The 121,896-nt window shown below is 39.9% G+C and overlaps 2 protein-coding genes and 1 long non-coding RNA gene across 3 annotated transcripts; all 3 read left to right on the top strand.

Moving 5' to 3' along the window:
* The first annotated feature begins 15,083 nt into the window (after nucleotides 1–15,083).
* Nucleotides 15,084–32,570, top strand: th (tyrosine hydroxylase). The gene is made up of 13 exons (XM_067436804.1): nucleotides 15,084–15,222; nucleotides 16,205–16,408; nucleotides 17,645–17,819; nucleotides 17,906–17,994; nucleotides 18,101–18,168; nucleotides 18,253–18,303; nucleotides 18,410–18,555; nucleotides 21,439–21,574; nucleotides 24,198–24,267; nucleotides 27,862–27,918; nucleotides 27,999–28,094; nucleotides 28,181–28,314; nucleotides 29,687–32,570. Exons 1-13 carry the CDS (start codon nucleotides 15,139–15,141, stop codon nucleotides 29,844–29,846), a joined length of 1,470 nt encoding a protein of 489 aa, XP_067292905.1. The 5' UTR covers nucleotides 15,084–15,138; the 3' UTR covers nucleotides 29,847–32,570.
* Nucleotides 32,571–36,293: 3,723 nt separating this feature from the next.
* igf2b (insulin-like growth factor 2b) lies at nucleotides 36,294–44,511 on the top strand. The gene is made up of 4 exons (XM_067435797.1): nucleotides 36,294–36,465; nucleotides 37,514–37,664; nucleotides 39,621–39,802; nucleotides 41,575–44,511. The coding sequence occupies exons 1-4, from the start codon at nucleotides 36,397–36,399 to the stop codon at nucleotides 41,809–41,811; spliced, it is 639 nt and encodes a 212-aa protein (XP_067291898.1). The 5' UTR covers nucleotides 36,294–36,396; the 3' UTR covers nucleotides 41,812–44,511.
* A 6,499-nt stretch (nucleotides 44,512–51,010) lies between these two features.
* On the top strand, nucleotides 51,011–67,743 carry LOC137064962 (uncharacterized). Its single transcript, XR_010901583.1, has 3 exons — nucleotides 51,011–51,146; nucleotides 65,647–65,791; nucleotides 67,474–67,743. It is a non-coding gene; the product is annotated as an uncharacterized lncRNA (long non-coding RNA).
* Nucleotides 67,744–121,896: the final 54,153 nt, after the last annotated feature.

Below are 121,896 nucleotides of genomic sequence, written 5' to 3'. Positions count from 1 at the left end.
AATTTGCTGTGTGGAAAAATGGGTCATGAACGACGGTGAGTCAGCGTGTCAGGTGGTTGATGGGTAGCCATTGTGCCTACATCCGTCTGGTAATATCTGTGTCATCCAGAGCAAACAGGGACATGTTCCATCAAGTGGTCTTGAGGATTGGTGATATTTGATGGGACATCTCAGATTGAATCCTCATCCATTTTTTTGTCAAAATACAAAAAAAGGTCTTTTTATGTATTTTTTCACAAAGCTGATTTTGTATATTACTATTTAAGTTGTGGACAGAGCCAATTCTGTCATTATTACTCACCTTCAGACCTGTAAGAACTCTGTTCATCTTCGGAAGGCATTAAGATATTTTTGAAGCCTCAGAGCTTTCTGAATTAGTGTATCGATTCATGATTCGTATCGCCAAAGTCACGTGATTTCAGCAGTTTGGCGCTTTGACACACGATCCAAATCCGAATCACGCTGATTCATTAAGCTCCTAAACTTCCCAAAGCGGTGTTTTTAAATCGGCCATCACTATATAAGTCGTTATTTAGTTTTTTTTTTTTTCACACAAAAACTATTATTGTCGCTTCATAAAATGATTGTAGAATCACTGTAGTGAGATTTGAAACAACGTCTTTAAGGATTGTATGGGTCTTGACAGACGACATGTGATTGATGTCAATGAAGGCCTTTCTGCTAGCCTGACGTGGTCATACTCAATTCTAGTCAGAATATGAGTCTGAAACTGCTCCATTGGGCTGTGATTATGGGGCGTGTTTCAACCGAACCAGGAAAGACATCAATTGGATAGACCTACAACCAATCTGAGCAACGAAGCAACGCATTGTCAAATGTCAACAGAGTTCAACTGCACTGTGTTGCCAAGTCCACGTTTTTTCCGCGGGTTCTTTTCTATGTCCGCGGGTTGAAGCGACTATTATGTGATATATAGATCCATGAGTGCGAATTTTAGCAGGCAACCTTGCCAAAATAACACACATTTTACCCCCCAAACGCCATTTTGTCCCCGGAGAACCCCCGAGAAGCTATTGTTTAGGGCTAGTAGTTGGCGGGTTTTGTTGTAAAAACTTGGCAACCCTGTGCACACGCGCTGGAATCAGGCTGGAAAACACGATCTTTACCAGTGTTGTAAAATAATTTAATGATACACAGAGTACTTACCCAACATGATCATGATTTCTGAGAGAAATTATGAAGGTGAATGCAGATACAAACAAGCTCTCCGTTTAGGATTCAAAGAAATATAACCCAAGCCCCTTTGATGACGTGCATGATTACGTTACTGTTGATCATCTGTCCGTCATCGTCTAAAGCCCGCCCTGATGATTTCATTGGTCCGAACAGTTTCTGTTCGGGGATAATTACTCCTCTTTGGAGCAAGGCCAGACCGAACCGCCTGACCTAAAAAATGTGTGGGCGGGGCTAAGTTCGGCTGCCATCCAGGCTACCTTTCTGCAGTTTTATACCGTAAATCAGGCATTACAGTTGATAACTGGCAGCAGTGGTTTCAGTTAATTACTGTACTGCATATACATTTAAATAATTTATAATTCAGTACTCATTGTGGTACTCTTAAACTTATGAAGCATTCTGTCGTGTTACTTCAATAAAAAATATAAAGAATATTTAAATCTTTACACAAATTGACTGTATTAATTAGAAGTTTATCTATTGCCCAACATAACAGAATTACAAAAAATGAATGAAAATAATAATAATTTGCTCCTTCATAACAATAATATCAACAAACATAATATGAAAACACACAAATATTTTCAAGATGTCAAATCCTGCGTCCAACCAAATAAAAACTAACTTGGATGCAACACCCAAATCTACATCTCAGCCACTAACGCCCCTCAGGTTATTTATATTAACACAAATTAAATTACCTTCTTATATCCGTACAAGTAAAACATTAACAAAAATGCTTTCAGTTGTATGTTTTCCTCTCAAATTCAGCGAGCCACTACAAAAATGTATGTACATGTGGATTTATGTTTTGAATCTTTCTTAGATGACACCGTTTTTACGGCTAGTTCCAGCTTTGGAAGCACACTTTGTCCCCTCAGGATTAATCCTCATTAAAAACCTGTTGAGTGAATCAGACAACAGCTATTTCAGAAATGGAGTAACAAATCAAACAGTTCAGAAAATACATACTACGAAACAATATAAAAAAAAAAAAAATGCACAACTGTGGCAAACTCATGTTACATGATTGCCCATGTACCTTTTTAATGAGTTCTAATGTGGCACTGGCTGACTCTATGCAATGTTAAATACACAGAAGACACTGAAAAACACATGCAGTGCCTCTGAGAAATCGAACTGCTCATCAATGCAATGAGTGTCACTTTCATCCACTTAGATGAATTTAGAAGGCTATCTCGTGAAATTCGTTCTCACCATATAAACTACCAAAACACAATTATTTACCATATATTTCATATTTACCAAGCATGATGAGCCTTGGTGTGACTGGTAGCTCTAGATCATTTTCCACTGACATTCAGGTTGAAGTTGTTGTTGGTGATGTTGGTGTTGTTTTGTATAAAAGTTAGTTGGTGAAAAGGCAAATTGCAAAGTTTGCATCTGTACCTTGTTGCAAATCCTGACTAACTAAGAAAAACGAAAGCAATGATAAAGCAAGTTGTTTATCAGAAAGAGTTCAATTGCTAATAAATGCAGTTACTGCATAAAATTGTCTACACAAAGGGATATTACTTAGTGACGAGTTGTGAGGAGAGGCTAAAAAAACGTGCTAATCAGGAAGCTATTTCTAACTTAACCGTCTAACTTAACATTACATATTTTAAAAACACAAATATTTGAATTGTTTACTTACTTGTAGCTGAGCGATTCATTTTCAGTCTGAAAAAATATAAATCTACTATTGAGTTTTCAACAAAGCACGTAGCTGTAGCAAACAAACTCCAAACGGTTGACACCTGCTCGTTTAGGCTCAGATATCCAGCCCTTGTGTATGTATTTGTGTGCTCACATGCATTAATGCATTAATCGTTGTTTTCTGACTTAAGATGTAAACAGTTTTAAATAAACGGTGACGTAATGCATCATGGGAATGTTGACCAGTAATTTACCTGTAAATGTTACAGTTATTTCCCTTCATGGGCGCTGAAAGTAATGTACTGTAGTTTATTATTAGTGCAGCAAAACCTCACCTCATATTACAGTAAAATACCTTCCAATGATGTTAAAGCTAAATACTGGCGATTTTACAGTTATTTACCCAGAAATCTACAGCAAGGTTTAACAGTGCAGTCATATAATGTATGTCAATGGGTAACATTTCTATGAGAGCAACAAAAAAAAATAACATGCTTACACAACATGCACAAATAACCCTGTGGCTCATGACGTCATATTGATATCTTTATATACAAAACGATCAGTGTAACAAAGTTCGTAGTGTGAGGAAGGAAGAGGACACGGGGGTCGGCTGGACGGTTGATGCTATTTTATTTATTAGCTCAATATTCAAGGCACACTCCGTAGTGTGGAGATTCTTGCAAACTCAAAACAATAGCGATCACTTCCGGGTCGGCACTTCCGGCTTCCGGTTTCTCAGTCTCTGTTCGGGCATCAACCGTCCGTCTCTCTCTCTCCCCCGTCTGTGGTTCCACCGGTGTTTTATACCCTCTCCGCGCCCATTACTGGAACAAGAGACAAGTGTTATTAATCTGCTTCCAACCCACTCACTTACCGCTCGTCCCGCGGCTCTCTCTCCCGCTGCAGACCTCGCTGAACCATGCCCCCCTTGCCACATACCCCCACCGCCCGACTCAGGCCGGGGAGCCGTCCGGCCTGCAGCCCCCCCCCCCCCCCCATTTCTGGAGAGGAAGTCGGCCACAGCCATCTGAGCACCCGGCCTGTGGACCACCTGGAACTTAAAAGGCTGAAGAGCTAGATACCAACGGATGATCCGCGCGTTGGTATCCTTCATGCGGTGGAGCCATTGGAGAGGAGCGTGGTCCGAACAGAGGGTGAACTCCCGCCCCAGAGGGTAGTAGCGGAGGGTGAGAACGGCTCACCTGATGGCAAGGCACTCCTTTTCGATGGTGCTGTACTTAGCCTCTCTCTTTGAGAGCTTGCGGCTAATGTACAGCACCGGCTGCTCTCCCCCCTCCACCTCCTGGGCCAGGACTGCGCCCAGCCCCCTGTCCGACACGTCAGTCTGCAACAGAAAAGGGAGAGAAAAGTCAGGGGAGTGTAAAAGCGGCCCGCCACATAGAGCAGCCTTAACTTGGGTGAAGGCCTGCTGGCACGGCTCCGTCCATTGGACCGTATCTGGTAGCCCCTTTCTAGTAAGGTCAGTCAAAGGGCTGGTGAGGTCCGAATAATTTGGTATAAACCGTCTATAATATCCCGCCAGCCCCAAGAACTGCCTTACCTCCTTTTTGGTCTTGGGTCTCGGACAGGTTGCAATCGCTGCGGTCTTATCAATTTGAGGACGCACCTGTCCATGACCCAAGTGGAAGCCCAGATACCTTACTTCCACCCGCCCAATCACACACTTCTTTGGGTTGGCCGTGAGCCCCGCTCCCCTCAGCGACCTCAAGACCGCCCTGACATGCTGCATATGCCGCTGCCAATCGTGACTGTAAATCACGATATCATCCAGATAGGCAGCAGCATATGCGGCATGGGGACGCAAAATCCTGTCCATGAGGCGCTGAAAGGTAGCGGGTGCCCCGAACAACCCGAAAGGAAGCGTGACAAATTGGTGCAATCCAAACGGCGTGGTGAAAGCTGTCTTTTCTTTGGACAATGGAGACAAGGGGATCTGCCAATAGCCCTTTGTTAAGTCCAATGTCGAATAAAATCGAGCCATGCCCTGCCGATCAAGCAACTCGTCAACCCGCGGCATTGGATAAGCATCGAATTTCGACACTGCATTCACCTTGCGATAGTCCACACAGAACCTGACCGAGCCGTCAGTCTTAGGAACCAAAACTATCGGGCTCGCCCAGTCACTGTTGGACTCCTCTATTACTCCCATATCGAGCATTGCCCCTAATTCCCCCTGAACCACCTTTTTTTTGTGCTCAGGCAAGCGATATGGCCGGCTGCGAACTACCACGCCCGGCTCGGTCTCGATGTGGTGCTGAACCAAATTGGTACGTTCCGGTAGGGGCGAGAACACGTCGGCGAACTCCGCCTGTAATTTAGACAAATCAGTGAGTTGGAGCGGTGAGAGATGATCTCCCCCCGGGGCCAGCGCGACCGATTGTGCTTTGATGCTCGCCTCTGGCCCGAGATCATCCTCTCCCCCGATCACCGTTGCCAACAACACCGATTCCACCTCATTCCATTTTTTAAGGAGGTTGAAGTGGTATATTTGACGTGCCCCGTTCCTATCGGATCGTATCACTTCATAATCGAGGTCTCCAATTTGTCGTGCGACCTCAAACGGCCCCTGCCACTTCGACATTAATTTAGAGCTCGAGGTAGGGAGTAACACGAGCACTTTTTCTCCCGGTGTGAATTTGCGTAGCTTCGTACCCCTGTTATATGACCGGCTCTGGCGGTCCTGGGCTTGCAACAAATTCTCCCTAGATAGCCGCCCCAAGGTGTGGAGTTTTGTTCGCAAGTCCAGCACATACTGAATTTCATTTTTCGCCAAAGAAGGCCCCTCCTCCCAAGTTTCTCGCAGGACGTCCAGCACCCCCCGTGGCTGGCGTCCGTAGAGAAGCTCGAAGGGGGAAAACCCCGTGGAGGCTTGAGGGACCTCCCGCACGGCAAATAAGAGGGGCTCTAACCACCTATCCCAATTTTTGGCGTCCTCCTGTACGAACTTACGGATCATGGATTTAAGTGTGCGATTAAACCGTTCGACCAAGCCGTCCGTTTGTGGGTGATAGACGCTTGTTCGAATGGACTTAATGCCCAATAACCCGTATAGTTCGCTTAGTGTACGTGACATAAACGGCGTGCCCTGATCAGTGAGGATTTTTTCCGGAATCCCCACCCGGGAGATTAGACGAAACAGTGCGTCCGCAACACTCTTCGCGGAGATGTTGCGGAGGGCCACTGCTTCCGGGTATCGTGTTGCGTAGTCCACGATAACTAGCGCAAAACGATGCCCGCGTGCGGATCGCTCTAATGGCCCGATGAGGTCCATCGCAATTCTCTCGAAGGGGACCTGCATTAAAGGAAGTGGGCACAAGGGCACTTTTGGGGAGGCCAGTGGATTCACCAACTGACATTCAGGGCAAGACGCGCACCACCTGCGCACATTGTCATGAATGCCTGGCCAAAAAAATCGGGTCATTAAGCGATTCAGTGTGGCCGCCTGTCCCAGGTGGCCCGCCACCGGGTTAGAGTGAGCCGCCTGGAAAAGCATTTCCCGGCGGCTCTTTGGTACTAATAACTGAGTTGTATCCACTTTTGTCTGAGTGTCTTGGGTCACTCGATACAACCGATCCTTAATTATGGCAAATATTGGTTGATGCTATTTTATTTATTAGCTCAATATTCAAGGCACACTCCGTAGTGTGGAGATTCTTGCAAACTCAAAACAATAGCGATCACTTCCGGGTCGGCACTTCCGGCTTCCGGTTTCTCAGTCTCTGTTCGGGCATCAACCGTCCGTCTCTCTCTCTCCCCCGTCTGTGGTTCCACCGGTGTTTTATACCCTCTCCGCGCCCATTACTGGAACAAGAGACAGGTGTTATTAATCTGCTTCCAACCCACTCACTTACCACTCGTCCCGCGGCTCTCTCTCCCGCTGCAGACCTCGCTGAACCACGCCCCCCTTGCCACAATCAGTTTGTGTGAGAAATCGAGCCATATTTATTTATATAATTTTTTACTATATCCAACAGCCCAGAATGCGCTTCACTTCCGGTAAGGTCAATATACATGCTCTGTACGTGTAAAGACATCACTTCTGGTATACACGATCTGGTGTTGTTTCACAACACTAGAGCGTGTATATTGACCTTACCAGAAGTGAAACCAGGCTGTTGTAAATAGCATCCTATTTGAGGTAAAAAATGATATAAATATGGCTCGATAACTATAAATATGGTTTTGTGTCTTAAGATATCAATGTGTCATCATGAGCCACAGGGCTCTGTGCATGTTGACTTAGCATGTTTTTTTTGTTGTTGCTCTCATAGAATTGTTACCCATTCACATGATTATATGACCTACACACAGCAACGGTTAGAGTTAAAAATCTTCATTTGTGTTCTACTGAAGAAACAAACACACCTACATGTTGGATGCACTGGGGGTAAGCAGATAAACATCCCATTTTTTGGGTGAACTATCCCTTACGCATGTCTTGTGTTTAGCAGTATTTTATTTTGTTGCCATCAGCCTCCTTTGAAACAAACTTCTTCGTCTTGTAGTTAAAAACAACCACATGCTGAGAAGTAGAGGTGGCACAATTAAAACAATCATTCTATAATCCCACCCCAACCCGATCACACATAAATGCGTATAAATAGTACGAGTGTGCAATGTCGTGGAAACTCATTTTGGCGTGCATATGATATGCTGTTTTTCGCGTGCATATGATACGCACTTTATGGCGTATATATGACACGCTTTCTTGGGTAGGTTTAGGGTGGTGGGGTGGGGGGTTCGTATGTATAATACGCCATAAAGTGCGTATCATATGCACGCGAAAAACAGCGAATCATATGAACGCCAAAATGAGTTTTGGCGTATACATTTCACGAAATTGCACACTCGTACTATTTATACGCATTTTTCGTGAGATCCGGCTGCCCACCCACTTTAAAGCAGTGCTAACTGCAGTGTAAAGCCAAAGCGAGCTGTGCCGTGCCGAACCGAATTGTATCGCACAGTGGAAAAGAGAAACAAGCTAAGCCGAGCCATACCGTATTGACCCATATCAAGCGTTACCATGCAGTGGACATCCAACTTCTAAATACAATCTATCTTTCATCAATTGAATGCAAAAAACAAAACAAAAAAACTTGAACAAACAGTGATGTTTGAGAGATCCAAGTCGAAATCTAACTACAAATACACTGTTTCATTATTCATTGAATAATTTAAAGGAATAGTTCACCCAATAATGAAAATTAACCCTTGATTTACTCACCCTCAAGACATCCTAGGTGTATATGACATTCTTCTTTCAGATGAATACAATCTGAGTTATATAAAAAATGTGCTGGCTCTTCCAAGCTTTATTATGGCAGTGGATAGAGGATGAAAATGTTAAACCCAAAAAAGTGCACCCATCCATCATAAAAGTATGGCTCCAGGTGGCCTTCTGAAGCAGAGTGATGCGTTTGTGTAAGAAAAACATTAATATTTAGTTTAGTTTAGTTTAGTTTAGTTTAGTTTAGTTTAGTTTAGTTTAGTTTAGTTTAGTTTAGTTTAGTTTAGTTTAGTTTAGTTTAGTTTATTGATTTATAAAGCACATTTAAAACAACCAAGGTAACAAAGTGCTGTACAAGAACATTACAACAAAACCAAGACATAATTATACAGATAAACATTGAGGGCACATGGGAAAACAGTTACACCATCCGTTAAAACATAAAGAATATAAATTAGTTTTTAAGGATGCTTTAAAAGTAGCAACAGAAGGGAATATCTAAAATAAAAAGGAAGACAGTTCCAGAGTCGAGGAGCCGCTACAGAGAAAGCCCGGTCACCTTTAGTTTTATAACGAGAGTGAGGAATAGAAAGAAGAAGTTGATTTGAAGAGTGCAGGGATCTTGAGGCATTGTACATAACAAGAAGATCACTAATATACTGAGGTGCAAGCCCATGCAGGGCTTTAAAAACAAAAATGCAAAATTTTAAAATAAATCCGGGACCTAACTGTAGCCAATGAAGAGAGGCTCGGGAAGAGAGGCACAGGAGTGATGTGCTGATGCTTTTTAGTGCCAGTCAGAAGTTCGCCTGCTGTGTTCTGAACCATTTGCAAATGATTTACAGCTGAATCAGGCAAACCCAGGTACAATGAATTACAGTAGTCCAACTTCAAGGTGATCAATGGCACCATCTTAATTTTCAATAGCATCAATAGCATCAATAGATCAATAGCATCATCTTAATTTTAGCTATAGATCTAAGTTGAAAGAAACTGCTTTTTACCACAGCGCTAATCTGCTAATCAAAACTCTACAAAAAATTACACCAAGAATCCTGACAAAGTCATGAACATTTGTAGATATAAAATCAAGCTGATGGACTATGTTAGAAGTCAGATCTGATGGGACAAAGATAATTATTTCAGTTTTGTCATTGTTTAGCTGTAAGAAATTCAAATCCAACCAACATTTTATGTCACCCATACAGTCAAACAGAGTTGACACAGAGCCTTTGTTGTTTTTGACAGGAAGATAGAGCTCAGTATCATCTGCATAACAGTGCTAAGATAAATTGTGTATCTGGAAAATTTGTCCAAGTGAAAGCATATCTAATGTAAATAAAAGAGGTCCCAAAATGGAACCCACTGGGCAATACACTGTAAGAAATTGGAGCCCGAGATGAGAAACTTTGTCCTTCTTTCACTGAAAAAGATCTCTCTTTGAGATAAGAGGCAAACCACTTCAGCACGGGCCCCCGCAGCCCAACTACATGCTCATCTCTGTGTAAAAGAATATCATGATCGACGGTGTTAAATGCTGCACAAGTCCAGCAAAAATAAAATAAAATAAAAATAAAGTAAAAGTAAAGTAACTAAAGTAAAATACAGCCTGATCCTGCATCCAGGGGGGGAGTAAGATGTCATTAAAAACCTTCAACAAAGCTGACTCAGTACTATAGCTCTCTAAAACTGGACTCGAATGTCTCAAAAATATTAAAAGCACTTAGATATGTAGAAATCTGAGAGTAGACAACTTTTTCCAAGACCTTAGAAAACAAATACATTTTTGAAATGGATCTGTAGTTATTTATGTTATGCTGATCTAAGCTTTTTTCAACAAAGGCTGTACAGTAGCATGTTTGAACTTGGTAGGTACCATCCCATTTGCTAACGAACTTTTAATGATAGAGGTAACATCTGGACTAAGAGCTGAAAAAAATCTCCTTAAAAATGTGTAAAGGCAAAACATTAGAAGGGCTAACAGAAGATTTCATCCGAGCTACAATATCAGAAAGCTGTGAGGGTGACACTGGTTGAAAAAGTGAAAGAGCACTATCACAAGGGGGCATTTCTTGACATGAAGAACTCTGCGATGAAATTTTAGAGCGAAGATCCTCAATTTTATGAATAAAATGTGTTAAAAAATCATCCCAAAGGTCATTGGAAGCCTCTGATGGAGTACTAGAGTAGGGATTTAAGAGTGCATTCATTGTGATAAAAAGCACCTTTGGCCTGTGAGAATTTTGTGCAATTAAAACAGACATGTAATTCAACAGCTTTCTGAAACTGCTTAAGACACTCCTTGAAAATGTCATAAGAAATGTGAAGTTTGTCCCTTCTCCACCTGCGTTCAGCCTACACTCTTGTCTGAGGGTACGATTATTTATCATTTAACCAGGGTTGCACTTTCTTCAATGTCCTGAATTTCTTTAACCTCAGAGGAGCAACTGAATATAGTGTAGCAGTACAAGTACTGTCAAAAAGGTCAACCAGATCATCAGGATGATCGCAAGAGGAAAGAGCTTCAACAACATTAGGGGTTTGGGTAGATAAATACACATCGCTAAAGGACCTGTCAGTAGAAGAATCAAAATGTCTAGAAAAGCATGGTGAGTGATATGATTTGGAGTGAGTACCAGCTAACATAGAATCAAACACCACTAGATAATGATCAGAGATAAAAGTGTCAGAAATTACAAGGTTTGTCACAGAAAAACCAAATGAGAACAGCAAGTCCAGGGTATGATCCCTTTGATGTGTGGGACCAGATACAAACTGTTACAACAAAATTAAGGGAGTCCAAGAGACATAGAGAAATCTTTACATAGAGATCTCAAGAACATAGAGAGGCCAGGAGGTTAGAAAATTCTTAAATAAATTCAAGTTGGGTGGTCTATATAGCAGGACACAGAGCAAAGGGGTAGGGAGATCAATCTTAAAGCGCTGCACCTTGAAGTTTTAGAAAGTTTTCAACAGGTAGAAGTATGCACTTAAAAGAGTACTTGAAGTTGCTAATCCACCTCCACGACCAGCTGATCTTGGGGAGTTAAAAAACAGGTAGTCTGGAGGAGCAAGTCCTTAAAGAGCTGAATAATCACCAGGGCCGAGCCAGATCTCCGTTACAAATAAACAATCCAAACCATGTGAAGTTAGAAATGTATTCATTCAAAAGAAAAGGACTTATGAGACAGGGATCTAGCATTAATTAAAGCAAATTTGACTGGGCAGTCAGAAATCCGAACCAGTTCTGATGAGTGTAGAAACTAGGGTACATGCAATGGCACATATTGCAGTGATCTTAAGTCAGAAAGCAGCTCCAGTCCACATGAGGAACACAGAAAAAAATTGTATGAGGTTGTCAGCAGAGATGTGAGGGAAATGGCAGATCCTCGATGAATATAGTGCGGACGACGTGCTATACCCAATGTGACACAAGTTCTGTATGTTCCAGGGTGTAACGGTGAAGGCAGGTTCAAATCATGAAGTTCCGCAGGTGAGTGGCACATTATAGAGAACGAATAATGAAGGTAAAAGCTCCAGGTGAGACAATAAAAAATCTAGCAAGCAGGACAAAAACACCAAGCTAAAAACAGCGCATCATTCTTTCTATCACGTCTCCCACATGCCTAACACCACAATAAACCACCCAGAGAGCTATTTGGGTAGAAAAAAAGAGCAAAACTGCAAAGTAATGCCCCAGACCTTTAAAACCCTAAGCAATAAAGGCAGGTAACAGACCAACAAGAAAGTGGAGACTTACCCACCGGTCAATACACCACAAAACTGGGGGAAATTGAGGGCTCGAAGGCTCGCGAACAGTCAAATGGCGGCAAGTGAGAAAGAATGTAGCGTAAGCGGGGTCCATCCAAACAAACGTATCAACATTCACCATGATCAAAGCCCATTTCTGAAAGAGAAAGAAAGAGAACTTCCTCGTTCTCTCACTAGACTCCAAGGTCTGGAGACCTTACAATAAGATCCTCTGATGAAGGGTGGAGATATTCACAGTCCAGAGAGAGTATAATCCAGGGTGGTATAAATCCAGGCGAGTAAAAATTATCCGAAAACAAATGAACACAAACAGTTAGCATCGCTATAGTGTTAGAACCGGTGAATGCGGTTTACAGGTTTGTATCACTGTGAGGTCCCAAATGAAGATTTCAAAACGAAGGAAACGACTGACTTTTCGTAGTCTGTGTGCCAGGTAGGGAGAGAGCCTTCCAAATGTATTTGAAAACATGGGATTTGCTTTTTACTGTTTTACTAAAGCATGTGAAATAATCTGGAGTAAGGCTTGTAATGTTAGTGTAATGTAAGCCATAAATTGTAAACACGGAGAGCAGCGGCAGATAATCATGCCAGCGTTTGCTCAACCATTTTTAAAACTTTACTTATAAAAATTACTATCTTTTGGCAGGCGGTCTAAGTAAGTCGACTTACGCCAAGAGAGACCCCACTACGCGATGTACAGGAACATTGCACGCTATGGCGCCTCTCGCGGTTCATACAAATAGGGCTGGGTACCAAACTCAAGCCCCTCTTCTTTTGTTTCGGAAAACCAGTGTTTTGTTTTGCTCTAGGCTTCCATCCTTCATCAGGTCAGGTGTTATTCTTTCGCCATAAATTGATGCGTACGGCCGTCTGTCGTAAGCTAGTTATTTTAGTTTATAATGTTTTAAACATGGATATTTTTCTTATACAAACGCATCGATTCACTGCAGAAGGCCTTTATTAAACCCCGGAGCCGTGTGGATTACGTTAATAAACGATGAATGCACTTTTTTGGGCTTAAAAATGTTGCATTATAAAGCTTGGATTAGTCAGGACACTTTTTTAACGTTACACTGATTGTGTCCGTCTGAAAGAAGAATGTCATATGCACCTTGGACGGCCTGAGCGTGAGTAAATCATGGGGTGATTTTCATGTTTGAGTGAAATATCCCTTTAAGTATCCATTATACTTTATCACTTAGATGCCTGTAAGACCTGTTATCCAAATTACTATCCATTCCATGGAGAGATCATTAGAGATCAGAGAAGCATAGGTTCAGCTGCATTTTATACTCAAACTGACTGTGAACAATCCAGAAAAGCTGTGTGCTTTCTTTTAATGTCACTAAGCGTTATCTTTTCCCGTCCTCTGCCCCTCCCAGTAAAGGACACTCTTACAGCGCACAGCCCTGAGGGTACGCAAGCACTCTTTAGCATTTCATCTCGTCCTACTAGAGACACAACCCCCCTGTGCCCAAGTGCTTTTCCAGCTGTTGCTGTATCTGAAGACAAAACTGCCGCTAATCTGAACCGCAGGGCTCTGTGCATCATGACTTTAATCAATTTACACATCAAACTGTTCACGGCTGGAGGGATCACTTGATGCTCAGGTAGACGACAGAAAACAACTGACAGGTTTTAATCGCAATTACATTTGCTGAGGAAAATGACAATGGATTTTCGGTTGAGCTGATAAAGTGACTCAATTTACCACAGTTGACTTTTGTTTCCTTTTGTTGGAAGGAAAGACATTTTATTAAGTGTCAGGCACGTTACTTGATTTTGAATGTTTTATGGTGCATTAGAAGTTTTTGAAAATGGCATTTATCCTTTTTATTTAGATATAATGAACATAACTGAAGCGAAGACCCTTTTTTAATCAATCTTTTTGTGTTGCAAACTGATTTGTATTCAGCAGGGTAACAGATTACATATAAAAGTAACCCAGTCCAGCTCTGGCTCATGTCATAACATAAATGTTAGACCCTCAGGGTGATTGGATAATGTTTAAGGGTCTGGGCTGCTAAAACAAAGGTTGGAGGTATAATCCAAAGTACCGAGTCCTGTTCTATCATCATCATGCCCTTGACCACAGCTGGCCCCAGGCAGACTGTCATTGCATTATAAGTCACTTTAGATTAAAAATCTTAAATGCCAAGTATCTAAGAGTAACTAGACCTGTATGGGCAAAATTTAAAAAAGGGGAAATTAATGCATGGATTTTGTACACTGTAAACCCTAATGGACCAACTCAAATCAAACAAATGAGTTCAAACAAATGAACTTTTGTGAGTATTAGAACTTTCTTTTTCTTTTGAGTTTACAAAATGGACACATTTTAAGTCATCTGAATTGTTTTATTGTTTTGAGTTTTATGAATTTGTTTCTTTTATTTAGACAACTTAAAGGGATATTTTGAATATATATTTAAATTAGGTCATTTATGTAGTAGAAATGTAGAATTATTTTAGACGTTGGTGCCTTCAACCTCACTTGATAACAATTACACACTGCACCTTTAAATCTTTAAGTTTCTCAACTTAAAAAAATTTGATGTAACTGATTACATTTATACACATAAAATAATATTATCAATAATAAAATATTTTAGTTACTTTACTGTACCTTAATTTCAAGTCTATATTTTGAGCTTATCAGAACAATTTAGACAAATAAAAAACATGAGACTCAATACAATTCACAAAATGGCAAAAAAGTAAAATGTAACAAAAATATAGCCAACAAATATGTATATTAATAAATTCAACTTAAATTAACTTATATAAATTATATTATAACACTTATATAAATACAAAACCAATTCTAAAGCAGACATTTTTGTCATTTATTTGATAATTTACTCAAAACCTTATATGTAACCTAAAATTCCTTCCATTTTTTTTTGTCTTTATTTAGCATCACTTATAGTATAGCATATTTTAATGTGTTCATTTAGGTAAAATCGCTCTTTATTGCAGATTCCCACTTGCAGTGCAGGTTTTCATTCATACACTAATAGTGACAAATGGAAAAGACAGACAGTTGCGAAGCAAAGAATCGAATTATCAACGAATGTGGTGTGAGGGGCTTCAAGATGTTCAATGACGAAGAAGGAGGGGGTCAGTTTGACGTCAGTCAAGAGAAATCATCTCTATAAATAGGGGAAACGAACGCTACAGATGGAAGTAAGTGACCAGCACTCCCAAGAGAGCACAATAAAATAGCGTAATCCGTCACGTGCGCGCGTCATCTGAATTATGCCGAACTCAAGCAGCTCCACATCATCCACGAAGAGCATCCGGAGAGCTGCGTCTGAACTCGAGCGCTCGGATTCCATTACGGTAAGATTCTTTAACTTCATTGTTTAACTTTGGAATGAAGCGTAAAAACAAAGAAATAAATAATAATTTGCCGTTTCCTCCTCCTCGATTTTTGTAATAATAAAATAGAGATGCTTTTACGCGATAAACTTCATGAGAGTTAGATCATGAAAAGCTATACTGTCTACGATTATATTAATCTATACAGATGGGAAAATATAGTAGGCCTAGCCTATATTTGGGCACTAAAGACTTATTTAAAAATGTATGGATATAATTTTATTAGTAAACACACACACACACACACACACACAAACACACACACACACACACACACACACACACACACACACACACACACACACACACATATATATATATATATATATATATATATATATATATATATATATATATATATATATATATGCAAATATTTCTTAAATATAAACATGAATTTATTATGTAAACACCAACTTTTATTTTGGATGTGATTAATTGAGATTAATCGATTTGACAGCAATTTAATAATGCCAAACTAATTGGAATATATATATATATATATATATATATATATATATATATATATATATATATATATATATATATATATATATATATATATATATAATTTACTACTTTTTGAATATTAAGTAAGTGTGTCATTTGAGATGTACCTCCATCTCCGAGCTCTGCCGTTTTGCTGTGAGTGTCTCCGTTGAGATTTACGCACAGCATTACGCGGTGATCAGTAGACGCAAACACTATGAAATACAGTCTAGAAGGGTCTGTAATATCGGCTCAAGAGCAAATGATTAAGTCTGAGCTATATAGACAGGTTTATTTAGACTGCATAGAAGTTCTTATGCGCTTTTGGTGATGTAAATCACCTCCATTCGATGTCCAACAGGAGGTCTACGTTATTATTTCTAAAATGCATCTTAAAATATGAAAAGGAATGAAAGTGTCGTCTTAAATGATGTGCGGTTTTCTCTCCGAACAGTCTCAGAAGTTTGTGGGACGGCGGCAGAGTTTGATCGAGGACGCGCGCAAGGAGCGCGAGGCGGCGGCAGCGGCGGCGGAGGCTGCGGGACTCAACGAGCAGATCGTGTTCGAGGAGAGCGATGGAAAAGCCCTGATCAGTCTCTTCTTCTCTCTGAGGTGTTCAAAGAGCCCAGCGCTGTCCCGCACTCTGAAGGTTTTTGAGGTAAGACAAATGGATTTTTATTTTTTATTTTATTTTTCACTAAATATTTTAGACTGAAGAATGAAATGTAAAAAAAAAATGCTTTTGGGAATACAAATCTTAATTGGCACAAACCTATAATAATAATAATAATAATAATAATAATAATAATAATAATAATAATAATAATAATAATAATAATAATAATAATAAAATGAAAAACTGCAATTTTGGTTCCTATCGCGTTAGGATCCTTTCGGAGTATTATCAACCTATTCGTTAATTTTCACGTACTACTTAATAATTGTTTTGAAATCAATTTTAGTTTTAAGTTAAATATCAGACAAAATATATTGCAAAACGGACTGTGTGTTGCTTATATATATATATATATATATATATATATATATATATATATATATATATATATATATATATATATATATATATATATATATATATATATATATATATATATATATATATATATAAGTAAACTGTGTATGGTGTATAATTATTATGTATAAATAAATACACACTCATTCATGTATATATTTAATATTTTTTATATTTAGATATAAAATATGTATTTATATATAAATTATATAAATATATATACAGTATATACATGCAAATATTTCTTAAATATATACATGAATGTGTATTCAAATATACATAATAATTATACTCAGTACACACACATATTATATAATAAACACAAACTTTTATTTTAGATGCAATTAACTGTGATAATCAATTTGACAGCCCTAATATTATGACATTGCTAATTAATTTGAAAATCAAATGTTATAAAAAGTTTTGGTCACACTTTAATTTGGGAAACATTATCAATACCAACTATGACTTTTGCCTCAATAAACTCAATTTACTGCTTATTAATAGTTAGTAAGGTAGTTGTTGTAGTGGTTAGGTTTAGTTATTAAGGGATCTACATAATATCATATTGCAGAATAAGGCATTAATATGTGCTTTATATGTAGCAATAAACAGCAAATATGCTAGTAATATGCAAGCTGGTAAGGAAGGTATTGCTCCCCAAACTAAAGTGTTACCGTAGTTTTAATAGTACATTTGAGAGTTTACCAGATAAAGAAAAATGAAATGTTCCACTTTCTTATTGGCAATACTACAATATGCGCATAGTATTTTTTATTTTTTAGTATATTTTTTTTAGTATTTTTGTATAGTATTTTCTTTGGATTTTTTTTTGTAATGTTCAACCACTGAACATCACAGACATTTGAAGCCAAAATCCACCATCTTGAGACCAGACCCAGCCGAAAACCAAAAGATGGCTTGGAGGATCTGGAGTATTATGTTCAGTGTGAGGTGCACCTTTCAGACGTCAGCACGCTGGTCAGCTCTCTGAAGAGAAGTGCAGAGGACGTCAAAACCACAAAAGAGGTCAAATGTGCGTCTATTAAAATGTAATGTTGCTAAGCTATTCTTTTCCTTATTTGAATATCATTTACGTTTAGTACTTTTGCCTTTCCTCAGTTCACTGGTTTCCCAGAAAAATCTCTGAATTGGATAAATGCCATCATCTAGTCACCAAATTTGATCCCGATCTGGATCCAGATCATCCAGTAAGTTCTTGTTATAGTTCTTGCTTTCTAATAAAAAGTAACTACATTTGATTACCCAAATTCTGTCATGTACTTCTTATTTCTCATATACGTTTTTTTGATGCAGGGATTCACCGACCCTGTTTACAGAAAACGACGGAAGGTGATCGGAGATATTGCCTTCAGATATAAACAGTATGTAAACAGTGTTTACCATGCAATGTTTGCCTCTCTGGACATGTAGGAACAGATATTTGATTGACTCCCGTCTCTTTCCAGAGGAGAAACGATTCCGAGAGTTGAGTATACGGAAGAGGAGATCGGAACATGGTGCGTTGTAGTGAAATAAACAACCGATCCTAGGTGAACACAGCTGGAGATCCTCAAATTGTGTTTTTCATTCATACTTCTCACATGCGACCATATGTGTGTGCAGGCGAGAAGTGTACTCCACCCTCAGAGATCTGTACACGACCCACGCCTGTAGTGAACATTTAGAGGCTTTCCAGTTACTGGAGAGACACTGTGGCTACAGTCCCGATAACATCCCTCAGCTGGAGGATGTGTCCTGCTTTTTAAAAGGTACCAATCAAATTATAGCACTGCCAGTGCAACCTGTACATCACTCAGCATGCTATTTATTATAACGAATCATGTTTTGTTACTATAAATATTCTTCATTATTGACAGTAACAGAAAACACTAGCAATATGTTAAGCATTATATAACACCTTAGCAACCACCTAGAAAACCTTAGGAACCTCATAGCTATGCCACAGCAACCACCCAGCATCTACATGCCAACACCTTGGCAACCAGCCAGAAGCAAACACCAACACCCTTAGCAACCCCATAGCAATGCCACAGCAACCACCCAGAAGCAACATGCCAACACCCTGGCAACCACCCAGAAGAAAACATCAACACCCTTAGCAACCTCATAGCAATGCCAGAGCAACCACCTAACTGCAACACTGCAACACCCTGGCAACCACCCAGTAGCCAACACCAACACCATTAGCAACCCTATAGTAATGCCACAGCAACCACCCAGCAGCTACATGCCAACAGCTAAAGCCAATACCAACACCCTTAGCAACCCCATAGCAATACATTAGAAAACAACCTAATAATGCCTTAGCAATCCCCTACAACACACTAGCTACCATATATCCCTAAAGGCCAATTCACACTGCAGACAGACATAGACCAACACAAACGCAGACAGTCACCATATCACAGCATGTCACTTCTCAGACATTCCATTTCTCATTCAGCATGTTCAATCAATAGACTCACACAGGGGTAACACACTGATTTGACTAAGTCTGTTATCACACGTCCCGATTTTGCAGTTAGCCACATTCCTAAGTCAACATATTTTGTTAAGCCTGGAACAACATGCCTCTCTAAAAATGTAAAACAAATCTCCTGTTCCTCTGATTGGTTGTTTGGAATGTTGTTCCATGATCAACAAAGATGTTGATCCAGAAACACGTTGTACTTGGAGTTATTAGGTTCTGTGTCTGTCGCCATCTGTTGGTGCAGTGTGAATTGGTCTATATAGACCACCCAGAGAACCCACATAGCAACACCCTAGCAACACACCCTTAAAATCCTAGGAACCACCAAATACACCCTAGGAATCACATAGCAACCACATTGAACCCCTGACCCACCCTAGAATCCACATACCCACACCTTGGAAACCACTCAGAATATTTTAGCAAGCCCATAGTAATCTGTTAGCAACCTCCTTTTAATAGAGTTCAACAGTGCCTGCAACTCTTTTTTTTTTTTTTTTTTTTAGCAACGCTGGTTCTGGAAGTATTTTTTTTCTATTTGTTTTTTTATATAGGGTTTTAAAAAAGTATTTGTCAAAGAGTTATAATAAGCTATAAAGTAAGCCAACCAGCTATGAGGTGAATCACACTACAATCTTTGATTTGAAGCAAAAACCTTTTGAAAATTGGACAAAAAGACAAAGGTACAAAGCTGTGTACTTAGCGGCTTAACTGATCGACTCATTTACATAATTTGCAGTCCTTAATGGGAGTGGGTGGAGTTAAAGAGCTATTTTAGACTGTGTTGCTTTTTCAACTCTCTGATTGGTATAACTTTCTGTACAACATCATGGGTAATGTAGTTTCACACCCTAAATTTCCCAGTTAAAAAATAAATAAAAATAAAAATACTAAAATAATGCTGTCAGATGGCTTCAACTGAATAAAATACCATTGATTAACAACCTTGTGTCTTTAAAGGTTTGTAAGTTATTTTTCAAAATCAATTTCCCTATGGTGAAAATAATAGAGTTTTTACGTCCGGAAGCCAACTGTTATGCCACTCTATCACCCAGATTACCCAGATCACCCTAGCAACCACATAGTCCACAGGGATCACCCAGAACATCCTCAGTGTAATGCCCTAGTAACCACCCAGAAAACCCTAGAAACTGTAACCACTCAGAACACCTGCATAGCAATGTCGTAGCATTCACCTAGAACACTCTAACAGCCACATAGCAACACCTTGGCAACCACCCAGAACTCCCTCGCAACCGCTTGGAACACATTGGCAACCTCATTGACATTTCACAGCATCCACCTAGCAACTACATACCAAAACCTTGGCAAACACTCAGTACACCTTAGCTACTCCATAACATTGTGTTAGCAAACATCATAGAAATGCAAATAGCACCCACATAGAACACCCTAGCAACCACATAGCTAATAGAAACTGCCCAAAACTCCACATTGCAACACCGTAGCAACAACACAGAACACTCTAGGAATGGCATAGCAATACCACCCAGAACACCTGCATAGCAATATCATAGCAGTCACATTGAACACCCTAACAGCCACATAGCAACAACTTAGCAACCACCCAGAACTCCCTTGCAACCACTTAGAACACATTGGCAACCTCATTGGCAACCTCACAGCAACCACATAGCAACTACATACCAAAACCTTGGCAAATACCCAGGGCACCTTAGCTACTACATTACATTGTGCTAGAAAACACCAACACCACCTTGGCAACCACCTAGAACACCCTAGCAGCCATATAGCACCACCTTGGCAACCACCCAAAACTCCCTTGCAATCACATTGGCATTTCTCAGCAACACCCTAGCAACCACATATAATAGAAACACATAGCCAAAAGAAACTGCCCAGAACTCCCCATTGTAATGCCCTAGCAACAACACAGAACACCCCAGAGAATGGCATAGCAATACCACTCTGACCACCTTCATAGCAATGCTGTGGCTCTCTAGCAACAGCATAGCAACACCCTAGCAACCAGAAAGAATGATGGTAATAAGTTTGGAACAGTCAAACAGTCTCTCTCTCTCTCTCTCTCTCTCTCTCTCTCTCTCTCTCTCTCTCTCTCTCTCTCTCTCTCTCTCTCTCTCTCTCTCTCTCTCTCTCTCTCTCTCTCTCATGTATAAAGAGCGTACAGGATTTCAGCTGAGGCCAGTGGCAGGTCTCCTCTCTGCAAGAGACTTTTTGGCCAGTTTGGCCTTCCGGGTGTTCCAGTGCACACAGTACATACGACACGCTTCCTCCCCAATGCACTCCCCTGAACCGTAAGAGAATTCCTGTTATACATTACATTTATGAAGAAACTTCTTGATTATTAAGCATTTGATTTACACCCATATGTAGGCTAACTGCTTAGTACACGCTGAAACATTGCAACTGAATAAACTTGTTTGTCAAAAAAAAAAAAAAAGTTGCTAAAAAAAATACATTTTGGTCCAAAAATAGCAAAAGCTACGACTTCATTCAGCATTGTCTTCTCTTCCGCGGTTGTTTTCAAACCTCAAATAAAGATTCAAATGGTTATGAATCAGCTTATTGATTCATGATTTGGATCGCCATTGTCTCGTGATTTCAGCAGTTTGGCAGTTTGACACGCGATCCAAATCATGAATCAATAAGCTTATTCATGAACGTTTGAATCTTTATTTGAGGTTTGAAAACAAACGTGGAAGAGAAGAAAATGCTGAATGGGTGCCAGAGGGTCCCCCGTCTCTGAGTTAGAAGATCCTTCCTCAAAGGAATTGGCCAAGCAAGGACTGACGCGGGAGCATGAGTTCTGGGAACCAAGTCCGGTTGGGCCAAAGTTGTGCCACCAACAGGACCTGCTCCTCGTCCTCCCTGACCATGCACAGAGTTTGTGCAAGTAGGCTTACTGGGAAAAACGCATATTTGCACAGGCCCGGGCCAACTGTGTGCCAGGGCATCTGTGCTGAGTGTGTTTTCTGGGGATGCAAGCAGGTCTACCTGTTCAACCCCGAACTGAACCCAGATCAGCTGGACCACCTGGGGGTGAAGTCGCCACTCTCCCGGGAGCGCAGCTCGTGACAGCTTTTCGGCCACACGGTTGCATACAGCAAGGACATGAGTGACCCAAAGCGACCTCAGACACTTCTGACTCTAGAGGAGGAGATGTTGGGTGAGCTGCAACATGCGATGCATAGACCGTCTTGATGGTTGATGTACGCAATGTTCTCAGTGTTGTCCGTACGGACAAATACATCTTTGCCCTGTAACTGGCCTTTGAGGCGTGCCAATGCAGGTGCAGACTCGTCCAAACCCCTGACACTACATGTCCATTGTACGTGGCTCCCCTGCCCATGGCAGAGGAATCTGTGAAAACCACAGCATGCCCTGACACCTGTTCCAAGGGCAATCTGGCCTGAAGGAATGAGGGGTCTAACCATGGACTGAAGGATTGGGGGCAGGCTGGTTTGATGCTCACCCAGTGAATGGAACCTGGGGGGACCTGCCGGTCGAACTGAATCGCATAGCCGAGCCTGAAGGTCCAAATGAGCCAGTGAGACGGACTGGGGAGCTCTAACCAGGCTCACAGAGACCGAACAAGCGGGACCATAGGGACCACCACCATACCCACAGTGGGGCAATGAGGTGGAATGCAGGTACCGGCCTGGGCCGGCTGTCTTGTGGACTGAGGTGTGAGTCTGCTGTGTAACACATACCTGATTCTGGGCAGAGGGTCCGTGAGGAGGCTGTGGGGCATCCCTGCCTCATCTGCTGCTGCCCGCTGGTGAAACAGAAGGAGGATGAGTGTGGTCCGGTGGTTGACCTACCACAATCAACCGAGCACCCTGAGGACCCAAAGATCAAGGAAATTGCTCTTTTTTTGAAAATGTGGGTAAATTTGTATACAGAAACAAAACAGAATACAAAATTCTCTGCCCGGCCCTCTTCCGGAGGATGGAGCAGTGCAGTCACCGTCTCCTGAAGAGCAGCCCTCCCCATCTCTGGGACACCTGTCTCTGGACTGCTTGCCCTTTGTTTAATCCTTCTTCTGTGTGACCTGGACAAGTGGGCGGCCTGCTTGCGCCCGGCTCAATGACGTTGCTTGGGTGGAGGCTGCTGCTGTGACGTGGAAGTGGAGGCAGACACAGGCAGCCGTCCTTGGCGATGAGCAGGCTGAGGTGGAAGTGGAGGCAGACACAGGCAGCCGTCCTTGGCGATGAGCAGGCTGAGGTGCTGCTGGCGACGGGGTGAAGGCAACAGCTGACTGCTGCGGCATGATGTGACTCATGTGGTCAGTCTGCTTCTGTGCGGCCAAGAACTGCTGGGCGAAGTTCTTGACCGCGTCGCCGAAGAGGTTGGTCTGGGACACGGGGGCATTAAGGAACCTGATCTTGTTGGTATCCCTCATGTCAGCCAGACACAGCCAGAGATGGCACTAAAAACACCACCTGAAGAGATCGCTCCTAAAAGGCAGGCTTCCACAGTCGAACTGTGAAGTAAAGAGTGATATTTGGCATAACCATCTAATACTTGGCTCCAAAGCAAAATGCTAATTTGATGGAAACACCTGTGCCTCTTGTATACCACATGAGCATGAGCACCTGGTGCAATCATTGCATGACAATCTGCATTGGCTTGTTCAGTTATACTCTAAGTAGATTGGCTCTCGCGGGCGATATTCCTATTTGTCGGGCGTCAAGAGTGACCGACTGAATGGGAACTTTATAAAGTAAAATATCTAGCTTCCACTGGACCGCCTTCTGAATTCAACTTATGAAAAAAGCATAATTAGCACGACGATGATGTCGGACATAGTGTGCGCTGTACACGCATTATAAACTGCTTCCTATGTTTGCTTTACTAAAATGATGGCACAGTATAGACACAAGCAATTATAATTATTTGATATATTTTTCTTTCCAGGGATTGCGTCCATGAACTTCTTGGACATGTGCCAATATTGGCTGATAGAACATTTGCACAGTTTTCTCAGGTAAAAAAAAAATGCTTTATGTACATATCCCATATTTCCTTACACTTTCATTCTTGGATGTACAGTTAAAACAACAATTATTCAGACGCCAGATATATTTTTTTACTTGTGGGTGCAGGACATTATAGTTCATTTATGTGAGGATATCAAAATAAAATAAACTCTGACATATTATACCCAAAAACCTTATTTGACCTGACCCTGTTTTGCTTAAGTGTTTTTTCTTTAACCCTCTGGTGCTCTTCGTTTAGGGGTTGCATTGGTTGTCTTCCTGGTCATAGGTGACCGGACACCTAAAAATTTAACTTCACTCCACCCCAGTAAAACCAATGCAATTAATTTTTCTTCAGTAATATTTTTTTCTGTTTAAATTTGTATTTTGAGATAATTTGGTGGTATTTTTAAAATATTTATGCAATAATTATGGTCTATTATTGGCATTTAAAATTATAAAAAACATTTTTCTAATTAATTAATTAATTAATTAATTAATTAATACATTTTTATTTCAGTATTTTTGGGTAAAATAGAGACTAGGCCTTCAAAATAAAAATTCTTCAAGACAGATTAGCGCCCTCTTTTGGAATTATTTTAAAAAAATATGAAACCATGGGTGTAATCCACTAGAGGCCTCTATGGACGGGCTTGTGAATTCCCTACTTCACTTTTCAACAATTTTTTTTTTTTTTTTTAGATGGATTTGAATATATATTAAAAAGATATCAAAGACTATTTTTATATTTTAAAAATTGTTAGAAATAGTGATTTTGAGTGAATGTGTCAATATCACACTCTTGATGTTTTAAAGTGCAATTCCTTTACTGCTGTGTACTTTTTTTCAGCACTCTGGCCGATTTGTAGATTTTACACACAAATATTTTGCAATTTTTTGTGTTTTTGCAGATTTCCCATTCATTTCCTATGGGGGTCATTTTTTGACCCAAGAGCACAAGTGGAAGTAATTTTTTACGACCACTTAGCATGCCCGAATCATGCCCTCATTTTGTGTGTGTGTTTACATACCTAATGCTAAAAAAGTCAACAAGTTTCATATCATTCCGATGAAGCTGTGATTTTTAAAATTTCAAAACAGAAAATGTTCCTGTCAGAAATGACTGAAGAGCACCAGCGGGCTCAGGGACGTGCACAGGGGGGTTGCTCAGGTTGCCCGGGCAACTGCCCATATGCCCTTCTCGACTCACGTTGCCCTTCCGAGGTGGAAAAAAATAAATAAAAAAAATCGTACAATGGATGCAGAATTTCACGTAGGCCTAGATACAAAAAAAAAAAAAAAATCGCAAAGCCTCGTTCACTTCCATATTCGGGTACCCGTCCGAAAGTGAAAGTCAAGCAATTGCTTGGGGCACCGAGCTGGCCTGGGGCCTCAAGACAGCGACAGGTTAAGAATAAAATGCAACGACAAACTGCTTGAGCGCCCCTTTGATAGTCAATGCAGTAAAGTGCAATGACACTGTTATCGGAATCCCCCTCAAGGGGGCCCTCTCAGTCGTCGCTGACAACAGCCACCCAACTACGCAATCTCTGCTGCCGGCAATACAAAACCTCCTCGGCGATCATGAAGCGGAATTATGCTTTAGGAAGCCAGAAAAGAAAAAAGAGAAAAAACAAGATAGTGGTAAGTGATAAATTACACTATATAAAATAGCTTTATTTGTACAAAAATGGTGTAATTTTGCAGCAGGTAGGCTAGCAAAAATATGTTTATGTTAGCTAACGTTACCTGCCTGGCAAATGCTGCTTGTAACAGTTAGTGCAACTTTTTTTTTTCAAACGGATGGAATACAGTTACATAGCTACTGTAAGATGTTTTTTAACGGGATAAGGAAGACGCAGATCTGTTCCAGAATAACTGTTTATCGTATTTAATGACATAAAATTGCTATAGCTTTGTAATAGGTTTTGATGAAAGTGGCATAGCATGCTATACTAACTATTTTTATGCTATGCATAAATAACCTGGAATAGTTAATATAGCATTAACTATTATTATAAACATTATTTAACCAGAAAGAGGCAGAGGAACATGCTTTTTTTCATAGCTTATCTTAATGTGCTAGTGTCGGGATATATGGTAGTAACAGTTTATGCAAATATGATATTATTTTTATAAATTACCAATGGATCTTGAACAGTTACTTTATTCGGTGTGGCAATTTTTACACTGTTGCATTTTGAAGTACAGTATCAGGACAACCCACATGTTTTACTGTTACTGTTTATTAACTATTTAACAAGGTATTATAGTCATCTATTGCAACTTCATAATAACCATCCAGATAATGTTTATAGACAGTTTACAAACCAACTAGTAACCCTTAACAAAGTGTTAGGAATATTTGGTCTGTCTATCTATGTAATGTTTATAGATGTTTTAAAAATGGTTTCTTAAAGTTTTACAAACATTTTTTAATCATTACCCGTTTATCTGTAGAAAGTTAGCCATGTCCATTTTGCTTGGGGCCCCCAAAATCCTTCTAACCGCCTTGGCTGAGCCTGCATGAGCGGCACTAGAAGGAGATTGTCGCCGTTGTCGGGTGAGACTTAACGTTGTCGGAAAGGTATAACAAATGGACGATCATAAACTGTTGATGGCAGTTAAATTAATATTGTCTTTTTTTATTAGACTATTGATATTGACTGGTTTGAGTTCTTTATTGGTATAGGCAAGGGAAATGGCCTCAAACGCACCAAAATGCAGGAAATCACATCTACGAAATAAAAGAAATTCTTGTCGAAGAAACCCCCAGACCCCCCTGCAAAAAAATAGCCCCACCTATAATATTTTTCCTGAGCAGAACATAAATACCACTAGGGGGCATTGAAATAATAATGATAATGGCAATAACAATAATATGTAATTGGACAGATCATGAGGGGTGGGGGGGTCCCTTTTTTAGGTCAGAGCAACTGCCCCTCAAAAATCCTGTGCACGTCCCTGAGCGGGCTAATTGCTAATGTGATCTTTAACACCACATAGTAACCAAAATGAAGCATTGATTGGCCATTGGCTTTACCTAAATGGGTATTATCAGCTGACAGCTGATTGGTTGATTGTAATCCATTACATACCTTTCTATCAAAGTTATCTTATATTATCAAGATGACATTATGATTCTGACAGTTAACTCTGAGTTCTTTTGTCAAATTGTTGAGTTAATTGAAATTAAAATTTTGAGTTAATACAATGAATTTTTTTTGGAGATTTGACAACCTTTATTAAAAGATTATTAAAAGATTTTGTAAGCATATTGGGTAATAATGTGTATGTTATTTCTGATAACGCAGTGAAACATGCCAAATTGTGCTATTTTCATGATTTATCACATTTTTTATGTGGTTCAGATACAAAAATATTTTGAGTTTCTATTTATTAAACTAATTTCCTTCATTGTATCAACTCAAATTTTTTATTTCAATAAACTCAAAATATTAAGGCAACCAGGTTACTTACTTTTTTAAGTTAAACCAACAAAAACCACCACAAATTTTTTACAGTGTAGCGAATAAATTGTGATAATGTGAGAAAATGTATGAATTTGTACCATTTGTATGTCCCGAAATCTCTCCTCTCAGAGTATTGGTCTGGCCTCTCTTGGAGCTTCTGAGGAAGATATTGAGAAACTGTCAACAGTAAGTACAAGGAATCTCACATCTTATCAAACTGCTCTACTAAAAACACTGAATGTGTTTGTTCTGAATATTTTTTTCAGCTGTACTGGTTCACGGTGGAGTTTGGACTATGTAAGCAAGGAGGGAAGATCAAAGCGTACGGAGCAGGACTGCTGTCGTCTTTCGGTGAACTGGTGGTTGGTGGTGTTTTTTAAATGAATTGGTTTGCTGTTTTGTATGACGAATGTATTTGGCATTTAATGTTCCCTCTTCCCCCTCCAAGCATTCTCTCTCGGATGAGCCAGAGAGAAGGGAATTTGACCCAGACATAGTAGCTGTTCAGCCGTACCAAGACCAGACATACCAACCTGTCTATTTTGTGTCGGAGAGCTTCTCAGATGCTACAGAGAAACTGAGGTGAGCTGCATCAAAAATACTCTTGGTTGCTGTCATCAGCATTGTAGGTTTGATCATTATATAATTATTCATGAAGTAAAATAAGTTTTAAACAGCTTAATAAATATTTTCAATATTTTGAAATAGTCCATAAAACAAATGCTCACTAATAAAAAAATAAATAAAAAAATTAGGCGATTTATTCCATACATTTGCATTTTTCTCTTTATTTTATAAAATACAAAAATATAAACAACTTAAATAAAAAAGTGTAAGATAGTGTATAAGCACTTTAATTTATTGATTATAAAATAAAAGTTGATATGAAAAACTAAAATAAAAGGTACTGTAAGCAATTTTATATAAAGCATGTATGACAATAAACATAACAGCTAAAATAAATTTGAAAATAAATCATTCAATAAATGTTGAAATGTATAAATAAATTGTTAAATTATTAAATTATTAAATTAAATCACACACACACACACACACACACACACACACACACACACACACACACACACACACACACACACACACACACACACACACACACACACACACACACATACACACACACACACACACAATATATATATATACTGTATATGTTTTAATTATTCAATTAACATTTTTTATATATTTCAACATTTATTTAATTATTAATTATTTATTAATAATTTTGAGTATTTTACCCCTTCATACATTTTTTTTATTAATAAATGCAGTACATTAATATTTCTTTTTAATTTTTGTCAAGACACATTAACAAACAGTTGTCCATAAAACAAATGCTCACCAATTGCTTTTTTAAATTGGATATTTATTACATACATTTGCACTTTTGTCTTTATTGTTTAAGCAGTTAAGTAATTACTGTTTGTTACTAGTAAGATCTTTCTTTCTTTATGTATATGTATTCATTGATTCATTCTAATTGATTCATTGATTCTTCTCATTGATTCATTGATTCATTGATTCATTGATTAATTCATTCATTGCATGACATGTCCATGGACTTTTTAATGGACAAGACTTTTGGTTAAAATGTTAATGAAAATATAATGAACAATGGATAAATACTAATTCATTTTTGAAATAGTTTAAATTTCATATAGCATTTCACACCTCAAGACATGCCAACTTTCCAAACGTATTTTTATTTATTAATTTATTTCATTCATTCATTCTATAAAACTTGATTTCAAAACACATTTTGCAAAGATTAAATTACTCCTTAAAAATAAAGCAAGTACTGGCTAATAAACAAAGGAATTTACTGTATACGTTTTCATTTAATTTTTTGTCTTGATTGTTTGCAGTTAAATAATTTCAGTTGTTTCTATAACAATAATTATACTCTTTTTTATTTTCTTTTTTTTGACAACAGAGCGTATGTGACCCGCATCAAGAGACCATTTTCCGTGCGGTTCGACCCGTACACAGACAGCATAGAAGTGCTGGACAACCCTCTGAAGATCCAGCAAGGGCTGGAGACCATTAAAGACGAACTGAAGATCCTCACGGACGCCCTGAATGTGTTGGCTTGATTCTGCCGCCAGGAGCCGATCAACTCTCCCGTTCCTCTACGCTTCATATGTGACGGTCTCGTCGTTTTGCTGTGCGTCTGTGTCTGCGTCTACGTCAGCTGCTACTGACCTCGTTGCTTTTAAAACACCGAGCGCCAACCTCAAAACCTCATGTTGGAACTTGATACCAGAAACCTTAAAGCGATAGTTCACCCACATTTTTACCATCACATGTCGTTCCAAACCTGTATGAGTTTCTTTTTTCTGCTGAACATCAAAATATAGCATGAAGAAAGTCTGTAACCAAACAGTTTTGGTTAAAATGGACAAAACATACAATGAAAGCGAATGGGAATAAAAACCATTCATGTTCCACAAAGAAATTCACACAGATTTTTGGACGAGTAGCTAAATGATGACAAAATATTAATTTCTGATCTCTGGATTAATGGATCACTCTGTGGCTAAACACAAATTGTGTAAATCATACCCAGTGTAAATGAAGCTATTAAGGGTCTGTTAACACAACACCACTTTCTATTTAAAACGGAACATTTTATGCTTTTTGGCCGTTCATTTATAAGACAACTGTATTTTGCGGGCCTGAAAATGCAAAAATGCTAATTTGTGAAAACAGTGACGCAAATAAGTAAAAATGTATTTATATAGAACTTTTAAAATCTAAAAGAGCTATACACAATATATGAACAAATAAAATGTAGACTAATAAAAATGTTTAAATATCCAAACCCCAAAACACACAAAAAACATCACAAAACACTAAAAGCATGTCTATACATTGTAAAAAACAAAACAATTCAGGTCTCCAATTGAAATTATTCAAGTGAATAATCACATCTAATTTTTTCAGTTGGCCGAATTGAATTTCTGTTAATTAAATTGCATCAATTCACAGAATCTCAATTCGGCAAACTGATTTTTTTTAAGAAATTTTAGAAAATTTTCAATTGGAGCCATTTTTTCTTTTCTCCTTTTTTACAAATACGTTTTTTAATTCATAGGTGCCAAACCATTTAATGCTAGTATGTCAAGAATAAAATCTTAAAATCTTAACCAATGTAAAGAAGGTAAAACAGGTGCAATATGGTTAAATAACTTTTGTTTGCATCAATAATCTAACCACAGCATTCACTGTAAAAAAAATAAAATAAAAAAAGTTGCAACCTGAAATTTTTAAGTACAATCAACTTGGTTGTTTAAGTAATTTAAACTTAAATTATTTAAAGTTGACTTAAAAAAAATGAATTGCTACACTTATTAATTGCTTAACTTATTTTGACGAGTTAAAACAATATGTTGTCATAACTTATTGATCATATACAGTGTTCTTTACTAATTTCAAATGTAATAAAGTACAATGATTTAAGAAAACAAGGCATTACAATAATCAAGATGGAATGAAAGCATGAATAAGCTTCTCTGTATCATTAAAACTCAAAAACTGCCTCACATTGGAAATATTTCTTAACTGAGAATGAGCGAGATATATCCGGACTCAGTTCTAGAGTGATGACTCCGATCTTTCATCTTTCTTGTGTAATCGACGCGCCATCCTCAATAAACCTGTCTCTTGCGTGATACCCAGAAATTTTGAATATTCCTATCTAATATAATTTCTGACCTGTAAGGTTGCCAGAATAATAATTATACACTGTTTGATAATAGGCCAGAGGAGAACTGGCACCCCGACTGAGTCTGGTTTCTCCCAAGGTTTATTTTTCTCCATCATGCCCTGATGGAGTTTTGATTCCTTGCCACTGTCGCCTTAGGCTTGGCTTGCTCAGTTGGGGACACTAAAATTATGATCAAAGTTATTCAACTAAATACACAAATAAATGTATTTTATTAGGTCTTATTTATTATTTAAAATTGTATAAACTATAATACTGATCTGCCAAAATTGTTGCTATTACCACCAGATTGACTGGTCAGCTGAATCAAATTTTGTTGCAATATTGTCCTGTTTAACACTGTGAAGCTGCCTTGAAACAATTGGCATTGTAAAAGCGCTATAGAAATAAAGTTCTATAAATAAGGAAACAACCTCTTTACATAACATTCAAAATTAAGATTGGTGTCAAAATAAACACCCACATTTCTAACTACTTAATATTTGAAAACATTAGTACATGTTCAGTCGCATAGTTTTTCTTTACCAAGTGACATCGCCAACTACTGGCCTGGCATACATAATACAGCGTTTTTTTGACGTTTTCACGAATCCGTGTGAACAAGGATAATTTTGACCACTGTCACCTATACGCGAAAAACACAAAGGAGATATTTTTCATTTTTTGGTAAATCGTTGTCGTGTAAACGTACCCTCAAGCTATTGAAGGCAAAAGTTATTTATGAAATAAAAAATGATTTAAAGGTGCCATGTGTAAAAATTGAGGTAAAAATATCCCAAAAATGACCTACACGCATCAAAAGAATGAGAAGAAATAAGGGTGATGATGTTATTAAAAAAATGTCGAGTTATAGTGCTGCAGAGATATCAACCTTAATTAGCAGTAGCATTACTAGCCCCGGCCCGACAGGTGTCGTAATACCGGTCTCGGCCATGGGAGGCGGTATGCGGGCAACATAACCACCAGCCAACCTGGCGTACTTGAACCTGATGTCAATCGTGTGGAAAGTACAGCACACTACTTCATTTCAGTTCAGGGAAGAGAGCGGACGGATGGCCGAAGCCCTTGGCCCCTTAAATGTATCTGATATGATCTGATTTTTACCTGACCGGAAAAAGCGGAAGTGCGGGCGCCCGGCGACTGTGTCCCGTCGCGTCATAATAAAAGTCCCGGTACTCGCGAGCCGTTTAGAATAGGCGCCCTCCAGTGGACGAAAGGTTGCATAGCACCCCTTTAAAGAAAACAAGGCATTACAATTATCAAGACGGGATGAAACAAAAGCATGATTTAACTTCTCTCTAACATTAAAACTGGTCCCACTTTATATCAGGTGGCGTTAAATACTTTGTAGCCTACTTACATAAAAAAGTACAATGTATTTATCATGTTCATAATGTGTTTTTTTTATTAATTTTTTATTTATTTCTGATATTCAGGAAGGGTGTGTGGGTAAAGTTAGGGACAGGTGTGGTGATATGGGTAAGTTTAAGGGTAGGGTTAGGGGTAAAGGAAGTGTCAACAGTGTAATTATAAATATAACTACCAAAAATAATTACAGATGTAATTACATGCAGATAATTTTTAAAAATGTAAGTGCAATGTAAAAACATGTATGTACACAATAAGTGTGTTGTATAAAATAATGAATTTGTATGTTAGTACATATAGTTAAGGCCACCTAATATAAAGTGGGTCCATAATAATTCAAATTAAGATTTTATTGTAGAAAGTTTAAGGCCATCTATTTTTTTAAATCTGATAAATATGCTGAAAGGACATTCAGACTAGTCAGACACTTGGAATTAAATTAATATTATACTTTCAAATTACAGACAGAATTGGTCCCAAAAATGAACCCTGTGGAACTCTACAATAAATGTGGCAATTACAAACACAAATTCAGTTTTTGGTAAAGTGTTATTGTGTAAACATACCCTGAAGCTACTGAAGACTAACGTGACTCATCTGAAACCAGATGAAGTACTATAAATTAAACAAATATGTACAGTATATAATCAAATATGTCTAATCAATCGAATTGAAGGTATTATAACTGCAAGTATACTCCTAAAATATTACATTGAGCTGATGTATTCTCCTACAGATGGTAGAAATATTTTATTAATAACAGCAAATCATTAAGAAAAAAAAAATACTGGCCTCCTGATTAGTGCCTGTTTATGTTCATCTATGAAATATACATATAAATCTCTGCAAACAACGGCATACAATGTGAAATAAATAAAGTTGCAAGAAAACTGTGTAGTGCAAATTGGATATTGGTTATGTGATATTATAAAGAAATATCTTTCCCAAACTGTTCTTGTGGTTTATTTTCTGACTTTATATCAAATCGACCCTTTCATGCAGGAAAAGTATATGTTGGTTTGTGATTCCTTTTGTCTGGCTGAACCTTACAAGTTTATTTGAAATAAAACAACCACCACCAGATGGTAGTCTAAGCATGTAAGTGAGACGTCCCACACAAGCACTTTTTAGATGAGCGCTTTTATATCATGGGCATAATGACTATGGCTTTTGTAAGGGTCGTGTCATGAGGTTAGAGGTTAGGATCGGGATGAGGATTCGGATTTTGGATCCAGTTGGTGGGAAAAGATCTGCCAATTGAATACGCAACCAACCACTAAATACATTTTACGAAGACGGGCAAAATCCCACAGGGGAATACGTCAGTAGTAAATCAGTAGGTATAGGATATTACTTGAACGAAGACTGATATTTTATAGTAGTTTACATAATTTGAACAATTAAACTGAGGTCATTGAGTATAAAACAGAGAGCTATTCATGTATAATGTTGGATATTGCTGACTGCACATATTGGTTATCACAAAATCTCCTGAGCTTTTTACTGATGACCGCTAATGTTTTGTGCTGGACTGGTGTGTCCTGTATTATGGCCTGTTCTATGAATTGTTGTGCATAGCAATGTGAGTAAGATGAAAATGCAGCCCACTGAATGCAGTGAATGATTTATTGCAAGGCCCTACAGATCTTTTGGGTTTCCTGCTTCCTTCATCTGATGGATAATAGGAGACAGAGGAAGAGAGGTTTAATGTCTTTATAATGGTGCTTCCAGTAACAGAGTGCATTGATAATTCATGCCAGCAGCACCCCCCATTTTTCCATGTGCCGCTATTCATCGTCTTACCAGCGGGGGCGCCATTTTGCTGTCACATAAAACAGGGCCCAGGATTTTCTCTAATTTTCTACTCATAGATTTCTACCAGACATCGCACTGTTTATCATCCCTTCTCATATTTAAACACATTTCCTTTGAGTTGTTTGGGCAAGAAGCTGCTAATTTTACCATGCACAATGTCCACAGTATCATGTTTGTCTTATTTAACCACCCTAACAGTGTGGGTTTACAGTTAGGGTTAACAAAATTGAATTTTATTGAAGATTTTTCAACCTTAAAATGAGTTATCAAATATTCATCGGCCAATCCAGTCACACCATTTTTAAATAGAAATAGTCTACATTCACCTTAATTATCATGACATTCAAAACAATAAACAATTTGTCATATATAATCAAGATCTGCCCCCCCACCCACACACACACATATAATATTTTAATATTCACATTTATAATTTTACAATTTTTTTAATTGTTTTAATTGTTCATATATTAATTATGATTTAAAACTATTTTAAAATGTACACACACACACACACACACACACACACACACACACACACACACACACACACACACACACACACACACGCACACACACATAAATATTCTTCTAGCACTTTATACAATATAGATTGTTCATTATGTGTTACATACATGTATTATTTTGTTATTATATTAAAGTTTATTATTTTCTGTTTATATATATATATATATATATATATATATATATATATATATATATATATATATATATATATATATATATATATATATATGTTATACAATGTAGATTTTTTATTATGTATATGTTACATATTATATATTTATTATTTTAAAGTGTATTATATTCCCATATGGGATTTATTCACATATTAATTATGATTTAAACCCATTTTAAAAGAAGTTTTAGAAAGGCAGTAGTAGACATTTTGGCCCTGCATTTCATATCAGATGGAGACTAGTGTCCATGAAGAATAACATCTGCATCAAATAATGGCCCTTATTGCTTTGCCAGGTGATGGATGACATTTCCAACTTAATTCAATCAAACCAATTTAAGTTCAATTCAAGTCCAGCTAATTCTTCATTATATTCTCAGTGCTCTGAATGGGTCAGGCTGTAAAGTGAATTACCATCATTACAGCCACTATTCGCGCGAGGATCGATAAGGCAGGTGGATATCAGAGGAAATGACGGCGTACAGCGTTTCATGTTCTCTCCTCACCATCCGGGCACTTTCCATTGTAAAGTGTTACACATCGACTGTCCTGTCAGAACTCTGTCTGCTGGATAAGTACACTCATATTGATGGCTTGTGCGTGTCTGCGATTTCGAACGTTGTCTTGTTTACTTGTTTATTTGTATTTTATTGTACAATAGTTTTATTGTATTTATTATGGCTGAGATGGCGTTAAAATAATGATTTTTCCGTTTCAATATTTTAGGAAAGAACATTTTCTAATGTTCATTGACCTTTTTGTGATCTAGAATTCTTGGAAAACAGCAGCAGGGAGCTCGGCTGGACTGCTGGAGAGCCACTGACCACCTCGAGTTTTACCTCTCTCACGGACATGCGCACCAGTAGGGAGGGGGGTGTTAAGGGGCGGGTTTGGGTATATAATACTTCTCTCACAGAACTTTTGCCTGTCGCCTGATTTTTGGGACAGCTCCACACAACATTCTAACACCAACTGGGGAAACTAAACAGACCTTTTCAACCAAATACAACAGCACCGCCTTTTTTTAACCATTGTCATGGAGGACCAACTAAAACATCATTCTGTTTGCCATACCTGCTTGAGAACAGACAGTTTCTTAAATAAGGTAAAGAAAATCTTTTAACAACCTTTGGGAAATCTTGGACGTATCTGGAGATGATTGAGTTAGTTAGTCTCTCTCTTTCTCTCTAAAAAAAAATAAATAAATTAAAAATAATATATATTAGAAATTGGATTGGAAACTGAGAGATTTGAATGCACGAGCAGTTCGCGTAATGCAACGGAGATATTTTTTGACACTCTTGATAACAGCTCTAAACACCTTGACAGCGCTAAATGTGGAGTATGAGATATTGTACAAAAAAATGACATTGATTTTTTTGTAAAGCGGATTTGAACCAATGTGTAGTAAAGCGCTTTACAAATAAAAATGTACTTGACACTTCATTCAGGATACGCGCGCACGGGAAAGAAGTTGCGCAAGGGGGCGACAGCACTTTAAACTGGGTTTAAGGAAATTATATGCTGAGTTGTGAGGAATGAGATAGCTGTGTTTATTGAGCAGTCTTGCAACTTGTTGAACGTTGTGTAAGAGTGTACAAGTGGAGATAAAAGCGTTTTTCGACCTGGATAAGCATCTTCATGTGTTAATTAAAAAGTCGATCCATGCATGTACAATCCCAGCGTGTTTGAAGGATTGCATTGGCGATTTCAACGCACTAAAGGAACCAATGCCCACCACTAAAGGAAGCACTCGTCACCTTTTTAGTGAAAAATCAAATGCATTACTACCATTTCCCAGGGTGTATTAACTATTGCATTCGTTGAATTCAATGCATTGAAGAAACAAATATTAGTTATTCATAAGACTGGCCTCTTTTTTGTTGCTAAAACCTACATGCATTTATAGAATGACACATGATTCCAGTGTTGCGTGTATACATGCTTTCCATACTGTATATTGACACAGGTTTTGACCATGTGATCAAGCAGATAGCTGAAAAGTCGAGGGCCATGCATGCAGTCATAGTTTTGCATTACTAAATTCAATGCCTTGAGGAAGCTAATAATAGTTGTTCGGTATCATGTTAAGCATTATATTAAAAATGCAATGCACAAGCATCTAAACTAACTAAAACACATTATCTCCACAGGTCATGAAGATGTACTGGTCCATACGGATGCCCATTTGCATAGTGTTTTTAACCCTGTCTGCCTTCGAAGTCGCTTCAGCTGAGACGTTATGTGGCGGAGAGCTGGTGGACGCGCTGCAGTTTGTGTGCGAAGACAGAGGCTTCTATTTCAGTACGTACATTTGCACATCTCTGGGTTTTCTTTGCTTTTAGTCGCGAGCCCTGCCAATTGTATGTCACCAGTGACCAGAGTTACGAGCGAAGTCTCTGCAGATTGTGCTGACTGGGCGCATTCTCTCGCGATATCTGTGATTGCATATGAAAGGGATGCTAAATGAGCCACAATGGTCTGGTTGTTTACTTGCACATTCCGCCAGGGAAAGTAATAGTACCCAAGTGGCATTCCATTCACCTCTCCAGAAATGTTCCCAGGCTACACTCAATTGAAAAAAAGCTGTTTGTCCTCTTACACGGCTGGATGGATTGAGACAGCTTCATTACTAGTTTAGCGTAACGGATACTAACCAATAGCTTCGCACTAGTTCAGATTGCTGACTGTACGATCCTGATCCAGATCCAGATCCAGATACATCTGCTGGTTTTAAACAGCTCACACACACGGAGGGGGTTCGGGAGCACAACTTTTTAAATATTTGCCGTCTTCCTCACGCCAGCACTGACAAACAGACAAGGCCTTTGTGTTCTTTTGTCCACAGAAGCCTAACTACCCCGAAAGATCATTATCCAATTTGGGCCAGCGCAGATTTTCCCCCTCCATCCACCAGATCCACTCCTCAATGTTTCCCATCCTACAATCAAGAACACACTTTCAGATCATTGCGGCTGTGAGAAGCACAGATCGTTCACATTATATTTGACTGGAAATCAATTATTCCTTCCTTTTTCCCGGACCTGCGCCTCCCCTTCCATTACTGTGTCCTGTAGCTTCGCTCTTTCATGCCAAGTCTGTTCTTCCACCCCTCCCCCCTCCTCTCTTTCATGCTCTCTTTATCTCTGCTGAGCTGGCAAAGGACAAGGTCAAAGGATATCCACCATTTACTCATCCAAACAGAAGCGAAGACTTTTGCCCTTCAACTCTCTCTTGCTGTGTTTTTTGCTGGCTTTCGATCTTCCATTCCTGGGACCGCGTTGCAGGGTTGTCGGCGAATTCTTCGAAACAGATTTCGAATAGCTCAATTAGACGCGTAACAAGATCAGTCCAGACGAGAAAACAAATAAACAGACTCCATTTTATGCCACAGATTATACGCCGCAGATGCGTCCCAGTCAAAACACAATGAATCGATAATGAAATCTGCTTGGACAATGGAACCAGGCCACTGTAGCTTGATTTACATTGAGTTGTTTGTAGGGTTTGTGGAACGTTTGATGGCAACTCTTTGGAGATACTGAGATTTTTTCTTGTTAAAACAGCCAAACGCTCTGTTTTCCCCTAGTCTAGATTGTTCGAGAGGGTCTTCCAGCATGCTATATTAGTGTTTTCATCTGGATCTCCAGCTGGCTGAAAAAATAAATAAATCAGTCGCTAATATACTTGTTTCTTGGCTGGTTCTTGAGAGCTTTTTCACTTTTCAGCTGGTCACTCTGGATGGCTAGTTGTTTACCCAGCTAAAAACCAGCTTTGCAAGTCTCAGAGAAATGGGAATTTAAAACATGAATGGTCATGGCTGATTAAATCAGGCTTTTCCATTAGAGTTTCCTGGTCAGTCAGCTGGTCTGATTGTCATGTGCCCCAAACCAGTCAAGCCAGCTCAGGCTGGTAGACCAGCAAACCAGTTTAGGCTAGAATAGTTTAATCAAGAATGTATAATTCTGCCAACATTTACTTCCCCCATCATGTCCTTCCAAACCTGTATGACTTTCTGAAACACATAAGAAGACTTTTGAAGAACTGTTGACCATGCAACGAAAGGCAATGGGGTCCAAAGGAAAATTGGTCACCACTGACTTTCACTGCATGGATACAAACAGGTTTAAAAACACAGGTTTGTGAGGACATTTTTGGGTGATCTATCTCATTAAGCTGTTTTCTTCATCAATTTTGTCTGACATGTGACCAGAGTGTATTGAGTCCATAAACTCATGATCTTCATTTGTGTCCCTGCAGGTCGACCAACTAGCAGGTCGAACAGTCGGCGTTCTCAAAACCGTGGGATTGTGGAAGAGTGTTGTTTTAGCAGTTGCAACCTAGCTCTACTAGAACAGTACTGCGCTAAACCTGCCAAGTCAGAGAGGGACGTTTCAGCAACATCCCTACAGGTCATCCCGGTGATGCCCGCATTAAAACAGGTAGGTGGACCGTGGGAATCAACAACAACTCTCCAGTACTTTATCACACGCAACATCTCGATTGTCCTGTTCTTTCTGCTGAACTTGTCCATCCTGGCATGTGGGTTTAAAGAAAACAGTGAGCCAGAGTAAGGAACTAGTAAGCAAGTATTGCCCTAAAACTGCTGACCAAGTGGAAAATGATATGATATAAGCAAGAGGTCATTTATAGGTTGACATTTTCCTGTAGATTTACATCACATACTTGGATTGGGTTACAAAACCAGTGTCTTGAAAATGACCTGGATGTTGACTAGCTAGTAAGACATTGGGGAAAAACTGTGCCATTATCTCCTTCATTGTCTTTCTTAATTTTGAATGTTGTTCTTTGTCAATATAAGAAATTGATAGCCCTTTAAATAAAATATATAAGGGATAGTTTGCCCAAAGTTAATAATTTCCTCACCATCATGTCCTTCCAAACCTACATGCTTTCTTCTGTGGAGCATTGTATAGACTTAAAGGGTTAGTTCACCCAAAAACGAAATTCATGTCATTAATGACTCCCCGTAATGTCGTACCATACCCGCAAGACCTCCGTTCATCTTCGGAACACAGTTTAAGATATTATATATTTAGTCCAAGAGTGCATGCAAGTGTATACACACTCTACTGTCCATGTCCAGAAAGGGAATAAAAACATCATCAAAGTAGTCCATATGTGACATCAGTTAGTTCATTAGAATCTCTTGAAGCATCGAAAATACATTTCGGTCCAAAAGTAACACAAACTACGACTTTATTCAGCATTGTCTTCTCTTCCGGGTTTGTCTTCAGTCCTCAAACAAAGTTTCTAACGGTTATGAATCAGCGTATTGATTCATGATTCGGATCGTGTGTCAAACTGCTGAAATCACATGACATTGGCGATCCGAATCATGAATCAATACGCTGATTCATTACCGCTTGAATCTTTATTTGAGGTTTGAAAACTAACCGGGAAGAGAAGACAATGCTGGATAAAGTCGTAGTTTTTGTTATTTTTGGACCAAAATGTATTTTCGATCCTTCAAGAGATTCTAATGAATGAACTGATGTCACATATGGACTCCTCTGATGATGTTTTTATTCCCTTTCTGGACATGGACAGTATAGTGTGCATACACTTGCATACGCTCTCGGACTAAATATAAATTTCTTAAACTGTGTTCCGAAGATGAACGGAGGTCTTACGGGTGTGGAATGACATTGGGGTGAGGATTTTTGGGTGAACTAACCCTTTAAGAAGGAGAATGTTTGGAAGTAAATGATGGAAGAATTGTCATTTTTGGTGAACTAGGCTTTTAAAAAATTAAGGTGTTACATTTCGTTTTCAACTAGATATCTAAATACAATTAATTTATTAGGTTGCAATTAATTGTCTAAACTATAATACTGATCTGCCAACATTGACGCTTTATGATAAATTAAAATAAATAAATTAAATAATAAGACATCACCGTTTTCTCCAGAACGACTGTACAGCCGAATCAAATTTTGTTGCAATATTTTCCTGTTTAACACTGTGAAGCTGCTTTGAAACAATCGTCATTGTATAAACGCTATATAAATAAAGTTGACTTGACTTGATTTTTGGCAAAATATCTGCAAAATTATATTATAATTATATTTCTTGAGGTTAAAAGAGTTTTGAATCATTTTTAGAGATCTTCCAAGCAATCGTAGAACTTTCTGTGATAATTTCAACCTGTCTCAGAAAACATTTTCTAACGCTACTATTACTTTCGCAACAGGAGGTCCCAAGAAAGCACGTGACTGTGAAATATTCCAAATACGACGTGTGGCAACGGAAGGCCGCCCAGAGGCTACGGAGGGGCGTCCCTGCCATCCTGCGGGCCAAGAAGTTTAGGCGGCAGGCGGAGAGAATCAAGGCCCAGGAGCAACTGCACCACCACAGGCCTCTCATCACGCTTCCCAGCAAGCTGCCGCCCATCCTTCTTCCCACAGAAAACTACGTCAGCCACAAGTGAAACCAGGATCATTTGCACAGAGTCGATAAAAACAGACTAGGGGATCAAAGCTTTTTGTCTCTGACGTCATTTCTGTGGCAGTCCTCTACAACCCTTCTTCCTTCCCCACCAGACGTGCTCACACGCTCTTCAAGTTTCTATTCTTGCTGTTTCGTTCACCAACAAAAAGGCACATTATAAACGAAAGGAACTCAATTCAGGTGAAGAAGCAAAAGAAAAAGCAAAGAAGTTGCGGAACGCCAGTTCGGAGGACATCAGAACGCGAGGAACAGCTCGAGCTAGCATGAAAGAACCCATTCCACTGCATTCTCCCGAGACAAACGTATCTCTCTTTTAGTCCTTTTTAAATATTAGTTTGCACCTGTAACTATAAAGGGACATCCACACTGTAAGGAATTGTTGTAAAATTAGATTCCTGTTCCAGCACCTTGTAATCACAAATGAAAAGCAGAGAAGTGTCTGCGAATTGCACATCGCCACGGATTACGTCAAAGTTCTTGTTAAGTAAATAAAAAAAGGCACTATTTTTTTATGGACTATGAACGTGTAGCTCAAAAAATGTCATGGTGCTAGCTTTGGGAATGGACTCAAAGGAGAAAGGGTTGAAAAGCATGATTTTTTTTTTCCTTTGAAACTTTATTAAGCTTTCCGTTTTAAGGAAAGTGTGACTTTGGAAAGAGAAAACAAGAGTGGCTGCGGGGATATCGCCGCATGCCGATGCGTACATGAGACACGCGACGTATGCCCCGTGTCCCGACGCTGCCGTTGCGATGAAGGAAGGAGCAGTGTGGGGACGCTGAAGGGATCATGTTCAAATGCCTGGACGTGAAGAACTCGCCTCCTTTCGAGCGTGGCTGCACAAAACCCCTGCTTTGCACTGCAGGAAAGAGGGACATTGTGACCTTGAAAAAGTGGGATTGTTTGTATTTTCTATGTTCTTTTTCGTGAAAACGCTTAAAGGAAAAAAAAAAAGCAAAAAAAAAAAAAAAGCCCTGTTTGGTTTCTGGTACCGTGACATTCTTGTTGTTGCAAAATAGGCTTTGTGTTTTTGTAACGTTATTTTACAGTTCTGAAGAAGAAGAAGAAGAAAAAAAGGCACAAATATCAATTCAAAGGGAAAAAACGCAATAATGTCGACTAACATATTTTTAACGTTTATCCGTAGTATTCACATGCTTTTGCCTGAGAAACAAATACTTGAATATATATATAAAATATATATAGAATAAATATGGAAATATATATTATAATTAGTTTCCAGGGACATCATGTAATATTCTTTTAGTCTGAGCTGTATCTTGCGTAATGAGCCGCCAAGCTTCTTTTTGTTTGTTTGTTTAAGTACAAATATGGGCACTGTATAAAGGCATTATTTATTTTGTTATAAAATTATATATTAAAATCAGTCCAAATACAGTAATATACATAGCACTGATGCTCAACTGATGGATTTTATTTTATATGCTCTCTTTTTTTTCTTTCCATTTTACATGTAAATGCTTTTTGTAGATGCTTTGTACCAAAAAAATATTTCCTTTTTTCCTTTTGGTTCGCCACAGAGCTATTTTAAAATCAATATTTTAACAGCAGCTGTAGCCTGGATTGCTTAGGCATGTTGTAATACAAAAATAGGCACATACTCAGAATACTCTCTCTCTCTTTCTCCCTCCCGCATGGCTTTTTAATCTGCCAAATGGATTTCTGTTTATAAAAAAACAAAATCAACTACAAAAAAAAAAAAAAAAAACTTTCCTCACATGGATCTGGATATACCCGGTCTCTATATGCCACGATTGTACACAATCCCGATACAGTTTAAGCCACTTTAGTGCCATTTTCAATTCTCGTATTGTCATTTTTTGGCGTCTCTAAGGTATGCCATGTTTTTGGGGATGAGAAGAGCCTGTCCCAAGTTCAGTGCTTTTTCTTGTTGCCAAGTTAAAAATCTATTATGATGTCACCAAGATCAATTATGATGTCACAAAGAGAGGACTGTTTATACGTCCCCTCAGTCTCACCATTTTACAATAATATGCCCTAAATCCGTTTTTTCAAGTCCTCCATCTATCTTCATCTCAGTTGTTGAAGGGCTACCATACGTATCTACCCTAATACTCAGGAAATATCAGCGGATTTATGTTCAAAAACCCAATACAAGGCCATTTTCTTTGTGGTTTCTCAAACAAGGACAACAAGCCAACATCGTTTCTTGTATAAGCCCCGTCTTAAGGTCAAAAAATGATACTATAGTATCGCTTAGTACCTTGAAATTTAGGTCTAAGTGCCTGCGGTGTATCCCTCTGCCTTGATAATCCAATATTTATCTGATTCATATCAGTTGTGACGAAGCAGTGCAATTATTATAATTACTATCATTATTTTTATTATTCGAACATCCCATATTTCCAGAGACATTGCCATTTTTCTATTATGTTATTCCTGCAAGGACTGCATTCACTGTTGTTCTTTCCAAACTGGTTACTTAACTTTCCGTGCGGAAAAGGCGCTGTAAGGAAAACGCGCCCCTTTTGCGCTAAAAATGAAGGGATCTTTTGTCTTTCATTGGCAACAGTTTAATATCAGTAGCCCACGCGGCCTGTGTGTATTTTAATTGATTTAACCTCTGCACGCTAGAATGTCCGAAATGCACAATTCATGTACTTTCATTTTTAATATCAATAAAAAACATTTTATCAAACATGTTTGAGTCATGTGCAAGTGTACGTGTTTTTATTGTCGTAAATGATTTAGTAGACCTACAAAGAATTTCCTTGATGCTTTTAGCATCTTTTCTGCACTGGCTGAACTGCAGAAGTGTGTCAACGAAGGAAAAGGCACTAAAATGTGACCAAACGGTGAACAACTGACAGCACGTCAGCTCCGCACGCTAGGGTTCAACTCAGATGAAGTCAAGCAAGCTCTTGCAAACTTTGCATCTGGCTGAAGTCACATTGACATCCCCACGTGCGCAGAATCCAAGAAGTGATAAATGCAATTGTTACCTTAAAGAGTGATTTCTTCCTGACTGAACCCATACAGCTAGTTTTGTTGGCATAAATGATATTAAATAATATTTTTGACTTCAATAAAACATTTTCATCTACACTATGTTCATCTTTACCCAACTGACATATCAGCAGGATTTCAACAATAAACAGAATTCAGAATTTATTTGTATTATTTTTTTTTTATATATATATATTTTTAAATAAAGCGGTTTGTTAAATAGTTTGCCAGGTCTACTTAGGTAAATGGAAACCCTATTTAAAGAGGTTGTTCCACATTATTAAGCAAGTCACAGTTCTCATGAAATATGGAGAGGAAGATAAAAGACATGAAATGGTGCAATGTTACGCAAAACTAATATTGTGTGAAAACTGAATGGAGATTATCAAACTATCAGCACTCGGTCAGATAAAAGCTTATTAAGGAAAGTTGCTGTCAAAAAATAATTTTATTAAAAGGACAGCTATAAAAAAGCAACTGTTGAGCAGGAAACAGGTATTTGAAGCTTCTGGAGTGTCAAGAACCTCATACAGTCTGGCAGTTGTCCATAAAGTTGCATTTCAGCCACATTTAACCAAATAAAAATGCCTACAGTGTGTGAAGAACTGTTTTATTGATGTGGTGTCTTATTTCATTGTTTTTATACCATATAGCAAAAAAATGTCAGTTATAATCTCCACATATCTTGCAGAAGTCATGCTGACACCTTCAGAGACCCTAAAGGGACCTTCCATCTCACAATCCAGTCCAAATCATCAACCATTAACTTGTCTTTGCTGGAATGTGGTGGCCACCAACCAACCAAACAGCCAACCAACCAACCAACCAACCAACCAACCAACCAACCAACCAGATTCATGAGTAAATAAAACTATTTCAAAATTAGTCTTCATGTACACTATATTGCCAAAAGTATTAGGACAACCCTCCAAATCCTTGAATTCAGGTGTTCCAATCACGTCCATGGTCAAAGGTGTATAAATTAAAGCACTGCGTCTACAAACATTTGTGAAAGAATGGGTCGCTCTCAGGAGCTCAGTGAATTCAAGCATGGTACCCTGATAGGCTGCCACCTGTCCATTCATGAAATTTCCTCACTACTAAATATTCCACGGTCATCTGTTAGTGGTTATACTGAATACTACGTATAGTGGTTGGGCTTGGCAACTTAGTTCCAGTGAAACGAACTCTTAATGATTCAGCAGATCAAAACATTTTGGGCAATTTCATGCTCCCAAATTTGTGGGAACGATTTGGGGATGGCCAATTTCTGTTCCAAAATGACTGTGCACCAGTGCACAAAGCAAGGTCCATAAAGACACGGATGAGTGAGTTTGGTGTGGAGGAACTTGCCTGGCCTGCATAGAGTCCTGACCTCAACCCGATAGATCACCTTTGGGATGATTTAGAGCGGAGAGAGAGCCAGGCCTTCTCGTCCAACAACCGTGTTTCAAGAAGAATGGCAAAAAAATTCCCATAAACACACTCCTATTCTCCTTGTGGAAAGCCTTTCCAGAAGAGTTGAAGCTGTTATAGCTGCAAAGGGTGGGCCAACTCCATATTAAACCCTACGGATTAAGAATGGGATGTCATTGAAGTTAAAATGTATGTAAATGCAGATGTTCAGTCTTAAGTAAGGGATTTTCTTGTCGTTAGTTCTTTCATATACTGTACCGCAGCCAAAGGATGACAGAAAAAAACGGATGCTGCGAAAATTGCATTAAATATTTGTAACGTGTTTAACTGAACAAATGAATCGCTTGCATGAACCTGATGAATGCTCAACAGTGGCTTTTAATACAATTTATTTATTTATTTTTGACAGAAACATTTCTTAATAAACTTTTATCTGACCAAGTTCTCTTGTGCTCTAAATTACTCACAACTCTTAAGATAGTTTGATAATCTCCATTCAGTTTTCACACAATATTAGTTTTGCGTAACATTGCACCATTTCATGCTTTTTATCTTCAGAAAGATCTTTTTTCCTCTCCATATTGCATGAGAACTGTGACTTGCTTAATAATGTGGAACAACCTCTTTAAATAGGGTTTCCAAGTAGACCTGCAAACTATTTAACAAACCTGTCTGAGATTGATACCATTTATCTAAAAAAGATATGGAGAAATAATACAAACAAACTTTCTTTGAAAAACACAAATCTGAATGTTTGTTCATGATGATTCATGTTATCCAGCATGAGAATGTTCCAAAGAGCATAGTTTGCTTATTTGATTAGGGACCTAACAGGGAAGAACATTATGTCTTATTAATTTTACAACATTAATAATCATTTACATTGTGATCTCAAATGTTTGCCCGCCGTATTAATTCACCTAAATCAAGTGATCATATTGGGGATGTTTAGATGATAAACCTGTGAAACTTTTGTGCATTTTGCATGTGCTGTCAAAGCATTTTTTGAAAGCTGCTTTAATACATCTTTATTACACAAAATAATTTATTATAGCAAATGTAATCATTATTATATTACATAATCATAAATGTAAGCATTATTATTTCACCAGAGACAGATGGTACTGCCATTATTTACTCACCCTCATGTCGTTCCAAACCCTTATGCTTTTATTTTTTCCATGCAACACAAAACATGAAATTGCACATTTCATAGTGACCATGTCTGTCAAGCTCCAAGTAAAAACACAACATAACATAACATGAAATATCATTAAAGCAGAATATCCAACTATCAACCAGACAAACCAGTGGTATTTTTCCATTATCATAATAGTGCAATATAATATAATTGTATATTTTAAGGTGCTTTGTGGTGTTTTGGTCCCTTTTTCATTGAAATTTCATTGGCAAAAAAAGTAAATTTTCTATTGTCAATACACCGATCAGGCATAACATTATGAGAAATATTTTGTTGGTCCCCCTTTTTGCTGCCAAAACAGCCCTGACGCGTCGAAGCATGGACTTAACTAGACCCCTAAAGGTGGGCTGTGGTATCTGGCACCAAGATGTTAGCAGCAGATCCTTTGTGTCCTGTAAGTTGTGAGGTGGGGCCTCCATGAATCAGACTTGTTTGTTCAGCACATCCCACAGATGCTCGATTGGATTCAGATCTGGGGAATTTGGAGGCCAAGTCAACACCTCAAACTCGTTGTTGTGCTCCTCAAACCATTCCTGAACCATTTGTGCTTTGTGGCAGGAGCATTATCCTGCTAAAAAAGGGCCAGAGCCACCAGGGAATACTGTTTCCATGAAAAGGTGTACATGGTCTGCAACAATGCTTAGTTACACCCTTCAAAATAAAGGTGACAGGAAGAACCAAAAATGGGGTTTCAAAATGATGCCATAGAATAACCATTTTTGGTTTCCCAAAGAACCGTTTTGATTAAAGGTTCTTTAAAGAACCATTTTTTTCTAACCATTGTATAGTCTAATGAACCTCTTTGCACTTCAAAGCACCTTTTGTGCAATGTAAAGGTTATTTGGACATTACAGGTTCTTCATGGAACCATACACCCTGCCAAAGATCCATTTAAGAATCTTTATTTTTAAGAGTGTATAGATGGTGCGTGTCAAAGTAACATCCACATGGATGGCAGGACCCAAGGTTTCCCAGCAGAATATTGCCCAAAAGCTTCACATGGTCTCTGCTGGCTTGCCTTCTTCTTATAGTGCATCCTGGTGCCATGTGTTCCCCAGGTAAGCAACGCAAACACATCCGGCCATCCACTTAAAAGAAAAAATGTATGTAAAAGAAAATTTGATTTATCAGACCAGGCCACCTTCTTCCATTGCTTCGTGGTACAGTTCTGATGTCCACTGTTGCTGCTTTCGGCAGTGGACAGGGGTCAGCATGGGCACCCTGATTGGTCTACGGCTATGCAGCCCCATACGCAACAAACTGCGATGCACTTTGTATTCTGACATCTTTCTATCAGAACCAGCATTAACTTTTTACTGAGCATTTTGAGTTACAGTGGCTCGTCTGTTTAATCGGACCACACGGCCAGCAGCCTTCGTTCCTCACGTGCATCAGTGAGCTTTGGCCCTGTTGCCGGTTCACCACTGTTCCTTCCTTGGACCACTTTTGATAGATACTGACCACTGCAGACCGGGAACACCCCACAATAGCTGCAGTTTTGGAAATGCTCTGACTCAGTCATCTAGCCATCATAGTTTAGCGGCAAGCTCTGGCGAGAGCGCTTCAAAGGATTCCAGAGAATGCAGTCGTGTAAACTTTGGTTCCGACCACTTTTGTTTCCAAGCAAAATGGTTGATCATTGCTTTGGCAGGTTTCCCGATCAGTTATGACATGCCACTTTTTGTGTACAGGGACAAAAAAATTATAATAAAATATGCGTGGACCAATGTGTCTGAAATTGTTGGAGTTCCTGGTGAGTTGTTGATGTGTATTAACATTATGCAACACATTAACCAGGACAGTTATTGTAATATAGGCTGCACACAAGTTAATGAAGATCATCAAGATGTTTAAACTTCTATAAACTTAACCATGAGCACAAAAGCCACACCACACAAATGGCTTTTAAGTTCTTTCCATCGATCTATCTATCTATCTATCTATCTATCTATCTATCTATCTATCTATCTATCTATCTATCTATCTATCTATCTATCTATCTATCTACACTGTCAGAAAAAAAGGTACATTTCTATCACTGGGGCGGTACCCTAAGGTACAAAACCAAAAAGGTACTAATATGTACCTTTAAGGTTCTACTATGTACCTTTAAGGTACTAATTTGCACTCTTAAAGTACTGATATGTACCTTTTAAGGTACTAATATGAACCATTTAGGGGTGAGTAAGGTACAAAGATGTACCTTTTCACTTTTGTACCTTAGGGTACCGCCCCAGTGACAGAACTGTACCTTTTTTTCTGAGAGTGTATCTATCTATCTATCTATCTATCTATCTATCTATCTATCTATCTATCTATCTATCTATCTATCTATCTATCTATCTATCTATCTATCTATCTATCTATCTATCTATCTATCTATCTATCTATCTATCTATCTATCTATCTATCTATCTATCTATCTATCTATCTTTTAATTTAACATTTAAATCATTTCATGAGGTTAACTTATACCCTACTAGTGATCAGTCTGCACAAATGCTGATCAACATGTTTGTTTGGTTTTGTAGCCCCTTTAAATACAGTTTTAAAAAAAGACCAAACATTTGATTTACATCAGAATGCGTCAGCGTGTGCACAAATCTTTCTACAGTGCCGTTGGCAGGGCAAAATTTTTAATTTTGGTGTGAACGCACAGTTTTTCTGCTTCTAACACTTTAAAAAAATATTGTTGGTTTAACTTAAAAATGTAAGCAACCTAGTTGCCTTAAAATTTTGAGTTTATTGAAATTAAAAATTTGAGTTGATACAATGAAGGTTTAATAAATAGAAACTAAAATATTATTGTATCTGAACCACATAAAAAAAAGATAAACCATGAAAATAGCACAATTTGACATGTTTCACTGCATCATCACAAATAAAACACAATTACCCAATATTCTTACAAAATCTTTTAATAATATTTGAATAAAGGTTGTCGATTCTCAAAAATGTTCATTGTATTACATTTTTTCTCAATTGCTTAAACACTATTTCAGAAACCTTCTGAAACTCATTTTTTACAGTGTAACACATCAACTTTGAGGACAAAATGTTCACTTGCTGCCTAATATATTCCACGCTAACAGGTGTATTGATGAAGAGATAATGAGTGTTATTTTGTGCCCCACAGAAAATACAAATAATAAAAAATAGAACAAGATGAAGATGAGTAAATAATAATGCTGAGCTGCCCCATGAGGAGAGCCCATGCTACCAACAGAGAATATAACGCACCATATTTTACTTTATTATTATTTACTTTTTTGTGTCAATATGCACATTTATTAGAGGTGTATTGTGACTTGACAACTGTGGGTTTAAGTCATGAAAAATAAAATAATGTGACAAAATAACCCTTATTTAAAATCTGCATGAGGACATTCATGTGAGTGACAGATTGATCCGCCCTCACGCCAGAAAACAGGTCAGAAGAGATGACAAGGGAAGTACAAACAAAACAAGAGTGGTTAATTTTAATATCATGGTGACTTTATTAGCATGTGCAATATTCCTTTAAGATGAATCAGCTTTGGTTCAGGTAATCCCGCCGTCTGTAAAGCAGCCGCTTCTCTGCGGTCGGTCGTTTACTGTCCAGAACAGCTGACTGAGCTTCCCTGATGCCTTTCAGATTCATTTTAGCTGCCAGAGGCTGCACATTAACGCACAGAGACTGATCAACTAGTGAACCATGGCCAGCCGTGTGCTAGTGAGTATTTGTGTCTACTATAATGATGGAAGCACTCGATATATCCCCTCAAGACGCCACGTGCATGTCGTTATAAGACTAGAGAAGACGTTAAATGTTGCACGACGTTGATCTGCTTGTTTAATTTAGTGCAGTGTAGGTTTAAATATTAACAACAACCGCTTTTACAAAAGTGTGTTTCCCTGCAAAAGATTTCAATCGGAGAACACTTTACTACATGAATGAATATTTCAAGATGTAAACTGCCATTCAAAATCACGTGAGCCTACTCAATGAACATGTGAGAGTGGCTGGAAATATTTAACTCATTGTTTTCCATTATGGTTGATGGGTATAAATATATGCGTTAATTACACACACTGTGTTAAAACATACATTTTTATATTTTCTAAAAAAAGAAAATGTAACGTTTCTTGCCAATGGAAAAGATGCTGCCACAGTTTAAGTGTTGCCAAGATGTTGCTATATGTTTGCTAGGGTAGTTGTTAGGTTAGGGTTTTACTAGGTGGTGGCCAAGGTGTTGTTAGGATGTTTCCAGGTTGCTAGGTTTTTGTTATGGTGTTAGTAGGCGGTTTCCAGGTTGTTGATTTGTTGATGCAGTTGCTTGTAAGTGATTTTAAAGGTGCACTATGTAGTATTTTTGCAATAAAATATCCAAAAACCACTAGGCCTGTGTTATATATTTTGTTCAGTTGAGTACCTGCAATATCCCAAATGTTTCCAACTATTTGTAAATTGTGAGAAAATTGCTATTTTAACTAAGGACCGGGACGTTTCAGCATAGCGTTTGAGGAAGTCGCCTGTCAATTGCGTCATATCTGCGCTACCCTCGGTTTTGGGTTTTATTTGGCAGGAGCGCTTTAGTCTTTGCAGTGTGAACAAGTGAACGCACGGAGTAACGTCATAACATCATTTTTCAACTGAATGTATCTAATATAATAAACAGAGCTGCATTACCTCATAATCATAACCGGAAGAGCGGATCAGTTCAGGCGCCTGGCGAATGTGTCCCGTCCTGTCATAATAAAAGTCCCGGTGTTCGCGAGCCGTGTGTTTGTATAACAATCACTCCAGCGGCCGTGCTCAGCTCCACAACACTCGGTCCTGCTCTGCTTTAAACTACAGTAACGTTAATAACCGCATGCATGAATGTGATTTCTGCCCGAGCCCTATTTTCAACTAGCCTAGAAATCTAGATGCACCCTAGCAGCAGCAAATCTAATCTGCACGCGAATGTCATCTAGCAACTCTCAATACCCATCTGAGCTGTAAACGCCAAACTCTTGACGGTCCAATCACATCGTGTATAGAGTCGGAGGGAGGGGCTTAGCATAATGACGCCAGAGTTGCGCTTACGTGCTTCTAGTAAACACAGAAACTGGCGAACGGCAGTCATTCGAATCAGATTTGACCGCGACTCTGGAAGACTTGGAGTTGAGCTTTTCTCTGAGAAAAGAACAAAGAACGGTCGAAGTCATTCTTAAAAAGGGAAGATGTGTTCTGAGTTGTGCCGACCGGATACGGCGAATGTTTAATCTATCAACGAGTTCCGTTTCACCTTCATTGCTCTGGTTGGTTGTAGCACTGGTAGCTATCGCGTGCAGAGGGAGTTTGAAAGACAACCGTTTATCCCGCCCCTCGGATTGAGTTGTCAATGGTGAGTTTCCAGACCAAACATCTTGTCAGGCTAATTTTCCAGCGGCTGTGAGGTGAAGACCACAAGTCCCAAGATGCTGCACTCAAACTTTGCAGTTGTCATGTCAACAATTGGAAAAGTCAGCCAGATATTTATTAGCCTGGTTAAAACCAGACCATTCTGGGTTATGGACTGGCAAAGCTTCATAGACAAATAATTTCCAAAGGGGCATCACCAACAGACGATGACGTACAGAGCAAACTATGAGAGCGACGGAGAAACATCTGAGACCGCAATTCTCTGTTTGAGATTTCGAGGAAGATTTTGCAATGGCTTCTGATGACTTCTGCTGTTGTTGTAAAATAAATATGATAATAGCTGGTGTCCACCGCCACTCCATCAACATTTTTGCAAAATTTGGAAAACCTAACAGCATTTCAGAACGACTGAAACATCTCGGATTGACGGTCGAACAGAAAACATTGAGCTCTGATCACATTTTCCCCCGTTGTAAGGCATTTGTATTGCGATTAGAACGCGATTTGCAACATTTTGAAAATAAAATAATATTGAGGAGTCTTTGGAAAATTGTCTCACAATTTTGTGCCTCACAAATTCAGTCATTTCAGATGTGTTAGAACATTTTCAGACTTGAGCATAGTTACAATAGTTATTTATTTACAACTATTTACATTTTTTACATTATAAACAGATCTAGTGTGAGGAAATAAGCACAGAAAGGCCAGACCCCGAGCTGCTGTGTGGCGTTAGCACATGATCACACTCCCCATCCCTCTCATCCAAATGTAATCCACATCTGAGAGCCGAGTGTTGTTCTTTGCTCGGGTGTTAACAAAAAGGAAAAGTTCTAATAGCTTAAAACAGACACGATAGCTGATTCGCACGAATAGATATTGCACAGCGGCATCCTGCTTCATCGTCATTGTGTAAAGCCGGCACCAACATTGCTGATTGGTGCTGCAATTTCGACGGATTGGAAATGGGTTTGAATGAGCTCTTTGCCAGACTACTTGCAGAGAAAATCTAAATTTGCTGGAAGTTGTCTGGGTTTTGCCAGGCTAGGTAATTATTACAGCAGGGGCGCCTTTTACCCAGTATGCCATGCTTTTACATATTCTTCCATACCTGAAAAACTATATTTACTTTATTTAAGCTTTATTTACCTTGAAGAAAAATCATTGAAAATCATTAAGAAGACCTTTGTTTCAAAATATTAATTTATTTCTTATTTGCTACTTAAATCTACAACATTAAAAAAAAATCAGCACACAATCAACCAAGGGCAAAAAAAGCGCAGTGGTTCCAGCGGTGTCCGTTGAACTCTTGTTGACCCATGACAATAGGGGACTTAATTGATTTGGCGCCACAGTCATGTCATCGCTGGTGTGGAATTACTATGTCGCTTCGAGAAACGATTAAATATTTTATATTTGCCGTGTATGTTCCATAGAAATCTTCCATGTTACATTGTATTGGACAATGTTCAAGTTACAAGTTACAAAAGTTTATTTTGTCCTCAACATTTTACTTTTGGACAATACCTTTTGAGCTGCATGATGCTCCATTTGGAATTCGATTTGGATTTGCGATCGGTATCAGCCGATCACTGTGACAAGAACATTTACATTTACATTTATGCATTTAGCAGACGCTTTTATCCAAAGCGACTTACAACTCAGGAGAACAGGAAGCGATCCGTCAAGAAGAGGCAACGAAACACAAAAAGTGCCCTAAATACTAAGATTTGTACACTGCTTAGAGTAGCAAAGACCAGAAAAGGAAAGAAGAAAGGAGAAATAGGAGAAAGGAGAAAAGGAGAATTTTTTTTTTTTTTTTTTTTAATGTAAGATTAAGTGCTCATGGAAGAGATGAGTTTTTACCTGTCTTTTAAACGAAGTGAGTGATTCTGTTGTGCGTATGGAGGACGGAAGGTCGTTCCACCAACCCGGAACAATGAAAGAAAAAGTTCGAGAGAGGGATTTCATGCCTCTCTGTGATGGTACCACAAGCCTTCGCTCATTAGCTGAGCGAAGGCTTCTGGTGGGTGTGTAGACGCGTAGGAGTGAGTCGAAGTATGCGGGTGCTGCGCTTGTGGAAGATCCATAAGCAAGAGTCAGGGCTTTGAATTTGATCCGGGCAGCGAGTGGTAGCCAATGCAGAGAGATGAATAGAGGTGTGACATGAGCCCTTTTGGGCTCATTGAATACAAGACGTGCTGCAGCGTTCTGGATCATTTGCAACGGTTTGATTGCACAAGATGGAAGTTCAGCCAGAAGCGCGTTGCAATAGTCAAGTCTAGAAATGACCAGGGCTTGGACAAGAAGCTGTGTTGCATGCTCCGTAAGGAACGGTCTGATTTTCCTGATATTGTGCAATGCAAACCTGCATGACCGAGCCGTCTTCGAGATGTGGTCTTTGAAGGACAGCTGGTCATCAAAGATTACTCCAAGATTTCTGACCGACCCCGAAGGAGTAATCAGGGATGAACCTAGCTGGATGGTAAAATCGTGTTGTATGGTGGGGTTTGCAGGGAAAACAAGCAGCTCGGTCTTTGCCAGATTGAGCTGTAGGTGATGTTTTTTCATCCATGCCGAGATGTCCGCCAGGCAGTTTGAGATTCGTGCAGCTACTGTGGGATCATCTGGTTGAAATGAGAGGTAGAGCTTCAGTACTCTCCCTATCAGGTAGTGTTTATGTGCTTTATTTTATATCATAAGTGTGGAATGTGAAATTCAACATAATTTAGTGCTCTCAGCTTTGTAAGTTAGTCATACTAAAAGCAACAATGGATAATTTACCTCAGAACTTGAAGTTAAACAAATGGAAACAAGAACGTTCAAACTGTGAACAAACAAATATATTCTACGACAAAGATTATTTTAATAACTCAGTATGTATTTTTAAGAATGTTTAAATGGTGTAATATTTGTGAATTTGATTATGTACCTTAATTTTTATTATTAAGAAAACTATTATTAAGAAAATTATTAGTTTTATTATTAACCTATTTCCTTGCGATTTCCATCAAGATTAATCTCTGGTACCATAGCCTACACTTGTAGCTACAGCCCGCCCACACGCTGTTCTGTTTATTTGTGGTTTTTGATTGATTTTGTCGCATCTCATAGTAGTGTCTGGACAGACAAATAGTATGACACAGTCAGGTTAGGACACGTTGTTAGGGATGTGCCCGAAGCAAATTTTGTAAAGGCACAGAAAGAAATAACATATTCTATGTGGCTAGGCTTGTTGCGGCGGGCTGTACACGATTACTGATTACGTGTCCACCTTGGCACCATCATTTTGTCATTTATTCTTGTCGACAGCACAAACTGTAGTTTGAAAAATTGTATAATTTTAATACTTAATGGGTTTGTTTAAATTCCCAAGCTTTAATAATAGTAATAATACTAGCCTCATAGCTATTCTGCTGAACTGAACCTGTTACCCTGTATTGTATCCTTTACAAGGGCATGACCCAATAAACATAAAGACAGCATCATATCAACCTCTGCCAGCATATGTCATGCCCCATAGTGCTCAAAGATAATTTCAAAATACAGAATGTTCATCTATTGTTTACAAGTCAGAAACTATGGTTACATAATTAGAAAGCCTTCCTCACAATACTGGATGATTAGGAACTGACAATTAGATCGCTTTGTGGAGCGCTGAAGAAATACAATCTCGTCTTTATGTGGCGCTCCTGCTATAACAAACACGACATCAGCTGGGATGTGGAGTGAAATTGATTTCATTATGAAATCAGGCCCATTGGAAATAGGAAAAGCAACAAAACAAGAAATTTGAGGCATTAATCTTTAAACAAAGCGGAAGAGCATAAAAAAAACATGGCGTTTGAAGAGTTTGCTTGGTTCAAGGAAGTGACCCCCTTTTGCTTCCTTTCAGACTGGAGTAATTAGAGGAGCTGTTTCTTGTACAGGAATGCCTGGCCACGCTCTGCCCAATAAAACTGGCATTGGCCTTTCTGGCCAGGCCAAGTCCTGAGACACGGCTGCCAATCCACTTTCAATAGTTGGCTGGAACTCATATGCATCCCGTGCATCCGACCAACCACAAGTAACGCTTCTCAGAGTTTGCACTTTGGCCAAGTCTTATCAGTGGCCAGAGCCTCTGTGCCCTAGCCTCAAGTTGACAGAAATTGCCGTGGCTCGGGCGTTCATTAGTGGCCGCTTCTGTTTTATTTTCGGAACAAAGAATTGGTGCAACTTTTCTATGTGAAAGCAACTTACCAACTACTATGAAAAACAGAAAATGTTGACCACTAGGGAGGGCTTCTGTGGGGACATGTCACTTCTACAGGTACTGTGAGCATAGTATGCACCTGTGATAAACAGGTGTGAAACATTTCTAGTAACCTAATCAGCAGTTTTGAGTCTAAATGTACTGCTAGGTGCAACCAAAAAGAACATGCTGAGCAAAGGAGTTTTTCTCCAGCGGCAAGAGACGTAGTGGCTTGTCAAAAGAAATTTTGAATGAAAATAAATCTCAAGAAAAAATGTCAAGTGTCATGGGCATCACTAGGCCCTTTTTAGGGGGACTTCAGCCCTTTATTCTGAAACTTGTTCTAAAAGTTGAAATCCTGAATGGGTGTATGTGGCACAGAAATACTCCATCATACATCCAACTTGGTTTTTTAAAAATTTTGGCCATGTTAAGCATGAGAATCCAACTCTTTCACAGTGTAAATATCAGAATGCATGAAATAGCATCCCCCTTCTTTATAGCTGAATATATAGCAGCCATTAGAACATTTAGCAGCCAGTCTTCAGTGTCACAGGATCCTTCAGAAATGAGGGTTGCAAAGTTTCCAGAATCTTTCCAGAATTTTTTTTAACAAAAACATTAGGAAAGTTTCTGGAAATTTACTGAAAATGTTTAGCCCCTTTGAAACTCTATTAGAAATCATTCTAATATGCTAATTTCCTACAATTTATTATTTACAATTTACAATTAATATATTACAATATATTACATACGATTTGCTATAATATATTATATGCACATTTTTTTATTACCGTTAGTTTGTTGATACAGAAGTTCAAATGGTTTTCTATATGGAACATGAATTTTCAAAAAAAAAAAAAAAAAAAAAACTAAATGCAGAGAGTGTACTTTGCCTCATTTCATAAATCCACCACACTGCACTGATGCAAATCTTGCGCTAACTTAAAATCCAGCCACAAGATTAGTTATCAGTCTACCTGCCATGTTGAGGTTAAATAACCGGGAACTGTTTTGATACAAGAAATTAAATGTAGGTGAACATGCCAAACATGGTCAAAATATTTACAGTAACCATAGTTTTGGCCACCAGCACAAAAACACTATGATTAAAAATGATGCTGTGGAAATACGAAACTAACCACAATCAAAATACCAGCAGCGAATGAAGGATCTATATGGGTTCTGGAAAAGAAAAACTAAGAAGTGGAGTACAAAGCATCACACATAAAATTGAAACATTACTACTTAATGGCCTACAGTGTGCGTGACAGTTTACTATTTAAGCTAGCTATGTTTACGAGTTCACTTAACTGCAACTACTGAAGGTTGTACTGTACAGATGCTCAGTGGCTCGACGCAAGGAGGGCTGCAAGGTCACATAGCAACACTTGCAGTCCCAGAGACGACATCAACTATATAGTCTAACCATTACCTTGATAAACAGGTAAGATGAAAGAGTTATTGTGTAAAGCTACAGAATGTGCAATTGACATTGAGCAATTGTAATTCAAGAATTGTTTTGCAACTTTAGCGGGAACCCAATACCGCCTGATTGTTAGCAAGGTATCCATTTTCATTCTGTTTAAGCTGGACACACAGTTGGCTTGAACTGTAAGATGAATTGCATTTCGGTGCCCACATACTGACCCAAAAAGAACTTCGGATTGCTCAGAGTTTGCTCATTCACAACTTCAAAGACTTATAATTCTCTTGGATGTTACATCTAAGTAAGAACTTTGCCTTAGATGCTTCTCCTAAAATTGGACAAATAAAAACAATTGTTGACAGGTAGTAAGACATTTGTTCTTGCAGACTTGGTGAATTTCAATATAGTTTGAATCCACTAATTAGATATTAGTTATTTCTTTAAAAACAAAGCGAGGCTCCATTAGGTTTCTTCGTATTCTGGAGAAGCAATGACATATTGAAGTTGTTTTATGGAAGATGTTGATAAGTGAATTCATCAGCTAGCAGAGTCTAGTATTATGCACCACATTTTAAATGAATCTAGATTAAATTGGATTGAATATCGCATGCCTCTTGAGCTGTGAAGGGTACCGTAGTGATGGGTATCTGTTCTGAATGTGTGCATAACTTCAGCCAGTTGGCAGCAAACCGACTCATTAAGTGAACAAAATAAAGTTGATAAGGTAGTCAGCCAATCTGTTATGATTGTACAGAAATGTAGAGTATCCAGTACCTTTCTAAAAGCATTTTGTATTCTTTTAGTTTTAAGATGTTAGATAAATATAAAAAAAGCAAAAAGTTGTGTAGTTCTGTTTAAGGTCAGAAAATGTTTAAAAGAAAACTGTAAGATAGACATTTTGGCTGTTTCTTCTACTTTTCTAACATAGCAATGAGTAGTAAAATGGTATTTTAAAATCTCTTTATTCAGTTTAAATTGTCAGACCAAAACTCATGTGGTCACTGGACGACTCATTAATAATATTTGGTGCAACCAAGAACTTGTATAAGACCTCACACAACTCTTTTATAGTTTTATAGTCTTTTATAGGAGAGGGACATTTGAAAAAGCGAGTGTTCTTTTAAAAATAGTTGAAGTGTTTTCTCTTACAACCACATCACTTGCATGGCTCCAGACTGCGACTAAATGCCTTTTTGAATGGCTTTCAATCATATTTCAAGCAATTCATAACCATCATGGTGGACGGTGCACATCTGAAGTGTCAGCTGAAAAAAAGTCCACTGTTTATCGACATTAATATATCTGGCAAATTTTCTTATTGGGTCGATAACAATAACATTAAAAAGGAACATATATTGGTCTCTAGTTTAGTTGATGAGCTATCCTGTGTATATAAGGCCCTCCGCTGGTTCAGTTCTTTGTCTTGTATTGTTTTCTTGCCATGTGTTTGCGTTTGCTGTGATTTCTGTTATTAGGGGTTCAAGCCTGAAAGGCTAGAGACCCTATTGTTTTTGCTAATTCTCCCATGATGCATCATTCTCCATCTAAAACTGATCAGGCAGATCAAACCATAAATCGTAGAAACTTGAAACTTTCAGGGCTGGTAGTACTCACAACTACTAACGTCACCAAGGCACCCGATCAGCCTGGCAGGGGGGCTACTGCAAGCAAAAGTACCAAATGGCTCATAACTCCTAAACCGGTAGGCCTCAAGTGTCTTATATCACAAGAATCCTTCGCTCAAGGCGGACAAAACACATGCCTCGGATTGGCTCGCCCTTCAGGCACCAATTTTAAGATTTTTATTTTTTTATTTTAGTTCTGGCTACTCCCAGGTTTTTTTCCCTGATCGGAACCAAACCAGTGCGGAAATGTACATTGGAGAGAGACTATTAATAATTATGAAAGAAATCATAATTGCACAGCCTTAAGAGTGTGCATATCATGAATGCTGGGTCTCATTTGTTTTCTGAGAATCTACTGAACCTACTGGTAACTTGTTTGCCACGTAGCAATAAAAAAAAATATAAGAAAAACCTTGATTATTCTGGTTAGTCACATTGTACTGCTATTATTTTGAACAATACTGTATTTCTTTTAGGTTTCTTTAGGTTCTTTAGGTCATTTTGTTCTATAATTCATATGTAGAGTTTATAAAGTCACTATTATAACATTTAAAATCACATTTTGTCAGTTTATCACTTAATTTCACCTGAGCTTTCAATTTTATTATTTAACTATTTAAAGGCCTTAAATGCTTAAAGTTTGAATCCCACTAAATGCTGCTTGCAGCTTTAATTTGGATTGTATTCTTTGTTTTTGTTCTTAATAAAAGTTCTGTATTTAGATCCTTTCTTCTCCTCTTCATTTCCTGCCCAGACATGACAGAACACAAAAACAACTTAATTTATCTAGTAGAAGTTAGAAAGCGAGTGGAGGAATGGTTGCTCACCAGCCACCAAAATTGTTGGCCTCTAGAATGTTACATGGAGGAAATTCTTGACTTGTACTATCAGGTTACTTGGAGTAGACAGGTTGAAAGCGGGTTTTCAGGAGGGTGTACATGATGCATTAAATGCATTTCAACTATATCCTCTGGACTGTTTAGTGCTTCGAACGTCATCATGGAGGAGATGGAAGAGGACTCCTCCATGGACTATCCAGCTCCATTCCAATCCAGTCTGTCTACTCCAGTTCTTCCAAAGCCTGCGCTCAAGCCCTCCACCCAAAGCCTATGCCCATTATAGAAGATAAGTCAGTATCCATTATAGACCCTGAGTCAGGGTTGATGCCCGCCCTTGAGCCAGAACCTGTCCATCCCAGAGTTGATGCCAACTGACCAGGTGTGTGAGCTGATGTCTGTGTCCGGTCCTCTAGGATTATTAGTAGAGTTGGATACCTAGGAATTTGGCAGAGCCATTTCCCACCCTTTGGTAGATTCTTAGCCTCCGTGTAGAGCCGGTTTCTTCCTCTCTTTAACCAGCCAATAACACTAGTGCCCGTTCTAGTGTCGGCTTGCTGCTCCATTCCTCTCCTCATGGAACGGATAAGTGCGCTTTATTGCTCCAGTAAGTTCCCCAGCAGGCTAACCCTGTTAAGTCTTCCACCCCCACACAGCTGTCAGATGTGGCAGAGCACCTGACACCAGGCCCAATTGTGTAATCGCACCCCCAGCACAGTGCGTTATCCAATACACTGCTGAGTGGGTCTTGCGGAACAGCAGCATTGACTCCCTGTGTGAAGTTCCCGTCCCAAACAGACAGGGGTCTAAGGGTCTTGCGCTGGAAGTGGCAACAGCCATGGCGTTTTCCATAGGGATCCCAATTAATTGGTGACGTCCGTACGAACACTGACTGAAAAGGAACATCTTGGTTATGTATGTAACACTTGAAGAAGGAAACAGAGACACATGTCCTATCGCCACATTTGCTTTACCATCACTGCATGGCCGATTCACTTATTTGGCTCCTCAGTGAAAAACAAATGTGCGCTGCATCTGCAACATGCATATCTCGCCACCAATGGACATTTGCACATTCTGTATACACTCAAGGCTTATAGGGGCTTCCATAAGTCATCCCAATTTGTCGTGACTTCCGACAAGGGAACGAGGGTTACATGTGGGTTACATGTGTAACTCCGTTCCCTCCTTCAGGGAACGAGGGTTACATGTGGGTTACATGTGTAACTCCGTTCCCTCCTTCAGGGAACGAGGGTTACATGTGTAACCAAAAACATTTTGGAGTCTTGATTCTCTCTCAGTATACCGCTTCCTTGCTTGGACTGTCTTGCCGTTCTGACATTTAGCCTGATCTAATCTGTGAGCTTGGTTTTCTCTGACACTGTCTACCCCTTGTTTGATATCTCGTTTAGCCTGATCTCAACTCTCACCTTGCAACTGGGTATTCTATGCTGATGGACTGAGCTGGATTTCGACCTCAGTGTTTGACTCTGTGTTGGTTTTAATGTTGATGTTTTTGTTAATGAATATATATATATATATATATATATATATATATATATATATATATATATATATATATATATATATATATATATATATATATATATATTAGGGGTGTAACGATACGCGTATTCGTATTGAACCGTTCGGTACGAGGCTTTCGGTTCGGTACGCGGTACGCATTATGTACCGAACGGTTCTTGGACTAATTAATTAGATTTGGAAAATAAAAAAGTGTGTGAAATATAATAATATGCGTTCAACAAGGTAGCCCAATAACCAAAACGACATAACAGGCAATGCCCCTGACACCGCCGAAGTGAAAGAAAAAAAAAAACACCAAATATGTTAGACTGCTCAGTCAGGTGCTCGCTTACTCAGTAGGCTATGCGCAGAATATGCTCGTGGCAAAATGGCAATTGGGTTTAACAAACCAGAAATAGAAGATCCTCCAATAACCAACAGGTCTGGTGTTTGGGTGAACTTTGGATTCTTGGTAAGCTATGATGGTGTTGGCAAGATTGATGGATTAAAAAACAACGGTAGGCCTATGTCGCATTTGCTGATGGTACAGCAGCGGGAATAATTCATGTCATGTCAATCAAAGCCGACAACAATACGATCTTGTTGTCTTTACGCCGACAACAAGACGATAAAAAGGAGAAACAGCCACAAACTATCCCACAAACTATCCCCGCAGCATTTAGACAGACATTTCCAACTTATTCAAATGGCAAAAGACATCACCGCGGCGAGTGGTCCATTTATAGCCGCGGATATGAGACCTAACGCCCGTTTCACACATACTCCGTCTGCAGTGCGCGTGCGGTGCGTATTTTTTTCCGTACCCATGTTAACGGATGACAGCTTTCAAACTGCACGCGGTCCGTCAGTCCGTTCCAGGAGCGTTGCGTCTGCAGCAGTGCACGGATCGTTTTCGTACCGAGTCTATTTTTTGCTGCGCTGCGTTGCTGCATTAAAGTGATAGAACATTGTTCGCATTAAAATAAACATGTACTGACGCGAAAATCTAGTAATTTCACCAAAGATGCATCTCATTTAAAATATACTCTTGTTTCAAAGTCAACACATGGCTTTTTTTTTCTCAAGTAAAGCAACAAAACGACACCATACCTGGCATTTAGGTTAAAAAATGTGCCATAATGGAGAGCACTCGTACTTTCTTGGAGGTGAAAAGCAAAGTTCTTTTTGACCTGCAGGTTTTCTTTTAAAAGGGTGTAAAAACGAAAGTAAAGACTAGAGTCGGCTGTTTTTGAATAGACTATTGTAAGTTTCTAATTTAAAATGTTTGTGATTTAAGGCTATAAACTATGTTTAAATGTTTTGCCACTTGTGTGAGCTAAATCTAAAGTATATAAATATGAATAAATGAATTTAATAAAATGTTGTTTAAATGTAGTAGGCTACGTAACCTGACTTCTATTAAAGAGTAAACAAAGAAAATTGGAATTCTGACGAGGCATGTTCAGTAAAAACTTTTGGATTTTAAATAAAAAATAATGAATAAATGCTGTGTTTGTGATATGCAACAGCGGATCAGTTGCGGACTGCAAACGCAGCATATGTGAAAGCACTACAGGGTGTGGGGCTCCTGCAACGCACACGCAACGCAACACGCACCGCATGTAAAGAGCTAATGTCTTATTCCTGTAACTACATAGAAGATGGGTAAAATCATACAACAACAAAAAATCATACTTTGTTAGTTTTAATAAAATAATAATAAAAAAGGTAATATCTGCCAATTTTTTCTTTTTGGTGTATCTAAAACATACCGAACCGTACCGAACCGAACCGTGACACCAGTGTATCGTATCGAACCGAACCGTGAATTTTGTGAACCGCCCCCCCCCCCCCCCCCCAATATATATATATATATATATATATATATATATATATATATATATATATATATTTACTAAATTGGTAACACTTTTAAATAATTGTCATGAGTTAACATTAGTTAATGTATTAGCTAACAAGAACTAACCATGAGCAGTACATGTTACTGTATTTGTCAATCTTTGTTAACGTTAGTTAATAAAAATACAGCTGTTCATGGTTTGTTCATGTTAGTTCACAGTGCATTAACTAGTGTTAATAGAAAATATTTTATTTATTTTCGTTAAATATTTTAGTGTATTAGTAAATGTTAAAATAAACATTAACAAAGTTAAATACATGCTTTATAAGTGCAGTTAATTATTAGTTCATGTTAACTAATGTAGTTAACTAATGAACCTTATTCTAAAGTGTTACCCTAAATTAAAATGACAATGACATCCGCACAGCCCTGGTGCTGCCAAATTAGCAAGGCAAGGAAAGCAAGGCTTTCGAATCAGCTTTGACCGAGACTCTGGAAGACTTGGAGTTAAGCTTTTCTCTGAGAAAAGGACAAAGAACGGCACTGAAGTCATTCTTAAAAAGGGAAGATGTGTTCGGAGTTTTGCCGACCGGATACGGTGAATGTTTAGTCTATCAACAAGCTCTGTTTCACCTTCGTTGCTCTGTTTGGTGTAGCACTATCCTATCGCGTGCAGAGGGAGTTTGAAAGACAACCGTTTATCCCGCCCCTCGGATTGAGCTATCAATGGTGAGTTTCCAGACCAAACATCTTGATGTGGGTCTGGCTTGTCAGACTAAATTTAAAGTGCTTTACATTGAAATTAATTAAAATAGTGGTAACATATGCATGATAAATATGAATACTATGTGTAAGAATTAAAAGTTAAAAACAAGTATAATTAAAACAGATATTTTTAAAGATAATAACAAAAGAAATTTAAAAAATGGTCAGATACACAATAGTGGTCTGAAATAAAACATTCTAAACATTCTTCAGTTTACAGTCTACATACATGTAATGCCACTGCTATCAAATGTCAGTCTGTAAAAAAGCAATATAAGCAGTATAATTGTTGAGTTGCTAAACAGTTTAATTAGCTAATTGTTGAATATTACTGTTGGCTGTGTTGTTACTGTAGTTATTCTGTGTATGTGATTTATTTTCCAACTATTTTGGGTTAATTTTAACCCGAATTATAGCAATTTATAAACAGTAGTTGAGCTAAATAAAATAAAAATACCAGCATGTTGGGTCAAACATTTAACCCAATACAGCTGGTTCAAAACAACCTAGGACTGAGTTTGCCCAACATGACTAGATTGCGTTCTTAAATTCCAGCAGACGGCGAAGCCACCGGACGTTTTCTAGAGGCCATCTTACGATTCTCTTCTTATGACAGAGGACATCATTCACTCACAGCCAAAACATTGTCCTAAAACCACCTGAATTTCAACATACCAGACACACCTGAATAGTTTTTCAGGTATGTACATGAATTGATAATTTCAAACATTACTGTAAGTGTTTTGTTTGTTTGTTTGTTTTTGTGTAGGATAAGTTATGTATAGAAATCATTGAGATGGATGTGTCTACTGCACACTGTCGACACAGGTAACTGACCTAACACAATATACATTTCTTTATGCACACGTTTATGCAGGAAAAATTAACTATGCACATGTATCTGGGATCATTAGCCGAAATGTATTCAAATATACATTAAATATTACAATACAAAACATTCCATATTACTTAATTACACTATATTTTATAAAAAAAAAAATGCTCACTATGCATCATCTTTCTCAGGGCGACAGTATAAATGCTTGGAAATAAAGCTTCGTGTATTTACATCCACACAGTCAATGTCATTTCTTTGTAATATAAATTCTGAGGTTTGCTACTGTAAGAAGATGGATGTAACTTTTAATAAGTAGAGAGAATTCCAGGCAATAAATCACTAACAATTGAAATGTTTAGGACTTGTTAGATAATTTTTTCTCATTAAAATCAGATAATTTCATATTAATTCAATAGAATGTGAGGGAATACTAATCGGGGCTTCACTTTTTTGTGATGTCATTAGCAATCTTGTTTGTTTTTAAAACAGCATTTTTTTAGAGTGGAGTATTGATGCTAGCAATGATTAAAACATAAAAGAACCTGGTTGACAGTATTGCACCTTAACATTGGCTGCCTGTTTCCACCTGCCATAAAATGTAAAAAAAGATGCAGTATGTGCCACTTAAAATGTGGATAAATCATTTCATACAGATGAGAGGTGTTAAAGATGAATCTAACTGATAGCATTATTTTCTCAAAATTTCTCTGGATATTGTGATATTCCATAAATTATTTCAGCTATGATAATCATGTAACAAAAATCTTATATTGTGACAGCCCTTTTTTAAAACTCTTTCTATACCTTTTTGAAGTTGCCAGCCAGCACCAGCATATTTGATCATTTTCACAAAGCTTTGTTGTATGAATATCTGTACTTGCAATGTATCAAAAGAAAGAACAGAACCTCTACTTTTGAACAAACAAACAAACTAAAAAATCTAGCTTTTTATCAACACCTGGGCACGTTTTGAAAGGGAAAAAAGGCAGAGAAAATGATTGTCCGGATTGGATTCAGAAAGATTATCTAAACATAGATGGAACACTTCCATCAAGTCCCACTAAAGCTTTCACAGTTCTCTACCTCTTCCTGGGTCAACATTTCATTTGGTAACGTTTGGCTGTTTTGTTTCAAATGCTGTTTAATGTTTGATGTTCGTGTTCCCTGTCTGTCAGTCACTTCGATGTATAGTGTCGCACTTTGTAGCCCCAAATAAATAGGATACCTCAGAAAATGCCAATAAGAATTGCTGAGTGTAATTCCCTCTCCACCAGTCATAAAGGTTTAAAGGGAGATGGCCTGAATACACTTATTCAGATTTGTTCTTCAGAGCATAGTGGTTTACGATCATTGCTCAGCCATTCACCTGGTTGCTGGATATACAGGGCATCACAGCGGTCTTTCCCACATAAGGCATGGAAAAGTGCAGAGAAGTCCCCTGGATTATTCAGCATATAAGAGCAGTTTCCACTATAAAAGAGCAAAACACAGACAGAGAGTATAGTTTTAAATATATCTTTTCACTTGTGTGTTTCTGGATACAGTCAATGCAGCTGCTCCATGTGCTGGTCCTTCTGGTTCAGTCCCCATGGGCCTCCCGTTCCTTGTCATGCACATTGTGCCCTGTGGAGTTCCTGGATGAGTTTGACATTGTGTCGCATGGTACACCTTATTTTTCATTCGGGACTCTGAATGAGGATGAGCTGTCAAAAGCAGCATTGGAGACGCATTGGTGCCTGTGTACAGTGCATCCGGAAAGTATTCAAAGCGATTCACTTTTTCCACATTTTTTATTCCAAAATGCATTAAATTCTTAATTTTAAAAAAATGTTCCCCTCAATTCTACAAACAATACCTAATAATGACAACCTGAAAGAAGTTTGTTTAAAATCTTTACAAACTAATTAAAAATAAAAAACCTAAAAAATCACGTGTACATAAGTATTCACTTCATTTGCAATGACACTCAAAAATTGAGCTCCGGTTCATCCGGTTTCCACTGATAAACCTTCCTTGCATCCCAATTCGCATACTATCCATACTAAATAGTATTCGAAAATAGAATTAGTATGTCACAAATAGTATGTTGAAAAGAGTATTCCAAAGATCCCTGCATGGTTTACTATTTCTGGTCCAAATTCGAAGTATGGATCGATGTGCACTCTAATGGCTGATATTGCCCACAACCCATTGCGTTTTGGACGAGGATTCGATTAGAACTACAAACGCGGATAAAAAGCGTTAAAAAACTACAAACATGACGGATGTGCGGTCCGACAGTTAAGTAGAGAAGTTTATAGTGGTTTGAGTGATCAACTATCAATATTTAACATGACAAAAATATATTTATTCAGTGTTGTCCACATTATATTTTACCTGCAGCAGCATTGTGAACTTTTGTAATGACACGTTTGGCCATTAACTTTTAAATGCATCATTATATTTAAACTGCAAATACATGAAGAGAGTCTCTGAATTAAAGACCCACGCATGGCAGATCAACAAGCAGCTACATTTCTCTCCGATACGGTGGGAGATTAATCTGAATGTGGAGGATTTGAACTGTGATGAATCTGAAGATGCCTTACAGGGCAGTGTAAGGCATCTTCGTGTAAGGCATCGTAAATGCTGACGGTATGCACGTAACTAAGCGACAGAGTCTGTTAAAGATGGCGAAGTAGTATGTCCCAAAGCTTGCATACTTTTCTGCTACACATTTAAAAGTATATACTTTTTATTCACAAAAAGAGTACATACTTTTAGGACGTAGTATAAGTAGGCGAATTGGGACGCAGCACTTGAGATGTTTCTAAAACTTCAGTCCACCTGTGGTAAATTTGGTTGATTGGACATGATTAGGAAAGGTGCACACCTGTTTATATAAGGTCCCACAGTTAGTAGTGCATATCAGAGCATAATCCAAGCCATGAAGTTCAAGAATTTGTCTCTAGACAAACACAGATTTCACAAATTCCGGAGGCATCCAAGGTCTTAATGACACGGTGGTCTCCATCATCCATAAATGTAATTTAAAAAAAAAATTGTAATAAAAAATCTCTAGGGCAGACTCTGAAGTCACTGCGGTCCACTCACATCCAAGCCAAGTTCAGTCAGTCATGCAGTAGATCTCCATCTCCAAGTGATCTAGCTGATCTAGAGTCGAGCTGTTTCCTTCTCATACTATTCTCCCATTGTCCACTGTGGTATTCCCTGATGCAAATATTTATTTTCCCCAGTGACTCTACTTGGCAGTCTTGTTGGTTGTGCCGTATTGGCCCACCCAGACTTGGTTATGAGAATTCTTGCTCATTACGACAGCTCCTCCCTAGTGAATCACCTGAGGAAAGATCTCCTTCTCAGAGACAGGGCCCAATCTGGCACCCATACCTAGATCTCTGTAACCTCCACGTCTGGCCCCTAGATTGGATGTGGAAGATTTGAGTGGGCTATTACCAGAAGCCAGAGCAGATGGTAAGTCTTTAGGAAAGCACAACCTGTGCTCAGGTTCCTGAGATGTGAAAGGAGGTTGAATCCTCCTAGGACATGCCTTGTTCCCTCATAGGGTCTCTCTTTAGTCTTGCTGGGATTACAGAGAGCTCCTTATAAACTGCTGGAGTCAGTCAAGCTAAAAGCCCTCTCATTAAAGACGGTACTCCTGACCGTTAGTGAAGCAATTTTGGTCCAGCTGAGGCAGACCATGCCGTGCCCCTTTGGAGTTAAGATGCACTTCACAAGGAGTGTTTTATCCTCCTGTGCTTTATCCAATGGCACCTGATGATACCTAATATTTTCATGAGATTTTAAAATGTCTGGATTGAACCAGTCTTGTCCTATGTATGTCAGGTATGAGCAGGTAAGCTTCAGGCAATTGGCCTGGTGCTTCGCTTGTACACAACGCATTTCCCCTCCCCTAAGGCAATAACATTTTGTTCATGTGAGTTTTCTAGACAGGGGAACCCTGGACACATTACCTTTCAACAACCTGACCCTGTACTCATGTTGCATGCCCTTTCAGGTCAGCCGGTATACTTGGGCCAGTTGCTCCATATGTAGTGATTCCCTTGTTAGAGCCATACTACATTAATAATTTTGTAATATTTTGCCTTGTATTGAGATGAATATTGTATAAATGTATATTTTGTGTTATTTGTACATGGCATGATTTTGAATAGTTTGTATCCCGTGTGCGTAAATGCGTATGCTAAAGAAGAAAAAAGGATGAAAGAAGGGTTGGTGCTAGTCTTTTGATGGTGGAAACAGATAGAATTTATGTTTTTGAATGTGATAAATGTAAATAGCTTTTTTAGTTTGATGTGAAATGTAGCTTTACCCAAGAAAAAGTAAAGCTTTGCAAGAAAAGTTATGGATTCACGTATCAAATCCTTTTTACTGCACCCTTGTGGAAATGGCGAACAATGGAATTGGCTCAGATCACCATCACATCCATTATGGTAGTCACATATGATGTATTGTCCATGAAATGGTTTCCCTAATGGTAAACCTGTGCCTTCCTCTAGGCAGAGCATTGTCTCTGCCACCAGTCGCTGTGTTTAAAGAAGTTCCTCCCTTTTCAGGTAGGACCTACCTCCATGTGATATATTCTTGTCCCCTTCCTGATTTTTTTTTTTTTTTCACAAAAGGCAGTTTTTAAATAAAGGCTGTTATTAAGGGAAAACAAAATCCAAACCTACATGGCCCTGTGTGAAAAAGTTATTGCCCTTAAACCTAATAACTGGTTGGGCCACCCTTAGCAGCAACAACTGCAATCAAGCGTTTGCTATAACTTGCAATGAGTTTTTTACAGCGCTGTGGAGGAATTTTGGCCCACTCATCTTTCCACTATTGTTGTAATTCAGCCACATTTGGGGGTTTTTGAGCATGAACTGCCTTTTAAGGTCATGCTACAGTATATCAATAGGATTCAGGTCAGGACTTTGACTAGGCCACTCCAAAGTCTTAATTTTTGTTTTTTCTTCCGCCATTCATAGGTGGACTTGCTGGTGTGTTTTGGATCATTGTCCTGCTTCAGCTTGAGGTGATGATCAGATGGCCGGATATTCTCCTTCAGGATTTTTTGTAGATAGAAGATTTCATGGTTCCATTTATCACAGCAAGTCTTCTAGGTCCTGAAGCAGCAAAACAGCCCCAGACCATCACATTACCACCACCATATTTTACTGTCGGTATGATGTTCTTTTTCTGAAAGTTACTTTTAGGCCAGATGTAATGCGACACACACCTTCCAAAAATGCCAACTTTTGTCTCGTCAGTCCACCGAGTATTTTCCCAAAAGTCTTGGTGATCATCAAGATATTTTCTGGCAAAAATGAGATGAGCCTTAATGTTCTTTTTGCTCAGCAGTGGTTTTCATCTTGGATCTCTGCCATGCAGACCGTTTTTGCCCAGTCTCTTTCTTATGGTGGAGTCATGAACATGGACCTTAACTGAGGCAAGTGAGGCCCGCAGTGCTTTGGATGTGGTTGTTTGGTCTCTTATGACCTCTTGGATCAGTTGTCACTGCACTCTTGGGGTATTTTTGGTTGGCCGGTCACTCCTGGGAAGGTACACCACTGTTCGTTCACTGTGGTTCGCTGCAGTCCAAAAGCTTTAGAAATGGTTTTATGAACTTTTCCAGACTGATTGATCTCAATTACTTTCTTTCTCATTTGTTCCTGAATTTTCTTTGGATCTCTGCATGATGTCTAGCATTTGAAGATCTTTTGGTCTTTTCACCCTGGCCGTTTCTCAAAATGCGTTCTTTCTGTATTTGTGTTCTTGTGGACTTGTGAAACGTCATCAGTCACTGCCCAAGTCTTGTTCAAACTAAAAGTTCACATTTTGCCAAGTAAAGTTCAAATCCCTGCGTCCTATTATCAAGGATGCATCGAGAGGTGATTTGAGTAAGACAAATATCCCAGAATGCATCTTGCACCAACCAACAAGCATCAGTAGCAGATGAGAAAACCCATGTAATTAACTTATTTAGAAATACTAATGTTATTGTGTTTCTAAATGTATAGTTGTAAGACTTTTTTTTTAGTTGAGAATGTGCTTGTTTGAAGCTCAAATCTGTGGTTTATTTTAAAAGAGCTTCTATTTGAACATTTTATCTGCCGTTTTTCGGAGTTGTGAGATCCAGGTGATCAATGGTCGCTCATCACTTATTAACCCCGCCGAGAGCAGCCTTTCCTTGGCTAGTCCTTCTGACATCTGCCACTGGCTCTGATGTCTCTGTAGTGGTTAAACACGAGATATCATTTGTCTTGTGTAGTTCTAAAGGGCAATCTTTGGTCTTATGAATCTATTATTTGTTACCTGGCAAATTGTTTTGGCTAAGGGGAAAGAGAAGTTTCATAGCTTTATATTTTTAGGCTAATTACAGTTTTTATCAATCGCTTTGGTACATTTCTCAGATCATGATTGAAATTCTCAAAAGTACCTGTTGAATCCACACATCATTGTGTCACTTGTGCACATCAAAAAATCAGTTTCTCATTTCTTTGAACAAGTTGCAAATGCTTGGGTACATCCATGCAAATGATTATGTACAATTCTCTGTTGTTTCCTACATTATCTGTTGTTTCCTACATTACCAGTTGCTTATGTCATGTTGATCAAAATGTATTATATTGGGTCTCTGTTGAATAGTCTCAGCCCCCACAACATTTAGGCACAAGCTCATAGCATAAGTCTTTACATGCAAAATGGTTGAACAAGTTATCATATGTCAAGCATATTTCCATTAGACTTTTTTCTAAATATGTCCTGAATTGGTAAATTGCTCCCAGGTAAATCTTTACTTTCTCTAACAAAGGTGCTTCTCATGAAACATCAACTAGCAGGTTATATATGTATATATATTTCTACAGCACCGCAGCACCACTGTCAATATATAAAACATCTAAAATTTCAGCAGCTGAAAATTATATTTTCTGTGTATGTAATTGGAAAGTATTGACATATAAGTACTGTTATGTATCACTGTAATGCATTTGACAGAGAAAGAGACTTGCATTGCATTCCAGGTATGAATTTGGGGATTGAAGCCATGACTTATTTGATAGCACATGAACATGTTTATCTTAACAAGTAGCCTATAGTGTCACACAAGATTTTTAGTTGAGGTGTGGCCATGGTAATTTAACAGGTTAATGCAAGAGATAAGGAGATCAGATAAAATTGTTCGGAAGTTAAACTAAATTTTTATGTATTTTTTTTTTTTTTTTTTGAGCTGTACCAATAATTGCTTGTTGAACTCCAAGCAAACCTCAAAGGGCCTAACACAGAACCTTGTAGCACTCCATACTCCAAACCTTATCAAAATAATTATTATTTGAAGAATATAACCTTCCAACACCCCTTGATACAAACAGAAACATTAATCCATAGTTGGATTTTAAAAGTGAGAAACCCTGACAAGTGATGTCTTTGTCCCCGCCAAGGGGCTTCTTAAGTAGCTTAACCAGCAAATATTCTCTGGTCATGACAGAGGCTGGCTGCCAGGCTGGCAGCATGGCTGACACTCTTTCACCAAATAGATCACCAAATAGATCCAGTTTTGCCTAAGCTAGGCTTTTCAGCAGGCTTTTATAATATTTCACAAGCATCGTGATTAGGTTTCTTTGCAAGTTTCTTTCTTCATCAGAATCTGCCACTTTGAATTATGAATTGTATTATTAAAGTAAGTAAAGGTTTCAAATAATAGTTTAATTCATCTTTTATTTGCAGTGTTACTAGAAAACCTATAATAAAGAGGCATATAAAGTTGTAAAACCATTTAACTGTTGCTCAACTAATGTTATAATTTCTCACAAACGTATTGATATTAAAATTCATCATAAGAATTCATTGAGATTTCAATACCCAAAGGCAGTGATGTTATTAAGCCAATCAATCCAAAATGTGACTGGATTTTCAGGGCAGGTAAACATGTATTATTTCCTGCATAGCAGACAGACTGTGTGTGTGTACAGTTCATGTGGCGTATAATTTGGGGCCTTAGGTGAACATTTACTCGTCTCCACAAACCTACGCTGTGTTATTTATGTTGGAGTAGGTCAGCCAGTGCTGTCGTAGATGGTATTAAATCTGAATGAAAACCAGACAGTCAAAAGCTGCTGATTCTTACACATTATTCTCAGCATGCTACAGTCAGTCAGTTTAACTCTGAGGCACAAGGGACAGCTAAATCACAGTGGTCATTTCCTTCTTTTTTGCAAAGCATGTTGTTTTGTGCCATGGCATTGCTTCATGGTAAAGCATGACATTTTAATCTCAAAGTTGCTAGGTATTGACCAATTTCAGATGTCCCTTTATCTATCTATCTATCTATCTATCTATCTATCTATCTATCTATCTATCTATCTATCTCTATCTATCTATCTATCTATCTATCTATCTATCTATCTATCTATCTATCTATCTATCTATCTATCTATCTATCTATCTGTCTGTCTGTCTTACTATGAAATAAGTTTCTTCTGCTCATCAAGCCTGCATTTATTTGATCAAAAATACAGAAAACAGTAATATTGTGATATATTATTATGATTTATAATAATTGGTTTTCAATTTATACTTTAAATGATCATTTATTTCTGTGATGCAAAGCTGAATTTTCAGGATCGTTCCTGCAGGCTTCAGTGTCACATGATCGTTCAGAAATCATTCTCATATGAGGATTCATTTTCAAAGTTGGAAACAGTTCTGCTGCTTAATATTTTTTCATAACCTGTGATACTTTTTTATAATACTTTGATGAATAGAAAGTGAAAAAAAGAAGCAAATGTTTAAAAAAAAGAAATCTTTTTGTAACAACAATATACACTACTGGTCAGTAATTTGGGGTCAGTCATTGTTTTTCTTTCTTTCTTTTTTTTGAAATAAATAAATCATTTTATTGAGCAAGGATGTGTTAAGTTGATAAAAATTGACAATAAAGGAGATTTATATTATTTGAAAATGTTTTTATTTTGAATAAATGCAGTTCTTTTGAACCTTTTATTCATTAAATATATTAGGCAGCAGAACTGTTTCCAACACTCATCATGAATCAGAATGTTAGAATGATTTCTGAAGGATCATGTGACACTGAAGACTGGAGTAACCATCCTGAAAAGTCAGCTTTGCATCACAGAAATAAATGATCATTTAAAGTATAATAAATTGAAAACCAAAATTTAAATTAATAATATATCACAATATTAAAAAAAATATATTTATTTTTGATAAAATAAATGCAGGCTTGATGAGCAGAAGAAACTTCTTTCAAAAACATTACAAATAGTAATGTGTCCAAACATATATATATATATATATATATATATATATATATATATATATATATATATATATATATATATATATATATATATATATATATATATATATACACACACAGGCCAAACGTTTTAAATGTTCATATATGTATTATTATTTATGCTCAAATCCTAGCTTTGATTATATATATATAATAATAATAATAGATTTTATTTATAATGCACTTTTCATTCCGAAGAATCTCAAAGTGCAACAAAGGGGGAAAAAATAACAAAAAATGAATAACAAGTAAAAATATAGAATACTACAAACAATCAACCAACACAGAAAACAGAACAGAAACAGAGCTGATGGTGAACAGAAAAAAAGCTGATGGTGAACAGAAACAGAGCTGATGGTGAACAGAAAACAGAGCTGATGGTGAACAGAAACAGAGCTGATGGTGAACAGAAACAGAGCTGATGGTGAACAGAAAAAAAGCTGATGGTGAACAGAAACAGAGCTGATGGTGAACAGAAAACAGAGCTGATGGTGAACAGAAACAGAGCTGATGGTGAACAGAAAACAGAGCTGATGGTGAACAGAAAACAGAGCTGATGGTGAACAGAAACAGAGCTGATGGTGAACAGAAACAGAGCTGATGGTGAACAGAAAACAGAGATGATGGTGAACAGAAACAGAGCTGATGGTGAACAGAAACAGAGCTGATGGTGAACAGAAACAGAGCTGATGGTGAACAGAAAACAGCTGATGGTGAACAGAAACAGAGCTGGTAGTGAACAGAAACAGAGCTGATGGTGGAAGTCTCTGTTAGCTCCGCAGCACACTGTGGTCCACTCCATGTTTTAAATTTCTCCCAGCGGCAGTGTCCTGATGACATCGTCGAGGCATGACAGCTGAAGACCAGATAGATGGGTCTTCATGACGATTCAAACGATGGGGATCGCCGCAGCACCATGCAGGAGGCAGAACATTTTCCGGGCTCTTCTGTGGACACACCGGGGTCGGCGCAGAAGTCCAAGCCGCTCCACGGCCGCAATGCAAGAGGGAACAGCGGCGCAGCCGAGAAGCGGAACTTCCCAACATCAAGCCGGACGCCGATGACGATGGCCCGGATGACGCTAGCCCGGTGCAAACTTCAGCCACCATGCAGCTTAAGCCCGAGGGAGACCACCAGTGAGCAGCCGCGGCGAGCAACATCAAATGTCCTCCAAACCAGAACCAACCGCAGCAATTCAAACATAAATATTAGAGAAGCGTTGGAAAACGCCGAAATGACGAACAACGTCCTCTCAGTGGCTGCCAGCAATCAGCAACAGTCCCAATTGTAGCTCTGACTGTTAGACTAGTCACAAACATAAGGAAATAAAATAAAATCTAAATCTAATAGTACATTAACATGATTTGTGGGTGGAGAAGCGGCGAACAGACAACGCCAGCGTCCTTTCCCCCATGTTGCCTATATATATATATATATATATATATATATATATATATATATATATATATATATATATATATATATATATATATATATGTATATGTATATGTATATGTGTATATATATATATATATATATATATATATATATATATATATATATATATATATATATATATATATTATCAAAGCTATAGGTGTTTGGAAAATTGAGCAAGCGTGTCTGGCACAACAAGAACCTCTCATTGCTCCTCAAAGTCCGTGTATATCATGCATGTGTACTTAGCACCTTGCTATATGCAAGTGAGACATGGACAACTTACAGAAGGCATGAACATCGCCTCAACGCCTTCCATTTTCGCTGCCTCCGCTCCATACTGGGTGTATGCTGGAAAGACCAAGTGCCAAACTCTGTCATACTAGAGAGAACTGGCTCCAGTGACCTGTACACCATCCTTCGTGAATGCCACCTCCGTTGGACTGGACATATTTATCGAATGAAGGACACCCGCCTCCCAAAAACCTTGCTGTATGGCGAGCTGGCAAATGCTCCCCGCAAACGTGGTCGCCCCCATCTATGTTTTAAAGACGTCATTAAGAGGGATCTTCAGGCATTCTCCATCAACCTGGACAACTGGGAGGCACTTGCAATTGACTGAACCAACTGGCGTGCAGCAATTAACAACGGCCGTAGGGACTCTCAGGAGTCCTATAAGTCATTTCTGGAAGAGAGAAGCTCTAAACAGGAAGCAGTTCGTCGCATTCGACATGAACAGCCATAGTAGTAGTATAGGATTTGAGCATAAATAAAAATACACATATGAACATTTAAAAAAATAAAATAAATAATAATAATAAACATAACATGTTCATAATTTTTATGGACAGAATATCTAGACGCAGCCAAGGGCCGGAGAGTGTCCGGTTTGGGGACCACGCGATTTCATCACTACTCTTCGCAGATGATGTTGTCGTGTTGGCAACCTCAGACCGGGACCTTCAACATGCACTGGGACAGTTTGCAGCTGGGATGAGAATCAGCACCTCCAAGTCCGAGGCCATGGTTCTCAGTCGGAAAAGGGTAGCTTGCTCACTTCAGGTTGGTGGAGAGTTCTTGCCTCAAGTGGAGGAGTTTAAGTATCTTGGGGTCTTGTTCACGAGTGAGGGAAGGATGGAACGGGAGATTGACAGACGGATCGGTGCAGCATCTGCAGTAATGCGGGCGATGTACCGGTCTGTCGTGGTGAAGAAGGAGCTGAGCCGTAAGGCAAAGCTCTCGATTTACCGGTCAATCTACATTCCTACTCTCACCTATGGTCATGAGCTGTGGGTCATGACCGAAAGGACAAGATCCCGGATACAGGCGGCTGAAATGAGCTTTCTCAGCAGGGTGGCTGGGTGCTCCCTTAGAGATAGGGTGAGAAGCTCGATCACCCGGGAGGAGCTCAGAGTAGAGCCGCTGCTCTTTCACATCGAGAGGAGCCAGCTGAGGTGGCTCGGGCATCTATTTCGGATGCCTCCTGTACGCCTTCCCAGGGAGGTGTTCCGGGCACGTCCCACCGGGAGAAGGCCCCGGGGAAGACCCAGGACACGCTGGAGGGATTATCTCTCCAGGCTGGCCTGGGAACGCCTCGGGGTACCCCCGGAGGAGCTGGAGGAAGTGGCCAGAGAGAAGGAAGTCTGGGCGTCTCTGCTTAGACTGTTGCCCCCGCGACCCAGCCCCCGGATAAGCGGAAGATGATGGATGATGGATGGATGGGATAATAAACATCAAAATAATAAAAGGAAATATTGCAACATAACTTAAAGGGGTCATGAATTGAGAAATCATCTTTAAATTCAGCCTTTGATATATAAAAGTTCATGGGAATATAAGAATATCCTGAACTTTATCCGTTGACCTCAGACAACCTTATACTTTTTATTGAAAAGCCAGTTCATGACCCCTTTAATTAAACAGTGTAACAAATTAGAAAATGTGATACCACAGTGTTTTAACATATACACTCACACATACTGAGGGTCACTGTGGTGGACAGAAGCATACCGAGGTTAGATACACCACACACATTCACCAGCTGTCTGTCAGGCTGTGGCACATCCACACATATCTCGCAGTCAGTGCTGCTGCCTGTCTCCCTCCTAATATTATCTATATTTGTTCTACTTCAGTCATGGCTGAAAAGTTTTTTATTCAAGTAGTGAATTTATTTAAGTAGAGGTCTCTTATGGAAATGTATTTGTGACAGTGAAGGAGGAAGCGTGTCTCTGTCTCGATCTCTTCTGTCCTACAGTGAACACACACCCTTTGCTCTCTGTGTAACCAGCTCTCGATGGCCAGACTCTGCTTTGTGTCTCTGACACTCTAGAGATGTTCTTCCAATTGATAATTTGACTTTAGTGTTTGATAGAATTGTAATTTACTTTGTGTTTTAGTTTCCTGATCCCAATGTTTCAGATATTTATTAGTATTTTTAGATTCTTTGATAATTAGATTTATTGGGGATGCACGGTATGATAAATTTAACTGATACTGATAACCGATATTTAAGTCCTTTTTTATATTTTAATTTTCTATTTTTTTTTATAATATAATTTCCATATAATCTGCAGTTTGTGCACCCAAGATAATAGATAATATAAGATGCACTGATGAAACTGATATTTTAGTAGCTCTGGCCAAACGTCTCGGGTTACTATTGTAACCCTTGTTCCCTGAGAGGGAACGAGACACTGCGTCGTCGAGTGACGACACTCTGGGAACGCCCCCAGCGTGACGGCTCTGAAGTATGAATGAAATCAGTCACCAATCCGATTGGTGCAACGTCCTACGTAGTAGGCGACGGCGTAAGCGGAAGCTATAAGAAGGCGCCGCCCCAAACGAAAGACAGCCTTTGCGATGAAGCGAGCGCTCTACGTGTAGGTGTGGCGACGAGACGCAGTGTCTCGTTCCCTCTCAGGGAACAAGGGTTACAATAGTAACCCGAGACGTTCCCTTTATCGAGGGAACTCAACACTGCGTCGTCGAGTGACGACACTCTGGGAACGTCAATACCCACTATGCCACACCGAGACACGCACGTCCTGGTGTGAAGCTGGAAACCAGGCACACTCAGGACGCAAGCACTCTAGCACCCAGCGTAGCCGGGAGGTCCAGCTTATAAAATCTTATAAAGGTGTGTGGATTAGCCCATCCTGCCGCCTCACAAATCTCAATAAGTGAGGCTCCCGAAAGGAGGGCCACCGAGGAGGCCAAGCCCCTCGTAGAGTGAGCCCTCACGGCTATGGGTGAAGGCAGATTGCGCACCCGATAAGCCGTGGCTATAGCCTGCACGATCCAGTTACTAATAGTCTGTCTCGCCGCAGGCAACCCTTTCTTAGGGGGGCCAAGCACACCAAAAGCTGGTCCAACTTCCTCCAATGAGCTGACCTGTCCAAATAAAATCTCAATGCCCTGACAGGGCAGAGCAGGTGCAGCCTAGCTTCCTCTGCCGTCGCGTGAGGCGGAGGATGAAATGCCTGAAGAAACACCGACCCCATCCCCGTAGATGGGACCCTGGGAACGTAGCCCGGTCTGGGGTACAAGATAGCTCTCACCCCGCCAAGGGCAAACTCCAAGCAAGTTGGCGTTACCGCCAAGGCCTGAAGGTCCCCCACTCTCCTCAGAGAAGTGATAGCGAGGAGAAAAGCTACCTTGAGGGTCAGATTTCTCGCCTCAGCCGACTCTAATGGTTCGAAGGGGGCCTCAACCAGCCCTTCGAGAGCCACTACCAGGTCCCTTTTAGCTGGGACTCTGGGATAAGCCGCAGGCCTCAACCTCCTAGCCCCACAGAGGAACCGTACTACCAAGTGGTGTCTGCCCAGCGGGCCCCCTTCTAAAGGCGAGTGGAAAGCCCCTATGGCAACCACATACACCTTCAGGTGGATGGGGTCAAACCGGCGGAGGAACGGTGCTGGAGGAACTCCAGCACTGAGGCAACTGCACAGTTAACTGGGTTCACCCCCCCCGTTCTCTACACCAGCTAGTGAAGACATACCACTTAAGGCTATACAGTCTCCTCGTAGAGGGAGCCCTAGAGCTGAGAATGGTCTCTACGACCTATTGTGGCAGGCCATTCCCTGGGTACTGTGCCCCCTCAAGGGCCAGACCCAGAGATCCCACAGCTCTGGCCTGGGGTGGAATATCATTCCCCCTGCCTGAGACAGCAGATCCCTCCTCAGAGGGACCTGCCATGGGGGGGCCGCCACAATGTCGGAGAACCAAACTCGGAACGGCCACCGGGGTGCCACTAATAGGAGGCTGATGCCCTCCCGGCGGACTCGCTCTAGAACTCCCGGGAGCAGAACGATCGGGGGAAATGCGTACAGACGCCGCCTCGGCCACGTCTGTGTCATGGCATCCAGCCCCAGCGGGGCCGGAGCCTGAGGGCGAACCACAGCGGGCAGTGGGTCGTTTCTAGAGATGCAAACAGATCCACTTCCACCGGGCTGAACCTCTCGCATATGGCCTCCACCACCTCCGGGTGGAGCCGCCACTCCCCGGGCCTCAGCCCCTGCCTCGACAGGACATCTGCTCCCTGGTTCTGGTCCCCTGGGACGTACATCGCTCTGAGAGACGACAGTTTCCCCTGGGACCACAGGAGGATCTGATGCGCCAACCTGCATGGTGGGCGCGACCTCAGACCCCCCTGGTGATTTAGACACGACACTACCGACATGTTGTCGGATCGTATCAGGACATGGTAGCCGTGGAGGTCCGGGTTGAAAGCTCCTCAGAGCTTTCTAAACCACCAACATCTCCAGGCAATTTATGTGCCAGGAGGAATGCTGGGGCCCCCACAGACCTCTCGTAAACCGGCCTTCCATGACCGCGCCCCAGCCCGTGAGGGAGGCGTCTGTTGAAAGGATCTTCCTGCAACATAACGCTCCTAACACTGGCCCTTGGGACAGGAACCTCGGATTTCTCCATATGACGAGGGAACGAAGGCATCTGCGCGTTACCCTGATCATACGGAAAAGTTTTCCCCTCGAGGAGAACCCCTTGGTCCCTAGCCACCACTGGAGGGGCCTCATGTATAGCAGGCCGAATGGAACCACATTGGACGCTGCTACCCTGAGTCCCAGCAGTTGAAACTGCTTCACAGTGCGGCTGTGGCCTAGCTTCATTCCTGAGACCTCCGCCAGTATGGAACCCACCCGTGCGGGAGACATGCTCGCTCGCATCGAGGTTGAGCCCCATACTACACCGAGGAACATGGTCCTCTGGGCGGGTGTTAACACGCTCTTGGCTGTGTTCAGTCTCAGCCCCAAGCACTTGGGATGGGCTAAAACGACATCTCGATGCCGAATCGCCATCTCGCGCGAGGGGAAAGAGCTAGGCCGAAAGGAAGCACCCGATATTGGTACGCTTCGCCCCCGAAAGCGAACCTCAGGAACTTCCTGTGGGCAGGAAGGATGGAGACATGAAGTATGCGTCCCTTAGATCTATCGTGACGAACCAGTCCTCGAACTGGATCAGCTCACGGTCATTTGAATTGTGAGCATCTTAAACCTGAATCTCCTCAGAGACCGATTCAAGTACCTCAGATCTAATACTGGACGTAAGCCCCCACCCTTTATGGAAACAATGAAATAGCGGCTGTAAAAGCCCGACTCCCTGACTGGCGGAGGGACCTTCTCTATCGCCTCCTTGACCAGCAGAGACTGCACTTCTTGTTCCATAACCTGCCTCTGGGCCGGGGGGACCACGGTCCAGACCACACCGCTGAACTTCGGTGGTGGAGCTCTGAACTGTAATCTGTACCCCCTTCCCACTGTACACAGGGCCCCAGCAGAAATATTCGGGAGGCATAGCCATGCGCCGAGATATTCCACTAGGGGAACCAACCTCTCGGGGTTAGTCTCTGGTACCCACCGAACCCCCTGCCCGACCCCCTGAAGCGGCCACCCGGCAGAGCTTAGTCGGGAAGGATTTTCGGTGTGCGAACGCAGTCGCTGCCCCGCTGCAAGTCTTTCTAGAGGCAGCTGGAGCAGCATGCGTCCGCTGGAAATCGATGTGGCCCGAGCGTCGTAGACGGCGGATCGCAGCATCGACTTCCAGAAAACTCCACAGGGGAGGCGACCTCGATCGCTCCCCGGGAGAGGGGGCTGGCCCGCAGGCCACTGGGCTGGGTACACCCCAGTCCAGACCACACCGAAGAATTCGGTGTTGGAACACTGAACTGCGGTCTGTACCCTCTGCCCACGGTACACAGGGCCCAAGTAGATATATTCGGGAGCATAACTATGCGCCGCGATATTCGACTAGGGGAACCAGCCTCTCAAGGCTGGTCTCTGGTACCCACCGCGCCTCCTGCCCGACCCCCTGAAGGGCCACCCTGCAGGGCTTAGTCGGGGAGGATTTTCGGTGCGCGAACACGTTCGCTGCCCAGCTGCGGTCTTTCTAGAGGCGGCTAGAGCAGCATGCGTTCGCTGGAAGTCAATGTGGTCAGAGCGTGTAGACGGCGGACCGCAAGCATCGACTTCCAGAAAGCTCCACAGGGGAGGCGACCTCGATCGCTCCCCAGGAGAGGGGCTATAAAAAGCCCAGTGAACACAATTGGATGATAGGCTGATAATCTAACTCCTCAAAGTTAGATAAATCCCATTTAATTCCTCAGAATTAAATGCCCCTAGTCATCCCTCAGGTGCACATGGTCTGAATAATAGGCTGAATAAACATACCCAACTCCTCAAAGTCAGATAATGTTTAATTATAATTCCTCAGAATTAATACAGCCATAATTCCCAGACGATACTGTTTAAACATGTATTTAACGAATCGCCATCTACACGCTGCCTCAGCAACGCGAGATTCGACTCGTTACAACATATTTGGCTTTCATCCCTCGAGATGAAAGACCACAGGCGCGAGGCTGAAACACTCGAAACGCACGGCTGTACGCTGCGAGATACTCAACAAACACAGCCAGCACCCTCAGGAGCTGACTGCACTCGCGCCAAACAGTATCACATGTGCACCGATGGCGTGTGTTCACTAATATTACAGACCGTAATCTACGCGCTGCCTCGGCAACGCGCGATTAAGCCTTGCATTATGAAGCACAAGCTCTCATTCTACTTCGCTACCTCGATACTGAGCACGTCTAATTCCTCGGAATCGGACCGCTCAAGCATCTAATTCTCCATCCCGGGGGAAAAAGCCACAGCGTGGGTTTCCACACGAGAAATGAGAACATTGGCCAGCTACAGACAACCCCCTCGAGAGCTGCCGGCGCGCCTTTATTTTATGAATGAAGTAGCGTATTTACTGGCTTAACGCTTCGACAGCCTCAATGCTGTGCGCGTCCGATTCCTCAGAATCAGACGGCTCGAGCATCGGGTTCTCCGCCTCGGAGGAAGAAGCCGCAGCGCGGGCTTCCTCACGAGGCGGAAGAGCGTCTGAATCATCGGACGAGGATTGGGAAGATGCCTCAGCATGCCCGCCTCCCGTCGCGAGACCCAGTTGTGAGCCCCATGATCTACGCCGCCGCGCTGCCTCAACAGACGCGGGACCGGATCCCTGGGGCTTGCGAGCCCGGCCGCTCTCCTTAGACACGGCCAGCCGTGAGCGCAGCACCCGGAGCGGCAGCTTCCCGCTGCAGGCGGCACCCTCAAGCGCTGCCCGAGCGTGCTGCGCCCCGAGACACTGCACACACAGCCGGTGTGTGTCCGAGCCCGAAATGAAGCGCGGGCACGGGTGCACACACCTCCTAATCAGCCCGCTTGTTTTAATGCGGTGACAGACATACAATATCACACAGAGCGCCTCGCTGAAGAGCAAAGACTGTCTTTCGTTTGGGGCGGCGCCTTCTTATAGCTTCCGCTTACGCCGTCGCCTACTACGTAGGACGTTGCACCAATCGGATTGGTGACTGATTTCATTCATACTTCAGAGCCGTCACGCTGGGGGCGTTCCCAGAGTGTCGTCACTCGACGACGCAGTGTTGAGTTCCCTCGATAAAGGGAACTATAAGGGCAAATATCAGTCCTTATAAATAAACCTTTTTATTTGTTCTATAAGGCACCACAATAATTAGTAACAGAAAGGGTTTAACAACACTATGACAGAACTATGGTTTATGTGTACTTAACTCATTAACAACACATTTATATTCAAGTATTTCATGCATAAACAACTGCATCTATTAACCTTTAGTGCATGAGGATGAGAAAGGTATACACTCACCTAAAGGATTATTAGGAACACCATACTAATACTGTGTTTGAGCCCATTTCGCCTTAAGAACTGCCTTAATTCTACGTGGCATTGATTCAACAAGGTGCTGAAAGCATTCTTTAAAAATGTTGGCCCATATTGATAGGATAAAATCTTGCAGTTGATGGAGATTTGTGGGATGCACATCCAGGGCACGAAGCTCCCGTTCCACCACATCCCAAAGATGCTCTATTGGGTTGAGATCTGGTGACTGTGGGGGCCATTTTAGTACAGTGAACTCATTGCAATGTTCAAGAAACCAATTTGAAATGATTCGAGTTTGTGACATGGTGCATTATCCTGCTGGAAGTAACCATCGGAGGATGGGCACATGGTGGTCATAAAGGGATGGACATGGTCAGAAACAATGCCCAGGTAGGCCGTGGCATTTAAACAATGCCCATTTGGCACTAAGGGGCTTAAAGTGTGCCCAGAAATCATCCCCCACACCATTACACCACCACCACCTGCCTGCACAGGGGCAACAAGGCATGATGGATCTATGTTCTCATTGTTATTCATAGAAATAGCATTGTCCTCCACTGCCACAGAGAACAACTTCCAGACCGGCGAAGACTTTCACAGATGATGATGTAATGAGCTGTGCGACATGGTCATTTGCATTCAGAAAGCAGAGGAATCTTGGGGTGTGTCTAAATCTGATCCCTCGGGGCACTGATAAGGACATCAGTCAATGGGTTGACTTCCTGATCACTGCCCTGACTACTTAACTAGGGAGCTGATTGAGACTCAAAAATATATTCAGGCCCTTCATAGACACATTTAAATTATGTCCACTTTACTTAAACATATCTAATTTGGTCTTAATTTAATTGTGTTCAATAAACCTAATATATTCAAAACTAAAGTTAAATTAATTCATTTTTGTTAAAACTACATGAAATATTTGTGCTGACATAACTAACTGGGCAGTGGATCTGTAGTTCCCAGCATGCTTTGCAAGGGACTGCATAGGAGAGTAAATTTAGGGACTAAAGTGTTTATTTATGTGTTGTATTATTAGTGTTGTATTATTAATTGTATTATATGTTCAGTTATGTTGGACATTGAGGAGTTTCTGTAATTTTGTGGTCACCATTATGCAGAAGATTGGTGTCTGTGTTTAGGCTGTGGGCACTTATATACTAATCCATTGGATGGAATTCCTGCTTTCAATTAAATATGAGTTTGTCCAGTGAGTTATTTTTGTATTTTAATTAAAAGTTTTAAAGGTAAATTAAATTGATACATGTGTTCACCTTATATGATACACTTTTATAAATGTAACAGAACATTATTAAGTAAACTGCACATAAATATCATGTAACTGACCAATTCAAATGGTTTGTATTTCACGAGTTCGCACTTACATATAATTTATGGAGAGTGAGTTTAAATGCGTATTTGGCGTGCTGTCCAGGTGGAGGGCTTTGAGTTTCCCCTGTACGTAAAGGTTAGAACTACAAGAGAAGACGTGGGGAAGGGTTGTTGAGGGATTCTGGTAAACCTGTCAATGAAACAGAGGCAAGACTGCTGGGTATATATACCCTCTTATTGTTGATCAGCTGAGTGCTCTCCACCTGTGTCAATTATCCGAACGAGCTTCTCCTGAAACTTTTTTATAAAAACATTGATTATTCAAAGACATTTTGTCAGCCTTACTTGAATTTCTTATGTTCATATAACTAAAATGTTATTTGTAAAAATTGCTTGTTCTGTACAACCACTTGACACATCTTTTTTAAGTAAATTCAACAAGTGCTTTTTTTTTGAGTGCACCTTCGGATAAATCAGACTGGTTGACTGATTCACCTGCAAGCGTTCTTTATCGGATCTAATTATCTTATTTCTTTTATTTATCGGAGCAATAAAAATGACATAATTTCCACACATATCGCCCGATCTGTCCGATAAATATTGTGCATCCCTAGTCTTTCTTTCTTTCTTTCTTTCTTTCTTTCTTTCTTTCTTTCTTTCTTTCTTTCTTTCTTTCTTTCTTTCTTTCTTTCTTTCTTTCTTTCTTTCTTTCTGTCTGTCTGTCTGTCTGTCTAAAAGAGTTTAGACGAAAACGGAAGATCCATGGGTGATCCATGGTCAGAGTGGTAGCCGCTCGGAACTCACTTTGGAATTGCTTTAATTGCAGTTCAGTTATCGTGTGTATCTGATAATATATCTTGCATATTACACCTTTTTAAATCTGGTGCTAATATTCACATCTTTGTTTTCAATCCCCATCTGCACATATAGGTAACAATTTAACACTGTGTAAATGAGATCATATATTTAAAAGACCAATCCATAAATGCTTAACATGACAGGTCATTACTGGTAGTACAATGACGCATAACCTTCAAATTACCATCAGTCTCATATATTCCTATGGTGGGGCTGTCAAAATTCACAACTTGAATCCAGGTCCCGGTGCGCAAGTGCTGTTATAGTCATTATAGATTGTACCTTTAAAACCCATTAGAGGAAGTTTATGAAAATGTAACCACTGCAAAGTGCTATTTTCAGGCTAGCTTCATGAAGAGTTAATGATATTGTGAATATGTGTGTGTGTGTGTGTTTTATTCTTACTTTAGTTTGTCTTGAAAATATTTAGTTGTGACATGGATTCCAGTAACACCCAGAAAAAAAAGATGATTTCGTGCATTTAGAAAATTTGCCCCCCACAAATTATGATGTTCAAAACAAGTAAAATCCATCCATAATGCACAACTATTTCTATAAAAACATTACATTTTAAGGTTAGCCAAAAAAATAAATAAATAATATCAGGCATGCTGAAAAAATGTTGGCCCTTCTGTGAAAACAATCAGTGGTAGCCAAGAAGAAAAACATATTACTCAGCGAATATCCTCACATTCTCAGGAGTCCTATCAGTTTTCCGTGTTTTCCTTTCCAAGAGTGCACGGATAAGGGTGGCTTGCTTTTGCACATCACTTTCTCGAAACGCTCGACTCCACATTCCTGAACGGCCAGAAGTTCCAGTAATGCTAGCGTCAGGCACCGTTTCGAAATCTGGAATTCAGAACATCATCCATGATCCCTTGCAGATTTCAACAATTAAAGAATGTGAAGGAAATAAGGAGAAAACAACTGGGGATAGCATAGAGGATCAGAGAAAATATGAGGAGAATTCTCGTTTTATTACTAATGTTCGTTTCGTAAATGTAGTTTTCGACAGGTGCCAAGAGAAACATGTTAATATCATGGGTGGAGCAGATGAGTTCCAAACCGCTCTAGCATATCTCTTACTGGCACAAACAACATTTAAAGTCAGCTCTACAATTCATTATTCATATTGTCAGTGTTTAGCTGTTATCAGATGCTTTAAGTAAATATTTGAGGTTTCCACAGTGTTCTCAGAAATGAATGATGCTTAGTTTTAAGTCATGCATTCGTACAGTTCAAATGAGGGAACCAATTTCAGTTGGTTTGAAGGACTGCGTCCCCTACAGGTCAAAATTTCTTGATTAAACAAGAGGAACTGTAATAAGTGGCTGCTGTTTGTGTGCCATTGTCTGCCATTCTCACTCGTTAACCTTTAAGACCCTGATATACCGTATCTTGCCACAAGTATTGGGTTACCCCTCCAAAGCGTATGCTCCAAAGCGGGGTCACCGCATGCTGAGGTGCACAGTGCACATAAGTCAACAACTTTCTGCAGAGTCAATAGCTACAGACCGCCAAACTTCATGTGGCCTTCAGATTAGCTCAAGAACAGTGTGTAGAGAGCTTCATGGAATGGGTTTCCACGGCCAAGCAGCTGCATCCAAGCCTTACATCACAAAGTGCAATGCAAAGCGTTGGATGCAGAGGTATAAAGCACTCTAGAGCAGTGGAGACATGTTCTCTTGAGTGATAAATCACACTTCTCTGTCTGGCAAGACAATGGATGAATCTGGGTTTGGCAGTTGCCAGGAGAATGGTACTTGTCTGACTGCATTGTGCAAAGTTTAATGCTTGGTGGAGGTTATGGTGTCGGGTTGTTTTCAGGGGTTCAGGGCATGCAAAGACATTTTGGAAAATTTTAAGATCCCAACTTTATGGGAACAGTTTAGGGATGGCCTCTTCATGTTCAAACATGGCTTCCTACCAGTGCACAAAGCAAGCTCCATAAAGACATGGATGAGTGAGTTTGGTGTGGAAGAACTTGACTGGCCTGCACAGAGTCCTGACCTCAACCCGATAGATCACCTTTGGGATGAATTAGAGCGGAGACTGCGAGCCAGACCTTCTCATCCAACATTAGTGCCTGACCTCACAAATGCACTTCTAGAAGAATGGTCAAAAAATTCCCATAAACACACTCCTAAATCTTGTAGAAAGCATTCGCAGAAGAGTTGAAGCTGTTACAGCTGCAAAGGGTGGGCCAACTCTATATTAAACCCTATGGATTATGAAAGGGATGTGAATGTCCATGGCAAGGCAGCCATCCCAAAACTTTAGGAAATATAGTGTACTTCAAGCAAAAGCTAGGAATGAACTGATGTGATATAATTTCAAACAAAATCAGGCCAAAACGAACTTAGCTAGTCTGAAAACGAGGTGTGTTCAGGCGCATTGCTGACGCGTTTCTATTTAAAATGCTTAATTGACCATCAAAAACCTGGTCTTAACCTTGACTGGTTATTTAAAGTGTGTGTTGGTAATATGTGCCTATAGGCAATTGCACAACGCACATACACTCTTGCTTTTTACACACACACACACACACACACACACACACACACACACACACACACACACACACACACACACACACACACACACACACACACACACACACACACGGCAGCAGCATAGTCTTAGAATAGTGATAGAGTCTCAGAGTCTTCTCTGGAAAAGCGTTCAGTCTTTCCACTTGCAAATTCCGCCGTATAAATATGCAAAGACAACTCGCTTTTAGAGGGAATAGGAGATTAATAATAATAATAATAATACATTTTAATTGTATTGCACTTTACATTTGGAACAAATCTCAGAGTGCTAGAGTTGTGTGTCATCGGCATAGCAGTGAAATGAGACTCCATAGCGGCTAATAACATGGACGAGGGGATGATGTAAATGATGAAGATAATGGGGCCAAGGACTGACCCCTGAGGGACCCCGGAGGCAACTGTGCCTTGCTTGGGACCTTGCACTTCCAAGTGAAATATAATCTGTTCTGTTAGTGAGGTATGATTTAAAACAGTTTAGAGCAGTGCCAGTGAATCCAGTGGTTTGATGCAGACGGTAAAATGAGTGTGGCATGATCCACTGTATCGAAAGCAGCTGACAGATCGAGGAGTATGAGGAGGGATGGTGAGTCTGCATCAGCTGTCATCCGTAGGTTGTTAGTGACTCTAACCAGGGCTGTTTCCGTACTTTGTGCAGAATGGAAACCAGACTGAAATTTTTCGAAAAAATTGTTGAATTTGAGATGATCCTGGAGGTGGGAGGCTACAACTGGATACACCGGATATGGGTTTATTGAGGATCACTTGTCGGTGAGGCAAATTCAGAGGAGACACTAATTGACACGGTCTCTACAGACACTCCAGGGATGCGCTGGTCATGTCCAGGAGCAGGTCCACCGTCTGACCTGGATATGGCCTGGATCCGGGTGACTGCAGTAAACCTCGGGATAAAAAGAGAGACTAACATTAGCGTAGATGCCACTCTTTTTATGATGTAACGAGTACATCAGGTGTTATGGGAAGTGTTCCCGGTTCTGGCTGACCTAGTTAATGCAGCCTAACAATCAGTCAATTGATTTGAATAATGTAAGTTAAAAATGTTCTATGTGTATGCCATAGTAAAGAGATGTGTTTTTAGTCTAGATTTAAAATGACAGAGTGTGTCTGCTTCCCAAACATTGCTAGGAAGACTGTTACAGAGTTTAGGTGCTAAATAGGAAAAGGATTGACCGCCTGCAGTTGATTTAGATATTCTAGGTATTATCAATGACCAGAGTTTTGAGACCGCAATAGACGTGATGGAGTATAATGTGTTAAGAGCTCGCTCAAGTACTGGGGAGCTAAACCATTTAGTGCTTTGCAAATAATTAGGAAGATTTTGTAATTTATGCAATGTGTAATAGGGACCCAGTGTAGTGTTGACAGACCTGGGCTAATATGGTCATACTTTCTGGTTCTAGTACTCGAGCTGCTGCGTTTTGGACTAGCTGTAGTTTGTTTATTAAGCGAGCAGGGCAACCACCCAGTAGAGCATTACAATAATCTAGCCTTGAGCTCATGAACGCATGAACTAACTGTTCAGCATTTTGCATTGAAAGCAAGTACTGTAATTCAGATACGTTTTTAAGATGGTACAATGCAGTTTTACAGATGCTAGAAACATGGCTTTCAAATGAAAGATTGGTATCAAAGGGCACACCCAGGTTCCTCACCGAGGGCTTGACAGAGCAGTCATCAAGTATTACACAGTATTCTATGTGTGCATAAGTGCACTTTCACCATTCAAATCGTTAAAAAGGGACCCTAAAATGCTCATGAAATGACTAAATGAAAGTGACTGTTGTAAATGTAACCAGAGAGACACATAGAGTATTCATACAGTCTTTTTGCTGTTTAATATTCCCAGACACTGGTCTACATGTAAATCATGATTCTAAGTGTACTAAAAAGAATTCCATAAAATTCTGCTTTGTACAATAAATCATTTTTTCATGAATGGATTCTGTGATTTTTCTACATCGCAGAAATCATAGGGCCCTAACAAATTAGAAAGACATTTAACAACTAATAATTACTGAACACACTTATCATCATGATTGTAATTTTACTTCACTAAGTAAACATATCCCTGTCCCCAATAGCGCTTCCCTCCGTGTTATTTTTACCACGTATTTGCACCCTTGTTTAAAATGTTTTCAAAGATTTTTTTATTTCAAATTAATGCTGCTCTTTTAAAAATGTATATATATATATATATATATATATATATATATATATATATATATATATATATATATATATATATATATATATATATATATATAAACAAATAAAGCTGTTGTTTTAAATTGTAATAATATTTGCTGTTTTTATTGTATTTTTGATCAAATAATTGCAGGCTTGATGAGCATAAGACACTTCTTTTTTTTTTTTTAAACATAGAACTAATCTTGCAGATCCGAACTTTTGAATGGTAAATCTCAGAAGCCAGGACATTATCCTAAAACACTCGTTTATGTTCTACGGAATAAGTTGGATTGAAACCATGTGAGGATGTGTAATGTGTAATAAAATATTTTATGATGGGGTTCCCCAAAGTGATATGATGATTCTGGTTTTCTGCTCCATTATTCCAGTGATAAAACCGCTTGTTTTCTTGTTGCTGGTCTTGACTGAAAACTTTCTCGCCCCCCTGTGCTGACAATTGAAGGCCCATTACCCCTGTTAAGAGGTCATAATTCAATCGCTCTGTTATTGCACAACCTTGCCAGTCTTGCCTCTTGGCAAGCATGCCAGGGCTTGGATATTTCACCCAACAAAGACGGCTCTGTGCCACTCCAAATCAAGAGAGGAGATTAAAGAAGGGATAGATTGAAAGTGTCCTGGCCCAGTGAAAGAAATGCAAACCGCACCGTGGAAAATAATGAAGTAATGATATAAAGTGGCTCTTTTCTGCTATTCAACCCCCCTCCCCCATCCAATCCTCAATGATGAATCAGCAACCTGCTATCATACAGGCCTCTGGCCTAGTTCTGCACTGGAATGTGACCTATGACATCAGTCAGTCTGTTTCAGAGAGGGCAAAGTCTGCGGTGGGCTCTCCAAATCTCCATTCGTCCCTTTAAATGGGAAGGCATGCTTTGAAGACTTGAGTTTCCTAAATGAGTGACCTTTGACCACTTTTTTCTTCCGTGTTTCATTGTCTGACACACAATCCAGCTGGCTGAAAAGGAGACAAAAGCTGGAGGAAAGGGAAAAATGCAGAAAACCTGAAAACCTGAGAACAGAGACTAAGTAATCCTGTCTTTGGTCCTGGTTTCTTTAGACCGGGCTTAGAAACCCTCCCTATTCTGAGGAGACGATCATTATGTGACATTTTTATTATTAGCATCGTCTTAAGCCGGGTGCACTGTGCGATCTTGCCCTCGATTTGGCCGTCTGAGACAAATTTTGCAAATCCTAAAAGATTCCTCTGATCCTAGGCTAAAGTCTGACATCTTTGATCGTTAGTTTGATGTGTTCACCAGCAGTCGATTAATGACTACTGCGATCAAATTTTACATCAGACGAAATTCTGGCAGTGTCAGAAGATTTGGCGCACAATCCTGCAGTGTGACTTCTCCTACGACTACCGTCAAATATTTCATTTTTTCAAGACAAACTATGTCCGAAACGAGACCTAGATATTTCTTTGTAGCCACCATTTCTGTCCCGCGCCTAATCCAGCTCATTAGCCGCGTTTACAATACAGATTTGCACAAAAACATTTGCGAAATTTCTTAAATGTCGATAAAAACCTATTGCGAAATAACAGCGTTTCCATGAGTCCACAAATAAAAGTAGACCATTTATAGTTAATAATTATGTCTTGCACTTATCTGTATAGCTAAAAAAGGACAGAGTATTGCCGCTGTCTTAAAGGAAGAAAGAAAAAATTAACAAAACGTTGGCCCATTAATCGTGAAAAACACAGCCTAACTACGAAGAAAACACAGCCTAACTACGAAACTAACACAATTGAGTGGAAAAAATAATATATAGGCCCTATGTTGTAGCAATGCGTCACCCCACCAAGTGATCTGTAAATGGGAAAATAACGTTTCCTTTGCAGTTTTGCGAAAATGTCCTTTTCGAATTGCCTGAAAAACGAGAGCATAAAAACTCCTTCGCGATATATGGGAGTTTTTGCGAAATTGCCAAGTTTTCATTGGCCGTATTTTCAATTCACAATTTTAATTTGCGCAATTTGAAGGGTAATGGAAACGCGGCTACTGTCAGCGAACAGTTCATTGATGATATAGGACGAGTTTTCTTGCGTGCGTCCGTTTTTAGCGCACCTTGACTATTGTACAGTCTGACATTAATGACAACTGAGATCTTACAGTGTGACATGTATTACATCGGGGATCATGTTCGTACGGTCTGACAAGCAACATTCGCAAAGGATTTCGAAAAATCGCACAGTGTGCAGGACCCATTATTTGGGGGGAATCTCACGACACCTCTCTAGAACATTTCATCAAGATAAAATAAAATATAATCTTGATTGATCATAAATTGATCATAAATATCAAGCAACAAAACGATTTTGAAATTAATTTCTGCTGATTTAAATAAAAATAATTTAATTGAAATACATCCAGATGCATTACAGTAGAATTGTTCATGAAAATAAAGTCACAATGCAAAAAAAAAAATCTTAATAAAAACATGCTTATTTTTATGCAAACTATAATTTTTGGTGTGGGGGAGCACATTTTTAGAATAAAGAATAAAAACATCATTGTGACTATTTATTGTAACTGTAACTTTATTTTGTGCAATTGTTACTTTATTTTTTATCATTTTGACTGAACACTAACCCTGACCTCTTACAGTTACCTGTAGTCATAATCACACAATTATGACTTAATTTTTATTAATTTTAATTTAACTTCTTGTAATTTTGACTTTATATCTTGCAATTCAAAATTTATATCACACAATTACAAATTAATTTTAAAAATAAATTCGGCGCTGTTGCTATTTTCCCGGCGGGATAAATGGCTCTTGCGCCCGGCGCAAATCTAAAATGGGTTGGTCTGAAGTAGCTTCATTATTCATAGGTGTGGTTTGGGCGTAACGTGAATAAACCAATCAGAGCGTCATCCAACATTTCCTTTAAAAACAGGTGCGCAAGTTCCATTATGGATTGCTATTATTATGGCGTATTTACCAGGCGCACGCCAGGAGCGGTTCACAGCCGAGGAGACTGATGTTCTTGTAAGAGCAGTGAAAGACAGAGAAGTTGTGTTGTATGGGGATGGGAGAAACCCACCCAAAATAGCGTCGGTTAAACAGTTTTTTCAGTTTTTCAGTTGATTTTTTTTTTCCTGGTTCTCTACGGACAAACCAATGTGTCAGATGTCCTTATATACATATATGTCTTGCCACTATTGGGCAAACAGGTCTGATCCTTAATTACTACAATTAGCCTGAATAATTTGTAAGGTAGATTTATGCCTATTTTTTCACATCTTCGTGGCACACCACAATGATTCCCGTCATCTCATGTGTTAATATTTTTTTTGTGTAACAATTTATGATTTGCAAAAATAACTGTTACATCTGTGTAGATTACATGAGCAAAGTGTATGCGCGTTGTGCACGCTATACATTATGGTCAAGCATGCGCCCTTAAAATAGCATAATGAACAACGCGCAACGCGCCACTGACTTTAGACTAGGTTTTTTCTGGTCAGTGGCGCAATTGTTTAATGGAACAGCAAAATAGCTCCAGGGATTGTTTGCGCCGGAACACGCCTCCTTTTTTGCGCTGAACCGCCCAGGGAGCGCAAGTTCATTCACTAGTTAAGCGACGTGCTTCTGTGGAGGGAAAAGCGCGCTTTGCGCGGGTGCAAAATAGGAATGACACATGCGTCGGTGTACAAAGTCAATTGCGCTGGGTGCAAGATAGGGCCCTAAATCTTACAATTACAACCTCATATCACACAATTAAGACTTTATTTTTAATAATTGTAGCTTGACTTCGTATAGTTTTGCCTTTACAATTGCAAAAGTTTTATTGTAATTTTGTCTTCATATATATTGTCTTCAATAACTTCATATCACGCAATTTAATTTTGTAACTATAACTTAACAGTTATAGCTTGATTTCTAGTAATTTTGACAATTGCAAAACAATTCTTGTAATTTAACACAATTATGACTATTTTTCACAATTGTAGCTTGACTTCTTGTAGTTTTGACTTTATATCTCACAATTGCAAAATTGTTCTTGTAATTTAGAATTTATATATTTTTGTTTGTTTGTCTTTTACGCTGCAAGGTTTCATAGAAATGTAATCTGGGCATATTTTTTGTGCGATTCAATTTATTAAATACTCAAAAATGTGTATGAGACAATCCATCCTAAGCGTTTGTCAAGTGAGTGAGCGTCCTGTGTGTTTTTTGATAAAATGTGCGTCTCTACTCGCCAATTCTGTTTCGAATACATTTAGGAATCCATCCAAAAGTTAAGGAAATTGGCCTATGTGTCTAAAATTCCACTTTAGGGACAGAAAACACAAATATTTTTGTAGTACACGCTGTGCCTTTCATGTTTTAGTCGACAAATACAACCCATAGTTAATGAATGGTAATAAATCTCTATATTCCTGTGGTTATCCAGAGGAACTAAAGTCTCATGTAACCATGTAGGGTTTCCATTAAAAACCATCACACAATGTTGTTTTTGAATTGCGTGCCCTTTGTGCCATTATAAATACTTTTTGTATTATTTAAGTGTTGTTTCCAGTGATTTACGAGGTGAGCGATGATCTCGCTCATTTTTTCCTCACCCTTTGAAGGTTATCGGACCCTACCGACTGAGACTTCACCGTCTTTTCCATCGGGTGGCATTGTTAAATGCTCATCCACATCAGTAACCTCATTATTTTTCGAGAAATTACATCACTTTTCCCGAGTTTGAACCCACCTCAGCTGGAGTTGGAAACATGAAGGAATGTTCCCTTTCGGGGAACTCGAGCTGCGTCGAAACGCTGTGAGAACGCCTCTGTTTAAATGCGTCGTGAAGCGCCTGTAGAACCATTCCATCGGAAAAAAGATCGATCGTCGGCGTGATGACGTCATCGACCGGAAGCTATAAAACGTCCGTGAAAACAAACAGGAACTAGCTTCTGAGCCTTCAGCAAGCGATCTGTGTGAACCTGTCTGTCTATTTGGTGTTTTTGTCTGTCTATTATACTAGAAAGCAGAGATTTTCCACCCTTTTTGTTAAATATTCAATATATTAACAGAAAAAAGAGAAAATAAGATAGATAGAATGGCGAGTGTAAGCAGCAATTTCAGAAAGTGTGTTCCTCCCTGCCCACGCTACATCACGGGCGGGGATACACATCTTCTCTGTGTTGCATGCTTGGGAGCGCAGCATGCCCAGGCAGCCCTCGAGGGGGCTGCTTGCGAGCACTGTGAGCGTATGCCACTGAGAACGCTGCGCTCCCGCCGGGCACTCTTCGAGGAGGGTGCCTCGGCTCGTGTTCCCCGCGGCTCTGGTCCCGCTGCCGCCGAGGCGGAGCGGAGGCTGCAGTCGTGGGGATCACAATTGGATGTTGCAGAGGGGTTAGAGACGGGCGCTGCCTTATCTCTGCCCTCACCTGCTCCATCCAGCGGTTCTTCTCGGGGCATGGAAGCACGCATGGCGGTTTCTTCCCCCCCGAGAGAGCCGCCGGTACTTCATCTGTCCAGCTCTGAGGAGGTGGACGTTGAAAGTATCGATACTGAAGATTCGCCACTTCAGTCCCCTGCTAGTGAGGAGCTAGTTGAGGTTTTGACGCGAGCAGTGGCCAGGTTAAACATCGACTGGCCCACTGAAAGATCTGAGGCAGGAAGAAAACGTCATAGTAAGCTAGACGAACGCTTCCTGCCGTCTCGCGCATCAGAACCTCAGCGACGGGGCCTGCCGTTCTTCCACGATTTGCACACCGAGGTGGCAAGATCGTGGAAGAGACCGGCTTCATATCGTGTCTTCAGCCCGCAGACTTCGGTCTACAGCAACATTTGTGGGCTGAGACAGTATGGTTATGGGGCGATGCCAAAGGTTGAAGAGACGCTTGCGAGCCATCTCTCGCCTTCCTCGGCATCGTCCCTGAAGGCCCCGACTTTACCCACCAGACCTCTAAAAACAACGTCGGCGATGGTGGGTAAAGCGTACTCGGCGGCGGGTCAAGCGGCTGCATGCCTGCACACGATGGCTATCGTGCAGGCATACCAGGCTGACCTGCTGAGGGATTTGGACGGTAGTGATGCTGTGGGGGGTGATATTATCGCTGAATTAAGATCGTCAGCCGATCTAGCTCTCCGGGCCACCAAGGAGACGGCCAGATGTGTTGGCCGCTCCATGGCAGCATTGGTGGCTACGGAGAGGCATCTATGGCTAAACCCCACAGACATCAAGGAGAGGGAGAAAGCCTTTCTGCTTGATGCGCCGCTTTCTCCTGGAGGCCTCTTCGGTGACGCAGTTCACACTGTCACCGAGAGGTTCCAGGAGTCGAAAAAGCAAGCTGCGGCGCTCAAGCAGTTCCTCCCTCTCCGGGTCCAGGTCCCTGGGGCTGCTGCTGATACCACCAAGCAGCCCAAGCCGAGTACGAGCTCCTCCTACAGGGCTCAGCAGAAGCAGAGCGTCGCTGCCCGAGCTCCCCCTCAGCGTGGGGACGAGGGGCGGCGCTCTCAGACGAGGCCTTCGAGGGGCAGGGCTGATCTGCGGACAGTCCTGATCGCCAAGAAGGCCTCGTCGAAGCGTTCCTGACGCCAGAAGCGTCAGGACGCTGAGGGTGGTTCCCCCCGTAGGGAAACGGTGCTTACCCCTGCCTACGGTACCCGTTTCCCTACGGCACCCTCGGGGGGCCGCGCTGCCAACCCTGCCGCAATGCCGGGGCGCAGTCGGTCTCCGCGGGCCACCCGAGGGTGGTCCGCACCCCCTTCGGGGGGTCCCCGAGCAGTCAAGTCAGTTGTTCCCTGCCGGTCCGCCGCTTCAGGGCACTGTGCTTGTTGCTCAAAATACACCAGAGGCCAGCCTCGAGAGGCTGGTTCCCTTAGTAGATTTTCTAGACGAGTGGAAACGTCTACCAAATATATCTCGTTGGGTCCTGCAGATAATAGAAAGGGGGTACGCCATTCAATTCGGAAGTCGGCCACCTCCTTTCTCCGGTGTCCTGCCTACAGAGGTGGGCCCGGAGCAGGCTCTGGTAATGGCACAGGAAGTAGAGACACTCCTGCAAAAAGGGGCTATAGAGAGGGTTCCCCCTCCCAGCAGGGAGTCTGGCTTTTACAGCCGTTACTTCATCGTGCCGAAGAAGGATGGGGGCTTACGCCCGATATTAGATCTGCGGCTATTGAATCGCTCGGTGGCCAAGCTCAAATTCAAGATGCTTACACTCAGACAGATTGTAGCGCAGGTCAAATCGGAGGATTGGTTTGTCACCATAGACCTCAAAGATGCGTATTTTCATGTCTCCATCTTTCCACATCACAGGAAGTTCCTGAGGTTTGCCTTCGGGGGAGAGGCATACCAATATCGTGTACTTCCCTTCGGTCTAGCACTGTCACCCCGCACGTTCACCAAGTGTGTGGATGCAGCTCTGGCGCCGCTGCGTCTACAGGGCATCCGCATATTGAACTATATCGACGACTGGCTGATTCTAGCGAATACAGAGCAGATGGCGGTTCAGCATCGAGATGCTGTTCTCGCCCATATGTCGAAGCTGGGGTTGAGGCTGAACGCCAAGAAGAGTGTACTTTCTCCGGCTCAGAGAACCACTTTTCTGGGTGTGAACTGGGACTCGGTAATTATGCGGGCGCAATTATCGCCAACACGCATAGCATCGATCCTGGCAGCCGCCAAAGAACAGAAGCTAGGCCAAGCCGTCACTGTGAAACAGTTTCAGAAACTGTTAGGTCTCATGGCAGCAGCGTCCAACGTGATACCTTTTGGCCTACTGTACATGAGGCCACTGCAGTGGTGGCTCAAGACAAAAGGGTTCTCCCCGAGGGGAAATCCGCTCCGCACGATCAAAGTCACGCGGCGATGCCTACGTGCTCTGGTCATGTGGAAAAACCCGGGGTTTTTATCTCAGGGTCCCGTGTTGGGGGCTCTTGTTCGTCGCGTAACGCTAACGACAGACGCCTCTCTCACGGGCTGGGGGGCGACCATGAGTGGTCGCTCGTCCCAGGGTCTATGGCAGGAGCATCAGCGGCACTGGCACATAAATCGGCTAGAGATGCTCGCAGTGTTTCTGGCATTGAAACAGTTCCTGCCCGACCTCAGGGGCCACCATGTACTAGTCAGAACAGACAACACGTCCGTGGTGGCCTACATAAACCACCAGGGGGGTCTGAAGTCTCGTCCGTTGGACAAATTGGCACATCGGATCCTCCTGTGGGCCCAAGGGAAATTGCTGTCAGTCAGGGCAGTATATATCCCGGGGGCCCTGAATCAGGAAGCAGACAGCCTGTCGAGACAGGGGCCGAGGCCCGGGGAATGGAGACTCCATCCAGAGGTGGTGGAGCTCCTTTGGAAGGTTTATGGGAAGGCAGAGATAGACCTGTTCGCTTCGGCGGAGAATTCTCACTGCCCGCAGTGGTTTTCTCTGACCCATCCGGCCCCGCTGGGGCTGGATGCCATGGTACAGGAGTGGCCGAGGCTACCTCTGTACGCCTTCCCCCCGATTGTCCTGCTTCCAGGAGTTCTGGAGAGGGTACGCCGGGACGGGGCCCAGGTACTTCTAGTGGCTCCGAACTGGCCGACCCGAGTGTGGTTTGCGGACCTGATATCTCTCCTGGAAGGCTCTCCGATGGAGATTCCGACCAGGAGGGATCTACTCTCTCAGGCGGGCGGGAGATTCCTGCACCCACGCCCAGAGATGTGGAAACTGTGGGCCTGGCCTCTGAGGGGGCCAGGCTCATAGAGGAGGGTCTCTCGGCCGAGGTCGTAGAGACCATCCTACACTCCAGAGCTCCGTCCACAAGGAAGCTGTACGCTTTGAAATGGAGACTTTTCTCAGCATGGTGCAGAGAACGCCAGTGGGATCCAGTTAACTGCCCGGTTGGTACAGTGCTGGAGTTCCTGCAGGAGAGGTTCTCTGCAGGGTTGACCCCCTCCACACTTAAGGTGTACGTGGCGGCCTTGGGTGCTGTCCACGTCCCTTGCAGTGGAGTGTCTTTGGGAAGACACCCTCTAATTACACGCTTCCTTCGTGGCACATTAAGGTTGAGGCCAGTTATGCACTCGAGGGTCCCGGCATGGGACTTGGCCATTGTTTTGAGGGGCTTGTCCGGACCTCCGTTCGAACCTCTGGAGGAGGTTTCGGATAAGTTCCTCACTCTAAAAACCATCTTCCTTTTGGCCATTTCGTCTCTTAAAAGGATAGGAGATATTCAGTCTCTGTCGGTAGAGCCCTCATGTCTAGAGTTTGCGCCAGGGATGGTGAAAGCATTTCTGCATCCCAGGCCGGGTTATGTCCCCAAGGTTCCTACGAGCCCACGGGGCCCCATCACTCTGCAAGCCTTCTGTCCTCCTCCATTTATGACGTCAGACCAGGAAAGATTAAATCTGCTGTGTCCTGTGAGGGCACTGGATACCTATGTCCACAGAGCTGCCCTGTGGAGAAAATCTGAACAATTGTTTGTTTGCTTTGGACCCCCTAAGAAGGGGGCCCCAGTATCCAAGCAGAGGATGAGCAAGTGGGTGGTCGAGGCCATTTCACTTGCTTATGAAGCTACCGGGCAGCCGTCTCCACTGGCTGTCCGGGCGCACTCAACCAGGGGTATGGCTGCTTCTAAAGCACTTTTGTCGGGGGCTTCCCTCCATGATATCTGTAACGCGGCCGGTTGGTCGTCTCCTTCTACTTTCGTCAGGTTCTACGAACTAGACCTGGCATCTACTGTAGGGGCACAGGTACTCTCGTAACCGTGTGCGCTTCGGCTTCACACATACGAGACACTTGGTCCTATGGCGATGTGGGTATAAGCGTTCTCACAGCGTTTCGACGCAGCTCGAGTTCCCCGAAAGGGAACGTCTCGGTTACGTATGTAACCCTAGTTCCCTGAGGGAACGAGACGCTGCGTCGCTTTGCCATACTCCCGGCGTGTCCGTGATCACTTACTTCAGGCTTTATCAGAAGTTAGTTCCTGTTTGTTTTCACGGACGTTTTATAGCTTCCGGTCGATGACGTCATCACGCCGACGATCGATCTTTTTTCCGATGGAATGGTTCTACAGGCGCTTCACGACGCATTTAAACAGAGGCGTTCTCACAGCGTTTCGACGCAGCGTCTCGTTCCCTCAGGGAACTAGGGTTACATACGTAACCGAGACGTTTTCTCTCCCTCTCCAGAGGGTAGCGAAAGGGGAAATGAGATGGAAATGGCTCGAGTGTTTGCCACAGTGTAAACACCAGATCACAGGGGCCTGACCCAAGCTTATCAGGAGCAAAGACTGAAAAAGTACTCTCTTTTTGACTGTCTTGATGGAATGCGGGTCACTTCCCAGCATCCTTTTTGGCCGTTCTCCATTGTTCACGCATATTTCTGTTGTAAACGTGACAGCCGGCATTCTAGCTCTTCCCAGGGAAAGTAAACAGTCGTGTTTGGCTGTACTAAAGCATTCAAATATGTTGTAAAGACCCTGCTTTGTTAGTCTAAGTAGACGTTATTTGGCCCTGTTAACAAGAGGACGTGTGCGAACAGTGTTTGTAAACACTCCCAGGTGCGCGAGATGCAAGAATTTGCGGTATGCTTTTCAGACGCTCTTACATCAACAGAAGACCTCTTGAAAACATCCCCTGAGAAGACTGTTTGTGATTTGTTACCTCATTCACTTTGTAGTGATCAAACAGGAGGATTGTGGATAGCTCTCTCACAGAGGCCCTTGTGTTTTGATCCATAGCGTGGCTCTGATGCTCTGACTCCGTGTTGACATGTAGCATATCGTCGGAATCTTCTGAACTAATAAAGACGGACGCTGACATGCCATTCAGTTCGGCTACCCTGCCATAATACATGCAGCAGTCAGCATGTTATTGAGTGCAGATGTTCGGCCGTAATGAATCCAGCGTCGGTTTCCTCTCACAAAGAGCTACAATGTGCCCTCCGCAGTCGGATAAAATGACTAAATTGTGCTCTCCGAACTAGTAAAAGGTTTGGGGAAATAATGCAGGTGCGGTTTTGCTTGTATCTGGAGAAGCGCCACCTGTGAGGTTACAGTAGCCGCCTGTGCCATTTGCTCATCTATAATATAGATAAACTACGGTGTATATATAAGGTTTATAGCTATAAAGCCTTGCAATATAGGGTTGGAAATAGTGCTAGATATTGACTTTTTAAATTAAAGTTACAGTTCAACCAGAACAAGTGATTTATTCATCATTTACTCATGTTCATTTAAAAGCTGTGTGGCTTTCTTTCTTGTGTTGAACACCGAAGGAGAAGCATGCAATTCTTACTCAAACCGGGACCACTGTATAATAATTATATGATTAATAAGTTATCATAGCACACTATATTGCCAAAAGATGTTCTAATCACTTCCATGGACAAAGGTGTATACAATCAAGCACTTAGGTAGCCTGACAAGCCATACCCACATCAAGATGTTTGGTCTGGAAACTCACCATTGACAGGGCTCAATCGTCTTTCAAACTCCCTCTGCACGGCGTGCACGCAATTGGATAGCGCTACAACCAACCAGAGCTAGTTGAAAGATTAAAATTTCGCCGCATCCGGTCGGCAAAACTCATAACATTTTCCCTTCTTAAGAATGACTTCTGTGCCGTTCTTTGTTCTTTTCTCAGAGAAAAGCTTAACTCCAAGTCTTCCAGATTCGTGGTCAAAACTGATTCGAAAGACCGCTGTTCAACAGTTTCTGTGTTTACTAGAAGCACACAAACGCAACTCGGCCGTCATTATGTTAAGCACCGCCCACCGACTCGTGATTGGCCCGACAAGAGTTTTTGCATTTACAGCTTAGAACTGTATTGAGAGTTGCTAGACGACACTCGCGGGCAGATTAGATTTGCTGCCGCTAGGGTGCGTCTAGATTTCTAAGATAGCACTTAGGCATGAAGACGCTTTTACAAATATTTGTGAAAGAATGGATTATGGGGATTATGGTGCTGGGTTGTTTTTCAGAGTTTGGGCTTGGTCCCTTATTGCTTCATTATACCAAGCCATATTGGACATGTCCATTTCATGCTTCCAACTTTGTGGGAACAGTTTGGCCCCTTCCTGTTCCAACATGACTGCGCACCAGTGCACAAAGCAATTTAAAGACATGGATGAGTGAGTTTGGTGTGAAGGAACTTGACTGGCCTGCACAGAGTCCTGACCTCAACCCGATAGATCACCTTTGGGATGAATTAGAGCAGAGACTGAGAGCCAGGCCTTTTCGTCCAACATCATTGCCTGGCCTCACAAATGCTCTTCTAGAAGAATGGTCAAAAATTTCCATAAACACACTCCTAAACCTTGTGGAAAGCCTTCCCAGAAGAGTTGAAGCTGTTATAGCTGCAAAGGGTGGGCCAACTCCATAAACCCTACGGATACCCATAAGCCCATAGCAACTGGATGTCAGTAAAGTTGATGTGCATGTAATTCAATTTAATTAATTTAGTTATGCCAGGATTTACCTTTTGTGTAAAGAAAGAAAGCCATACGGGTTTGAAATAACATAACATTTTTTGACTAAACTATTTTCCCAGTTATTTCCAGGCCTTGCTGATTACAGTTAAATAAATACCTGAAAATGCTTATGTAGAAAAAGTGGGTAAATAATGTCACTAGATGGACGTTTTCAATAAAACGTTTCTTTAATCGATTGAGCAAAAGTGCATTTCAAATAAAACTAAATTAAGTCAAATAAAAGGTCTTGGTCGTTTTGCTAAGTTGTGTAATAGAAATCCTCTCTTCTTTAAACATAAACCAGCACTTTCATTTCCTCTTTAGAGGCTTAATTTAGTCTAGCCTAAATCAAAATATGGTAAAGTTCAGCGTGGGCACTTTTTGGAAAGTCAAATGTTGTTTACGAAGCTCTGAAATGCGTCAGGAATGATTTGCTTTGATGCAACATGCCACTCCTTGTACACTTTTAAAAAGAGTGCTCAATGCATTTATGATTATGAGCATTTAAGTAATCTTAAATATACTTTTTAAAATGTTATGCCATTTCTATTGATACTTTTGTAATTACACGTTTCTAATGATGAATTAGCAATTTAGTATATTTTAAATATTAACTTTAGTTTAAATACAATATAGGATACTAACGTTAAAATTAAAAAGAATATGTTCGACAAGACTCTAAAAGCTCTTACTTTAAAAGCATTTTAAATGCATTTTAAAGTAAAACTTTTGACAATATTATAATAGTTCACTTTTTAAAAATGTTTTAAGTACACTTAAGTGTTGTCTTATATTTTTAATAATATTACATTATCTACAAGTACAGTACATGTAAAAAAACTTTTTTTAAGATTTGAAGCAAACTACAAGTGCACATTCAATACAATTAAGCATCATTTTTTACAAGGGTCATTTGAGTTGACCCTTGTTTCAAAATTAGAAATCCAACCCATAAATCAAAGAGAAAAACTTGGGAAAAGGAAAAGGACTTAATCTGGCTGATGTCTTATCATTTTAGGCAAACTTTGGGTTAGACTTTAGTGTGGCAGTCTTATCAAATGCTCATCCTGTCTCACATTGACCTGTCTGTCAATGTTGATGGAACGTGAATATTTAAGGTATGGTGTGACAGCCCAGCAGAGGAAGATATATGTCAAATGTCAGCACGGTTCTGCTCTGTTTTTCCTCACACTTTCCTGTTCGTTCCTGTTCTGCGAGAACACTTCTCACTTGCTTTGAAATTGACAAGTTCACTTGAGGAATACTTTTTTCTTCATTACTCAATTCTTAGCCTCTAGAAATCTATTTAGTTGAAATATTAAAGAAAGCACTATACCAACTATAAAGTCACCTTTATTTATATAGCGCTTTATATAGTACAGATTGTTATAAAAGGAGCATTGCAGTGATAACAGGTTATGACAGGTTGTTCAGCTGTAGTCAGTTCAGTGTTGTTTCAGTTCTGTTATAAATATCATCAATTATTAGTTAATTTCATCTAGTTCTGAAAAAAAAGAAAAAAAAAAGAAATAAAATTATCATCATCCAGCTCAGCAAATCAATAATATTGTTCAAAATTAAGTGTTCACATTTAAGCTTGCCAGAGGAAACCCAAACTGACAGAATGGAGAGATTAAAATAGGAAAATTATCTACTGCCTGCAGTTGATGTTGATATTCTAGGTATTATCAGCTGGCCATAATTTTAAGATCACAATAGACTCGAAAGCATTAAGTACTGAGGAGCTAAACCATTTAGTGCTTTTGTAAGTTATTAGCAAAATTGTAAAATGTATGCAATGTTTAATAGGGAACAGAGGTGGGTAGAGTAGCCAAAATCTGTACTCAAGTAAAAGTAAAAGTACTTACGGAAATATTTACTCAAGTAAAAGTAACAATCGGAATAGTTACTTGAGTAAGAGTAAAAAAGTATTTAATGAAAAAACTACTCAAGTACTTAGTTACTAGTTACTTTCGATCTGATTGATAAGAAGTGAAAACCCTGAATTGTAGACTAGAGCTTTTACAGACCTCCATATATATATATATATATATATATATATATATATATATATATATATATATATATATATATATATATATATATATATATATATATATATATATGTGTGTGTAATGTGTGTGTGTGTGTGTGTGTGTGTGTGTGTGTGTGTGTGTGTGTGTGTGTGTGTGTGTGTGTGTGTGTGTGTGTGTGTGTGTGTGTGTAATGGTTAAACTGGTGTGCTGGGCTAACCAGAGCTCTTTTTAAAGCATACTTTGTTCTTATGTTTTTATAAGTATATACATTTTTTAGGTAGGAATAAAATACAATCCCGTTTTTATTTGTATGTATACACTTCAGACTGTTGTCTGTCTGGATTTGTGTATAAATGCAAGTCGAATTAGGCTATCTATTTGTTTCGTTTTTAGCCTGGTCATAGGAAAAACGTAGCTGTGGCAATGGTTTTGCAAACCAAAAAATATGTACCAATACGTACATATCGCGACAGTTTCAAAGTGAAATGTCCACTGGGTGGCGCTAAAAGCTTAGTTTTCCCCCCTGAACAGATGTGCGTGAATCTGGCATTTGTTACGTTGGGTTTTTAACGTACACCCACACTGAACCCTAAACCTACCCAATATTTTTAACAAAAGCAAATGTGACAAATAAAATTGTATCCATGTAATTTTAGCTTGTGTTTTGAACTCTTTAGAATGAATGAATGAATGAGGCATTTATATAGCGCTTTCAAATGTACTACTGTACACCCAAAGTGCTTCACACTCATGTCAGGGGTCTCTCCTCAACCACCACCAGTATCAACCACTTTTATCATGACTCGTTCTTCACGGGGTTCGTTCCCAAGTTTGTCACATTGCAAATACAAATCTGTATCAGCTGAGCTATCGAGCAAGCTTAATAGGTAAGAAAAGACGAACATCCAAAATGTATTCGTTTACAAATCATGGACTATGGTTAAACAAAACGAAAACGAAAATGCTGTTTTTCTGCCTATAGTGTTCATTATTGTTGGAAACACTCGGACAGTGTGTGAAATAGTATTACAAAAAGGGAAAAGTTACCAAATTGCCCAAAGTTACCAAATTACCATTAATAGTTTTCAAATATAAGCAACTTTGTTACACTTACCGCTACATGTTTTTTCAGGTTGGAGCTGCAATACTTGTATGCTGAGATGTCAATTCGTTTTGGTGCACACAGTATAGCATTATGAAACTATTCTTATTGACATCTAGGAGTGAAAACATGAACTAGAGGGTACGGGTGATCTGCCTCCCATAGCTCACACACCTTCTTGATCTTCCTCTGCTTTGGCCAATGGCCATCATCTGACTAAACTAAAATTATATGCGGATGATGCGCGTACACCTCTCGCGAAGCAGCCTCTCCAACGTTTCGCGAGACTTGCGAACAAGTCATATTAACTTGTTTTAAAATATATAATTAATTATTACCATTGACAGTAGCGGAGGAACGCCACCGATTGTAACAAAGTAAAAGTACAGTTTTTTCACAAGAAATGTACTTGAGTAAAAGTACCTATTTTTAAATATACTTTAAAAGTACAAGTTACCCAAAAAATGTACTCAAGTAAATGTAACGAAGTAAATGTAATTCGTTACTACCCACCTCTGATAGGGAGCCAATGCAGTGTTGACAGAGCACGGCTACGTATGGTAACCTTCATTCCCTGAAGGAGGGAATGGAGATGTACGTCGGACTAGACAGACGAATTGGGATCACTTCTGGGAGCCCCTATCAGCTTCGAGATATAGAAAACGGGCCACTGTTTGTCGAACGTGACAGACTGAAAGGGAACTTGAGCTGCTGCGTTTCGGACCAGCTGGAGTTTGTTTTTTTAAACGTGCTGGGCAACCACCCAGTAGAGCCCAGTTTTTCCATCTTAAAAATAAATCTAAATGACGACATTTGCTCTCAATAACAAACGCATAAAATTATGTAGAGCAAATGTCGTAATTTAGATTTATTTTTAAGATGGAAAAATACAGATGCTAGAAAGGTAGCTTTCAAATGTAAGTTTGGTATCAAAGAGCACACCCCAGTTCTGAAATGATTATGAAGACTTGACAGAGCAGCCTTCCAATGTTAGACAGTAGGTTACTACATGCAGAGGTTTTTGGTCCGATAATTAGAATCCATTAGCCTAGAAATCTAGACACACCCTAGCGGCAGCAAATTTAATCTGCCCGCAAGTGTCGTCTAGGAACTCTCAATACCCTTCTGAGCTGTATTCCTCTCAATCTGGACAGGCCAATCACATCGTGTATAGAGTCGGCGGGCGGGGCCATAATGACGACAGCCGAGTTGCGTTTGCATGCTTTTTAGTAAACACAGAAACTGGCGAACGGCGGCGGTCTTTCGAATCAGCTTTGACTGCGATTCTGGAAGACTTGGAGTTAAGCTTTTCTCTGAGAAAAGAACAAAGAACGGCACTGAAGTCATTCTTAAAAAGGGAAGATGTGTTCGGAGTTTTGCTGACCGGATACGATGAATGTTTAATCTATCAACAAGCTCTGTTTCACCTTCGTTGCTCTGGTTGGTGTAGCGCTATCCTATCGCGTGCAGAAGGAGTTTGAAAGACAACCGTTTATCCCGCCCCTCGGATTGAGCTGTCAATGGTGAGTTTCCAGACCAAACATCTTGATGTGGATCTGGCTTGTCAGGCTAAGAATCCATGTTATTTCAGAATAAAGTAGTAGGAAATTAGTAGTCATCCATTTTATATAAAATATGCAGTCTGTTAATTTTGTGAATTGGAAAGTTTCATTACTGAGCCTTGTGGTACTCCTTACTGAACTTGATTGATTTTAAACCTCTTCATCCTAGAAGCATCTGTTTCAGTAGCTTAGTCGTTATGAGGTCTAACATGCATGTTGTTGATTTTGATGATTTAAAAAGTTCTTTCTCTCATATAGTAAAGTATTAATTGAATTGTTCCTTGGGGGGTCTACAGCATGACGTCTGATGTGAGATGGTTGTATTGTTAATATTTTCTCTCTGATAGTATAAATCTTGCTATTAAATAAATTAAATAATTAAAATCATTGCTGTGCTGTTTGGAAACATCTGGAGTTTCTTTCACGTTATAATTTAGTCACTGTCACCTAAATACCAAATAAAGACCTAGGGTTGTGTTTGTTCTCTTCTAAGAGAGTCGAAAGTAGGCAGATCTAGCAGTTTTTTACAGTTCCGGCACCAGGACAAACAACTTGGGGTAGGATTTATAATTCACAGGCTGGCTTTCGGTTGAAATCGTGTGAAAAAAGGTAATCATGAGATCATGCTTGAGACCAAATGCGAAATGCTTCTAGTTTTTTCCCCAGCTGTGATCCATTATCAGGGCTGCTGTCTTGAAGGCTCTTGAGTGTGGTTATTATACACCGGCGTCTGACTATTTTCCTTCACTTTTCAGTACAAAGGAGCAACCGTGTCTAAAGTGCTGGAAAAGAGAGAGTCAATAGTTTCTGTTGCAACATCTAATTCTACTTAGCTACCTGCTATGCCGAGGAATAGAAACTGATCAGGTAGATTATTTATAAATCAATCTTAAGTTTTAGAAGTGATAGTTCTACCATATTTGTAAAATGGGTTTTGCAGCCTTGGCTAAATGCAGTATACGGCCAGCAGCCATATCACCCTGTAGCCCAAGACTGGTTTCCCACTGAAGCTAAGCAGGGCTGAGCCTGGTCAGTACCTGGATGGGAAGCCGACTGGGAAAACTAGGTAGCTGCTGGTAGAGGTGTTAGTGAGGCCAGCAGGGGGCGCTCACCCTGTGGTCTGTGTGGGTCCTAACACCCCAGTACAGTGATGGAGACACTATACTGTCAAAGAGCACCGTCCTTCGGATGAGACATTAAACCGAGGTCCCGACTCTCTGTGGTCGTTAAAAATCCCAGGATGTCCTTCGATAAAGAGTAGGGGTTTAACCGGCATCCTGGCCAAATTTGCCCATTGGCCTCTGTCCATCATGGCCTCCTAATAATCCCTATAGCCTGATTGGCTTCATCACTTGGTCTCCTCTCCACCAATCAGCTGGTGTGTGGTGAGCGTTCTGGCGCAAAATGGCTGCCGTCGCATCATCCAGGTGGTGCTGCACATTGGTGGTGGCTGAGGAGATTCCCCCCTTCTATGTAAAGCGCTTTGAGTGCCTAGAAAAGCGCTATATAAATGTAATTAATTATTATTATTATTATTATTATTATTATTATTATTATTATTATTATTATTATTATTATTATTATTATACATAACACAAGACTATAGATCTAAAGTATGATTTCAGCAATGATTGTGTCCTGACATGTATTGCCTAACAGCAATAAATGCCAATGCCAATGCGTCTTTTTCATTATCTATACATGTATATTAAAATCACTAACAATTAGTACTTTGTCTGCAGCCAGTATTAATTACATTTTTACTGGTGGTCTGGCCAAAAAATAAAAATAAAACATAAAAATACACTGAAAAATTTTGACAAGTAAACAATGCAGTCTGTTAGGTCACACATATGCATCCACACCACAACAGATATATTATCTTGCAATTCAACATGGAAGAATACTATTGGAATGTCTTATCCAAGCCACTGTAGATGCCTGCAGTGATGCCCTCACTTGCTGGATCCATAGCAGCCAAGCAGGGTCATCTGAGTATGTTGCTGGCGATCACACACCTTCCACCTCCATGCTGAATTGAACTTGGGTTAAGGAATGAGGAATAGGGTGGGAGGAATTCCATCAGCATCCTGTAGTGGGTCACAAATCATTCCCTGATGGTATTTGAGCGATGGAAACTCGCATTATCCCAAATTACATGGGGGGTAACAATACACTCGTGCCACGATTCAATATATATGTAATACAGGCAGCATTCTCTCCCGGTGCTCATAGTGTCCTTCCTCTCCCGCTATTAATGCCCTATACATATAAGAATAAACCATCTGAAATGCTTGAAAGAATTACTAAAACTAAATGGGATCTGGTGATTTAAATGATGTTTGCACTTTCACTAAGGAGTGCCGCTTTAAATGATGTTTGCTTTTGAAGCGTGCTATTCCGGCAGCACATGCGCTTAGATGATCAATGCAATCCGTCACAGCTCTAATCGCAAGAAAGCTCGTCAGAATGACCCTCATAAAACTGTAAATGTTTAGCTCATCCAATATTTTAATTCGGCATGTACTCACTCTCAGGTTGTTTCCGCGCGTCACACAATCATTTGAACGTCCGTGTTTACTACAGTATGCGAGTCGTTGTAAGTCTGTTCATTGTAAGCCATCGTTCGTGTCTCTTCAGAAGTCTTGGATTTGGATTAGACACTCGCTTAGTTATTTTTACAATGCCTTAATACAATTTTTTTTGTGTGGATATTTTAAGTTTGAGTGGAATAATGGACTTTAAATGGAGAGACAGAAATCCCTCAGGCTTCATAAAAGAATATCTTAATTTGTGTCTTGAAGATAAACGATAATGGTGAGTATGATGACAGAGAAACATTTGTGGTACATTTGTAAATTTATGTTTGCGTGAATTGTACCTCATAAATAGGCCTACTACAGCAAATTGAGCTTTGGATAAAACAGCCCTATATCATTTCCAGCAACGATACATATCGGCTCATTTTTATATCGCGATATATCGTTACACCCCTACGAATTACTGCATATTTTGGTAAATAATCTCAAAACAGACCCCTCTCATCATCAAGGATGAGAGCCCTGTAGAGGGTTGCTGTGTGTTGTATGGTCCTGTGATGGGAATTCGAATTAGCACATATTACTCTGTCATCATTCCTTTCAAATGGTACTCGGCACAGCTGTTTCATGCTCGTGTGGTGTGGTGTCTTTCAGCACCCTGTCCATAGTTGAGAGGAAAACAGATTAAGGGAATTTGGCCTTTGTGTTTCCTCATATTTATACTCCCCTGAGACAAGAAGTCATAGTTAGAAAATGTTCCTTGTGTGCTAAATGTAAGTATTAATGTTAATATATATCAGAGATATTTTACTCATAAAATATCTGTGGCCAACGTGCTTTGGAGAAAAACATTTATTTCATACTGTGATCCCCCCCCCCCTTCAATTCTTTTACTTTATGATTTAAAAAAAAGAGAAATATCAAAAGGATAAACAATGCAGACAATTGTGCATAATCAATTGCACGAATTTACCAAAGCATTAGCAATTTGCTCAACAGAATGACATTTTTTCCAAACTGACTGAAAATGACTACAGTATTATTTAGATCTTTTAAATTGAAAAATGGAGATATTGAAAGTCAGTTCTTTAAAAAACTGATATAATGTTACAATGAGAGAAAGATGATAAACATAACTGTTCAATATATGTTAAACAGCCAAATGGCCGTAGGAATAAAAGATCTCCTTAACCTCTCTGTTCTGCACCACATTGCTCCTCTGGTTACTCAATGCTATAAAGATGATGATTGGCATTGTCTAGTATCGTTTGCAATTTTCTCCTTACACATCTCTGCAGAACCACTCTCTCATGATCTAGACCGTTGCCAAGCACCTTTCAATTCTATGAACACCAACAGCGTCAGGTTTTTCCACGGCTCCAAAAGACCTGATCTGCAGAGTGTGAAGGATTTTGGGATTTCCGCGTGACATTATTTCCATAGAAATAGTCAAACTCCTGAAGGACAGCTCTGGTGTATCCTTCAGTAGTCAAACGAATGTGCGCTGTCCGTGGTTCTGAACACGTCTCCACAAAATTCCCGCCTGGGCAGACTGGCTCCCGCATTTGCACAGTGTGTCTTTAAGTACCGGCATGCCAGTGTTTTCATTCACATTCAGCGGTCTGAGGCAAGACCTACCATCGGTTTCACACTTTTTTGGCATGCAAAATACAGTCTACGCCTCTGAATTTCCAGTGTCTGGGCCAGTTTTATTAGATAATTCATTGTAAAAGGAGCGGATGGCAAAAATGCTCTCGTTCACCCCTGGATTGCCCCAGAGAGACTAACATCCTGTTGACGTATGATAGGTTGGGCTGAGAGGCAAAGGGATCAAATGCTTTGCATAATGCTCTACATAAAGAGATCTCCTGAGTGGATTACAGCACAGGAAGTGAACGCCACTTCTGATGACTCTTTGAAAATCAAATCAAATGCCCTTGATATTTTATCATAAAGAACATCGTGCACAAACAGTCATTGTATCTGCTCAGTGAAAACTGGGTGTTACTGTCCAGTTTACGTCAAAGAATAACTGTCATTTGTACATCCCTTTATGCCATTTTGTCCCCCAGCTGAAATCAAACTGGGTCTTAATTGTTTTAGTGGCACATGTTTCTATTTTAATTTAATTTATATATATATATATATATATATATATATATATATATATATTTACTCACCTTCATGTTGTTTAAACCTGTATGTTGTTTTTTCCCCCAATGAAACACACAAATGTTCTTTTACCCAATAGCAGTCCACGTATTGCAGGCTACATAAACAGCAACAACAAAAAAGTACTTCGTATTGCTAATAGATGATATTCCAAGTCTTCTGATACCATGCGATGAAATATTAGTGGTTATTTGTTGAAAATCGTCACTTTGGCTATGCTCTTGTAAAATAAGCTATGTTAAAAGCTAACTTATTTTTAATAGCTTACTAATTTATTATACAGACAAAAACTAATGTGCTTAAAAACAATGACAAATTTCACATTTAGAAGATAGGTATAAGCATTCAAACCTTACAGTCTCTCCCTTCCGCCAATATGGATTCATGATTTTGATGACATCACTCTTCACTTCAGCTTCTCATCAGATTTTATGTCCAATCAAATGCTCTCTAGAGTCTGAAGCCCCTCCCCCAACATTATAAATAGATGCTGAAGCTGCGCTAAAATCGGTCACTTGTTCACACATTTACTCTACTACTTGGTGAAAGGCGCAAGGAACGATACAGACAGTGCAAATATGCTTTCCATTGGGACGAATGAAGTCCAGTTTTCATGTTCGTAAAAAAAAAAAAAAAAAAGTGAAATGGAATAACCCACCAAAGTTTTTTTAACTATCAGTTTGAATTCTTTTTGAAGTGAGATGGCGGATGTAAAGATATATATGCATGTATATACATATATACTGATGAGCCAAAACCTTGTTGATCATCCCCTAATAAAGCCACATATTAAGGTCTGGGTAGATTAGATGGTAAGCAAACAATCAGTTCTCTTAAACAACGTGTTTATTCAAGGAGAAATAGGGAGGAATAAGGATCTGAGCGCCTTTGACAAGAGCTAAATTGTTATGGGAAGGCAACTGGGTCCGAGTATCTCTGAAACAGCAAGGCTTGTGGGTCGATCCCAGTCAGCTGTGTGAGAATATACAGCGTCCGAGGAGAGACAAACCGGCGTCAGGATGTTGGGCGCCTAAGGCTCATTGATGCACGAGGGCAACTAAGGTCATCCCGTCTGGTCCGAGCCAACAGAAGGTCTGCTGGGGCACAAGTCACACAGAAGAGTCAGAGTGCCTATGAGGATCTGTCCACTATCGAAAGCGCCCACAATGGGCATGCGAGCATCAGAGCTGGATCTTGGAGCAGTGGAAGAAGGTCACCTGGTCCGATGAGTCCCGTTTTATTTTGCATAACATGGACCGCCGTGTAAGTGGCACCGTTTCCCGGGTGAAGTGATGTTGCAGGATACACTGTGGGACAAGGTAGCCGGAGGCAGTGTGATGCTCTGGTCAATGTTCTGCTGGAAAACCCTAGGTCCTGCCGTTCATGTGGACCTAAATTTGACACGTGCCACCTACCTAGACATTGTTGCAGACCATTTATGCCCCTTCATGACAGTGGAAGTGGTTTCAGCAGGATAAAGCACCCTGACACACTGCACACATCGTTCAGGAAAGGTTTGAACATGATGAAGAGTTCAAGGTGTTGCCCTGGCCTTCAAATTCCCCAGAACTCAATCCAATCGAGCATCTGTGGGATATGCTGGACACACAGGTTCGATCCACATGGCTCCACCTCACAACTTACAGGACTTAAGACTTAAAGGATCTGCTGCTAACATCTTGTTGCAAGATACCACGGCACACCTTCATGGGTCTAATGGAGTCCATGCCTCCATGCAAGAGAGTATATATTATGTAATTGAATTCCTTGTGAACATTACATTTTTCAAGGCAGCTCTTTTTTCACTGAAGTCATTCATCTGTTAGATGTCACTGAATGACATGACTCCTTCTATTTCATCTATTTCCACTGAAACTGAGAACGATTTGTAAACATTGGCATTGACTCTTCAAACGGCTGTGGTCACTGGCGATATAAAAGGAATTAATGGAGACTGACATTTGGTCAGTCGATGTTTTAGCCGAATGGATCTGTAACATTTTAACTCAGTAGAGATAACTTTAAGAGAAAGAGCACAGATAAGGGCTCAACTCAAACACTGCAGGGGAGCATTGACACCAACGTGACGTTATGAAACACTCTTTCTAGTTTGAAGCAGTAGACAGCGTGCCGTCATCCATGTTCTCCGTGCTTAACCACACATTTACCTGATGGATCCCTTGTTCTTTTTACTATGCATATCATCCACACTCTATAAACAATACACAATACTTTACAAAGAAAACGTCTGAAATATCTTTCATTGCTAATAAATAAATAAATGAGTTTAAAATCTAAATTTGTTTAGCAGAAACAAATCATGAAAATTTGATATAATTAATTCATAAATCTGCCCTTTTCAGAGGCAGAACTTATTTATAGGATTTTTGATTATACAGGGTTCATTCAGAAATGCAAACCTCCAATATCTTCTGATTATCAACTTCCAGTTAAAGTAACAAAAATCGTCCTTGACTGTGATTGGTCCAACACCACACAGCAATTCATAAACTCAGTGAACCAAGCTGAATGGTGAACAGGAGCGTATTTCACAAAAGTCAACGAGTTCAAATCTTAAAAGGCCTGCTGCACGAGACATTTACAGATTTATGCTTCTTCTGCCCTGATGCTGATGTTCAAGATATTCATGTGCAGCAAGGTTTGGTTTTACTGTAAATGTTAATACATGTTCTCCCCAAGCAAGTATTAAAATTTAACCGTAATTGCTCTGAAATTATTTTTAGCATTGAACACAGGGAAAATAGCATCATTTATTTAGGGAATGGACAGAAATAATTCACAAAATATTTGAATTATCTTGCTGAGAAAAGAAGAATAAATCATATGTATGTATGTATGACAAGAATAAACATAGAAAGGAGCAGAAAGAATAAAAAAATTAAACATCTATAATAAAAAAAATATTATAATACAAAAAAACATTAACAAAAAAACATTTAAAATGCATTTTCAAAATCAGGTCAATGAAAAAGATTAAGGTGTGTAGCAACTCATAATGAAAAAAAAAATCACATAATGCAATACATATTGCATTATTATTTTAATAAAATGTTTTACAGTTTTTCTCAATTGATAAAACACTATTTCTGAAACCTTGCTCCATTTTCTGAAACCATTAAACACAAAACCTCCTCTTCAAGCACTATTCACAAAACCTCTGACTTCTCGTGCAAAATGAAACTTTCGCCTCAAAACAGTTTTACCTGTGTTCAAAATCAAACACTGTTCTCAAATCATAAACAAAGTTATCAAAAGGATAAACACTATCAAGCAATCAGTAAACAATACAGCAAAAAATAGAAAACACATTGTTCAAAACAGTTCTCAGGCAGAAGTAAAATTTTAATCTGAAAACAAATTTCATATTTTTCTGTCATTGTCTTGTGATCATAGTAGCTAAAAATTGATCAGAAATTATTACTACTCTGCTTTGCTTTGCAATTTTTTGTTCTTCCTCTTGCTTGTAGCCCTATTTTTACCAACTCATTCTAATGAAATGCATATACATCACAAATTGTATTTATTGTGCGATTTATACGGCACAATTATTTTTTATGTGCATATGATTTGCATTGTCACCCCATTGGGTAGGTTGAGTTGTTTGTAGTACGTGCACATAACACAATATAAAGTACATATCATATGCACACGAAAACTGCATGCGTAACATATGCACATAAAAACTAATTTTGGCATATAAATCGCACGATAAATACAATTTGTGCTATAGATATGCATTTTCATTAGATTAGGCTGATTTTTACAGTACTATACTCTGCATCTCACAAACTCGTTCTTTGTTGATATGAACCTGCAACCAGTCAAAATCTATTGAGCAGTCAGTAGCCTACTGTAAACAAATGGAAAGCAACATGTTCAGGGCAATAAGATTTGTTCATTGTACAGTATACAGCCTACAATGCACTGTACTTTTATTGGTTGTGTCTCATCATTTGAAACAGGTTAAATCAGTTTTGAGTGGTTGTGTTCATTAAATGGCATTGTGTTCTCCATTTGTATTTGATTGTTGCCACTTGTGTTAACCCGTATGAATGGCATGTGCATTAGAGAGCAGTATGTGTCTTGACAATGAGAATGTGTTTAGAGTTTTGCTGAAAAGTCTAAGTGAGATCTGCAAATTGTGTTTTATGATATGAAATGGTTTAAGGTATTGAAAACAGACTGCACAATTAGCTAAATGAGTTCAGGCAACTGAGAAATTTGTTCAGCTGATGGGTTTTAGTGTTTTAGCAATTTAGAAAAACTGTAAATGTAATCATTTTCTGAAAATGTAATACAATCTTATCATGTAATAAAAATGTGTACATTAATAGAACTGTATTACATTTTTACATATTTTTACATATATGTGCACATATATACATTTTACATTTTATACATATTTATAAAACATAAAAATGTATTTAATTGAATTATTTTAATTTACTAAAACACCAACTCATAATGAAATAGCTATGCATAATGTAATAAGTACATCATTATTATTATAAAATGTTGTAATCATTTTCTCAATGTAATTCAATCTTATTTTTTATATGAGAAAATGATTACATTATAAATTCACCAAAAACATGTAATATTTTCATTATTGTAATAGTTTTTAAAACATAAAAAATATTAGTATTCCCTTACAGTACATTTTTAAAAATCTAAATATAGTTTTAAACTACCTGTGAAATGCAACAGATTTAAATATCCATGCTTTTATGATTATTATTATTATTATTATTATTATTATTATTATTATTATTATTATTATTATTATTAGTAGTAGTAGTAGTAGTAGTAGTAGTAGTAGTAGTAGTAGTTGTAGTAGTAGTAGTCGTAGTAGTAGTAGTATTAGTATTAGTATTATTAATAATAATAATAAACAAAGTATTGGCATTTTAAAAGGTACTGTAAAGGAATTACATTGTCTTATGTTTAATAAATAATACTGCTACTACTACTAACAACAACAACAACAACAACAACAACAACAATAATAATAATAATAATAATAATAATAATGATAATAATAATAATAATAATAATAATAATAATTTTATGAATATTTAATTTGTGCATTTCACAGGTAGTTTAAAACTGGATTTTGATTTTAAAAAATGTACTGTAAGGGTAAAAAATTTAATGTAAAAAATAAAATACATTATAATAATAATGTAACCCTTATTACATTTAATGTGCAGTTATTACATTATGAATTGCTACACGGAATAGTAAATGAAAATAAATCAAAATTTCTGTTTTCTGAATGTAGATGCTAATGGAGTTTCTATCCACTGCTATCTGAATTGAGCAATGTGCTGCCATCTGCAGTTATTGAAATCACAACATTTCATCCATACATCAGTCGTTCCTCTAAGGCTGACTTCAATTACAGGCTTTTGGAAACACAGACATGCAGGAAGGCAGTGAATAAAAAACACATGATTAACAATCATAATTGAGAGACAAAAGGGGCCTAACACCGACCTTTGCTACACACCATCAATGACTTATTATTAAAGAATTGAACCACATTTTAAAAAAGGTCCCCTTTAAAAGAATAACTAAAATGGAGGGCATTTAAAGCAATTGTGTGGTTTCCCAATCGGTGCATGGGTTCACAGTAAATCTGGGTTACTCCAGACTATTGAACCATGTTCAAATCCTCAAGAATGCCAGTAAAGTAATTGTTTATTTGTATCGAGTACAAATGGATCACATGCCACATGTCTGTGACTTGTTTATGCATTGCATTTAGCTGACCATACCTAATTGCTTTGCCTTTTATTAAAATGTGATACATAAAAAAGCCTGCTTGACTCTGTCTTGTTTTTTAGAGAAGTCATCATGTCCTGCTTGGTAATTGTGGGACACATAAACATTTGTAGGATCATAAATTCCCATCTTCATTCTTTGTTAGTTTTCAGTCCAGACCTGTGGTCAAATTTTCAACAGCTGAAATAACAATTTCCCCTTGACCAAACGTTAAATTAAATAAAAGTCCTCTGTTTATGGAGTATTTTGACATTTGAAGACACATTGGCATTCTAGATTTTATAGGCAGTTAATGTGGAAGCAATTACAACGTGTGCTCACACACAACTGTGTGTATATATATATATATATATATATATATATATATATATATATATATATATATATATATATATATATATGATATCTGTTGACAATGCATAATGCAACGCATAGATTTTCTAAAGTATATTTCATTGTGGACTTTTAAGAAGCCAGTAATAGCTGTGCTGTTAGATTTTATGAAAATTCTTAAAAGAGAATAAATTAAACAAAATACGGTGCTCTTCACGCCTCGATCAAAAATGACTGAAAAAAAGTATAATATGGACGTAGTGTCCGTGACGTCACCCATAGGATTCAGATAAGCCGTTCTGAAGCTTAAAGTATGGGCGAGCTGGGCGTTGCCATCTTGTGAGCGAGTCATCGCGTGTCACTCCCGGATAACAGAAAATGGGCAAAAAGGCGGGATGTGGGCAGAGCTGAGGTGACGCAATGACTATAGACTGTGGATAAATGGCTATCCACCTGTAACCATGCCCTTAATTATGCAGGACTTTAAGGCTTTATTTAATGTAAACGAATGAGTTATAAAAAAAATTCACCCCCCTCAAAGTTGTCATGAAGGTCAAAATTTGCCATATAGGCAAAAAACACAATTTGTTCCAGGCTGTAAACATGTTTTTTATCTGCTGTAAAGTTGGGAATTTTAACATGGGGCTCAATGAGATTCTGCTCCCTTCTAGAGCCTGCCTCTAGTGGCCAGTTGAGGAATTGCAGTTTACATTACTTCCATATTGGCTTTAAGAGAGATCGCGGGAGGTTGCCGCTTGGACTTCACCCAGCGATGCGCAGACCGATCGGCGGCTGATCTGAAGTAGTGCATGCCGGTTAGAAATTTTGTCCGACTTGAGGCATCGCCGACGGCACGTGACTGTGACGTATGTCAACAAATTACCGCTTGAGCGATTCGAAACCAGCCGGCTGATGCAGCCGGAGCAGATTCTCTAGGGGGACTGCAGGAGGCTGCTCGAGCTCTGATGACGACACAGCTGATCCATGATTGGCCGGATTCACCGCATGACAGCGATCACGTGTGTTTCGTGTTTATTCTAAACCCTTATGTTAGCTAATGCTCACAAATCATTTATTTATAACAGTAAAACCTCTTTTCATGTAGTCGCGATGTTATATTGTCATGTTTATCAAACTAAAACTGATAAAAACCGTTGACAACACTTCATTGATAGTGTAAAGTGTCAGCTGTGTGTATACATCTCATTTGTGTCCCCAAGTTCTCCTGTTTCTTTCAGTGGCTGCCCGGTCTCATCTATGTATAGAGTGTGTTGTTAACCTGCCTGTTTGACTCACCTGAGTCTCCTTTATGATTAAACTTCCTGAGAGAATTGTATCAGCCCGTCTTCGTTTTCCTGCCTGCACACACCCGTGACAACTATCTTTTAGTTTGATAATGTGTTTAGGGGATTTTATTAGGGGGTGACCCTGAATAGCTGAAGATTCGATGCATCGATATGCGGAGCCGGATTCGACCAACGATCTCACAGTTGAATCTTTGCGGGTGTTTAATATTTTAAAACACCACGTTACCTTTTATTTAAACCTAAATAAGAAAGCCATTGTCTTTTTGTCCGTTAGTTGGCAGGCAGTTAATTAAAAGTCGCTTTATTAAAAGTTGTTGCTGTGTGCAGTGTGTAAAGGAAAATAAAAATAGTTTTACCTTCCTGCTGACTAGTGTCATGCCCCTCCCAACCCATTTACACACACATAGATGTTTTGACTATCGGTCGACCATAGAAAGATTCGACAATTCTGTATTTCTCACTCAAACCACAGCCACCTGCTGCTGCTTTTAGAGGGAAAAGCTGCCCATAAGTGCTTGTCTAGGATATGTAATCCTCTGTAAAAAATTGTAATAATAGCATATTATTGGCGAAAAGGAGCTAGCAAAAGATCCAGTGTGTATCTGTATTTGTACTCGTCAAATGATTAAATTTCCAACGTCTTTTCGCTTCGGTGAGTAATTTAGCCAATCACAAACAAGTTTGTAGATTTCCACAACTCAGTTGGCCAGTTACAGATGTTGAATTTGGAATCCTCTCACCACTCGAGTGTTTGTCCAGGTGCTGGGTTCATTAACA

The sequence above is a fragment of the Pseudorasbora parva genome, chromosome 25, assembly GCF_024679245.1.
Source record: "Pseudorasbora parva isolate DD20220531a chromosome 25, ASM2467924v1, whole genome shotgun sequence".
Taxonomy (NCBI): Eukaryota; Metazoa; Chordata; class Actinopteri; order Cypriniformes; family Gobionidae; genus Pseudorasbora; species Pseudorasbora parva.
The sequence above is the reverse complement of the archived record's forward strand: the minus strand, read 5'-3'. Positions and strand labels throughout refer to the sequence as shown.

Excerpts from the sequence above, each read along its gene's own strand:
- igf2b (XM_067435797.1), top strand. The coding sequence starts at position 36,397 with ATGGAGGACCAACTAAAACATCATTCTGTTTGCCATACCTGCTTGAGA. Across the intron at positions 37,665-39,620 it reads AGACAGAGGCTTCTATTTCA|GTCGACCAACTAGCAGGTCG; the intron begins GTACGTACATTT and ends GTGTCCCTGCAG. Across the intron at positions 39,803-41,574 it reads TGATGCCCGCATTAAAACAG|GAGGTCCCAAGAAAGCACGT; the intron begins GTAGGTGGACCG and ends CTTTCGCAACAG.
- th (XM_067436804.1), top strand. The coding sequence starts at position 15,139 with ATGCCGAACTCAAGCAGCTCCACATCATCCACGAAGAGCATCCGGAGA. Across the intron at positions 16,409-17,644 it reads GCACTCTGAAGGTTTTTGAG|ACATTTGAAGCCAAAATCCA; the intron begins GTAAGACAAATG and ends TGAACATCACAG. Across the intron at positions 24,268-27,861 it reads CATTTGCACAGTTTTCTCAG|AGTATTGGTCTGGCCTCTCT; the intron begins GTAAAAAAAAAA and ends CTCTCCTCTCAG.